Source organism: Anas acuta, chromosome 11, assembly GCF_963932015.1.
Source record: "Anas acuta chromosome 11, bAnaAcu1.1, whole genome shotgun sequence".
Classification (NCBI taxonomy): domain Eukaryota; kingdom Metazoa; phylum Chordata; class Aves; order Anseriformes; family Anatidae; genus Anas; species Anas acuta.
Window position 1 is genome coordinate 3103741 of NC_088989.1, and position 106795 is coordinate 3210535.

The 106795-nt window shown below is 38.1% G+C and overlaps 1 long non-coding RNA gene across 3 annotated transcripts; it reads left to right on the forward strand.

Annotated features, from left to right (window-relative positions):
* The first annotated feature begins 320 nt into the window (after positions 1-320).
* LOC137862512 (uncharacterized) lies at positions 321-96511 on the forward strand. 3 transcript variants are annotated; one of them, XR_011100343.1, is made up of 8 exons: positions 321-475; positions 65354-65447; positions 77469-77581; positions 79108-79203; positions 87407-87465; positions 88390-88514; positions 90442-90572; positions 91674-96511. It is a non-coding gene; the product is annotated as an uncharacterized lncRNA (long non-coding RNA). The 3 variants fall into 3 exon arrangements; XR_011100341.1 differs by lacking the exon at positions 91674-96511 and having other exon boundaries at positions 325-475; positions 90442-91352; XR_011100342.1 differs by lacking the exons at positions 90442-90572; positions 91674-96511 and having other exon boundaries at positions 324-475; positions 88390-90427.
* Positions 96512-106795: the final 10284 nt, after the last annotated feature.

The window sequence follows — 106795 nt, forward strand, 5'->3', positions numbered from 1 at the left end:
CAAGAAGGGTGAAAAAATGTATCCTCCACAGCTTGCTCTCTTGAAGATAAGACTTCCTTAAGGGATGTGAAAACTTGAAACAGGCAGGGTTCTTGAACTTTCTTCCAGCCTTAGAAGACAATGACGGTAGTAGGAAGGCACCTAACGGTGTAATTGCACAAAGGTGTGTTTTATAGCCATTTGCAACAGCAGGTTGAGATCTCTGTGGGGACAAGGAGGATTAACCAACTCCCTGGAAAGAAAACCATGCTTCATCCCACAGCATTAGTGCAGCTGGCACTAATGGCAAAGAGGAAGTTCAACTCATTTAAAAGTTGGAAAAGAGGCAGAGACTGGTTTCTTAAGTGTTTGTTCTCATTTGCAGTTTCTGTTGAGTATTAGAAGAGAAAAAAATAAGATAAAAAAGGGATGTAGAGAGGGGAAAAAAAAATAGAAGTGGCTTTGGGTCTCATGCTGGGGAGAGGTGTTCTGGTGGGTGAGTAGGTTGTCTCTTTTTTGTTCATTTTAAAACTGCTAGGGAACTGCATTAAGACTTTTAGCTTTGGACCAGTAGGCCTGCTTGCTGTTAAGTGGGAGACTGTATGATGTTTTCTATTTCAGCCCATTTTTCATGTGCTGTTCTCAAAATGATTGTATAACAATTCTGATTCCCCTGAGGTTAAAAACTATACAGTTCTCCTTCTTAAGGTAATGAGAGAAAATGTAGCCACAGGAAGCAGCATCGTGTGTTATTTTCTGTTTGGATTAATGGTCCTGATGAAAATAACTGGAAAAACAAGGCAGACGGCAGTGAGAACTGCATAAGCAATGAAACCTTGGGTTGCATTTACATGCCTTCCCTGCCATTACTTTCTTACATGTCATCCCTAATGTTTTTGTTATATAATCCAAATTTTATTTGTAACATATTCACAAATGCAAAATGACATAATTAAGTGAATTCTTCACTGCCTCATACTCCCTGCATGTTTAAGCAAACTGGAATATGTTGCTCGTTATCTCTGCCTTCTGTGACTACCAGATACTACCCAACCTAGCTGACACAAGCATAGAAGACCATGGGAGGCCTCTACTCAAAAATGAGATCCTTGCTAAGGTGTTTGCTTTAACTTACTGAGGCCTGAAAACACCTTTATGTGTGTGATTCTCTTGGATGTAAATTTCTGTTGATTAGGAGGGGAGCTGCAAATTTTGGTGCTATGAGGACTTGCTTGTATTTGGCAACTGTTTACTTTCTGTCTTGCTGTGCTTGGTTTAAGAAGGAGAACTGTGGTACTTTATTTTTTTTGTCATGAGAATTTTCACTTTGTTTTCTTATTTCATATTGTTTCTTTCCTCCATGGTGTCTAGGTGTGAGTGGCATTGTAAAGCAAAAGTGATTAGAAGGGATTTTACCTTTGCTTCTAGGAAAGATCAAAGGTTTTTCTGATCTTATCACAAAATGGCTGTGAATTGGTCAGAGGAAGGTCACTCTTGCCCCAAATTGGTGGTCTCAGTATGAAGCCTCTGGTGAGCCAGAAGGCTGCCAGAAGAACTGAGCTTATAGCAGTTCCTCCAGAGCATTCAGCTAGGTTCTATTCTCTCTTAGGTCGTCAGAGGTTGCCCTGACATGGGGTAAACTGCTGTGTTTGCTCCAAATTCAGTCTAAATTTGCTAACAAGTCTGTGGAAACTGTGTCCTTCCTATGCCACTAAATCAAGTTTCAGTTGGCAAAGAAACCTGATGGTGGTTGAACTTTAGCGTGTTCTATATTTGATTTCATCATAACATCAAGATTCTCATTGCCACATCATTCATTTCTGAAAGAACTATCAAATAACTCTTGCAAATAAATCAACAGAGTACAGCCACATGTGAAACAGTCTCAGTAGGTGTATTTAACCTCATGAATCAGTTTCAATTCATACATGCTTAGTGCTTTATGAAAACTTGTTTTTATCTGAATCTTGCAAATTCTTCAGTGTATTATTTTTTTCATTGACCAAAGGTCAAACATTTGACAGATAGTCTAATGAATTATTCTCCTGAACGCTGATCATTACTAAGTGGGGTTTCTTGTAGGCTATTTAAAAAGAAAACAAAAGGCATCAGTCAAGCTGGAGGACTGGGCTCTCAGTTAACCCCTATCCCCTCCCCACAGTAAGGGTAGTGAACTACTGAATTCATGCAACTATGTGAGCTATGATCTTCTAGTGATGCAGCTCAGACTAAATCTATTCTCCTGCACTTGTTCTGAATTGCTGAGAATTTGCATGATTAAGGGGGGGGTTCTTAAGCTATTGTTGCTAGGGAAACTGCCACCTTGATATTCGCCTGGTGAGAACAGCTGTCTCTCTTTGTATCTAAGCAAAGGAAATCTGGGAGCAACTCTTAGTAGTGGCAAGGTTGCATATATTATGAGAACTGTGTGGGATTAATGACGGCACTTGCTCAAAGGGAGTTAGCCTGCTGCAGTGGGTTGGGGTGGAAAGGTACATTTTGCTAGGTAGCCTGGTGATCCAAACAACCTCTATTATTTCCAGTTATTCTTTTTAAACTCATGGAGAGCATAGATCAGTGTTCACCTGTAAAGTATATCTCTTCTCCCTCCCCCCCTTTTTTCTTAAATAAAGCTGTGATTTATAAGCCATACCAATGAATATTATGGTACTGCCCTGGTTATTTTTTAGATCCTATGGCATCTGCAACAAAAAGAGGAATTGTTTTAAAACTCCAGTGAACGATAATTGAGCTGTGAGGGTAGAGCATTGGTTTACCTAGAAAATTAAGAATTTCAAGCTATTTATATTTTTTAAAAAAAATAAATAAATAAAGTATAATCTAAGATAAGTTTTCTTTCCTCTTCCTTTATTTGGATTTTGAGTTACAAGCACTGCCCATGAGGTACTTCCTAGTTACAATATACTTGATGGAGATAGCTCACAATTAGACCTTTTCCAGGTGTTTCTAAACAAAGCTTACGAAGAAATCCCCACCCAAAAGGGTGGGGGGAATCTTCAGCCTTATCTTCCTTAAGGAGATATCTTACTGCGTATCCCTTTGTGTTATATCATCTACTAGTGGTTATAGTGTATAAAATTTCTTAACTTCTATTTGAAAAAGAAATGTGAGGGAAAAGGATCTTTGTAGTCCCATCACGTTTCCAAGATGATCTCTGCCTCCCTCCGCAATAGTCCTGTGCACGAAGACTTTCATGATTGTGTTTTTCAGGCACTAACTATTGGTTTAACAGAAGTCTTCACAGTGTATTATATTCCTGAAAATATATATACATAGATATCTATGTGTGTGTTATCCATATCTCTATAACAACATTAATTTTTAACAAGTTTGGATGTTCATCTTATCAGAGAACTGCTTGAAATAGAATAAAAAAAAAAAAGAATAAAAGATTCAAGCTTAAGATACGGAACATTTTTTGTAGAATATGGCACAAAAGTCTATTAATGTTTGAAGTGATTTTAGCTTTCCTGCACTCTTTGTGTGTCTTTAGCATTCTCTGGTCTCTCTAATCTCTACTGTATCACTCAGTGCTTTTAATCTTAATTCTTTGTGCTGCACTTTGAGCATCAAAAAGCACATTCGATGCCCAGAAAACTTCACTCTGACGTTTGCTCTTCAACAGAATAGTTTTGATACATGGATAGGGAACAAGAATAAAGAAGTGCAAACAGTGTAAGGAAAGACAAGAATGAAAAAAAAAAGAAATGGGCTCTAATGAGAAAGACGGTGAAGGTACAGTGAGTGCAATGCAAGGAAAAGATAAAAGTCCATGTAAGGTGCTGAAATAACACTATTTGTTATTCTAAGAAACTCATTCTGCATCTAGTAGCAATCTGTGGAGCTCTCCAAGGCCTACCAAAAGCATTTCAATTCTGTTCTTAAAGCAAAGCAAAGCCCCTCAACTTCCAACTAAGTAAGCAAAAGATTTTTTGAGTTTTGAGCAAAAACATCAGGTGCAAGCATTGCCTTCCCCAATCTGATAGGAGGCAAGTACAACTCTATGTAGATGTGACTATGGCCCTGGCCTGGTCAGAGCTTTGTTATGGAAGGATGGTTAGTGACTTAAGTCAATTACTTTGATCTTGTTATTCCCTAACTTAAATTTGTGTAGTTTTGCATCTTTTGTCTTGTGTGCAACTCCTTGTAATAGAGAGAGGCCCTCAACAGTAGGGGAGCAGCCAGCCTTTGTCTAAATACCTTCTCGTTCAGTTTCTGATGTAGATCTATGTTGCTGTGCTGTAGGGATTTATTTATTTATTTTTTCCCCCTCTCTCCTTAAAATAGAGGCTTAAAACAGCTTTTTCACCTCTGGGACCATTAGCATTTGGAAGGTTGTACAAAAAACAGCTGTGAAATGGTGTGTGGCAAAACCCACGTGAGATGTGATGCTGGGGAAGCAGCCACCTCCAGATGAGGAGAATGGCTGTGCGAGTTGTCTATAACTGAGTGTTCAAATATAAGCACTTTTTCTGTGAATTTAATAACTGAAACAGCGGGTAGTCTCTTTCAGTATTCCTACCTGGAAGAGACAAGGCATGTCTTCTGCAAATAATCTTTGATACAAGAAATGAAATTAACAGCTTAGGAAATTTTTAAGCAGCTAATTATGGTCCACAGAAAAGGTATCATCTGGATTATAAAGCTGATTGTGCCAGTGCCAGGGAAGAAAATATGAATTAACTTAGAGTTTTTAACTGTACATTTTTATCATGCAAAAGGACCATTAAAGAAGCCTTACAAGAGTCATAAAAACTATTCCAGGAGATTTCACTTATTAAAAAATTGAAAAAGGAAGCAAGACAGAGAAAGAACTAGTGAAGCTTTCTTTTTGTCTGAGCTTGCTCTCTGTTCATTGCTGAATGTTTTACTGGGTTCATTTCATTTTTAATTCTTAATGTATATTCAATCCTAACTGTAATAGCAAAGGGGAAAAATGAGAAAGTAATAAAAGATGCATTTTCTGACAAAATGCCACTTTTTTTTTACCTTTTTTTTTCCCTTCCTGATCTAGAATGATAATTTGTCCACAGACTGAAGGAGCTGATACAATAATTCTTACCAGGAAAAATACTGATACTGAGAAGGTGTTGTAAAGACATGTACATTAGAGCAAAAGCATAGAACGTAAAAAGACCAGAAGAGCTTTTCTTCTTTGCGAAGCAAAGAATAAACCTAAATTAAGAAACTACTAAAGTAGTAGGAGTGGGAGCAGTCTTATTCTTAGAGCCCAGTTGTTCCTTTGGGAGCTGAAGGCACTTGGTGAGGCTTTCCAAATATGCTAAGCACCGTTCAAGGTGGGCAGTGTGCTTTTAATAGAGTTTGGATTAGACTGACAACATTAGGTAAGATGCCAAGAGTCCTTACTTTGAATTGGTCATATATAGAGCAGAGCACGTTCTGACACATGCTCTTGGTGGTATGGGCATGTTTGAAAACTAGTCAGGCCCAAAAGTTAATGCTCGTTGCTTTTTCTGTGTGACAAATATTGTTCTTTAATATGGTTCTTCTGTTTATATTTATATATATGAAATGTGTGTGTGTGTATATATATATATATATATAAGCACTCAGACTGTTAGAAGTGCATGATGTAGGTTTTGCAATTAAATTATGTTCAGTGAGTATCATCAGAGTCAGACAGGAGTTACTTCTTTCCTAAATAGTCATTTGTAAAATGGACAAGTTTTGTAGAGGAGAATTCAGCTAGCTAAAGCCTTCTAAAATTTGTCAAGGCTTCAGGTCAGCTCAAATAAGTTTTCAGATGTGTTTTTGTCAAAAAAAAAAAAAAAGATTGTGATTCTATTACTTACATTGTTTCTGCATTGGAGTATCACAAACCTGAATATTCATCTAATAAAAAACTGCAGGAATTCTCAGATGTTAAAACTTTCTGAGAAACAGGCTACTGTTTATATCTTAATAAGCAAGGAGTAAGTGAGAATTCCTTTAATACATTTATCTTCATCAAAATATGACATTTCAGGAAAGATTATTCTGTTGAGATCTTCAACCTGTTCCATCAAGAAGAATGGTCATGCTGATTTTCCAGCTTCTAACAGTCTCCATTCCTTCACATTTCTGTTTTTGTTCTGTGAACAAAAAGAAAATTGCAAGTTGATTCATCACGGGCTGGCTTTCCTGTCCACAAGCAGCCTTGTTTTAATTGACTGCAGTGGGACTCCCCTTAGTACCAAGGAAGGCTTTGTGTGTACAAAGGAAATGATTCAGGAGGGGAGAAAGTTATTCTTTGACTATTTGACTATATGCTGTGTTGAAATACTTTCCTGTGTCAATAGTTGGTAGAAATACTTCAGCAAGAAATATTTGAAATGAATACCTGTTGGCACTGTTTTAGCATGTTAACTTTAGTAGGGGTAAATACAAAGACACTTGAGAGGGTATGGATTGGGGCTTCCCCTTGCTGTATGAGCTTTCAGAGTATGTTCAGCTTTAAAAATCATAAATAAAGAGTATTTAAATTCCAGTTTACACCAATATTTGAATAAAAACACTACATAGCATGTCGTAGATGTTACCTTTTATTTATAGTGGTACAGAGAGAATCCACAGAGTTTTCTCAAAGTACTCTTGCACATTGGTTCTCAATAACTAATAGTACATGTTCATAGGTGTTCTCAAATGTCCACATACCTGTTCTGGGGATAGTGATCTCCATATCCAGAGTTCCTCTTGCTCAGTATTCCAGTGTGTCTGAAACAAAGCTTGCTGGCAGTAAATGATACCCAAAGTGTGCTTTTTCTGTAATAAAACATCTAAGGGTGATGTATTTCAGATATCTTCCTCAGACATGATGCAAGCTGGAGGACTTGTGGAAAGGTGTGTGAAGCTGTAGTTCAAGACAATGAGTAACACGGTCTTGCTCTACCTGCAATCTTTCCAGAGTGTCAGAATGTGGAATGAAGACATGTTTTCATCAAGGGTTCTCAAATATGCAAAGTAACTACATAAAGAAGCAGAAATCCATTTACTGGACGTACTATAAAACCTTCTTAGCTGTGTAAGCTGGCTACAATTAAATAGTTGCTATTGTTTCTGCTTCCTATACTTGTAGGACATCCAATTTTGAGCTTTGGATAAACAGGCAAGCAGCCAGCAGGATCTAGTCAGAGTGAAAATTAACCATGTGTTAAAAGTTGAAAGTGCTAAGGGTAGGTCAAGAAGTAATTTTTGCTTACGGTCTATGAGATTCTAATTATTTCTATTACTTTGTATCTGTAGGGCCCTCAAAACAGATATGTAAGACATCTTGTGGCTAGAAGTAGATCTTGTTGGTGTATTTAGGAAGAGTTCCCAAAACTTGCCCAGTGGGGCATCGTGACTCAAGATACTTTTGTATATGGCTAATGAGGGACTTGCTTTCATTCTGATGTTGAATATAAAAGGTATTATGTTGCAGATGATTTGTACCTAACCCAGCCTGTGTTAGTGAACAAAAGTGAATAAATTTGCTGTGAACCTGAGGCTGTTAGGTAGGTAGGCTTTCTTTAAAATAATGAGCAGCTTTCTTTTCTGTGTTGTACACTATCCCTGTACCTATGCCTTAAGAAGGCATTTCCCAGCTTTGAAAAACAGCCTACATATAAAGGTCTAAACTATCACTGCATATCTTGAGGTGTCTTAATTTCTGAGTCTGATTAAACAGAAGGAAAAAAGGATTATACAACTTGTGTCATAAATACAGAGTTTAAGATGTTTTATAAAAATATAAATATTTGAGGCTCATTGACAGCACACCTTATCAGAGCTGGTTTTGAGGATGGCTTTTGTGCTGTTCAAGAGAAGTATTGTATTTCTACACAATTAACTTGATTGGTTTAATTATCTGAATGAGTTTTTAGACACGTTAGTTGGAGATGTATAATACTTTCTTTGCACATTTAATATGAATCTGCAGATCTATATCAAGAGCCTTTATTCAGATAGCTGCATTTCTTAGGGAACATGTTAAAAAAAAAAAAAAAGTATTTTTTGGGAACTTGACCAGGTATACTACTCTCATATGAAGTCTAATTTCCAGCTAATGAGGTTGCTGAGGCAGCTATATTCAGCTGCTGGTAGACTGTTTTGTTCTTAAGGGCTTTTTCCTCCTACCCAACCCCTTGTTGTGTAGGCTCTTGGTGCGAGATTGAACACAACTGATCTATAGTGGCTTAACAAGTTACCACTTGTCAGCTGAGCTGCTATCAGTGATTTTCTAAGTGCTGTTAACTCTATCTCACTGAGCAATACAATGCATTCACCTAAGCCATCTATGGCAATGCCAAAGTGAATGCATTTTACTTCACAGTTACAACAGGCAATGTGATTAATGGCTGTATGATTAGTGAAGGAACCTCAGCAGGCAGAGAAGAAGTGTGTTGAATCTTGTACCTTTGCCCCACCTTTAATAAACTGTAGTGTGAATTCAGGGAGGAAGTGTTTTGTCTTTGGAAGTTAGCATTTTCTTGTTTTAACTCAAATTGGAGCGATGAGAAATCCAGATGCAGCAGCTCTAAGAATGTAGGCAGCTGGCATCTGGGCTCAGACACCCAACAACTATGTTCCATATGGCTCAGTTTTAACACCAGAGAATTTTAACAAGTGAAAAGGACAAACAATCCATCAAGCCTGAGTACTGTTCACTTCTTATTTTTAAGGAAAGCAATTTGTTCTATATTAAGACATGTTGTTTGCAGCTACTTCTCTTCAGGAGCATTTATTCTAGCCTGAAATAGAGAAGAAACACAGGTATGATTTCCTTGAAAAACACTTCAGGTTTTGCTGGAATAACACGTTTGAATATACCTTGAAGACTTCTCTATTTTTTACAATAGAGTACACAAATTAACGCCGCAGTTGAATAAGCACTGGAGGCTGACCAGGGCTCCTGTAGCTTCAACACAGCAACTGAGATAATAGCAGAGGCCAAGCATCATGCTGAGAAGCTTGCTGCTAGTGCTGCCCAAGCTAGTTTTTTTCATACCTCTCTGAACCAGACACAAGATATTGCAGGGTAGTCATCCTTAGTGTGGATGTTCTTTCTTATTGTAAGTGCTTACAATGACAAATACTGTCATTAATGAACCTTGCTGCAATCCTCTGCAGATTTCAACTGCACTGAATCAGTGCTAGCATACAAAAATAGTGCTTATTACCAAATACAAAGAATGTGTGAGCAATGTGGTGGTTTTATATATTTTATCCTGGGTGCAGAAATTGGAATTGGGGGCAAGGGAGGTGGGGTGATGAGTTGTAACCTCATCAGCTCTGTTTCAGTGGTGGTTTCCCAGTCAGGTGGAGGAAAGTCTTCCCCACATGAGCTCAACAAATACTTCTTCCTCGGCATCCCAAGAGTGGGCTAATCAGCCACAGAAGACCTAATGGACTCCTTTTCCTCAAGCCCTGGTTGAAGGAGTGATGCGAAAAAAAGAAAAAAAGTTCTCAGTTTCAGTCTTCCTGTATTTTTATTACTTTACAGCTATGGCATTGGTCTTTGAAAAAACTCTTTCAGGTCAAAACCCACAGTTCTTAAGCTGTTTATAGCTGAACACTTCACAGATGAGTCAAACTGCAGATAGTCTGAGGAAAAATAAGGCATGTCTACGTAGGCAATAGTTGCATCTCTCTGTAAGAAAATACTTGGATAGCCAAATTTGGAGGTAATGTAGAAAGGCCTTCATTTCCTGAGTGCCTGGTCATTAAGGAAGAGTTCTTTTGTAAACATGGGTGGTATAGATCACACAGAAGAATAATGTTTAAGTAAAATCTAGAAATTATCCTGTGATGTTATAATAAAAATAGAAAGAAAGCTTGCAGTGAAAAATCCAGTAGAATGACTGAAAAATTAGAATTTACTTGAAGTAAAACATGACAAGTGACTTCCTCTCCTCTGCCTCAACTTGTGTTCCATCCTCTGGAGGAAAAAAAGGGGGAGAAGGGAAAGGAGGATGGACACAAACTAGGGGGAAAATACTCTGAAATTCCATGTATTTTTGAATCTTTCTAAGCCAGAAGAACAAATTCATTCTGGAAAATTGGGAAGTGACATTATTAAATTTAAAAAGTCATTAGTCATCTGTATGCGTGAGCTGTCATCACATGAGCTCTTAACTCTTTCAGAGGAAGCAGCCACTCTTCTGGGAATTTCCTGCACCATGTAGGTCTCATTATTAGTTAACTAATACTAGTACAGATGTTCTCCATGATGCAAATATCTGCCATGTTGACAGATGGAAGAATAGTTTAAAGCTCTTCAATTAAGTAGCTTCTTTTCAACATCAATACCACAAAGCATTATTCTACAAGAGAATATATTTTCTGTAATTTACAATAACTGAGTAATTATGTGGTAAGGATGCAATTAGATCTAATTTGCTTATGTAAGTGAGCTGAATAAAAAGATCAATATTCAATCTACACCTAGCGCAAAAAACAATTAGTTTAATTGACAAACTGCTTCAGCTTCAGCTAATTACATAAAAATGACCTAATAGTAATGCAAATTAGTGTTATTAATAGTACATGAGTATTTTAATTACATAAATCATTTTTACCTGCTAACTGGTATTCTCACTGTTAACTTAGGGATTTAATATTCAGGAAAACTTCATTTATCCCATTTTCACAAAGTTCTACATTGCTTTCAGACTGCAAAATATATTTCTCATAGGGTTTTAATCTAGAATGAGATCCCATGGAGACAATGGAACATCAGATGTCATTGCTCTGACTGTCCAACTAATAATTCCTCACTAGGCAAAGAGGCCAAGCAATCTGATACCATATTGATGAATGGTATGGATGATCTGGACACACAAGTAGAGATTAGAAGTTGTGTGGGTAATTCCTTCCTATTGCCAGAGCAGTGGGAAGTGGGACAGGACTCCTTCAGAAGGGATTCACAGCACACAAATTAGTTTCCTTCTGTGATTACTCAGAACAGAAACCTCTTGCTTCCTCTTCAGTCAAAGGAGAGGAGATACCTCAATCACACTTATCTATTATAAGGCTGTGCTGTACTCCCCATAGCATGGCTGAATGGGGAGACTGCAGTTTTAAGTTATTCTGATTTACAGATAACTTTGGCACGTTACCTGGCTGTGTTGTGTCAGATGATATGGTTCTGCTCTGAGCCCTTCACATCCCTACTGAATGTCACTGCTGTGAGCAAAGGATGTTGTAAAGGTGTTGAGGTGGGGTGGGAAAGGAGGGGTTGAATTGCTGTAGAAATTGTGTTCTGGTGACCCTCAAAGTTGTGGCCTTCCACGGGGAATAAAGGTGTGTGGATTAAGCCCCAGTCTCTGGCTATCACCTTCCAGTTTCATAGACACAATTCTATACATTTCAGTAACAATGCAAGTATGGGATGATGCCCTGGCTTTGGTCACTATATAGGCATACATATGTTTCCAAGAGGTGCTCAGGTCCCTGTTCTTCTGTATCTATGTCTTAAATCTATTTTTTTTTTTTACATCCTTTTCTCCATCTAGTTCATAAATACATGCAATCAATCCTTGGAATGGGAGACGTCATAAAACCAGTTTAATCATTCTTAATTGTCATCATTTATTGATACATAACACACTATTCCACAAAGTCTAGGGCTCAAAACTCTTCCAACCTTGCAATCCAGGAGTGTCTTTTATTTTTTTAATGGGTCAGAAAGTAATTTAATAGATTCTTACCCTGCAGAGAACAAAATTCTCTGCAGAACAGTTGGTATTTTCTGGCTTTGAGTACTGCATGGTAATGTAAATGTCAAGATAGCATAAGGTAATAATTATGAGATCATATTTTGCTGTTTAAAAGAACCAAAAGGTTTTGAAAAAGTAAATAAAACTTGTCTCTTACATTAGAAGCTCTCTCAGCTAGTACTCTGTTTTCATATGCTGGTAGACGCTATTAAGTGCTGTCTGATTGCAAATGATATTTATTATTATTATTGTAAGAGTTTTCCTACATTTTCTTTCTAAAAGCTTACAGCCCTAAAGCATTTCAGCTACCTAGCAGGACAGAATCTGTGGATGCTCATCTTCATAAGCATATGCCAGATTAGTGAAGTCTTCATTACAGAGGACAGGCTGAGACAGATAATTAAGCATGCCTCCGTCAGTGGGGTGAGTGTTAGTTACCATCTTTTAGCATTTTCTTAAAGGTCAGCAGCAGTACTCAGAGATTGCTATCTCAGAAAAAAAGTACAAATCATGGTAATTTTCTTCTAATGTAGTGAAGTTTGTCTTTTTAAACCAAGAAATCTAGGTAAAAATGGTGGCAGAATAGGTGAGGTCACAGAAATCAGGTAAATTTGGCCTTTGAGTCCTAGTTCCCTATCCTATCTGCTAAGGTACGCTGACTGCCCATCACTCTCTTAAGAATTAACTAATCTTTGAAACAGCAAGGACTGTCCCTGCAGAGGAATACAGAGCCCATGTTGGAGCAGAAACCTAATGTTCTTGTGATCACAGGCTGATGAAAGAATCTTTCTTCACATTTAGTTGCTCCTTGTTCTTCCTATTTGTCATCAAAAAATGCTGTACATTGCTACATCCTGCTCCTCTGTACAATGCATCATTAGTATGCAGGGGAGATTTCAGCATATTCCCACAAATTATATGAAGGTGTTGGGCATGAATCTTCACAATGCCCAAGTGTGTATTACAGCAGTTCTGGTGACACTGCGAGCTATGTTACATTTCTTGTTCTGAAGGGAACAAGAGAGGAGGTAGAAAGCTGTACGCTGTCAGTCTTGAAGTGTTCCTAGCCAAAAGTTTCCCACTTGGAAAAACAGAGCAAGGTGTCTGCAGGGAATGCCCTGACCTTGGGCTTGACTGGGCTGTTCACCCATAGAACAAAGGGCTAGCATGGTAGTCAGACCCTCAGATCTTAAAGAAATGAGCAAAATAAGGTATCCTGTGAATTTTTACCTACTACACCTAGTGCTTAGTATGTCTGCTCCAGATCAGCAAGACGTGGTACCATTTCATGCTCTCTGATAAATTCCCCCTCCTACTTATGGTAAACAATTTTCCTATACCTGCCAATCTCACAAATATTTACATACTTTGAAATGAATTTGAGTGATTCACTTGTCAATCTCATGTGGAGCTGTGACCTAATGAATACTGTGCAAGGCTGTCTCTCGGGAGACCACGTTTGTCGAACGAGTCTAAACAGAACTGCTCGGCTTCTTTGCAGGCTCCAGGCTGTGAACGCTCACAGCTTTTCTTTCTGCTGGGATCACAAAGGTCTTTGTTTCCACTTGAGTGAGGGTTGCACAGAATTTTGTGGGCTAAAGCTAATGCTCTGCAGATAATTCAAATCCAAACCGATATAAGCCCAAATAATGGAGCAGAGGTGAATGCCATACATGGAGGATTTCTAATAAGTATGTTGGCATACATGTTGCAATTTACTAGTGGTTATACAGCAGATAAGTGCTGTGTGCTTTGATTCTTTGATGTACACATCTCCAAAACATCTTTAGCTACCTTACTTCCAGTGAGATGAGTCCTTGGGGTAACCATGATGGAGTGGTGGGGAAGACAAACTCAAGTGTTTTCAAACATAGCCTCCCTTCTGCTGTCTGCATGTGGCTGAATGAGCTGGGGACTGGGCAGGAGTGGATTGCTTGGGGTTACTTGGGTGAGGCTGGAGGAGCTGCACCTTGAATAAGCAGCCGTTTTGATTACTGTTGATCATTAAAAATCCTAGAAAGCTTTTTCGAAAGTACTACTTCCAGTGACCTGACCAGATCTTGAGCCAGGAATACACTATCTTGCAAGCACTAAATAAATTCTCACAGCAGTTTCAGAAGTCATTGTTCACATAATGCTGGACCTAGAGATGGTTTCCTGAAGCATGGCATTTAAATTCAAGGCTAGAGACTACCCTCTGCAGATGCAATGGAGTCTGGTTATTTGAAGCTACTGTTGTGAGCTGGTATTATCCATCATAACAGCAGCTGCATGTCACCTAGGACTTCACTAGCTGTGAAGAGAGCTCAGCATTTGTGTTGAGATCATCGTCACAAGCCTGTGATGTTAAAGGTAACTGCAGAGAACTAAGCACTAACATGTACTTCACTGTATCATGTGTGTTCTGTTTTTTTAATCAAAAGGAAACAAAATCACAAAACTAATACTGGATTGTTTTCAATTTGTGCAGTTTTGCCTGATGACTAATTGGAAAACATTCTTTTTTAAACTGTGACTCTCTGAACTTTGTCTCACTTAAAAAAATAAATACAGTTCTGTACATGCTTTCAAGCTGTATAAAGCTGTAACAAAATTGGAGAAGCCTTCAACCCTGTGCTTTTTGAACCCCTCTGGATTACTAGCATACATTAAAACACTCTAGAATGTAAAGGAGCCTGAATTCAAAGGTGTAAACAATAACTGAAGTCATTGAGCTGAATCTTAGCAACAGGATTTTTTTGCAAGTGACAAACCGTATACCTCTATTTACCTCAATGAAAGGTTTCCTGAAAGAAAACTTGGGGGGGGGGAGAGCCTGTGTATATGGGGAGGGGATGACCTTTAAGTTAAATCAAATTTAATGATACTGCTTTTTGACTGGGAGCTGTTGTTTGCATCTTCTTATGTCAGTAAATAAGAACAGATTTGTTGTTATTCGTAACAGTTTTGACTAGGGTTTTCTCATAATCTATGTTTGTGGGTATGTTAGTCTTGGGAAACACAGTATTTGTCTGTCAAACCAAGATGTGTCAAATCTTTGTGCTTCCATACATTAAAGTGGAAAAATGCAGATTTCCTGTTCATTTAGGTAGTGCTGGGGAACACCTAAGTTCATAAAGCATATTAGTCATTAAAAAGAAAGTGTGTGTGTGTGGGGGGGGGAGGTGAGATCGAAGTAGCACTCATTCACTCATTCATTAAAAAAAAAAAAGTGTTTAATTGATGGAGAGTGTAAATACCTGACTAGCAGGTTCTGCCTGAATTGGAGTTAGTTGTCACTAGTGACAAATACAGCATAAGCAATTGATGAAAAAATAAAAAATAATAAATTCTTTCTAGGAAAGTACTTTTTATTGGTGGTAAATAAGTGCATTCAGAAACAGCACTTTAGTTTCCACTCCTTTGCGGTAATCTTCCTTGAGTCTAAGCAGACTTATCTGAAATGTATATGCTTTAGGAGCTAAGAAAAATCTCTTAGTTTGTCATGTTTTTGATTATTTATTGCCTGCTCTTTTTAGATGAAAATTCATGCTTTACTGCTTATTATAAATTTGGTAGCAGCATGCTATTTTGGTTGACCGCTTAAGTTGTTTTCTAAATTGAGCCTAGTACGTGTTGAGAGGGCTCTGTAAATGATAACTCACCATAGCACAAGTCTCCTGGCTTCAAAGTGTTTCAGTGGTCTTGAGATCAGGTCTGGCAGGTACCTGTCCTTGTATTCTTGTGACTACTTTAAATTTCATATTCCTACTGATCAGGCTTTCTAGAGCCACATCTGCAAACATGCTCATTCAGCAGTTTTTATTTCTGCGTTTGGGCACTAATGATCAGTTTTAATCCAAAGAACGATCAATATTTAAAATCAAAAGTAATTGTGCATATAAGCTTTAGCATTACTATAAAATGAATGCAGGTGTCTGTAATGGTCAGTAAGGGGGAAAGAAAAATAAAAAGTTGGCCATAATGAGTCTGGGGAAGATGCACTCTGAGCAGGCGTGCTGAAGAGTAATTAATATGCTTTTGAGTATGATTGAACTAGCATTAACTGTGCAGCAGAGCTTCGTTTTGGACTAAAAGCAAGTATTAGTGAAAAGTCATTAAACACTGGAGAGATCAACTTTTTGAGACAAATTCTTTTGAGGGAAATCTGGTACTGAGCCAGCAGTAACATAGCAGAGAAGCATCAAGTGCTTTCAGCTGTACACATGGTACATTGGGGTGCAGGAAGGTTTTTACAAGCATGTGCTACCTCTAAGTAAATGGTAATGCACAGAATTGAAGGGTATGATGAGAAAATAAACTCCTATATGTTAATCAACATTGATATGATTGATGTTAAGCATTAGTAAAAATAAATAATAAGAGAAAGCACTTCAAAACTTCCTTTTTCAAAAGTTTGCTTGGAAAAGGCAACGTTTAAGACAAAAAAAAAAAAGGTAGAAATTGAAGGACACTTCCCATGGGCAGACCATCTTAATACATCCTAATACTCTTGCAGAGGCTGGTTCGTGTATTACACCTGTTTGCCTAGCTCTTTTAACACTTCTTGACATGCTCCCTCCTCTTTTCATAAACATCCGTGCTGAATTCAAATTTTGCAGACTAAAATGAGCTATCGTTGTGTGTGTAAGCATGCAGGTCACATCGGCCTCTCTGCAGAGCAGTGTGTAGGGAAGGCTGCCGCTAATGAGAATTGTCAAGGTGAGAAAACGTTGTGAGCGAGTTCCTGGGGCACACCGTGATTATAAAGTGCTCCACTCCTCTATGTGTACTTGCAGGCAGGTAAGTGGTGAATACAGGCTTGTAAACCTGCTGCACAGATCGTTGTTTTACAGTCAGCCTTTTTACTGTAGATAAATTACAAATAGGCACTTCAGCCACCATGTTTGCCTTTGCTGATGTTTAGACATAACAGACCCTTAATCAGAAGAGATGTTAGCCTCTTACACTTGGGGTAGGTCAGGAGCACCTTGAGAGCTCTTGGAGTAATCTCTGCTCGAGACTACATCACTGCTGCTCGCAGAAATGCACCTTGGTAAGGGCTGCAGCACAGCAAACGTCAAAAATATTCCAGTAAATGTAATGCTGAAAATAAATGGAAAATTGAAGTTCATATGCTGAATATTTGAGTTCCACAAAAAAATAGATCATCCTCAGATTTTCACTGCCTGTACTATTGATATGTCTCAGAGCTGGTGGAAGCTGAAAGTGTGCCCAGAGTGTAAACCTGGTGCACTTAAGCAGACGTGCCTTCCTTAACTTCCATTGTGGTTATGCGCTAGTGTGATCTATTTGGGCAAATAAAGGCTATGAATGTTGGTATTGTGCACTGATAGCATTCTGAAATCTTTTTCTGCTGGCAAGTATGGCTGAAATTCCTTATGCTTTGAAATGAGTGATCTTGTGAGGAGAATACTGCATCCATCGTTTTACTTTAAAAAAACATTGGTTATCATCATAAAATTAAAATGTTTTTCAGTCAAGAGTGTACACAGGTGCAATGGTTAGTATTTAAGTTTCTTTCAGAAAAACATTTAAACACATGGTTAGCTTGAGGAAAACTTCTGCTGGACTCTTTCCATTGCTTCTCATAGTAACAACACCCTTAAAAATAGAAAGGAAATATTTCTAAATGTTTTAAAAATAAAGATTGAGTTTTATTTTAGACACGTCTATACAGTAAACACTGGAAGAGAATTCCTAAGTTACATTTCTAATTTTCATTGGAATGCTTCTTTTTCATGGTAATGATTTAAGCAGTTATTTTCAATTAGTTTTATGTAGGAATCGCTCAAATTCAGTGGCAATGGCTGTATTAAGACAAAAAGCTTCTGGCAGCAGTAACTAAATAAAAGAATTGCATTTATTTTAAATAGCTACCTTTTTAATGTGCATAGCTACCAGGTTTTTCTACTTCCATGAAAATAGATCTGTTCTCTTTGAAATCTACTTGTTGATGTGTCATAGGAACGTCAGACTGCAGTTCCTCTTATCTAGAAGGAATTCTGCTCATATACCACAACACATTTCTGGAGGATTTATGTTTTTCCTTAACTTTTATTACTGAACTGATTTACATGAAAATAAGATATTTGTTCCATAGGGATTCATTGGATCCAGATGTTTTTCTATGTGAAGGTGTAGTCTTGTTTGTGACATTGCACTGATTGTGGCAAAACGGTGATGATGACAAACAAAGGATTATGACTTGTGCAAGGGCTAAGGACCTGCAACTGATGGCTTCTGATTGAATGAGGACCCTGCTTCAATGCAAATCTGTTGTGCAATATGAAATTTAAAAAAGGGGACGAGGCAAAGGAAACACTTTTATACAGAGGCAAAAAGAGTTAAGCCTCGCCTGTAAAAAGCCTTTCTTTCTGCTTGTTCCTTCCCTGCACCAAGGGTGTCTTGACTATCTCATCACCATCCCCTGAGCTTCTGCAGCTTTCATGGCTCCAGCATTGTCCTGGACTGGGAAGCTTGTCTTTAAAGGTGGGAGCTAAATCAGCAACATATTGTTTGGACATCTGGTCAGGATCTTTTCCTCAGTCCTCCTGGTGCTGATCTGTGTCTGGTCAGGTTTTTAAAATTCCCATTGCTATTAGGTGATAATTTTCTCGGCCCAGCATCTCCAGTTCAGAGGAATTGGTGTATAATATTTTCTACTAGCAACACAGGGAAGTTAGTCTACAAATTACGACTTCAGGAGAGATTTTGCCTGCTATCTATCTCCAGGGGTTTACAAGCAACACCTTTTACTACTCCTCCAGCTGTCTCCCTGGTTACCTTGAGTAATGTGCCAGAATCAAGGGGACTCTTCCTCTGCTCTTCTGGTTCTAGTTATCTATAGATATTACCCAGTTCAACTGGAAAGAATGTTTTGTTGCTTGTAATACACACGCACAACCTCTGGAAATGGAAATTTGGTATAGATGCTAACATCCTGACATTCCCAGAACGTACAGCAGCAAAGAAGAAATGGAAAAGAAATGCCAGGGTAGACTTCAAGAAGTTTCGTTATCTTGTCTTTGCTTGTGCTTGCAGTTGAGAATCTTCTCTTGGAAACTAAAGCTATGCCAAGCATACTGAAGTTGTTCACTCTGTTACTCCATCTTGTCCTGGTCACCATGTCTCCTCAGAGGAGGAGGTAATAAAGTTTAGTGTTTTATCCAGGATTCATTTTAAAGTAATCCTACATCTTCACTGTTTATCTTTTCTCTCTCTGTATAAGTAAACATCTGATTTGTTGACCAACTCTATGCTTCTAGGCACCAGTCTCTTGACTCCACTTTCTTCCTCCTAGATTAAACTGCAGTGTGCACTTAAGTTTTTTTTTTAAACAAGCATTCATTGTCTGGAACTCAACAATACTTAATATTCCTGCTACCCTTTGCAGGAAATTCCTAGTTTAGCAAAGTCCTTTGACCTCTTCATTATCTATGATCTGTGTAACAGAAATGTCTTTTTTGCACATTCCTATCTTCCTGTGTTTTTATTTTATTTTTGATAGTGTTTGATATCAAATAAGACTGATTCTTGAATGATTCCATTTCATGATTTTCTCAATGCTGTAAGATTACAGTTAAGATAAAATGTGTCTATGCACCTTGAATTATTGTTTAGCCCTTAAATGTGCTTGCAAGTTAGTCTAAACACAAGCCCATGCTAAAAGTTTATAAAGGCAGTCTGTTTTAGTGTCATTATGCAGGAGATAAGTTTGGGGCTGCATAGTATAATTTGTAATACTGGGTGTTTCATCTTTATTAGGTTTAATGGTGTCAAATGTTCTGATTGTTTTAACAAGCTTGAGATGTCAAATCTAGTTAGCATCATGTATCAATAAAAATTAAAATTTTTTGCCTCCAGCCTTGGGCTGGCAATTTTATTTGTGCGTGTCTTTGTGTAATGTATAGAGATTCATTGTTAGCTGTAAGAGAACTGAGATTAAAGCTTTAAAACCTAAAATAGGAAATCACATGCAACAGAAGGCTTGAGGGAAAGTTAGAAACCATGAGTATTTGTCACTTCCAGGCTAAAGCAAAGTGGTTATAAATACATTGTTCACATTAACATCACACTTTCTTTTCGATAGACATGGCACGGAGGACTTAAAATAATTGTAATGAGGGAACAAAGTTACCAAGATAAGTAGAGTTACTGGTCATAGCTGGAAGGGTAGTGGTTGGGTACTAACCATGTTTAGCTGACTGTCACTGAAGAGAGATGAAAGAGGTCCTACACAAAGAGTGATCTAATAGGTCATCATTCATCATTTCATCATTCATGTTGCTTATGAAAATGTCATCTGAATTCTGTATTTTCATAAGCATAAGAGCCCAGGAGAAATTTTTCTTGTACTTAGCTACTTAGTGCTCAATAAAAATTTGGAATAACTATGGCAAAAATCAAAAAGGAAGCCATGTGAATGGAATTTATCACTTGGAGAGAAGGACTGGTACAGTGACAATGCTGGCTAAGTTGGTAGCTCCCACTTCTGTGGGACTTGCTGGTGGTGAGTCGTTTGTACTCAGTATTGTGTTTCACACTCCCCAATCAATTTGGGGGATTAGTCAGCATAGCCTTTGCCTTTTTGTTTTGGGAGAAAGCATGATTGACATCTTTGAGCTTGACATCACTGAAGGACTTTAGCCCATGGCCTAAAAGATCCATTAGAGGGAGCAGAAATGCAAATCAGGTGGGGAAAGCCTGGCTTCTATAGGCAGTGCAGGGCATCTGTTCTGTACCAGCAACAGCTAACCTTTCACAGCGTGAAAATCATGGGCATTGTCTGCAGCACTGGGCCCTGTGCTGGGAAATGACAATTAGGAAGTGTTTGGATGGACATCCTGCTGCTCTCCCCAGGTCCCTGTTTTAATAGGTCTGTCCCTCCTTTAGAGGACAAGGGAGCAGTAGCTGATGAAGCAGCCCTGAATGAGAATGGAGAGGTGGAGAGAGAGGAGGAGCTTGCTCCACTATGTTCATGTTGTCAACATCTTCTCTTTCTCCTAGACTATTGTCCTTGAAAAGTTCATAACTTGCCTTAAAGCTTTAGTGTTGACTCCAAAACAAAAACTGTAAAGGCAGCTAATATATCACCTGTGACACAAATGTAGAAAACTGAGGTGTGTGTTTTAGGAAAGTTCTATGCTGAAATTCAGTTTCTGCAGTGGTGTAACCACTGCGCTGGGCTTTGTACACCCTACTTTAAGCTAAAGCATCCATTTGGCTCCTGCACAGCACCGATCAATCTCAGGGCATCCTTATCCCTTTGCAACTTGCAATAGAAAAGTAAGTATGACTCTCTTAATCCTGAATCAGTTCCAAAATGATTAGCATTTATTATGTAGCCACTTAATGGCTAGTGGCTATCCAGTCAAAGGGGATTTATATCTCCTTACAGCAGCTTAATGTGTACTTATGATCCCCCAGGGTCCATTGTCCAGCTGAATGGCCAAAATGAACATGTTCAGTGCTCTCTCAGAGCAAACTATAGACCCACTGGCTACTTGCATGTGCTTATCTGATATATCTTGTCAAGGATAATGCTAATGTCAAGCTAAGCCATAAAGGCAGTTCTTGTGCGGGACCCTGCCTGCAAGAAACTGTATTTGGACATTGTCCTGAGCCAACAGAGCTGGTGATTTTGCTGTGTAGAGGATTGTGTGACACTGTGCTAGCATTTGGATACAAAATGAAGCATATGCATGTAAAACTTTGGTTTAGATGGATCATTGAACAGCACGCTCTCTCTATTCTCAATTTTATTCTTCATTTCAAGTTAGGACATGCTTAGTGTGGTGCTCATGACCTTCAGGTATCCTTGTGTGCAGTGCGTATTTGGAGCCCCAGGACTGACCTCTGAGCATTTGATCTGAAGAACAATATTGGTGTTGAATGTACAGTTCACATAACTGTTCTTATTTTATGGTAAATATAATTTTACTATATTCTTGAATACAAGTACAGACAGCCCTACTGAGGTAATAGGTAAGCATCACAGATACATAGCATGGCAAATAATGCAGTTAAAATGAGCGTACTGAAAGAAACCTGTTGGAGCTGATGTTTTCTTGAAGGCCTTCTCTGAAAGCCACAGTATTTGCTTTTTTACTTCTCCTGTGAGAAGTCCTTATTTGTGATGGAAACACCTCCAATCAAAGAAACCTCCTGGCTTCTTCCTGGGTATGTAACCACTCAGTCCTGGAAACAGATCCCATAGGACTAAAAATCCAGGGATGAGGAGAAGTCAATAGTAAACTTTAAGTGTTGAAAAATGATACTTTTTTCTGATCCCTCATAAGAAAGGGAAATAACCAGCTGCCCACGTGGACAAGCAACTACCTGAATACCTCATTCTTTAATGTCTTTGGTGTGTGCTTTGAGATTAGGAAAGAGTAAATCTAATCTTTCATTAGTTTCTCTTGTACTTTCAAACTAAGGAAGGACTGTGTAAGAAAATTCTCCTTGATGAAGCCTAGCATTGAAGGGGAGCTGTGTATCATGGGGAATGCTTTTGAATTTCCTAGTAGAATGTCTCAAAAGGCTTGCAAGAGTAATGCATTAAATCAGTTGTTGTCTGTAGTCAATTTTTTTTGGCTATAGGATCATTTGAATCCCAGGCCTTTTTAATTAGAACAGTCTAATCAGCAGTACTCTGAGAGCTTCCTGGCTCTCTTTGATTCAGTTCTCCATTGTCCCACAAAGACAAGTGCCTTTAATTTTGCAGCAGTTAGAGAGCTATGCCAGTTCTACCTGGGACTTTGTTCTGGGAAGTAAACAGGCTCCCCAAAGCATCCACTCCTGTGCTGCCTGTAGCAGAGCTATTTTGATGTGAAGCATAAATGACATAAAGCTGTATTAAAAAAGACAGTAGCTGTCCTGCTTCCAAATGTAAGTAAATGTGTTGGGCCTCAGTGCTCAGAAAGAAAATAGTGTACTTTGTGCCCATAATCAGCGTGTTTCCAGGAGACTAGCAAATGTTTTATGATATTATTCACAACTGTCGCACCATCAGGAACAGGCCAGCATTTCAACCTAATTGAGCTACTGCTATGATACAGCCAAGCTCTTCAAGTGGTAAAATTGTAATTATAGAGCGTGCTTCTCTGGCAATTTCCATTGGATGGCTGCTTTTAAAACATTAAGGCTTCCCAATACCTCTGTTAAGGTTTTCATGGGAAAACTTTGGTTGCACAATTCCCATGCCAAGCTCCTGGCTTCCCATGTGAAAGAGCAGCATGCGTTATGTCTTGTCATGGTGCATCCTAAACCCATTTCCTTGCACAGCTAGTGTTGGGCCACTTCTTCTCTTTGGGGCAGGATGCTTGGAGGTAAGGTGGTACCCATGTCATTTCAAGCACAGGCCCTGTGATTGCTCTAGTCTACATAATGAAGTAGAGTGAGCATGAGGCAAGTTTTCCTCTAATACAGCTGTGTTATGAAGTGTGCCGGTCTTCTGTAATTTAATGCTAAGTGTGCATATAAGCAGGGAGAGAACAGCACAGAGCTGGTGGTGATGTTAGAGCTGCAGTTAAGTATAGATTTGCAGCAATTCCTAGGCAAGATGTATTCACCCAAAGGTCTCAATTTTAATCTGTCATGAGTTGATTCTGCAGGATGCATGTATGAAAGGCAGAGTGACCCAAGTGCCTGTTTGTACTGGATAATACAGAGCCAAAATTAAATTGAAAGATCTGCTATCGCCTTCTGCTGCACTGAGTTAAAAGGGTAGCACTTTTGAATATGAATTGTGGAAGAGTGTAGAAGTAGAAAAATGAAAATTGAAAATGTGGAAAAGTAGCAGCATGTGTAACAAGGGATCTCCTACTTTCCCTTTATCTACTAGTGCTGGAGAACAAAACCATTACAGAAAAAAAAAAAAAACACCATTACAGAAGCTCCAGTTTCCAGGGGTAATGTGGGAACCACGTGAAATGAAACTTGCTTTACCTGACCTTGTCAGAACACAGATACCAAATGGAACATATACAAACCATACCCGATGCTTTCCTCCCACATTACAGAAACCACCTTGTGGTTTCAGAAATTCTTCTGTTTCTGTTGTTTCGGTGGGGATGCCTTTTTTCCTCTTTACCTTCAGCCGTTGCGTGCTCTGATGTTCATGATGTTCCATTGCTGTGAAAAGCTCTGGGACATCATCTGACATCCACTACTCATGGTGCTATATCAGTGCAAATCATTGCTGGCTTTCCTTTCCTTTCATTCTAGACAGTCTGGCATTGTAATTGCTTGGTTTTAATATTTCCTGTCCCAAGGCTATCCATTTGTTTTCAATTTCTCCACCTGTTGGGTTGGCTCAGGTATCCCACAGGGTTTTGTCCTAGGCATCCACTACTTAAGTTAATTTATTATGCTCCCAGCTCTGGAACATAGGCACCCTGAAGCACTTTTACAAACAGAATTGCATTACAGGGTTGTTTTTGTTTTCTAGACTTTTTGGCAGAGATGTAGTTGAGTTTTCTTCTCTATTTTCTCCGTGTGAGCATTGTTGTGAAGCTAGTTATTATTGTGCTATATAAATCTAAATTCTTTGACCGATTTACTGTTTACTAACATTGTGTCCATACATTTCCACAGTGCAAGTGGAAAAGATAGGGAAGAGTACCTGAAGAGGTTTGTTTCCACATAAATTTGTCTGCCTTTCCTGTGGTTAACCTTGAAAATGACTTTGTAAGTGGATGGAAAGAGGCCAAATTTTGCTTTCTGCAGGGTGGGTTTAAAAAGGCAGAATTTAGCTCAAGGAGAGGCACTGGAAAATAAGCTGAAATGGCATGGCTAAAAAGAACATAAGGAAAAAATGTTCTGTTCTCTTATCCAGAGTTCAAAGCCTATTGCTCTACTGTCTTGAGCTACTTCTGCATTAGGTATGTTGAGACTTTTTAGGAACATAACTGTAAATTAGTGTCTTAAAGGCTGATATAAGAAGTTGTTGGCCAGAGAAGACCTAGCAGCTAGAAATATATAAAATACTGAGACATGAAAGCCACATACTTTTCTTTCTGCCATGTCCTGCATACTGTCTGAGGCCCATTTACCCTTCTAGGGGATGAGATGTCCTTCGCACAGGGGTAGTTTCCAGACAGTACTTCCTGGGAGAAAGGCAGAGGGAGTCCATTACCACTTGAACAAATAAAATATGCAGAACAGATCCCCAAAGCTTTATTCAGAATTCCATGTAAGAAGTTAATTGTTCATATTAACCATCTAAGGAGAGAGGTTGTTCATTTTGTATTTAATAACTGAATATTGGTATGAACTGAAGAGAGGTAGTAGGACAGCATGGTTAAGCCTTTAACCACCTCACTGCAAGTGTAGATAGGTTCAACAGAGAACTGTCTTTCATGGGCAGGATCTAGCAGTCAGTATCCTCAATTGTCTCCTCAGCAAAGATTCAGGTGTAAATTGGAGGATCTGTGTTTTCATGAAGAGATGCAAGGAAAATAAATCTTTACAGTATCTATTCCATGATCTTTTGATAAGAATGTTAAGAAAATGACTTCCATACAAGAAAAATCTCAGTCACCTTGGTGACAGTGGCCACTGCTAAATTGCACTCCATATAACCTGCAATTTTTCACTCTTGGCCCTTTGATATATTAATACTAAAATATTGAATACTTTGTCTAATCTATCTTCCTTTTCTTCCTAGCAGACAAAGAAAGTAAAAATAGCTTGAGCAGTGGGCTTTCTGTTTTTGCTGTGGTTTAGTCAATTTAGTTTTTGATTTGTGTGATCCAAGAATGTTTGGGGCAGGAGGTCTAAGTAAGAAAGGGAATGAAAGCAAACCTTAAATCTCTTAGTAAAATGCTTGTTCTGCTCTTTCTGCTGGAGGAAGGAAAAAAAAAAAAAAGATAAACAGCAGAGCTATTACAGCTTGGCCTGAGTCCAATCCCTTAGTTACATCTATGCCTTTAACTCTGCCTGAGAAAGTCATTTTAAAGAAATACAGTTATTACATGCATTAGTCCTCGCATCCTGGGAGGTACATCTGTACTCTTCAATCTTTCTGGATTACCTCAAATGTTTCCTGAAGGCTTTTAAATCCAGTGAAGACCGATCTGAGACAATTCCCTCTGCAATTCTTTTCTTCTGCTGGCTTCATAGTGAGAAAGATTCTGCAAATGGCTCACAACTACATTTCGAAAAACAGAAAACCTAGCAAGAAAATTGAACATGGTCTGTAAAACCACTGCAGACAGGGAATCTGACAGAAGCAGAGCTTTCCCCTAGAATGAAGTGTGATTAATTTCTCAGATTCTGATCTCATGTCCATGTTTTCTGAGAATACAGGCTGTTGGCTCAGCTGGTCAAAATTATCATGGCTTGCCTGATTTCAGTGAATATGTACCAGCTTACTGGTGCTGAAAATGTGACCCTGCAGAATAAGTGTGTACGGCCTTCAGAAAAGACTCCAAATCATACACTTAATTCTGATAATGCTTTAATTTGCCTTTCACTGGTGAAACTCAGTGGTGCTGCTCCCAGTTTACATTGATGTGAGCTGAAACAGGATCAAGTCCAGCATCACAGAAATTGTGATCATTTGGATTCTGTTGTTGGGCATAGATCTGAAATACGATCAGGGATAATGCCCACTCTCTGATGTTCTGATGTAAAAAATAGGCCAAAACTAAACTCTTTGTTATAATGCATTTTCCAGTAAATGCCTGTCTGTTTGCTTGGAGCCATAACAAAATCCCAATTACATTCTGCAAAATGATTAATCCAAAAGACAGTTGTTAACTAATGCTGCTGGTCCTACTGATACCACTGGTAGCATTGATGACACTGCTCCATGTCACACCCCCTGCTATTGGTACTACTGTGCATTTGACTTCTGGATCTGGGCCACAATGTATTTGCCATCTGCATAGCCTGTGTGGCTTGGCTTCACTCTTTGATGTTCTTCCTCCAGGAAGAAGCAAATAATGAGCAGGCCTGGTGATGGTCAATTGAGCCTATGGAGAAGGTGGTTAGGACACTGGGTTCCCCACCATGGCATACAGATGTATGCTACCCTAACAGTGCCAAGAACATTTTCCGAATGGCTCGTCTGTTGTGGAAAGCAGATGGTTTGTCTCAGCTAGTGGAGAAATGTGAATTAAAGCACAGTCTTTAGTGTGTTATAAATGGGAAGAATGAGAAGATCTATGAAAATTGCTTATTGTGTTAAATACTGTATTTGCTTTTTCAGTGCAAGTTTCCCTGTGCCAAAACTAGTAGTGAGGGACTTGACTTTATCTGCAGCATAACTTTCCAAGAGTTCCTTCTTGACTCTTTTCTTTCACATTAGCAGTAAATATTTTTTGTTATAAACTGAACTGATATGTCACTGATATGATTTCTTTGGGTGATTACTTTCAAACTAGTATTAACTATTCCATGAGAACAATCCTGTAGCAGGGTTTTCAGGCATTGGAGCATGTTCTGCAGATCTTGGAGCCTCAGCAGAGACCTGAAGTGTATTTTCATGTGAAACTCCTTACAGCACCAGAATCTTGGTGTCTGCAGATTGACTCATCTGTGCAGAATACATAGAGGTGAAAACTTTAAACACCAAAGGAATGATAGGATTTGCTTTTAAGTTAGTGTTAGGGAATTCATGCTCAATATTAGCAGGCTTTACAAGCAACTTTTCTTATGTTATCATGAAGCTTTTCTTACTCATGATTTAGTTTATGTGCAAGGCAAACCTGTTTTTTTGCTTTCTTGTAAATTGCACAATTCAAAGGTCAATAATGGTATCATGTATCACAAGTCAGTTGCAATGCCACCTAGAGCTTAAGGGTGCATGTTTTAATGTCATCTGTCAGCCCCTAGTTAACACATTTAGTACTTGTAATATATTAATAGTTTCATTTTTAGATTTAGCTTTCAACCCAAATAACAGTGGGAAATTGATTACCAGCTTGGTGGTTTCAGAATGGAATCAAATTGCTGACCATGAATTACAACCACAAAAATCACAGCAGGAGCCTGGATGGGACATGATAAACAGGAGATGCTTTGTGCATTTGCAAAGCCTGGATATACCTGCTTTCATCAGAGTAGTCTAAAGGATAGTCTGAATTTGGAGGTTGAAAGAAAAGCTCAGCTGGGAGCCTGGGTTTCCATTCATGAAGCACAGCACATACGAGAGGGTTGCTGTTTGCTTCCTCTTGGTGCTGAGAGGCAGAAGGCTCAGCATACCACAAAGCCCAAGGCAAAAATCATCCATTGTGCTACTGAAGTCAGTATCAAAACTCCATTGACTTTATAGAGACCCAAATGCTTCTTCCCATGTTTACTCTAATTATTTTTTGGATTGCAAAAAACAGCAGAGATATCTGCCAATGACCATGGTGTCTCTGCTCACAATCTGCTGTGAAAGGACGGGTCACTTACTAATATTTTTTTTTGAAAGGAAAAACTCACTCTAGGCTAAATAGTGTTGGAATTAAGTAATAAAATCATCCTTTAATAATAGGTAACATGCCACATTCACCTACAACTCTAATTAGTATTTATGACAAGTGCTCTATCTTAAATACTGAAGGAACAATAATTACATGTCCATGTAAATGATGTTAGTCAATCATATCCCAAGGACGCTGATTTATTAAAACAGAATTATCAAATTAAGTAGTTCATTCATTTAAATTGCCTTTATATATTCCAGTTTCTATTAGGAAAAACTTTTTTTTTTTTCAGTTCTGACAAATCCCATTTGCTCTCTAAATCAAAACTCAGGTATTCAGTAATGACATGGAAACTGAAATGTTCCAGCGTACAGCAGACATGTTATTATATCTGCAGTAATTATTTGACACAACCAAAACAAAGTCATTGTAAAATAACATTGTCAGATCTATCTTCTAAAATTATCTCAAAATTGCAATCATTTTATGGAATATAAATAGCTTCAGAATCTCACCCTTAGTAGTGGGAGCTGATGTCACCCTGCAGAGTTGTTCTTTGCACAGAAGATGTCTGTCTTATTTTAGCATTCCCTGACTATTAAAGTGATCTTTCTGTTCTTTTCTAATCTTTGTTATTCATTATTTGTATGTGGTTTTCTACTGCTTCATCTTCTGAATATCCTACGCAAAAAAAAAAAAAAAAAAGTATCCTAAACGAATTCTTTCTGTGGAACTTAAAAAAAAAAAAAAAAAAAAATTTCAAATGTTTACAGTAATCTTCAGATTCCCATCTTGAACTTATAGAACTTATTAAAGAACTAAAGAACTAATAGAACTTATTAAAGCTGCTAATATTTTAATTTTCAAAAGTAGAACTTTGCAGTGTGTTACTTGAATACTTTCAAGTGTGCGCTTATAATGGTTGGACTAGATGATCTTGAAGGTCTTTTCCAACCTTAATGATTCTATGATTCTAAGGGTAAAACCAAGTGCTATTAGCTAGCTTTCTCACTGAAGCGTGGACTCCTTGAGCTGTTAGCTGGTTTAGTTATTAACTTACTGTAATAAGAAAATAAGTGTTAATATTTTACCTTTTTTTGGACCTTTCTTATTTACTTATACAAAATTCATTTACAAGTACAAATATAACTATCATATAGTACAGCCATCCCATGGGGATGTGCTATTTCAACACATCAAAGAAAACTTAGTAGAATTATGTATTTAAAATGCTTTATTTAGCTCAGGTTATCAGCTGGGCTTATGGCATCCCCACCCTGTTTACTTACCCTGTAATAGCTTTTTCTTGGAATTTTTCCTCTGTTTGGGCAAAACAGGGCAGGAAGTATATTAAAGTATATACAAATATTGCTTGTAGTGGAAGAAAAAATTGTGTTCCCACTTCAACAATTTTGAACATGAAAAATGCTTGTGTTTGCTTCCTGTTTACTAGGCAATGTTTGCTCATTCCTTTCTTCTGCTAAGGCAGACACATTTATTGGGTAAAAAGATCTGTTTTCTAATGGTTGCTACTGTTTCCACTAGCTGAAAAAAAAAAAGCCTTTTAATTTTTGTTTCATGACATTATAAAAGCTCTTGTATTTTTTCTATATTGATTCATAAAAACCTATTCAGAGTAAAACTGGCTGAAATGAATGTTATTTGCCACCCTTTTATGCATGTATGTCTTATTTAACTTTTTCAAAAATGTCTGTGCTTCAACAAGCTAGGTCTAAAGTGCTTCTGGAGTCATAAAATGATGACATGGAAACTGCAGGAACTGAAGCTTCTGCCTGCAAGATAGCTATGTATGAATTTGCTTTGTGTTTTGTTAGCTCAAGGTAACTTCTGAGTCTCGTACCATGGAGGGGAAGCTAGGAAACACCCTGAAATACCTGTCATACAGCATCCACCAATGTGGCAATGGTAAATCCAGTGATAAAACCATTTTCCCTGGTGGACAAGTGCATCCATTTGAAGAGCTGTGTTTGCTTCTCAGATCAAGTGAATTAGAAAATGTTAGAAGTATGTAGATGTGTGAGAGACTGTTCTGACGTACCTTCTCTTTATGGGGTTGAAGTCAGTGGTAGTTCTTCCACTGATCATATTGGTCTTTGGATTAAATCTTTGGGGCTTTCTAGTGTCTCTATAAAGAAACTGATGTAGGCACCTAAAACCCAGGATTTCTTGTTGTTTTGTAAATAAAGTGCACCTGTTTTTAAATCAAAATTATTTTTGCAGACTGTAAACAGGCAATTTTTTTTTTTTTGAGAAAGGCAAAACGGTCATATTACAGGGAAAAGAATAAAGATGTTAGAGTTGGCTCCATTTTGCTGAAATTAAAAGGCTTCTGGCTAAGTTTACAAAGAGGAACTTTCCATCATTAAAGAGACTCTTGTGCCAAAACCATCCGCCACTGTTTGCCTTCAAACTCCTATTTCATCATTTATGCTCTGTTTTCTGCTGCTGATCTTCTTTTGTACTGTCAGTTCATCCTCTTTCATGAGCTGACTACAAGGCTCAAAGATCTTGATAGGAACATAAAATCTTGTATAAATTGTCAGCAATAAAATATTATTTGTTTATTTAACCATAAAAGCCTTACAATATAGCTAGCCCGACAGTAACACACTTGAGCAATTTTTAAAGAGCATTACCCTCTATCAGTTACAATTGCTGGATATTTCTTGTCTTTCTTTGTCTGTCTTTGACAAGGTAGGAAATGAAAAATAAGCAAACGCATGTCCTTGGTTGCAGATGTTTGAAATTAGTTTCTGATTATTAGTTTTTTGTTGCTTTGAATTTATTTATAAAAATGGCAACAACAACACAAAAATTTTGCTAATGAAACAAGTTGCAAATATGAATCCTGATTTTTGTAGGACAATAAAAAATTAAGAATAAGCATTTGGTATGAAGTGGACTTGGTTGAGTTCCTTCTGCTCTCACCTCCCTCTTGGGCTAAGTTGCCAAAAATGAGGAACAGCGGCAGTGAGGGAATGGTCGGGTGAATGTCAGAACTTGCCAGCAGACGGGAGCACCAGAGAAATGGTGTGGTGTGGAGTGGCTCATGGTCTCTCCTTGGCCGTCTGCTGTGACAGGGCAACAGTGTGGCAGGGGTTAGGGGTTAGCCTGTCCTAACAGGGCACAGGAATGGGACTGTGCTAGAACACCCAGCCGAAGTTAGCTCCTGTATGTACGATGTTCAGCATTGCACAAAGTTAGCAACCTCAGGCCAGAAGTGAGAAATGTCTGCTGAGTGGGCTTGCTTTCCCAGCCCCTTCATTGAGTGAGCCAGACAGTGGTTTTCAAGAACTATTGCTAATATCTCATCTGTTTGTTTTGCTTGTGGGTAAAGCACAACCTTTCAAATCCCAGGTCTCTGCAAGGAAATTGGAGAAAACTGGCTTATCTAGAGTGCCATAAGTCATTTGCTCTCCCTAGATTAGGTCTATTCAGCAGCTTGTAGTCTTTAACAATCAATTATTTAAGAGCAGACATACCAAAACTATTCTCTTGTGTCCTTAGCATAAGAACTCTAAGGCAGAATACAATAAAAGATAATCATAAGACAGTACAGAATCACAAGATATAAGAGTACAGGTAGTTCATAAAAGCACAATGGAATTCATAAATCATATTTAGACAAGTTTCCCCAATTCGTCACACAGCCAAACACTGCTAAATGAGATTTTATATTGGCTTGGGGGCCTGAAGTTTGTAGCTTCAGAGAAGGTTGTATGTTCTTCTATCATTGCTGACCAGAATACTTCTGAATAACGAATACCTCATGAAATCCTTGATGGTTGTGGAGTTGTTGTTGAAGTCCATGTTTATTACGAAGGAAAGCAACCATGTTTTCCTATGATAGGCAGACAGGACGCAGCCACGGTTCAAAGAAACTTTCCATGTTTGTGTTGTAAGTAACTCAGATTTACCCCTAAACAGAGAAGTAGGAATAGAATATATCTGTTTAAGGAATTAACTTGTCCAAAATATTTAACTATTTAAATCTCTCCAGAGTGGTAGTGAAACATTTTGGTGTTCAGGAAAGGTTAGCATTATGTATAGGGTCTGCCTGTGGCACCAAGGGTAGCACTTTCTGTGCAACTAGAAAAGGAAATGAGGCTACTGAAAGGGCACCAAAGAGAACAAACCAACCAAACACACACACAAAGTGAATATAACAAAAATAAATAAATAAATAAATTGCATCTCAAAATGGGAGTGAGCCTGAATCATAATCTAAATTTGCTACCCCTTGCCATGGCTCAATGCAAAGTGGATTGAAATAAAATATGCAGTAGTGCCCCGAGTGTCCTTTCAGCCAAAGAGCTGTTGATTCTTCTGTGATGAGGCAGAAGGGGAAGAGCCTGTGCAGTGGAGGTGGAGAGCGTGCAGCTTGGCAGAGCTCTGCAGCGGGAGTGAAAGACACAACAGTCACTGTCGTCAGCCTGATTTCCTTTCTTGCAGACTAATTCCTTCTATTAACTCAGAAAGCAAACAGTCTAATTGAATGTATTTTGTGAAGCTTTTGAAACAGCAAAAGTCTTGAAGAGCTTTTAGCTTAGGTGCTTCATCTGAAAATATCAGCTCCTCTCCACAGAGCTGATAGCTGGGAGAGACTGGACCACATAGCTATAAGGAGCATGCTTTACTACAAACTTCCTTCTCCTTTAGCAGTGCTCATCTCTTCTTATTCATTACCCTTTCCAGATGTAGTGAGCTCTGATTCAGTGAGTTTTATTGGCACTTGGCTGTGGAATCACTTCCTTTATTGTAGCATGTATGTCTCCCTTAGGGAGCAAAGGGGTGCTGGGTTTTTCATCTCATTTCGTCTCTGGTTTGAAGGCTTTGCAAAGCTCACCTGGGTTTGTATTGCATGATGTATACTCTAAATCTTCACAACAGAGAAATTAAGCTCATCAGCCATCCTAAATGAGACTGCAGAGAAAGGGGAAGAACACCACAGGGACAAGTATTAGACTCAGGGGAATGTTACATGAGTCAGGTGTGGATGATCTGTTCTCACGGGATCCCTTCATTACGCTGACTAAACCCATGACTTTGGTGTCTTACCATGGTCAATGTGTGTAAAGTCATGCTCTGTTATCTGTGGGCACTTCCGCAAAAGAAAGAAGGGAGGAGGAAAAAGGCCTAAAAATTCTGAAAACCAGTGTACCAGTTTGGCCCAAAGCCTGCTGTGTAACTTGACCTATGGTACTGTGAGTGTGATGTACACCTGCAATATACATTTATATGCATCTCATCCACTGCTCGCTCATCCTAAGACGAGCCTGTAAACTAAAAGCCATGTCCTCAGCTGGTGTAAATGGACAAGGAGATAAACCCAGTTTTCCTGAGGCAACTGCTGAAGTCACGGTTTAGGCAGACCTGTTCTCCTGTCACCCCTGGCTTGTCACAGAGGGTGCTGCTTGGGCCTCCTTGCTGTGTGCTTGAAGCTCTGGTTACATTGCATTTCCCCTCTGTAGGTAGGAATGTGCTCACAAATTCTTTAAGGGTGAAATTATCTAACAGGTTCTTGTTGCCTCGTTTCTGTATGTTTTTGTTGTCTGTATCTGCGCTGCCTCGAGTCTCTGCTACAGTGGTAAAGGGCAATGAGTGACCTGAGTGGGATAATCCACCCTGTGATCCAATTTCCCTTTTACAAGGGTTTGGTTTGTAACGAAGTGCTTTGCTCAAGGAACCTCCAAAGAGGGAGGCATATAAAAATCCTAGCTTTAAGTTATGATTCCTTAAAGAGCAATGGCTACAGAATGTGCTGTTAAGCTGAGGATGTGATGTAGGCATAATGCTTTTTTTTTTTTTTTTGGTGTGAAACAAAATTAACTACCAAGTGCCATCATTTTAAGACTATAAAACAGTGTAACCTATAAAACATTTACTGGGAGTCTAACTCTTCTTTTGGATATCTTAGTGAAAGGAATAAACATAAAACTGAAATCAGATGCTTTAGGATTTATGAAGTTGATACCATTTTTTTCTAGTGACTGTTTTAACAGCCTATTAACATCTTCCCCACAGCAAATATATAACAAAATTGATATTACAGAATTGAGTTAGGATGGTTCCCATGAGTGTACTTAAATATACCGTAAACATCTAGCACTATTCATCTGTATTATGGACTGTGCATATAAAGTACATCTCTATAAATTCTGCTAAAGAAAATTCTTCCAAGTTCTTCCTGCAGAATAAAAATTAAAGGTCTGATTCTGCAAAGGGTTGAGCACTCCCGCTAAATTCCCAGCTCTCATGTAAAAGGATGGTTCTTGCTCAGTGCTTTCAGGGCTGCTCACAGAAGACTAATTTTCTTCTTTTCAAGTGAAAGCAGCTGAAATCAGTTGTCACTGTGGTAAAAGTCTTTCTACAGATGATTTGTCTTGTTAATTTTTTAAGTGTCAGACATGAGTGCAACTAATTCATTGCAAAAGTGAAAAGGCCATTAAATGTTACTAATAAAAAAGGAACTTGATGGCTGTGCTGCCCAACACAGCTTTAACATTTATCTGTGTCCTGCAAGCCCTGTTAAAATATTAGCATAGGTTTACTATAGTAGGTAAGGTTTTAATTGTGCATATTTATATCATGTCTAATCCATCAAAATTGAATAAATACTTTTGAATTAGACCAGCTGTTTGATAAGCCTGAGCTTAGGAAACAGTGTCTCCTTTTAGTTCTTGCTTGAATATTTAAGAGTGTTAAGCTTGGTGGTAAGGACTGTGTGTTAAAAATAATGCAAAGCACTTGTTCAAGTCCATGGACAATCCAGCATCCATCTCAGCTGGTCTCCTTTACCTTCACTGCTTATTCTCTTTGTTTTCTCTTTAGATTAGTAAAACATATCTGAGAACAGTAAGTTGTTTGGAATAGAAATAGCTGTGTTGCATCCAAAGTGGCATATATGAGTGTTTACAGAAGAGGGTTTGTAGAAGGGATTTAGATTTGGCTTATTTAACTCTAAATTCAGAAGAGTATATTGATTTCTGTACAATTAAGACAGGGCTCCTTCTGGACATGTATATGCTGACATTGGTTCAATTTTATAATTAAAAATAAACTATATGACTGAACATTTGTATATATGGGGCACTTGTGACCTCAAGCAGAAAAAATCCAGGCCCTTCTCTAGAAAGGAATTCTGAATGGAAGTCTTTCCCTGTAGCTGAACTAATTCTATTAATTCTTCAACTGTTTTTCTGTAATACACTGTTCAATCTGAACATGGGTTCCATTGAATTACTTGCAGTTCATCTCTGATCCATTTAATGTAATGGAGTGAATTTTGAGACAAGATTAATTTGATTTGACAGAGTAAATTAGTGATCCAGTTGGCACCAAAGTCTATAAACTACCCAATGAGGTGAATTCTTTTCTACAAGGAATGTTTAACTATTCTTGCAGTTTTAAGCAGCAAGAGGAAGACAGTACAAGTTAAGCAAATCAATTTATTCACTTATGGCAAAGATCGGAGACAAAAAACCTCTGTATTCACAAATAAATTGAGATTTATTCTGGGTTTAAGTTAAAACACAGTATTTAAAATTTTGTGATTTCAGAGGACTGGCTGTATTGAATGCATGCAAAAGTAGAGTGAAGCGTATTGATGGAGAAAAATGCATGTAGTGTGGAAAAGCAGGAGTACCACTGCTTCAGAAGGCATCTCTCATCAGTTGTAACCTTTTGCCTGATATAGTATAGTTTTCTCTTAATGTTTGGCTAACTACCAGAAGGTCAAGCAAGTCAGAAACAAAAGCTTCAACTGCTTGTCAGCTCATTCTTTTTGATTCTTAATTATTACCAGCATAGTGGTAGAGAAACTCATCTGTTTTAGTGATGATGAAACTGGATAGGGACCTCTTTGCATCCTTATGACTCTCCTTAAATTAAAACATGTTGTGTGGTCAATGAATAACCAGCCTTGGCAAGTCAAGGGTACTATTGACTTACGAGCATTCAAGTATGCTTTGCAAAATTATCAAGTCTTCATAGAAGACCTTGACAATTTAGATTATGCATCAGTATAATTTCACTAAGGATTGGATTAAGTATGGTACTTTGGGAAATTATTACCTTGAAGGCCTTTCATGAGACTACTTGATGTGAAGAAGATAGAACCAACAGGATGAGCAAGATACCTAAAGTGTTTCAAAGTATTGACATCACAAGTTTTTCTTCCTGTAGCTGATGCTTTGGCTGCATCCACCTATTTGCAACAAAAATAAAAATAAAAATTAATGACAGAAAAGTGGATATGAGAGTTCAGATCTGCTTATTCTCACTTGAGAACATCAGAGCGAATGAAATTTCAGGTGATATTCAATCCAATCACATGTAGTGACTCTCCTCTATTAAAAATATTCTTTATTTTTGGCAGTGATCATGATCTCACACTCTGCTCTCTGGTTACAATGAGAAGCTCAAGTTTCAGAGTACTTTGAACTGATCCTAGCAGCAATTGCAGCTGCGCTAGAGGCAGGAAGGGTTGAATAACCCCAAGCATGGTCATTCTCATGAGTTTCAAACCTCTGCCAGATACATAAGCTCCAAAGAGTTTTGGTAAAGTTTGTCAACAACTCCTACTCTAGCTAACATGGAGTGAATTTCCAAAGCACTTGAGTTTGACCTTCACAGCTTCTTATGTATCATTTCTCAAAAGCCTGAGAGATATTTCATTTTATAATACTGACTTGCACCAAAACGGAATTAATATTACACTTCAACAGCCTGCATTGGTCATTTCACATTTCCCTTAAACAATAATATTTTTGTATTTTCAGAATACAAGTTGGTAACCAAAAATAGATTGCTCTCAGGCAAACTAATCTATTTGCAACATGCATTGCAATCAGTCTACCACAGAAAGACAAGATGAATTGAAGCAGCTGGCTTTGAGCGTGGTCCTCATTTCACCCATGTTTCTGGCTCAGTGCGATTGTGAAACAAGGTTGTGTAACTGCCTCAAGGTCGCCAAATGACCTACTCATAAAAGGTAATGAGGTAATGAAGGATTTGCTTGTTCCACCCTGCAACATTCATTTAGAGAAACTGATGCCGAGCAAGTCCTTGGTGATTTGAGGATGGAGGGGGAGATTTAAGCTTGAGGAAGGGAAACATCCAGAGGGATTAATCCTTCATAACCATCATTTCTGTTATCCCTAATCTCTCATTTTCTCTCAAAACAAGGCCTACAGCAGATCTGTGGGGATTCAAGGTAACTCACTGGCTTGTCCTTTTCCCAAAGACACATAAGACAAAGCTGATACATCAGCAATGTAGTGGATGAAGAACATAACCGTTGAAAATAATTTTATTTGTATATGGAAGACAAAGGACCTTTGCAGATGGGTCAAAGAAAACACAGAAACCTAAGAGCTGAATTTTCATAGTAGTCATACTCCTAAATATACAGATCTGTCAAATGGAAATTTCAAAGGAGCTTAAGTGCATAACACCTCTGTAAACCACTGCAATGACATGTTTATCTGTGTATGTGGTTGCTTTTATCTTTAATTACTTAGTGCTTTTATTTGAGTAATAAAAACTGATTTTATAATGGGTTAATCCAGGAGCTACTTTTGAAAGTCCTACTAAGTACCTTCCTGTTTTTTAGTACCACAATATCTTGGAAGATTAGGTTTATGTGATTACTTACTTTACAAAAAGGTGATAGAATCAAGCTTGTAATATGTAGAAGAAACTTAACTTCAATTTCTCATGCATTCAAATACATATTTGTTTATGTGCTTTATGTTAAAATTATAGTTCAGATTCTTTTCTAAATTTCTAAATTGTTTCAGATGAAAATAATAGATCTACTGAGTATTAGATGGGAAGACATTAGTATTTACAGACAAGTTTCTGTACTGTGAATTAAAGGGTTATTTATTGTTTATCTCTTAGAAACATGGCTGTTTTAAATGCACATTGATGTGACATTCTAAGGATTTTATTAAATTCCCCTTAAATTCATAGTTGTTAAGCTGTACGTTTTTGCAGAAAAACACTTTTATTGTTTTTCATAACACCGTTGCTTTCATGGCAAAAAAAAAAATCTTCTGCTCTTAATAAGCTTCTATAAATTCTTTGAAATGATATCAAAATCAAATGGGCTTAATTTCTTCAAAGTAAATTACAATGTTTTCCAAAAGGAATTATAAATCCAACAAGCATGTTACTGATTTTCAGAATGGCTGTATTGTGAGTCTAAGACATGTTAAATCTTCAATCGCTAACTGTTTTATATTACTAATAACTACCTAATTTTATTGAAGTGCTTTCTGAGATTCTTGTTTTGAAGCGTTGTAATATGCTTCATCCTTATTTAGCAGAACATAACTCCCAGAATTTATTAAGCTGAGATATTTACCACAATACAACCTGAGCTGAGCCTCAAAGCAGTACAAACTTCGGTTTATATTGCTTTTATGCATGTGGACAACCTGTTATCTTAATACTGCTTCTGCAGAAAAAGATACATATCTTATACAGATTTTTTTTTTTTGAGCTGGTGTTAAAGAAGCATCGTGAACAACATATGCAGGTATCTAGATTGATCACTTTCAATGAAGTTAAATTTGCTTTGCTCTAAATGTGACTTTATTTTCATAACTGCTGACAAGCAGGGCGGGACCCCCCCCGGACCCCTAGCTGAAGAGTTGACTGTCTGTCCTCTATCATCCGCTTGAGTTGTTTCTACCACCTATTTGCTGTTTGTTCTGAGTTTTACAGATTTGTGCACACTTTTTAGTTTATTGTATGAGCAGAGGAAAAGACGTGTGACTTCAGCGGGGCTGTGCTGAGCCCATGCCAAGTTTTCACCCAGAGGCATGGTATAGAAATGTCCCTGTTCCTCTCCTGCCTTGTGCACTGTGGTCTGGCTTTGCAGCTTGTTGGAGTCATAGCTGGTGATTAAATCCTCATTTAATCACAGTCCAGCCAGAGGGAGATTCCAAAAACTAGTAGAAGGCTCTGAGGAAAGGATTAAAAGCCATCCCCTTGTGATTTGTTGTAGGATTTGCTGTGGGTCTGGTGTGTGACTGCATTTACATGGCTTGCAGACCGCTGCTTGAGCTGTGCTTTTGTGTAGTGCCAACCAGGTGCAAGTGGACAAGGCATTCATTGGCCTGGGGGACCATTTTGAGGACAGCATCTAAACAGTAATGTTACATGTCTGAAAGTGGAAACTAGGTCTGGCTTTAAAAAGTCTCAATTGAAGACCAAGGGGGAAGATTGTGGATGATTTGTAAGTGTAACTCGAATAGCCAGAGAAAACTTTCGATCATTTTAAAGGGTGTTTTCACTCGCAAAAATAAATACTGTAAACGTAGTGTGTGAGGAGAATTGCAAGTTGTCTGCCTAAAAAGTCACAGTGATATTTTGTTCATATAGTGAGATAGGCTTACCTCATTAACCTGCCATAATCCCTGTGTGTCATTAATCACAGTGTCTATCACTTTGTCAGACATCAGATTTTTCCAACAAGATAACTGCCTGTCATCTTCATGATCTATAGACAGCTTATCCTTTTGAATGACAAAGACTGTTTTATCCGTTTTTTCATGAGGCTCCAATTCCATAAGGAGACTTGGGGCAAAACCCACAGCAAGTCTAGTCCTTAGCACAACTTGTTCATGTTTTGCCAGCTGTCAGTCATCTGTTTAGGATTTTATATAGATAAGTAGTGAGAAGGAGGTCTGAGAGGAGCTTTAGTAAACATATTTTTTTTTCCTGTAGATATTAATACCTAAAAAGATGTGCATTTCTGTATTTGTTCATTCCAGATGTAGCCAAATTGTTCTGAAAGTCATTGTGAAGTACGCATAGCTTCTGTAAATTCTTCTCCAGATGATAATAATAACAATACTAGCAAATATTACCAGGATGTGTGGGAGGAGGTGCGCAGTGCACCCAACCATGTCCACAATGCTGCCTGGTGTGGGTCCCCTCTGTGCCCAGGGACACCCCCTCACCTCCCCGTCAGGACCACTGAAAGCAGTCAAAATCAGCTGCACTTGGCAGGTTAGTTAAGGTAATGTGAGCTCAGTTGGTGCAGATCAGTCATGTTACCCCCAACAGGAGCTGCCTGGGGATGTCTCTGCAGCAGGACTTAGGCATTATACATGCCTGATGTGCTCTGTGCACATTTTCTTCTAGCTGTAGAGTAATATAAGTGTGCCTTCTGACAGGCAGTGGATTCTGGGTGGTACCAGCTTCAAACTCAACAATTAGACATCAATCCCTGAAACACCAGGGACTGGATAACTACCCGAACTTGGAAGTAACTTCTGTTCTCTTTGATATGTTGGAGTAGTTCCCATGTCTTGGGTCTTATTCAGAATCAATGAATGAATTAGTCAGGTTTTCTCTCTCATCTTTTAAGTATAGAAATCAATGATTTAATGTTGGTGGAAATCCCATCTTTTACTCCAACGTTTTAGACAAAATAGCTTAGTAAATGGTAAAAAAAAAAAAAAAAAAAAAAAAGGCAACACAAATCTATGTTTTTCATTTATTTTCTATCGCTTTGAAAGCCAATGAAGTTGTAGTGGTTCATAACAGAGTTCCTAGCCAGTTGCTACCTTTTTTAGTTTATATATATTTTTCCCCAACTAATCCACTGAATAGGCATTTAACAAGTGCAATTAAAAAGCTGTTTCATCTCATATGTGGCTTGAAGATAGGTGGCTAAACTTCCCCATGCTGAGCAGAACTTTCTAATTTAATTTATCTTTTAGAGGGTCAAAAAGAAAAGTACTCCAGCTGTTTAGGCTGAAATGTTTAAATACAAGAATAACAGAGATCAGTAATCTGCAAAATGCATATGCTGTGGTTCTTATCTCTGCTATGGGGAATTGGCCAAATAATCAGGTGGAAAAAATAATTTCCTCAAATATGTTTGGGGGAGTGGAGGCAACTCTCTCTTAGTATTCATAAAGGAGGGAGATGAACATTAGTCCTGGAGTCAGTCCAAAGTTCTTGGATTGCTTTATTTCTACCCAATATTAAGGTGTTTTCCACTGAACAGCTCTCAGCTCTGCTGAAACCTCTGTAATTAATTGCTTCCCCCTTAGCACACAAATGTGGAGTTAAAGCACTGGGAAGAAAAGGCATCTAGAGGTGCCCTGATTTTGTGGAAAAGGAGGATTCTCAAACAGGCTGCTTCAAACTCCCTATGCTCTTATTTATGGTTCATAGGACAGTCAGACAAAACTCAAACTATTAAATGACAGCATGTAACAGCATGTGGACATCTCTGTGAAGACAGACAAACCTGCCCAACAGAGTTATGCAGATTTCAAGACACCCTGGTTCCAGGCTGTTGTTCTGTTATTTACTATAACAGCATAACATAAATGTACAATATTTTGTATATGCAATATGCATATATTTGTATACTTTTTAGGGCATTTACTGAATACTTGACAAAATACTTCAAACTTTATATGAAAAAATAGCAGAATAAAATGGACTGTGTTCCATAGGAACTTTATACCCCCTGAAAAGCCGAAAGTGGAAAAGAGTTTCCTGAAATGGTGGCCATGTAGTCTCCTTGGTTGGCTGTGATAATGCTGATGAATGCCTGTGAACAGTGGCAGCCCTTCTCGGTGGCTTTTGTGATTTTTCACTTACAGAGCTGGTGAACTGGAAACCTATGGCATGTCCCTCACCATCTGTGGCTCCTCGCCTACATGTCATGGTTGTAGGCTGTTGTATGGTCTATTTAAAAGTAGCAAGATGTGATGTTTTCTGTGATTAAGAAGTTGCACAACACCTATAAAAGATCGTCATGATCTTTCTTTTGGCCCTAGGCCACGTCACAAGTAGTTGCAATAGTAAAAACAATGCTTTCCGGCTTGGAAATATAGCTTGTAGAACCTTTTGTGAAGCTTGTTGACTGCCATAGGCATGATCAACATCATATAAATGCTAGCCATTAAGAAAAATAATAATGATCATCAGTATAATAAAAATTAGTCTGTTCCTTGTCTAAATACTGTGGTAACTACAGACAACTCATCCTCAATAAGCTAGAGGTGGTACAATGACCGAGCTTTGTATAAGCAACGCAACTGATCAATAATGTAAGCAGAAGCAATCACTTTCATTGACTTGAGCAGGTAATTTGTGTTCATCTTGCAGTGCAGCTGCATATGAACATGGCAAGCAGCAAGCTGATAAAAGTGGCAGCACATCAGTTGCTGCTGGTGGTTGGGGACAATTATTGGAATTAAAATAACCTTTTTCAGACTGCAGCAAGATTAGCTGTTGACCCTGTTGGCCTAATGCAGTTACTATTATACTTATCATCAGTCCTTTTTTCCTACCTTTTCCCTAAATGAAGGTACCCACTCTTGTAATTGTTATTTCTGCTGCAGCCACATTCTGTGGATTTGAAAAGTGCCAAGATCTTTCTATTAGCAGAGCTGGAGGATGCTAACATATAAAACAAGGGGGGCTCAATTCAAGGTTTAATGGATAAAGAAAGAAGTCCACTAAAACCGTCCTCATTGAATAACTACAGTGAATCTCAGGAATATAAAGACTCTAATACTCTCTGCATTATATGAGACTTGATTAATCCCTTATTGTGTATAATTTTTCTCTGTTAGAAATACTTTTTTTCTTCTCTCTGTCTAATCAAGTGTGGATAACCACAGAAAGACAACACAAAATGTCTGAAAGTCTCCAGAACTGGTGTTAGTTCATGCCCCATCCACAGATTCTGTAAAGGGGAAATTGATGCTTCTGAGACCCTGATGGGACTCCCCAGGGAAGCAGGACTTTGCCTGCATGTATTCATAACCCTGCCTGACACACACAGACTTCAAAATTATGTTCTATAATCAATTGGGCCTCCTAATAATACCTGTATGTCTGAAGATTTTAATAAATTTTCTGTTTATTATTACTGTTTCCTAAGCTGTAGGAAATTACACAGATCCAAATTGTCACATATCAGACCTGGCACATGATCTTAGTATGACCATGATCACAGCTGAAGGCACAACCAGCACAAGCTAATCCTCAAAAACCTCTGAACTGTCATAGATATGTCTCAGTGATGTGTTGCTGTATATTTTCAGTGAGGATGAAATATCTCTCATACTTGGCATTTGTGTTTTCTGTGTAATAGTCTTGGGCCTGACTGGAGGCTTTATAGATGAAATGGAGAAGATGCCTAACTTCTCAAAAAAGATTGCCACAACCATGCATAGAAGGACTGTAGGACTGTTTCTCTTGTTGATTTTGTTGCATGGAAACTGATCTCATCCCAAGAGACTGCACTTTAAAGGCTGAAAAACAAAATTGACCACTTCAAACTCTCTGACATCTTTGCACCTTTCTCTTCCTTCAGTGATCCTTCAGTGACTTGCATGTTGCCTTGTTTAAGTTACATTGCAGTCTGTAACTAGAAGGTCAAGCAGCAATTGTCATGTCCTAGGTAGTTTCATAATAATTTATTTTCCTTTGTACAAAGATAAAAGGAGAATAAACTCAGGAATCAAAAGGGCACTTAGCTCTTACAGCATTATTTTTCAACAATTCATCTTAGCCTTCAAAAAGGAGGTAAGCATTGCAGTTTCTCTTTTATAGGTGGAAGATGCAGACTGGCTACAAAAATGTCTCTTTTTCCCTAAAAGAATTTATCTGATACACAAACCATGAAAACTATTGTTAGATAGGGACACAATAATAGACCAAACAACTTCTGGATTATCAGATTTCTCTTGAGAGCGAATGAAACCAACTGGGATTAGAGCATATGTAGTGAAAATGAGAAACCATGAGCCATGCCTTTGCACTGACTGTGAAATGAACAGCCATTGGGAAATCTGTGAATACAAGTTCCAGATATGCTGAAAGCATGAGTGGGGGCTGAAAACGCTTCCCCAAAGGGAGATCCTGTTGAAACAGCATGACATAATATTGCAAGAGGAATAAAATCACTATGCAAACCACTCAGCTTAAGGGAACAACCAGCTACTGTGTCATTAGGCTTGAATGAAATGTCTAGTTTGCTCTTGGGGAATTGGAAGTGGAATGTCACCGTCAGGAAATATGAAATGTGGGATTTTTTTCCCTACAAGAATACATTTCAACAGAGACATTTTCACAGCAGGAGTATAAAAGCCTCTCAGGAAGAAAAAAAAATACAACAACCACAACATCATAGCAAACAATAGCTATTTTTTGAACTTTCCTGTAATTCTTACTGCTTCCTATCTGTTAAAATACATAAATAAATAGAAGCTCTAATTAATTTGAACACATGTACCGGAGTAACTTGTGCAATAGAGCCATGCACTTCTGTGAAATCTATCCTGAAGTATTATATTTTAAACCTGTTTCTCTGAGAATGAGAAATTTAGCTCTTGGGGCTATACTAATGTATATCCTCTCTCCGAGTCACATATAGGCTGGCATTACAGACTAAGATGTTATATTTATACAGACTATTTGACAGAAGTTATTGAAGGTGAGTAAAGAAGATAAACTATTCAGAAAAAGTACATGAGATTAAGAACACAAGGTCAAATCTTATGAAATAACTCAAGTCAGGTATAATAAAAATAAAAGGGAAGACACAGAGCATAAAAGTGATTTGAAGGGACAGGATGTTAGGAGAGGACTGGATGTGTGCTAAGCAGAAACCCAATAAACCCAATTACTCTGGTTATTACTTCCTCCACTACTGCTACAATGGTAGTTCAGTAACTCATTAGTCATTCCTTGCAGAATTATAATCTATCATAGCCTCATCTTTTCCTTACTCCTTTGAGAATACAGAAAGGAAAACAAATCTATAAGATATCCCCTACACCTGTTCCCAAAAGACCATTAGAAAAGCTTCAACATCCTTCAGAAAAACAATCAATATTAAGCATCTTTTACTTTGCCAATGATTGATTCTTCTTCATTTCCCATTATTCATAGAAAAAGGGACATTTGTTTTATTTATTTATTTTAAGAGATTATATAAACGGGATGGGTATCTGGAAAGTCCATGAAAGCTACGTGGCTGTTTCTTATACAGCTTTGACAGCAACCTTGAATGGGGATGCCCCAAGAATGGAAGCTTCTCTTATAGTAGCTATTCTCTAAACTTCATGAACATGCGGTAGTAGAGAAGGATTACAAGAGTTTACACTTCTTAGGGTTTGCACAAGTCCTTCTGTTACCATGTATCATAGAATTTTGAGGTTATTCTACTTTTAGGATTTGCAACTTGAAATCACAGATATTTTTCAGATTCTGCCAGTTAGTAAGGAAATTTTATTCTTATTCAGATTTCTCAAAAAATAAAATAAAAATAAAAATCAATACTAAAGTATCTCTTCAAGTAGATTTAAACCAGCAATCTGACTGCTGAAATTAGTGGGATTTCCAGATGATTGTTACATTGGTACAGATATCAATCCCACAAACATAAAACAAATAAAAACCCTTCAATTTTGTTAATCTGTTTTTGAAAGTCCTAACTACTGGATATGGTAGGAACATAAACCTGAAAAAGACCATCTGTGTTACTGAATGCAATTCCTCTGTAATTTCTGGAGTTCTGCAACAGATGTTTAGTTCAGAATATGTTCACAGTCAGCAGAATATTCCTTGATGTTGTAGAGCAATTTCAAAACCTTTAGCAAATGTTGAAAAATGAAAACGTTGTATCACAGGAAAAGGAGGAGATTGCAACAATATCAGAAATTCTTCCTGCAGTAGTAAGAATAAAGATTCTCAGGAAATTTTGGGAAGTAGAATATACACTTAGCTATTGAAAGAAAACAAAGACATTTGTGTTGAATACTGCTCTTCTGACTTTTGGGGAAATTCTCTTTCCATTTAAAAAGGAGCAATAATTAAAATAATGCACTAGGATAAGCAGTCTGCTTTTATTGATCCACTTCAAGACTGTATGCTATTGAGTCTTTAGCAACATTTTTCTTTCTACACTGTTATTCCTTCTGACTACAATAAAGTTAAATCAAAAAGTCTAGAATATTGTGCTAGGGATGTTCAATTAGTTCCACAGTGTGTCCATGCAAGTTAATGAGATTTGAGGAAAACAGAAGTTGAGTGCTCATATCAGATCTATATTCACTTTTTTTTAAAATTCAAACAGATCCTAGCAGATGTCTGAATTGAATAATTTAAATTAAATGACAAAGAAAAAAGTTTGCATCTATTTACAATGATTGAACAAAAAAAGGAATACTCTGTATTTTTTTGTTTGCTTGGTGTATAGTATTTTGGTAATACTATAGCTTGGCTTCCTAGTGTCCCCTCAGCTCAATCTGCAATAAAATATGCAGACACCAGGCAGTATATTTTCATTGCAAAGCTTGCTTTTAATTAAGCAAACATACTAAGTTAAACAAACATTTGGAGAACACGGTGCTGTCAAATAATCAGAAGAAATGAAGAAACGGAATCAAAAGATACTGTGTTGGCTTTCCACAGGCTTGAATTTTAGCTATGCAAGTATGGGCCTCAGTTATTTAGCAGAATCAGAAGCCCTAGCTCAGAAGTCTCTCCATGTACATTGAAAGAAATAAGAAATTATGTTTCCTGTGTGGGATCAAATTATTCCATCTAATTCTTTTCTAGATGACATTTATAAAACAGATATATATTTTTAGCATTACCTGCAGTTTTCTTCAGCTTCAGAGTTGATCAGGCTTGAGCCTGCACAAGTTGTCATAAATAAGGGAAGAAACTGAGATGTCTGTGTTCTGAGGGCAGTTTTTTCCTGGATTCCACCTGTGGAGGTGCCACCCTGCTCCTTCTGTTAACTGCTAGGGACTTCAGCATAATTTTAGTCCCAAGGTAAGTAAGTATCTCAGGAAAGATGAATCTAGGCATAGGCATGAGTTATGACTCAAATACATTTTTAATAATCTATCTTTTACCAGAGATCTTAAACAACTCATGACTTCTACCCAGCTGGAAACCTAGTTTTTTAATTCATTTAAATTCATTTTTCCTTTATATCGTAGAATGTTTTCATGTGATCCTTTCCTTTCATGTGTCAGTTACATCAGGCAGCTATAACCATAACACCTTGATAAGCCTAGAGCCCTAGTGAGAGCTTAGGGTCTTGAGGTGCAAAGCTAGTATGGGACAAGAGCTACCAGGGAAATCACCCATGACCTCTGTAATTGTTTCCAGGGACTCCGGGGAGCAATTTTTAAGTGAAATTTGCAGTATAGAGGTTCTGTTTCCCATGTTGACAGTTTTCTGTACCAGTGCAGAGGGAGTAATTACACAGATTACTTTCAACTCTTCCTTCCGTTGTCTCTCATTCACTACTTGTCTTATCCAGAAAAAAGGGAGGTAACTGATGACAGTGCCCTAATTCTCCAGCTGTGAATCCCTGGTGGTGACCAGGGTCATTCCACATAAAGGATCTGAAATAAAATAAGTGTTGTCCTAGGAAGCACAAATCAATAAAAAAGTTGTACTATTCAATATCCATGGCTTTCCCTGAGACTTAGAGGAATGAAGCTCTAATTGCAAATAACTTCCAGAATATGTGAAAGGTCAGAACATGCATTTGTATTTTAAATAGGTTTGTTTCCTTTTGGTTAATTCTGAGCCATGGCTCTTGGGGCCAGCCTAGGTGACCGTATTCAGCATGTAAGACCAGTCAGCAGCGCATCTCTAATGCCAAAAGTTTAATAGGGTGAACACACTTTCTGTAATAGAGAATAATGGAACAGTTTAAATCTACTAATATATTTGTTTCTTTATCCAGCAGAGCATATCGTGCTCTGTGTGTGGCAACCAATTAGCCTTGGTTAATTTTAGCATTTAATATAGATAGCATTTTCTTGGAAAGATAAAGTTTACTTATCAACTCTGCAAACCTCTCGCACTCTCTTGTCAGGCCTATGAAGCCTGGCAGAAATGAGCTCATGGACAAGGAGCAGCAGGTAAAGGCTGAGTTCAGGGAGGATGGAAGCATTGTTCAGAAAGGTGAAGTGTTTTAAATTATCAACCAGAACAATGTTCCTCGAAGTGCTGTGGAAGCTCCTAGATAACTGGGTGCCAACAAGTTAGCTAAACACGCTTCTCACCTGCTGTTCTAGTCTGAGCTTTCTCTCTTCTTTCAAATAATCTGCCACACACAAACACACACAATTGTCATCTTCAGCCTGCATCACTGGCACTTGTGGATTACCAGATTTAATTTGCTCCTCTCTTGCTGCAGTGCCAGACTCTGTACATGGGGAACACACGTCTGAGGAGAAATGTAGCTATTCAATTAGCCTTTTCGTAATGTTTTGAAGTAATTTTGCATCACCAGTGGTGAGGGATGTAACACAATTTGGAAACCCCTCCTTGAGCATCATCATCTGAAGCAACAATAAAATGGATGGGGGAACATAAAAACTAAAATACAGTTGATTGCATGGAATTTTTAGAGGAAACAAGAACACTACTGCTTCTAGTCCTGGGATAACCTGAAGTTATATGTTTAAGCTTACATGAGCTAAATCCAGCAAGGCCAGGAGTAGGATTTTAAGCTTGAATGGCTACATGAAAATAGGGGGCTAAATGTTCCTCTGATATGCTTTCCCTCTGCTCCTCTTTTCTGTAGAAATAAGGCATAGAAGCCAAAATGGTCCCTGAAGTCCCCATTAGATATCAGTTGTTGTGCTGTAGGACAACTCTTGCCTATAGAAGATAGATATATGACAGCAATAGTAATTATTTTTAATTTGCATTTCAGTAGTCAGGTTATTACATATATAAAACTTCAATTATAATTTTAAAAGGCTATTTGGATGTGCTCCAGTGTGCACTATAAAAGATGAAATATCCATTGCCCCAAACCTATCAAACCTTCAATGCTTTCAAAAATCAGTAGTAGATGAATTTTGGTATCATTGTTATTTTGGTATCAGGTAGAGTTCACAGAAAAACCAAACATAGTCACCATAAGGAGGAGGAGGAGATTTACACTTCTCTGAAGCAGAGTTATTTACTAGCAAGTTAAATGCAGGAGATGATTTTCTGATGTGGCCTCAGGATAGATCGAGAAATTTTTCTTTTATTTATTCACCCATGTATTTTGTTATTGAGTGATATACTTTTTGTGTTGTAAATACACCTATCTATACATTTCATTAATTGGGATAGGATTGTGATTTGAGAAAACTGGATAAAAGTAAAACATTCTTCCTCTTAAGGCTTAATGAATCTTCAATCAGGTATTGCAGTTTTCCAGTGTGTGCTCCAATATGTCTGATAAGTATCTTATGGAATAAATATAAAGTAATTTAACATAATGAATATTTTTCATAAGGTATATTCTGGTCAAGGCAAGAATAGAGTTTGAAAGTTAAAAGTGAAAAAATTCCAGATGAGATTATGTGAGAAATAACCAAACTCAATATTTTGTTTTAAACAGAAGGCTGGGAAGAAGCTGTAAGCAATAGGCTTTCCATTTTTGCCTCCAGCAGAAAAGCGTACAAATGATGCATGAAGTAGCATGAGAAGGAGGAGAAGGAAAATAGACTGTCAAGTGTTGCTCTATTTTGTTTTTAATAAAGTGCATAGAAATTGCTGTAGACAAAGGGCATAATATATAGGTATCTGAAAAGTTATGAACTCAGTTCTCCTCCTTACCAATACAGGAGCACAATCTTGTCCTTTAGAGCCACCATTGCATCAAGATCAATCACTTTCATCTATGACTTCCAGCCCTGCTGCACTGCTCCAGGAGAGCAGAGCTCTTCTCACACCTGAAGTCTTTCGGTAGTTTTTCAGGAAGGAAAACTCCACTAATCATAGCATTCTTTAATAATTTCTTTGTCTTGAAGCATACACTCCTTTCACTTACCTCCCATCTCTGCTTTGCAATTAGCATCTCCATGGGGAATTGTTGCCAGCAGGTGTGTGCTCACCTTGCATCTCTGACAGCTTTTGCCATAGCAGCCTTCCCTCTGCAAAAGCTCCCGAGAGGACTGCATCTCCCTTCCTGCCTTAATTTTGACAATTTGGGAGCTTTGGGGTCTGTCTCAGCTATTCAGAAGTATGAAGGCAAGAAAAGAAATGTATTTCTGCAATCTTATGCACGTTTCATTTCTGTTCCAATAACTTTCAGTCTGGGTAGAAACAAAATGTAGCCTTACCAGATTTCTCTCTAGTCTTAAACTATATGGTTTGGAATATCCCACTGAATCTCATAATGTATAGTTGTATTTCTGAATGAATTTTGTTTACAAGAGAGCTGAAGAACTGTCAAACTACCAAAAATATGTAATAGAAACTACCAAAACATAGGTGTATAAAAATAATAATAAAAAGGAATCAAATTCATTTTCTCTTTAATAACTAGAGAGTCCCACAAATATTATATCCTGACATAAAATCCACGTTACCACTTGACCATTAGAAGTTCTTTCAGTTATTTATATCCTTATCATTGCTGAATTATGACTGCTCTTCGTAAATTCAGAGAGGTTTGTTTTGGGATTGGGATTTTTTCCTCTGCTTTGTGGAATATGGTATTTTATTTATCATTTCATAATTGTCAGAAGTAAAGCTGATTGTCCACAACCAAAAAACAAACAACAGAACAAAATAAACAAAAACCTGCACTACCCTAAGAAGGGCAGACACGAGCTGCACTTAAAATTTAATGCCATGTATGTATCTACTACATGCATACCTACCTGAGTTAATCTCTTTAACTGCCAGCTCTAATTTGTGAGCTGGCCGAGTGATAGGTTCATCTGCAAAACACATGCTAACTTAACCAGACACACATTTGCAAGTTTTCTATTTAAAGACATAAATCCCTATTACTGTCATCCTCAAGTTTACATACCCATGTGGATATTGAGTTTCTATGTGCAGATGTAATTCGTTTCTTCAAACAGTACAGATAGTGAAACTCTCTGAGTACACACGCCGTATTTGGAGAATTTCCTGTGCCCTCCATTCAGGAGGACTGTAGAATCCTTTCCTCATCCTCATCCTTTTGCTGAAAGTAACTATTGGCAGTACTATGAAACTTGAACACAGTTATTCTCTTTGTGGGTCATGTTGTGCTGTTTGTGCTACAAGCAAGAGGGGTCAAGGAGTGGTACACAAGAATGAGATTAAAACACGGTGTAGCCATTCATGAAGACCAGTTAAACTTTCTAGACTATTCCACAGCTAACTGGAAACAAAAGAGAGCACTTTTCTTGAGGATTTTTCAGTTTGTCATACACAGCTAGTTTTTGAAGAATTGTATTCATTTGAAATGATTATAAAGACATACATTGGCTGAAAGTACTGTGGTTTATACATATTTATATAATAAATAACATAATACATTTATATTATATTTATAAAATATATTTATATAATAAATATATAATATTTATATTTATACAGTACATATTTAGAAGTGTTTTTTTGTTGTTGTTCATTGGTTGGTTGATTTAGATTTCTTGTTTGCTTGTTTTTCAAATGCATTTCTGTTTACTGCTAATGGAATATTTCCCTATCCGAGGAGATTTGTGTACTCCGAAGTCATTGATATACAAGTAGAGGTTTATGTGTAAATGTGATTCATTAATCAAAATGTATTTGTTTGTGAGTACAAACTTAGGCCTTTTTCAGGCTTTTCTCAGGCAACTGTAAACTCTCCACATATGCCTGGATAGATACAAACTGTAAATGTGACTAGAACTGCTTACACCTTTAGCACCAAAATCACAAGCTTGAAAATTCTTCATTTCAGCATTTAATGGAATTGTAGCAGATGGGAAACTTTTTCTAGTTGTGCTGTTTAAGACATCCCTCTGAAATGTACTTCTTGTTCTATATCTTTTTTTCCCTCTACAGATAAACAGCAAAATGGGCTTCTAAAAAGCCAAACCACCATTGCTTCTGTTTATAAATATAACAGCAAGCCTTAAAGTGAATGCAATCAGAGTTTTCACAGATGTTTTTCCTAAAGGGCAATAATAATAGTAGACTTTGAGCAACTTTCATACCTGGGAGCTTAAAATGTCCTTGAAGAAAATCTTCTCAGTTCTACCACATATTTTGCAGCACCTCTGCCAAAAGATAAGCATAAAAAGAAAAGATATGAGCATAAAGCATCTTTCAGTACATTATGAAGCGTGGGGAATAATATTGCATCTTTATTCAGGGCCAAATTTGATCCTTGCAGCTTATCCCATCCACCACGCAACTGGAGAGAATATTTTGACTCCTGGTCCTCAGCTTGTGTTTGGGCTGTGCTGATACAATGCAGGGAAGCTGTACCTTTTGAACAAGATTTCTTTCCCTGGTACTCTAAATCTTGCCCAAATTGCCACCTTCTGCTTAGTTTAATTAAAATCAGTTAAGATTTTTTAGGGCAAGTGAGATAAGAAGGACTTGTTTCATATCTTTTTGGCAGACGTTCTCTCTGAAGGGTGCACCTTCTCCAAACCACTGTAAGAAGAAGTAAATGGCACACAGAGTGCTTTGAACATGCACGCATTAGAGCTGATGCATTTGGCATGTATAATAATTACCTTTTTTCCATTTGCTATAAAGAAGCAGGCCAACAATATCCTTTTTTTTTTTTTTTTTTTTTTTTTCTAGGGGGTAGATTATCCACTGTTGTTGTAATTTCAGAGGCAATCCAATTACTAATAAATATCCTCAACACAAAGCACAGCAATTTTGTGCTGGAGTGACTGCTCTCACCTACCCCTAGGCTGAGTCACTGTGCTCTGTGCTCGTCCAAAAGTGAGGTCATTGGCAAGAAAGCTGTTTTTGCTGGAATTCGACAAATGCAGGTGGTAATGAGAGTTAATTATATAACAGTATGAATGCTAGATATCCTAAAGGATGTTGAGCATTTTCCACTGATCCTAATCTGTTTGGGAACAAGTAGCACCTGTGAAGAAATATTTCCCATGCAAATAGAAGTTTGGAGGTGTTCAGCACATGGTCCTGTCCCAGAGTTCCTTTTGTGCTGAATTTGAACATAAAAAGGGAGAGAGAAGAGCTTGAGTCAACAGCTGTACAAGGACAGACTGGTACTACAGAGAAAGACACAAACCTATACATCTACTGGTAAATAAACACACATCAAAAGAGAGAATAAATGATAATACAAGAAGGTTACAGAGTTATAACAGGCTGCAACACAAAAGTGTCTTGAAATGAAATCTTGCTTACAAAGAAGACAGCTGTAGATTTCTGCTCCTATGGGAACATCACTGTAGAGGGAAAAAACCTTGCTATAGGTAGAAGGTCCCACTGCTGCTGGAGCCAGGAATGCAGCTGTGGACACAGCATGGTCAGCAGCACTGGCAGACCTGGGGGGAGATCATGCCCTAATTGCTGAAGTCATTAGGGCAGCAGAGGATTTTCATCACATATTCTCTCTCCTTGTCTGAAGCCATCTGCTGCCCGTTGTTTTCTGCTTAGCTTTCTGTATTTCTTGTTCAGGGTGTGCACCACGGTAGTACAATTCAGCACTCCAAAGGTTTTCTAATATGAAATAACTTTAAAAGCACATATGAAATTATTTCAAAGTGTTAAAAGTGCAAAGAAAAGTTTTGCATCCACGTAGCTTAGATAAGCAGAGCTAAGATGAACAGAAACAGGCTTCAGGTCCAAGTAACTGAATGATGTGTAAAACCCCTGAAAATAGCCCTTTGAAGTGATATGAGAGAATGAAATTGTGTTAGGAAAAAAAAAATCTGCTCCCAGTGTTGACTCTGATCTTCTTGTGGTGCTTCGTTGTAGAAGTCAAGTTTGCTGCAGTGTCCTAACCTTCAGCATTCAGCTCCTTAGTGTTTTACAGTGATGAGGTCTGACTTGGAAATGACTATATTTTAAGTATATATAGCATTCTGGAAAGTCTATCTTTTTTAGTAACTGAACCTGTTTAGGTGTCAACAGGATCCTTTGTAGGCTCAGGTTTAGTGCTGGTTGGAGACGGGAGCTGAAGCAACCTCCCTTTCAACAGCTTTAGGATGTTTTGTTTCTGTCCTGGTTATCCCATCTGCCTGCAGATTGCACGCCCGCCATCCTTGCGGCTTCTGACAATAACACGTGGAGCTTGATGAGAATTTAAAAACAAAATGAAAGGAATGTGGTGGGATCGTGAATGCTCGGCTCCTGCCTCGGACAGAAATAGCCTGTGGTTTGTCAGCGGTAGTGAAGGCAGAGCGCAGCTGGTGGCTCGGTGTGTCTGTCACCAGGCAACGTCAGCCCCCCTCGCTCTGGGGGGGATGCTGATATATTTTTCATAGGATAATTGGTCGGTGTCTGCCTTGCCAATACCTAATAACGAGGAAAAAGTTAAATTGTATTTTTTCGTACGGGAAAGGATCGCTTCAATTCCCCTGGTCTCTAAATGAGCAATCAGGCATGTAAATTAGCTTTTGATTTAAGAAATGAAACATTTTGGGGTGTAGGGATGGAAATTTACAATGAGAGGATTTTAACACTTTTGTAACAAAAATACACTTTTCTCTTTGTGTGCCATTATGCTCAATGACAGTGCAATTAGAGGCTGAACTAGCAGCACTGATGTCTGCGATACAGACATCACAGTTCATACAGCCACTCGTGATAAGACCCAGTGCTACCGCCACAACCACTGCCCCAAGCTGTGACCTGCCAGCAGCACACAGTTGCTTACCTTGGGATTCAGCCTTGCTATCATTTATATTTCAAAGGCAAGGTGCTAATGTGTTGAAAAGACAGCCAGTTTCATGCCGGAGATTTGAGAAAGGTCCTCAGCATTCCTTGATTAAGCAGCTCAGTGTGCTGGGAGATGCAGAGGTTGAAGGGTGGGTGTAGGGCATGCTGTCGTGTGTGGGGCTGGGGCAAAAAGGCAGCCCTGAGGTACTCAAGGAGGATGAACACCTTGGTGTGGGGCTGGATCTGCCCAGCTGGTGGTATATGTTCTGTTCTAGAGGTGAAGAGAAATGGGAGGGTTAAATGCCGTGAGACCATAGTGAGTAATGCATGTGGGTGCAGGAGGGAATGCATGATACAGGCTTCTGCCCCGTGTTGGTAGGAGTGAGCAAGGGAAGATGTTTTATAGTGCTGTCCCTTACCTGCAATCTGGTTGCAATTCTCGGTGCATTTTGCTCAGTTTTACAAACTCGGAAGGAGGCAAAGTGGTTATTGAACCACAAACCGAAGTGGCAATTGAACCACAGAGAGGCAGTCAAGCTTTGGGGTGATGGCTTTTTAAAAAATATCCTATTAGCTGCTGTTTGTCATGCTGGAAGGAAGACATGCTGCCACCCTAAATGGAGCATAAAGGCGCAGGTATTTAAGAGAGTTCTGCCTCCTGTTCAAAGGGGCTGGATCTTCAAAAGTGCTCAGTGCACAAGAGCTCCCACTGTTTTCTAAGCCACTCTTTAGAAAAGCTGTTGAAATAAACAGTATTTTTTCCATTCACATGCTTGGATTTTTTGTCATATCCATCTGGGCGATGGAACAGGCCCTTAATGGTATTAAATTTATTACCACAACTCCGAATGCATTAGAGATTCAGAGCACACACTAACTCTGAGTGAGTGCTGCCAGCAGATTAGCTTTTACCTCTTCCAAGCTGTCATTTTCTGAAGTGTGTGAGGTAAGGAGAGAGGTGGCCAGTACTTAAAATTGCTGCCTATTGTCAGTCATATCGTTTAGTACATTGTTATATTAATGTGATGTGACTCATATATCTATATGGGTATTTAAGCACATGCATACAGCAGAGCTGAACCCATTAAGCCAGGACAGGTAAACATCCATGAGGAATCCAGGACATAACCCACCCATCCAAATCGCTCAACATACATAAAACAGAAAATGTCACTTCTTATTAAGAATGGAGCACATTTTCATTTTTCTGTAAAGTATAGCTTGCTTATTTATCACAAGATAAAATTTGTTTTCTTATGGAAGCTGTTGGAAAGCCCTTTGTAGCCTGATTAAAGCAGCTGTTGGGAAACAGAAGCCACTGTGCAACCTGCTGCAGAGGCATTTCCAGCTTGACTCTGGTCTTGTAGAGTCACAGAATTTTCTCCAATTTGACAGGACTCCCGTTTCCACAGTAAAGAGCTTCCTTAATCTTGTTTCCTGAAGCTGTTTGCTTGTATGGCGGTGAAGAGAGATGAACTTTATGTTGATGCCTCTAAAGGACTGAGACTGGGAATTGTCCCAAAATCCTGTAGTTTAAACCGAACTTTGTTTGCTAGGGTAAAAGGAACATTGGTCCACCGTTGTTTAGTGGTGGTACATTCTGAGGTCACGACCCTAAAAGTCCACAGATCAAGAAGTAGTGAGATATTCCCCATATATTAGAAGAGCCAAATGGCATAGTAATAAATATTAAATGATCTTTCTAGCTAGAAGATGATCTGTATTCCATAACTGTATTTGGTGTATTAGAGAAAAAGAAGTGAATTACCATTCCATGAAGATATTTTATTTATGCTTTCTTATTTCCAAACTTGATAAACACAGAAATAAAATGCTCAGACATGTAAAAACTTCTCTTAGAGAATCTAGCTTCCAATCTAATTTTGCTATAATTTAATTATTTAAGGTAAAAAAATAGAGGGAAAAAAAAATCCTTGACATTAATCATAGTTTGGGAATCAAAATATACACTTTTTAAATATCCACTAAAGAGCAGAAAACAAGACATGCCAGGAGAATCTTAAAAAATTTGCATTGGAGAAAGATGAAGAAAGCTTCCATCAGGTGGGAGTCTGTTCTCACAAACCTTGGTTTCATCACAAGCCATCTCCTGACCTCAGCAGGCTTAACCCTGCTTTATAGTGTAATTGAGAAAAAAATAAACCCCACTGAGTGTTGCAGACATAGTTGCATAAAAGAAAACAACTGGTTTTATCATTCATCACTGTACATGGTCGTATTTTAAAGGACATAATTGCGTATGTTACTTTCACGTGGGCATTGCAATATTCATGCCTAAATTCGGGGAAATCCTGGGGAATCCTGTCTCTGCTGACCCTGGATTCAGAGATACAGCACCTGCAGGGCATTCACACCACCATCTGTTAGCTCCACGCGAGGCCAGTTCTCTCGTGAGGAGCTCTGCAGGTGGCCTTTGCTTCTTTAGGTTGTGTGGGCTAGCTTAAAGGATTTCCTTTGGCTTCAGAGAAGGCCTGTAGCTCGGCTGGCCCAATTATTTCTTGCAGGTGGCATATTTTTCAGGGTATCATGGACTACACACATCTGCCTGCCGTTTCAGGATGCTTGGCAAGTTTCCTTTCCAATGATGCTGCTTGGCTTTATAGCCCCAGGTGAGGATGTATGCCTGCTGCTGGGAAGCTGGCTCAGGACTGGTGGCATTGATGTGGGATTACTTGGAAAATGTTGATGGGTTTTGAACCACTGATCATCTGGAATCCATTAAATTCCTGCCAAGGAGAGGGAGAACAGAGTGCTCCAATTAGCCGATGCTCATTTTCAACCATGTCAGTTAATTAGTCCAAGACCAACCAGATGGGAAAAGATTGATCATTCTGCTTTCAGAGGCCCAGGAACTGGAGGTTGCCCAGTTCATGCATTTGGGATTTATTTTTATTTTTATTTTTTTCCAGGAGGAGGAAGACAGTTAGAGAAGGTCCTTTGTTCTTTTTGGGGGTGTGTTAGGTGCTCATTTGGCTTTGGTTTGCAGCACGCTGGTTGCAACCCAGCTGACTTTGTCACCTAAAACTGCCTCTCATAAAAGAGACAGCTATGTCTCTGTATCATAATAGATGTGAGCTAGAAATGAATTCAGTCCTTCAGGTACTGAGGTAAATTTGCTAGGGAATTTGTCTTCCAGTCAGGTGTCTGCCCATTGCTGTGATGAGCCAGAAGGGGCAGAAGCAACAAGATGAGCCCTGCCTTGCAGGTTCATGGAGGGGAGCCTGTAGGACTTTTTAAGCCCTACACATCTGAAAAAAAAAAAAAAAAAAAAAAAAAGAGGAGGTCACAGTGTGGGTAGTGCAGCTGATGTGCAGTACTGGGAAGTGATTTGTGGACTGCAGGTTAAGGCAGGAAATCTAACAGTCTCTTCTTTCCTATTCCAAAAAAAAATCTCCAGCCATCTCAGAGCAGTGGTATCCCCAACTGTGGGTAAGCGGTTGAGTCCATGTCATGGACATTGATTATATGCAAATCAAATGGTCTCATTTGAAATGTCCTATGTTTAGGTATGAGCATCTGCCTCTGAGAACACTGCTTGTGTCTTGTCCCATGACAGAGAGAGACATCTGCACATTGTTTCCCCTACCCTTTAATTTTTTAGAGAACTCTATTTACTTCAAGTAGTTTCTGACCTGCTTCCCCAGACACTCATCTTTTGATCCCTCAGCCCAGGCTCTTCCATGGTTGCTCACTTCCTTTGACATTTCTGTTATTACTCTCTTGTGCATGACCTCATGCTAACACGTTAGAACAGTAACACATTTTTGTAGCACTAATTGCAATTAGTCTACACCTTCCCCCGGAATCACTGTTTGTTCTAAAGCTTTCTGCAGGTGTGTATTTTGCACTCCTTGATTCACCATGTTACCCATATTTTAATACAGCTGCCTTGACAGCAGCTTGTGGTATTGGTTGCTCTTCAGGTCACTGTCCAAGTTTCCTCCCCAGAGTGCAGAATTCTTTGATGTTGGCTGATGAAAATTACTGGTGATGTAAAAAATATTTTTAATGATGAGAGAAGAGAAAGATGAAAGTAGACACTTTCGAGCTACTTTTGTGTTTTCTGTATTCAGAGCCCACTTGTTTGAAGGGAAATCAACATCTGACTCTCATAGAAGACTTTCAAGAAGTCTTTCTTCCAAATGTGTTAAGACGAGAACTGGAGAAAGCAGTTTATAAGACAAATATGGAGATGGAATGATACAGTGTAAGTGTATATTTTATCTGTGTTTTGCTGTACTTACAATGACTATTTTCAACACCAACAGGGAACAAAGTTATATTAATTGTGCTATGAAAGCCTGAAGATCTGCTCTCTGAATCTGCCATACAACGCTTTCATATCATTATACACCTGTACAGTGTCTTTGATAATTTCACAGTGTCCTGTCTTTAGCTGGTAGGGTCCATAAACCTCGACTAATTATTTTTACATTCTACATATTCTCATTACGGCGTGTTTACCTGAAGCTTTGTGCCATACTGTTCACAGCAAGTTCTGTGAAACATATCAAATCAGCAGCAGCTTTGCTTCTCTAAGTTGTGGAAAATACAAAACCTGGCAATCCTTTCTCAGTTTGCTTTCTAACACCTGCTATCTTGACTTTGCTTATCTTGGCCCACTTAATTAGTCTTCTATTTGTATGCTGTATCTCACAAATTAGCTGTAATCAAAGCATTTAGCATAACAGTGGCCATTTACCCTAGTTCTGTATGTGCCCTGCCACAGGGTTTCTGTGTAAACCCAATAACCCCTGACCAATGTAATAGGTTCTGGTTCAGTGGGACAAAACCAAGGAACTGTTTCAGATTTTCAGAAGGACTTCAGCCTGGGATGGAGGAGAGAAAGGAAACACTGTGCTCTTTTCTGGCCTTGACAAATCCCATCTTGTTCCACTCGTATACATTCAAAACATTTCAATAATGAATATTTAGTTCTCTAATCTGAGCACTTCATCCTCCTGCCAGTGCTCTCCCATTAGCTCCTCTTTGTGTCATGGCAAACATAAGCTACTTGTTCTCATTTTCATGACCTCTCCTCACTCGGTTATCTCTCAATTCATTACTGGGATGTTGGTTTCATGGCCCAATAACACCAGGATGCATTTGCTCATCTATTACACTTCCAGGCTGCTGCACACATCTCCATCTCCGCTGGGGGAAGAGCTCCCCCACCTGCACGGCCCCTTCCATGCTCCCCTCCCAGCTCCAGCCTGGCACGGGGTAGGCCCCCCTTTTCTGTCTGACTGTCTCTGTCCTTTTGAAAAGTAAGGCATAAAGCATCAAGCTTGGCAAAGACCTAATGCCTGAAAAGCTGGAGATGCATATTAGAAAAATATATATATATATTATTCTGTTTGTGTACATGTCTCAACATTCTGCATGCAAAAAAAACCTCCAGTTTTGTGTCCCTTTGAGCTTTGGCCATACCTTTATGCTGGCAGGGAAATCTGTACCTCTGCAGCACAGGTCTGTCTCTACTAACTGGTTTCTGCCACATGCAGCTTGATTTTTTATTCTTTCATTTACTAACTTAATGAGCTGGGAAATCATTCCTGTGCTCTTCATGCAACTGGAGAAGAAAGTGATTCTTTCGTAATTAGCTAATGCATCTATTTACGTGTTTTTTTAACATGCTCCCCTTAATCAATTACCATTGCAGAGTTAGTAAAACTGCTTTGTGGTGCTAAGCATTGTGGCATTGTGTAGTGATATCAGCATATACTTCTGTCTCCTTCCACACAACCATTTATTGCAATGTTAGCCTGGCACACTGCAATATGATGATTACAGTGTGATATGTTGTATTATTTTCTAATGCCAAATTCCCATGGATTTCAGCAGGTTTCTGGAAGAAATGAGACGAGGATACAACTTACATTCATATGTGATAATCCAGAGTTGGCCAGGGTTTATATGAGGAGAATATAGCTTGAATTGTTCCTGACAGATTAAGAAGAGAGCAACATGGACAATATTGCATGTTCTGTTGGATTATTTTCTTCATCAAGATGAATAATGGTTTGAGGCTCTAGACAATCATGCAATTTTGGTTTATTTCAGTTTTATGCATACTTCACTGTTCTCTTCTTGCCTGTTGGTGTTGAACATCCTACTCTCTTCTTGTGTTACTTCTGTGGAAAGCAGATATGCAACCAGAACCTGAGATTGTAATTTTTCAGTCACTCACTGCAGCTCCTCTCAGCAATATTCATCTCGTCAGTTATTATCCTTTCAAGAATGAAGCCTGAAAAGTCACAGCAGCAGTGGTAGCAACAGCCAACAGGCAAAAATGCCTACCTCTAATGCTGGGCAAGAAACAGTGCTCTGGTTGGTCCTCCCCTCCACGCAGGAGGAGGTAATACAACCTTCACCCAGGTGCAGGATTAACATATCCACATGGAACAAACAGAAAAAGGCTTTTTGTTCTCCAGTAAGTTCTTATTTCCTTGGGACTAACTGTTCTGTTTATGCCATATGACCTATGAATGTGGATCGAGCTGGTGCCTGACTGAGAGGTTCAAAGACTCAGGAGAATTGGTGCATACTCTTGCTCACTAAAGCATTGTGATTTCTGAACCTATGTTCTTCTGACAGATTAATAGCTTCAGATGTATTAATTACCTTTTAAACTATAGATACACTATCAGAGGAAAGTGTGTGCTTTGGGCTGGACTGGGGTCCAGGACGGTCATAACATTTGTTATAAAATAAAAGACAATTTTTATATCCTAATGCCTGAAAATGCATTATGCCTGAAGCCATCTCACTGATTTCAGTGGGATGACCTGCCTGGCTTGCAAGGAGGTGTCATTGTCTTAAACAGTGCTGCCTGTAGAGTTGAAGAGAGTTTAGAATAAAAAATGTCATAGAGAAGACAAGGAAATAAACGATTATCTCATTAAGCTTTCAACATTTGCAGATAAGGATTTGATACAGTTTGTCTTCCCAGTTGTGACTCCTTGTAATGGTTTTGATCACTTAGCTACTTATTAAGCCTCTCACAAAGCTTTTTATTTTTTTAGTATTTCTTCTGTTATTAATTACTGTCACAGAAACTGAATTTAATGCTTTCTCTCCATATTACAGCCCTACAACATCTAAATTCATTGAGTGGAAAGTTCAGTGATTCAGTTATGAACCTGGAAAAAAGTTTGCAGAACTTCCTTCTGACACACATGCAGTAATTTTCACAGCATATGACGTACATGTGCTGAATCTGCCATTATGTTTAGAGGTAGCTGAACCTTTTTATTTTAGGGAACCTTTTCAGCTTATCTCCACAATAATTTTTGTTGGAGGTAATCTATCGTTTGAAAATCTTGCAAGTGGAAATTAGTCCACAATAGCCCACCCACAGTCCAAAGCAGTTCTGTGGCTTTTATAAATATACTGAACAGGCTCCTCTGGGGAAATAAACAGGGCTTTTAACTGTTTCAGTGATAAGAATCAATGCATTTATCTCCGCTACAGTGTCCACCCACCATTTTCTTTATTCAGACAATTAAACACCAATTTGTGGGACAAAAGTGTAGATAAAAGAATTAGCTCATGCTTCAGTGATTCTCCATTAATAAATGCAGCTGGAATTGGTCTGCGAGGGACGTGACAGGAACAGCCTCACTGCTGCGCTGAAGTCCTGCTAGGAAGGCCAGACCATCCCGGCAAGGTGTGATGTGCTGGTGAATGGGTACCAGGCTGTTCCTGATGAGGTCACGGTTCTGCACCCATTCCTTCAGGTTTTTCTAGGCCTGGTATGTGCAGAAGCAGACACAAGTGGGTCACCCACACCACAGGCTTGGGTGTAGCTGAACATAAGCACGCTCCTGGATGGGATTTCCAAATGTCTCCAGGGACATGGGATCCCCTTAACATTACTCCAGGAAGGTGTGGGCATGGGGGAGCCTAACAATAATATCAGGTACAAAGGAGAGCAAAACAAGCTGGGGCAGGCAGAATTTTTCTCACTGCTGTTTTTTGGCCCCCTTTCATGCCAGGGCACACTGGATTGAAGCAGCCAGAGTTAATATTGTACCTCTTTGCATTTACTCCCTGCACAGTAAATCACGCTGCAGCAGAGCTTTCAGGAAGGTGTCAGCCGATGCCCATTAGAGACCGGCGGGAGAGCAGGGTGCCACAATGCCTCAGCAGGAGCCACAGAAGCATTAGCTCTGGATGCACAACCAACTTGATAACTGCTTTGAAAAAGTCATGACCTAGCTGTCTCAGTGTCAGATCTGAAAGTAATAAGCACAAAAAATGTTACTACCTGTTGTTTCCTTTCATAACCGAGACATACCTCTGGCATGGCCATTAAACAGGTTTTGTGTGAGACAAGGTAATTTCACCCAGGAACAATACATAATTTCTTGGTGGGTTTTACTTGGCTGGGATGCTACAGCCCATGTCCACACTCATACCCTACTTCCAGAAAGGACCTTCTGCAGCCCACAGCAGCTCCACAAAATACTTCCATTCCTAGAGGAGAGACAAGGTAACAGCTCTGCAGCATCACCCTGCTAGCTTAATAAAGACATTTTAAGAGTTTTTATTCTGTGATCTACAGAAAGCAGAAAAATCATACACGTAATAAGTATAGAAATATTACGTACTTGATATTTTAATTAAAAGTTGTATTTATGGTATTGTCTTCCATTTGAAACATTGAGAATAGCTCTACCTTTAATGCAGGAAGGATTTCTTTATCTACACATTTTAAAATAAAAAAGGAAAAGGAATATGGCTGGTTTTACATTTTAAGTGCCTTTATGTCAAGAATAAACTGGAATCCTAGATTTTATTTTTTAATGAAACTTAATTTAGCCTAGTTAGGAAACCAATAACCATATTTCCTAATTCAGTTTATTAAAGTAATAAACACAGCTATTCCAGGAAATGAAAACATTTCTGGATGCAAAATGCAGAGTTCTCTGAAGAAGATATTCGAGTGTAGGTACCTGACATTTAGCTAGTAAAACTGTATATTTTGCTATAAAACAGATTTCTATATTTCCAAAGGCTCTGATCATCATCTGATCTCTCTGATGGCTGTGAATGATGTAGATTTTCAGCACTTTTGAGAATCTGTCTGGCTTTATTTGGATGTTTAAGGTGAATTTAGATGCCTAATTTTAAGCAAAAAGATATTCATGTACTTGTACATGGTTTTCAAATATGAAGATAGCTTCAACAGCATTAAGGAGCCTGAAATGACAGAACTGGAATTGATATTTAATAATGCACTGAACTCTTCGGGGGCTACAGTGCAAGAATATTGAAGTACAGCATAGTTATTAAGAGAGGCCATTAGTCAAATGCAGCAGAGTGTTGTTCATCATGATCACTGAATTCCTAGAGATTTAATAAAAAGTAAAGTGAAAAATAAAAAAATTGATCTACTGCCATCAAGCTGGAATAGGAATGTCTAGGTTTGTCCCAGACAAAGCAAGGGCTCTTGTAGTTTATTGTAGAGCATTGTACTTCTTTTGTCTTTTCAGAAGTGACAGTTATGTTTGGGATCATGGAGCTCAAAAGGAAAGGGTTAAAACTTCCAGGGCTGGGGCTGGGAGAGCCTGGAGGAGCTGACCTTTCCCACATCCCAAGAGTGGTGTCTGAAGGGAGGCAGCTCTGCAATTTTCAGATTTTCTCTATGATACTACATTAAAATAAATAACATTTTAAAGAGGCTGCCCGGCTGCATGTTATCCCAGAATGAAGAGAGGTACAGGGGCTGGCCAAGGCCTCCTGGCCTCAGGTAGCAGAGCAGGGACTGAAAGGGAAGTCTGTCCGAATCACTGCAGAGCTTGAGGCCTGACCTAGGAGATGGATGCACTGCCTGACACAACTGGAAATTGCACATTTAGTCTATAAAATGTAGATCCTTAAATGGTTAGAAGCATGACTTCTTTTCTCCTATGAAAAATGCTTGTTTAGAAACATTGGAAACATTAATAAACTTTCTTGTAAATCAGCACACAGATAATAAAAGTACATCATAAAGCTGGAGAGATTTCAAGAGAGAATTTATGGAAAAACATGGATTTTTGAGCATTGATACAAAATCAGCCAATTCTTGATATTTCCACCTTTCTGTCTTTCCCTTAATCTATGGAATTGCCCTTTTTTCTTTTGTAGGCATTAGTAAAAAGTGTAAAAATAGTGATTAAAAGAGAGAGAGCTCCTGGTAAATTCCCCAATTAATGAGAAAGTTTGCCTGGCATTCGGTGGAGGTCACTTTCATTTGCTGTCTAATATTTTGTGAGAATTGCAGAAGACAAGAGACAGGTTTCCCGTGAAAGCCACGTCTGCTGCTCCAGAGATTCCCTGGCAGTGCTGTTCCAGGTGACTGATCTTTCACTTCTCTCATGAATGGGACTGAGCTTGACAACTTTCTGTTCCCCAAGACTATAGAAGTTGCAGTTCATTAATGTTTTATTTATTTATTTTTTCCAAAGGTAGTTGCTCTGATTTGCAACCAAGACTTTTTTTTTTTTTTTTTTTTTTGAAGAGGCACCATTTCACTCCATGGCCATTGGTTTCACACAGGTGCTTGGCAGAGTCTCCAGATCACACACCTCTTGCGATGCAGGACAGAAGCTCCCACACCCTGGACATCCTCAGGACCTACCACATCCACCAGGTACTAAGGAAATTCTGATCTCCCTGTCTTTTTCTGCATCCTGGATATTTCTATCACTTCCTCTTGTGATTCTCTAGGAATATCAGTTGGTTTTCCTTAAAAAGAAAAGGAAGAGGCAATTGAGCAGCTCTTGACATGAGGCAGCCAAATACGCACAGACAATGCTGGGTAGCATCAGAAGCTATGCCTTCCATCTGTGCAGAGCAACAAAATATTTAGCAGAGCTATAGAGACCATGATACAAGGAGACTACCAGTTATTTCCAGAGCCCAGTTAGAAACCAATATGTATTTAGTGGCAATATTTAGAATTTCAGCAACTTTCTATCACACTCCAGGCAGAGCAGATCTGTAGAGAGTGCTTAACAGGAGCACTCAGAGTAAAATGAGAGCAGAGGCAGTCATGAGAACCAGCCACTTGGAGAAATGCTTCTGAGATAGCTCCCATGAAAAATTATCACTTATCAGCAGCTGCTGAATGACACGGCACTGCTGCCAAAGCACCAGTCTGCAGCACCTGCTCTCTGCATATTGCTTTTTTTGGCAGTGAATTGGGAAGCATCGCACTTGTCCCTGCAGCTCCCCAAAGCAGTAGCTCAGTATTGATTCCCCGGCACGAGGAAGGTATACGCTCCTCACAGGAGCAACACTTTCTCTGTGATTGCATTAGCCACAGAATATCATCTGGATCCATTTGCAGTAATCCGTGTGTGAGTCTGCTGAACTTGTGGCTTTTAACCCAGAAACTTTTCAAAATCATATAGTAAGGTCACTCCTTGTTTGTATTTCAGCACAGTGTTTACTGCAGCTTATGCTCTAAGAAACAACATTAACATGCTATAATACATTTGAATAAAAGTGTTTTATTTCCTACCGGAATTTCACACTGCTTGTGAATTTATGAATTGGATTTCAAAGGGATAGTACTAAGCTCAAAGCAATTTTCAAAGGGGCAGGCAGAAAGTCATTAGCAACACTTTGAAAATAAATTCTTCCTGTTCTGCATCAGTGAGATTTGTGATCCCCTTTGCATATATTTTATTATGATTATTCACTGGTTATCTTTTTGGTACTATTAAAGTAATCTGGAAAAAATATATTGCATATTATGAGTACTGCTTGTATTATACCAGCCTCCTAAGTAGGAACAAAGGAACACTGAAAGAGAAGCAAAAGTGGGAAAAGATCTCCTGGGTTGGCATATCCTGTCTCCTGCTAGCACATCACATCATATTATTCCTTTCATAAATATAAGTAATCTAAACCTCTGTGTCCCGTTGAATTTGAAAGAAAAACATTCTAATATGTCTAGAGATGACTAAAATAAGCCAATAATAAATATAATTATGGTGAATCATAATAGATAATGTGGAGATGTTGTCCTTAAAATTGCCTTATTTTGAGGTTTTCAGGAAGAATTTGTTTTGTTCTGTTTAGCTGTCATTTGTTTCCTTGAGTGTGCTTTGTTGAAGAAATTCAAATAACTTAGATCGTTTCCTCTTCCATAGCCTCACAAAAGAGCAAGGTTGTGCTGGTGCATGTTGTAGGTGCTGGGACACTACTACAGGTTGTGGATCTCTAACTCCTCTCTGTGGATGCCAGTTGAAGGCAGATGCAGGCTGGGGAGGTGTTACCTCCACCCCAAGTTCCTGCTGGGGGGTCTGCAGCCTGTGCTACCTGCTTCAGGCCTGTCACATGAAGAGGCAGCTGATTCTCCATCAGTCTCATCAGGGGACCTTGCAAAGCTAATGAAAAGTTTTCTGTGCATGATTCAGTTATTTTCAGGTCGTACAAAAGATAAAACCTATTTCACTTGAAAGTGAAGAACTGTTCAGCAGACCTGGTTTTGTTTCCATTGCTACAGTACCCCCATCACACCTGAGCAACAATTCAATTATTCACAATAGTGTTATCCTGTTCTCTTAAGCAAAATGAGTGCATAGGCATTAATGGATTTGTTCAGCCCAGGCAGAAGTACCTGACATACACACATCCTGGGTGTCTCCCCTTGCTGCCTTTTGGTTGCCGTCTCAAAGTACCTGAACTGTGTGTCTTCAGGAAGATGTTCTCCAGGAGCACACCAAAGTGCTCCAACCACACCTGGAGTGCATGGGTGATGGCAGTGCAGTACATTCAGAGTGCTGGAAATCTCTGCAGTATGGTCAGCAGGTCCTCAGGACAAGTTTTCTCTGAGATCTCCTTCTACAGAGCTGTGCTACTACTACTACGATAGGTAGTAATCTTCATGTCAGACAATGACATGAAGACACCATATCCACTTGCTCCAATAGCATCACCTTCAATTCTCATCTGACCGTATAAATGAGCTCCTGTTTTCTCATGAATCCTGAGAAACAGACATACTACCACACAGAGTAAATAAGATTTTCTCTTATATATCCCAAGTATGAGATTTATTTTAGGCTATAGCAAGGATTTAAAAATATTTTCCAAAAAGGAGAGAGACACAGCTGGAAAAAATAAAAATAAAAAAATTGTTAATTCCTCAACACCTTGCCTGCAGCATTCACTTTCTTCCAGCAGAACCCGGTGGAATTTAACAACACAGTGGCTGAAGAGCTCTTTCAAATTATAGAGAGAGCAAAATAGCTCCTGTAGTGTTTTTTCCTAGCTTGTTTTAGCTGTTTCTCTCTTTCCGGTTGAAACTGCCTGAAGTGAGACTAATCAGCCATTCCTCCAGAGAGAAAGCCAGGCGACTGGAAATAAAAATAATAAATCATGGCATTTTACTATAAAGAAACAGTATACATAGAGGGAGTGACTTTTACAACATTATATTGCTATCTTCAACAATAGCGAGCTAATAGAATGAGAAGTTAATTTGAGTAGGATGTTTCTAGCAAATTTTCACGCAAATACTGCCATGTCTACATGCCCATTTTCCACTTCAAATTGAAGTTAAAAGTTAGTTTTTGAGAAAGGGTTTTATCATTCCTATTTGTTTCCTGTATTATAAACCTTAATTAATGGAGATTACTTTTCTTATACAGAAGAGCACTGCAAGGGATGCAGTTTATTAACAAATGGGCATTTTTTGCTATGGCAAATTAGAGATACCAGTTACAGTGATTACCATTTTATTCTGGTGTGTACCGAAGCTGAGATTTCATCTCAGGACAAGTTATTTTTCATTTGGATTTCTTTAAATGCAACTTAGATGATTGGATACATGACTGAATTAATGTGCTCTTTTTTTGTTCAGCTACATAATTTTCAGATAGTTTTCTTATGATTTACTCCCACGACCTGAACAAGAAAACCACCATCTCAAACAGTGGTATTCTTTCAGCCACTTGGCTCCAGATCCTAGTGCTTTCTGTATGTTTGCGCATTTTGTATCACAGCAGAACCCAACACAGCAATGCTTAACGTTGAACAGGACCAACACAGAGTTTACTTAAGGCATGTAATGATGTGAGAAGCATGCAGTATGGCACTGTGGTGTTTCATACACAGCATGTGGTCATAAAACTGAAAGATTGCTGTAATGTAGGAGTCTGAAAGGTAACACAAATGTTAAATTCATTGTATCATCATACACTGTATAGAACTATCTTACAGCTTTTCACAAACCAGATAAATCCTTCACGAACTGTCCCAAAATAGAAACAGCAATAGGATTCAGTGAAGTTGTCAGCAAGGTTTCTTAAAGGAATTTCCACACATTTCTCCTCCAGGAAAAAGCTTCTCTAGCAAATATTTCTACAGTAAATTTCAACATTTCCACTGTCTATTAAAAATAAATAAATAAAAGATTTAGTAAGCCATAGTTTTTAGGAGTACTTGAGGCAATGAATATCTAAGAAAAAAACCTTCTTGCTGAAGTTCCAGCTTAACAGAAGTCAAATGAAGTCAAATGGCACTGCCCTCACCTTCCCACACTGCTGGGGTGCTCCATCCTGGACACTTCTTGCCTAGTGCATGAAGCAGCCCACCCCACCGAGCATTTCACTACAGGCTGTGTCCAACGCTGAAGTAAATACTGTCCCAAACCACAGTCCTTTACAAGCATTATTCATCTCTCTCCCTGTGTGCTGACACACCTGTAAGTCAACAGTAATTGTGTGTATAGTGTGTTTTGTTGAAAACTTTGTAGTAGCTCACTTTCGAGTTTGTCACAACAAAAGCGGCTATTAATTTTCCAGTGCAAATTCATCATTGTTCTTGATTAGGCACTTCTGATGTTGGAAGCATATTCAGACTCCTAATCTGAAGAAAATCAGGTAAATTAAAGTGATGGAGGTTTGTTAATATATTGAAATGAAATGCGGGGTTCATTTCCCTACTGGAAAGAAGAATCAAACAACTTATTTTTAAGAACATTATGAAAAATATTTTAAGTTTCTTTTCCAGCAGCTGTCTTTTAATTACAAACAATTCAACACAGTTTTTCACATCAAAACCCATTTAGGATTTTTCTTGAATTTAATAAAATGGGTGAAAATATTACATTTTTACTGCTGGACTTCTAACTTTAATCTGTTTAATCATTTGATTATTAACCTTGATGTGAAAAGTGACAGAAGCTTTTAATGGCTTAATAACTCAGAGGTGTCCTAGCTTTTGAAAGAAGTTCATAAATGTGGCTTAAAATTGATATACGTTATCTTCAGGCGAATAGATGCCATATCCTTGAAGGATAGGGAAAGCAGTTTAAACAGAAAGATTCTCTGTGGAAATGAAATTTTGCTTAGAACTGTTTATGTTTTCACATCTCCAGATGTGTTGCTTTTCCCAGCTGATATATTCCTACATAGTGCTTAATTATTTTGGCATTCCATTTGATCAGAAGACAGAGCGCAGGCTTCTGCCGTTAGAAAAAATGCATATATATACATATATGTGTGTGTGTATGCATGTGTCTGCACTCTGAATTCTATATCTGAGTCCAACTGAAAGGACATTTTTCTGAGCATGCATTTATATGCAGCTAAATTATGCAGCTTCTGTATTTCTTTGTTTGCGGATGTTACTGCTGTCAGTCTCATGGTGCCAGCAGTATGCTCATCAGGGAGGCACTTCATTTTATGTCTGTCTCCCTTTGGTTTGTGACACAAGTGATTTTGTGCTGCTAACTGAATGCACGTACTATGTGCAGCTTCTTCCCTTTGATACTTTCTATTAGTAAAATGATCCTGTTGCATTTTTTGTAGTCCAGGCACTGCTTACACTGAAGTCGTGACATTCAGCCCTGTTTGTCTCTTCTCTATAGACCCCTAACTTTTACAGAATGCAACTTTCTGGGCTGTTTTTTATTGCCTTTATGCTGATATTGTTCTCTCCAGCCTTGTATTTAAGTCCATTTTATGTCTCATCTTTCAAGGCTCCTTCTGGTTTTGAACCACTTGATGGTTATAGTGTTTGAATAATAAATGCAATTTGTCAGTTCGAATAAAAAAACCCCTTCAATTTCTATATATTTTTTCACATTATTGTTTCCTTTGTTGTAAATCTTGGCTACTTGCTCAGTCTAATGATCTTGATCTTTATAACTTTGTCAACAAATGGGATGGTCAAACAGGCTCTCACTGTAATACATTTTGCCTCTGAAGAGAGCTGTGCTTTGTGCATATTTGCTTCCCACTTGGTTCAATTTGTTGCAGTGCATTCTCAGTCTTTTAAAGCTTCACTGTCAGCTCCAACACTACAACAATTTGTTCTGCTTCCTCCCTCTTTTTTGATACATGGTGTATCAAAAAAGGAGTAACAATGGTAGCATACATACTGCTCTTTCATTTTCCTTTTGACACGGTAGTAGGGGCCTATTTTCTTTTTCAATGAAAACATCTTTAACCTTAATTTGCTAAAAGCTTCTGTTCACTCTTGTAGTTTACTGGGTTTGTTTTAATCTATATTTTCAATCTCATTCTATGTATATATACATATATATACATATATATAGTATATATATAATATATGTGGTATATATACTATATATGTATGTATATATATTTGTATATATATGTGTATATACTATGTATATATATATAAACATATATTCATATATAACTGTGTGTGCACCCAGGGAATTTCACACCATCATGTCAGTGAATGCACTTCATCATCTGTCCAAGAAGAGGACAGCAAAGCTGAGCAAGGTCGGGGAGATGAACCCTATACAAAAAAGTCCTTGCAATTCTGCAAAGACATGGATGAAACTGGACCAGTAAGTGAGTCAGTAGGTCTGCAGGGTCTCATTTAAGAAGACACATGAAGGAATAAGTCAGTGTTAACTACCTGGGGCTCACATGCTAGCCTTATGGCTTTGTCTCCTACTGAATCTAAGCTCCTTAGCTTCCAAATAACTATTTTTTCCTTTTTTTTTTTTTTTTTTTTTTGTATGTCCTTCAAGTATCCTCTCTTATGTTATACACATCCTATATTTTAAAGTGATCTCTGCTGCGGGTTTTCACTTCTGTGGTCAGCAGTCCACACATACAAGGTGACTGTGTATCTCTTCAAGCAGGATTGCACAGTGTTTTGCAGTACTACATGTACAAGGGCTGGGACACTCATGTCTCGTGCCATCACTGTCTTTATGGTTATATATTTGCATCAACCTAGTAAAAAAGAAGAAGTTGGTAGAGAAATTCTTCTCTTTGCTGTAATTTCACTCTTTAATCCTAGCTAAGGGAGCAAAATCATCAGTTGACAGCTTGCAAGTGGCCACGTAAAGTTGTGATGCTGCTTAACGGAGTGCTGGTAGAAAAAGCGGAGGTAGCCAAGGGAGATTTTAGAGAAACAGGAGCCTGAGGGCAGTAGTGTTTATTTTCCAGACTGAAGAAAAGACAAATATATTATCCTATGGGTTGTAAAGGTTGATTAATACTAGTACTCCACTTCCCCTCTCCGAAGTGTACAGGAAACGAGTTTCTGGAAGCCAATGGATGTTTTCCACTGCCTTCCATGACTGGGCCACAGATAAACGGTGATTCATGGAGCCACTTACATGGTAAATGTGAAAAATGAAAATGACCTATCCATTAACTTAATCATCATTCCACCCCTTCTCTAAGGCAAATAAAGTGCTAGATGGAGGCAGATGTTGTTGTAATTGAGGTCTTTTTTCTTATTTGAAGGGACCAATTTCTAAAGGTCATTGATGGAACTTGATGGAAATAAGCCTTTAAAGTGTGAATATTGATGGCTGAATAAAGTGAGTCTTCAGAAGGAAGACTGCAAAAAACCATAACTATTTTTAAAAAATTATGGGTCAAATTTTTATCTCACTCGGGGCACTATAAATCTGAAGTCATCTGAAGAAATCATTGACTTCAGTGTAAATGAGGTTGCAGCCTTCCTCAATGGAATGAGCTTAAGATTTTTATACTCATAAAGGAGAACAGAATAAAATTTACTATGATTTTGTCACAGCCCTGGCAGAAAGGAAGAGAAGAGATTATGATTGTCAGACATCCTTAAGAAGGTTTCTTTTTTCTCTCTTTGGACGTGTCTTGCTCTGGTACCTTGTTGTACCTGACAGGGATGTGCCCGGTGTGGCAGAGCACACCACTGGCTGCCAGCCATTCCTTGTAGCTCAGGTGTCCTGCAGCTCCTCTCCTGCAGTGCATCATTTGGACAACCTAATTGGGCATAAGAAGGAGCTCTGTGACACTTACTTCCTATAACAACCCTCAACATTTAGTACTTTTGGTCCTAGAAAAGACACTGAATGAACGTTTGAAGCATTGATACCTTCACTAGTGTACAGGCTGGGAGGGAAACAAAAGCTCAGTTACATTCAATTGCTTTTCTGTTACTGGATTGTCCTCTGACGGGGTTTGCTTTAATTCTTTGTTTTAGTTCTCAGTCTTATGATATGGCATCAACAATCTTGTATTTCTGTTGAGGAATGCCTTTGCCTTCTCTGTTGCTAACACAGAAAGTATGTATGGCTATATTAATTGTTTTTATTTTATGAAAGTTTTTATTTTTAGATATACCAAAAAAAAAAAAAAAAGAGGGATTCTGTCATTCAAGTAACATTTTTGCATAAGAAAAATTCCCATACTGAAATAACAGTAATCTATAGTTACATGCATATTTATTTTGTAGTTATATTGTTTCTATTATGCATTTTAATATAACACTGTATTTTATAAGTACATAATTTATGTGTTTATATAAATCATATAGATTTATAAAAATAAAAATAATACCTTAACAAAATCCACAGATTTGTAGAGCAAATGTTTATGGCTGCTAGAAACTTTTGAAGGATGTCATTTTTAATACTTTCCTGACACAATCTTAACTGTCATAGTGCAAACAGTCCTACTAAAATTCATCTCCTTTGGACAGCTGGTATGGTGTGATACCTAGCAGATAAAAGAAATCAAGGAGAAGATTCAGGATAGCCCAGAATACAGGAGTGAGATATAACACATCACAGGTAACAGTCTCTCTTAGCCAAAAAAATAAAAAAAGGGGAGGTCAAATAAGTTCATCCTTCTGTGTATAACATAGAGCTCAAATACACAGCTCCTCTCCAGACAAATGGAAGATAAATTTACCAACATCCTAGGAAAAAAGGATGGATCGATGACGAGAATTATGCAGCATGATAGCAAGCTCTAGTACCGTAGAAATGGAGAGCTGAGCAATAGAGATGTTTTGAGTAGGAAAATCAGGGGGAAGCTGGCAGGAGAAGGGATTGTCACCATGACAAGGGGTGACAGCTGGGAGGATGCTAGCTGCTGTTTGGCATGCCTGAGGAGTGCAGACACAAAATTAACTAGGCAGAGAGACATGCACAAAAGAACAAGATTGCTGAGGAAAAGAAGTAAGTCATGGATTAGCGATCATCCAGTAAGCAAAACAAATGCAGATAAAGTTCAAAAAAATAGAATCTAAAAGGAGCATGTAGATTGCAAGGTAGATTGCTGTGTGGGTCAGACTTGGGATAACTCTAGGGCCTTCGTAAGGCAGGAAAACTATAATTGACTTTAACCGATTTATAGGAACTCTTCGAAGACAAATGTAAGCAGTTGTTGTTTTCAATAATGTTTACTACAGAACACTGCAGCCTGGCTCTGGTTTGATTCTTAGAGGAACTGTATGCTGCTAGTCTTTCAAATAGCAGCAATAAATAATCCCAAGTGTTTATATAACGCAGCAGTAGGTAGCAAAGACCATTTTTTATTAGTACTCCAGTGTTCCTCTCTATTACCATAGTATCTACGCTACACGTAGCTACTAATACAGTTACGAAAGACACTACACATCGCAGAAGTGCCTTGTTATTGTTGTGCCTAGTGCCCAGTTGTTGTTCGTATGTTTGGGTTCTGTTGTTGTTTTTCAAGTTAAAAAGCTGCAAGGAAAAATCTTCCACAATTTCTCAGGTAACAATTGTTTTTCAGAAACTCAGTTTTCCTAATTAAAATTGCTATTTCCAAGGTAAATAGTCTTTTGTTTAAGGAGAGAAGAATAAATTTTGAATAAATAACTTTTAGAATTAAGCAAAAATAATTCTATTAAATGGTGCTTTGGAAGGCTTGTCAGTAGTCTGGACTGGATAGATTTACATGTTTTTCCTTTCAGACCTGTAAAAGCAACATGACAAAACTAACTGACTTCTGCAAAAAGGTTCGTAAATATCCCCCCTTTACTACATGTTTTCATGCAGAATCTGATTAAAGAGCACTCTCAAAATCCCTACATTTTTACAAGTTTGATTCTGATCACTAAAAGTGATTTTTTTGTCCATTTGTATGCACAAATTTCTTTACTTTCTAGCTGGTGATGTATTTTTCAAGCCTGCCAGGAGTATGACAAATATGGGAAAGTCAAAACAACAGAAAATTAGATTCAAGGATAGATTTAGTAATGTCATAATTTTAATCTGGTCATAGTTAAAGCTTCCCATTACTTCAAAAAATAAACATTATTTGATCTGATCTTTCTGCCTCAAAATATTGCATTTCAGTCACGATTTTGGTATATAATCACGAAAACTTGAACTGAATTCATTGAACAGCCTGCTAACACAACAGATAGTAGAAGAGCAAGTAGCAGCAGCTGGCAAACATTTGTTAATTTATTAGGACATTACTAAAATTGTTTTCAGGCACCTGAATAAATATTGGCAATATGGTTTTGTTACAATTCTGAAAATTTTCTCTTTGAATTGAGACCACGCAGTGCACACACATGACTTGGGATAAAAGTACCTGTGTTATCACTCAAGTCATATCTGTAATTTGAACAGAATTTTTATCCTTCCCAAAGTCTGTGAAGCATGACTTGTCTTTATTACTATTATCAGGCTTTATTGCTGGACATTTTCCATTGACACATTTATATAAATTCAAATACAAAAATGTAAAATGTTTAACCTTCTATTCAAGGCCCATGATTCACTTAGTGTGTACAAAATGCCAGATAGTTGTCCATTATGTCCTCAACTCTTCCAAATTTCCCTGCCTGTCCTTCACACCTAAGCCATCTGTTTGTCATTTCTTGGCGGTCCCCATACCTCTTTCACAAACGAACCATCTGCTCAGCGCCTTTAAACTTCTATTTACAATACATACTCTTTTATCTATTTTACAACTCTTTGCATATGTCAAAATTTTAATTACATAGTCACATATTAGGATGTCATCAGCTCAGGGGGCTTTTTCTAACAACAGTGTCTATGATGGGCTAGGAGGCATTTAAAATGTGTTTTATGGCTCGCTGATATATGATATTTATGAAAAGTGCAACAAATTTTGAAGTGAAGAAGCAGATGATGCATGAAGTCAATAATTGTTCCAAGACACCCCCAAGTGATTGATGTCTACATAATTCCATAAATGCTATTGCTTTATTAAAATACAATAACAATATTAATTTATATGAAAATTCAGTTTGGCTAACAACTAATGCATTTAAATTTCATATAATCTAATGCAGTCCGATCTCTTGTTTGGCTGGAAAGAAAAAGAAGTTTCTTTATAGAAATTTACTACATACCTAAGGTGTTATAAAATATAAGCAGGTATGAAAGGTTTTTATAAACATTATAAATGCAATTAAAATATCCTTCTCCTGAACAAAGAGGGCAAAACTGATTTTCCTAGATGCAAAATAGCTAAGATAATTAAAAAATACCAGTTATGCTACAAGTGCTGTATATACATACATAATGCATACATACACACAAAGCATTTGTTCACCCCTTTCAAATGGAGTTTCATCCACACAGATGCACACTTTTCATCCATGTTGCTGAGCAATGTTACCTGTTCTTTCTGGATGAGTGTGCTGTATTGATTCCATTTTAGGACCCTGTATATTTTGCATGGCGATTGCGACAAGACAGAGTGTTAGAAGAGAAAGAAGTGGAGGATCTCTTGCCACATGGTCCATAATATAAATGAAAGAGGAATAGCCGAGCATTAAACTCAACTGAGCAGAATGAGATTCCCTTCTGTTGGCCTTCAAGGGCTTTGCCTTTTCCCTATTTTGTTTGCTTTCTAAGATATGAGGAGTAGTCAATCTGTCTAATCTGTCTGTAGAAAGGAAGCATACACAGCAATGAAATCTGATAATACACGTAAAGTACATTGGTAGAGAAGTGTTTGGGATAAAAAAAAAATCTTGAGAGAGATATGAAGAGGTTCGATAGTAGGAGAGAAAGGGCTCCCACTGCAGTGTGTGTGATACGAGTCTGGTTGTACCAGGATGGATCCCAGTTGAAGGGGTGGCTCCTTTGCAAAGGCTGCAATTGGCTTTTTACACAACCAAGATAAGCTATAGAAACCTTTGCTTCCCCATCTGCTTACAGGGAGGACACAGAAGTCCTATAGAGTAGATTCTAATCAAAACAACATTGATTAAGTACAGAAACACTTGCCTGTATCTAAATGAAAAACCTTTGAAATGGCTTAATTTACTGTAAGTACAATTCTAGGAAACACTCATTGAAATTCAGCTGCTTATGGCAACTACATTTCTAACTGAGCACAGAACCACTCCAAACCACTTGACTGTAAATTGATCTGTGAATGTATTGCAGGTGGCTTCTCCAGGGTAGACATAGATACGCGCATGTCTGAAGACCAACAGAAGACCAGCTGGTGGGATCGTAAAGACAACTTTCCTACAAATGTTACAGGCACAATACCCAGAGTAAGTATTTACCTCCCCCCCTCCCCAAAATGATTCAACTTTAAACCACTCCATCCTCAGGACTCCACAGCCAAGTACTAGACATACATGTGCAGCTGTAGTGTGGCCCTGTAGACATTTTTGTATGTCATTTGCTTCAGGACAGCTGGGAGATCTAATCCCATAGAGAGAGAATCAACAACAACTAAATGGCATCAAGGAGAGTGCATCTCTCCCTCTCATTTCCATATTATCCCTTGGCACTTTGCTACACTCAAAAGACTTTCTGTGGTACCAAACACCCCAGTATTTCTGAGAGCAGGGGTGGCTTTGCTGCAAGGTAGTGAGAAAAATCATGCGCTTTGATATTTCTTTGCCTCTATCTTGTTCTGTGCACAGAGTGATGCATTTCTTTGTGAAATTTTATTAGCTTGACTAGAGTGAGCAGCTGTCCTAAGTCTAAAATTACACAGAGTATTGGAGAGATACCAAAATAGCTATTCTAAGCATGCAAATGGAGGAGACAATCCCACCTTCTTTTTTAATTAAGGTAAATAACTAAAGCTTGGAACAGCTCTAAAGAAGCCACTATACTTTAATGTTTGAATTACCCCCTTCTCTTTTAATTGCACCTCTCTTTTTAATAATGTAGCTTTTGAGATCACAGACATAATACTGATAGGAATTTGAATATCTCCATCTAATGCTATTGTATACATACCCGCAATCATGGCTTCTTTACAGAAATTACAGTATCCCAGTTCTTCATTATACTTTTAAAAATTCTTTAAAAGATTGTCTATCATGATCCCTCAATTTACCAACTGATGTTCTGCTTCCTAGCCAGGCCTACACAAATTAATGGTAACAGATTTCAGTCATCTCCAGGCAATGTAATTTCTCTTCTCCACCTATTCAAACAGCAGGGATTGTACTCATAATGCAGATCGATCAATACTACCTGATTTAATACCCTATTTTCAGTTGCTTTCAAATCCTCAAATTTAATCATGCAGCCTGAAGGATCTGCTACATTGTTTTGGAGAAATTTCAATTTTTTAAAAAGGCATTCATTTTGGAAATGAGATCGAGGAACAAGTTATTATATTCTTTACATAAAAGTTCTTATAAATTTTCAGCTGAAAAGCTTTAATGTTTCTTTGTCTTTAATGAGTGTCTTGTAATGCTTTTTCTGCTCTTCAGAAGTTGATAAAAAATAGTAGACAGCAAAATGTATTTCTTTCAGTATGGAATTGTTTAAGTTACAGATCCAAATAGAGAAAACTCATTAGATAATAACTCTTCCTGTGGTGTCTACATTGGTTACATCAGTGCTTTTTGTAGTGTTTCAGAACCAGCAAAACAAGAGTTTAGAATCGATTGGTCTATATTTTCTCACCAAAGTTGACAAAAAATATGATACTCTGTGATATATCTGTTCTTTTTTTTACTGCATATATACAATGAATTCATACATATTTTATGAAAACCTTTCACCAAAAGCTCTTGCAATCCTATAAAAATGCCTGTTTGTTGTGTTTTCTGAGACACAGGAAGATTGATATTTGGCAAGATGATGGACTTCAAAAATAACTTTGGATTCTCTGCCCTGCTTCACTAATGCATGCTGCTGTAAAACCAGGGTGAGTGAGAAGTGTGTCAGATGAATGTCTTGGAGATGTTTGAAGTCCAGCTGTTAGACATGCTTCCAAAATTCACTGGAGGAGCCCTCCCCATATCCAAACAGGGATCCAAAGAGAGGAGTGACAGGTGGGTGGAGGCAGACACTTTCTGCCATTGCACCACAAAAAGCAGGGGCGAAAGCCCATGGCCAACATCCCTTTGCTATGTTGAGGAAGCCAGCAGCACCTCCTGCCCACAGCACCCCCCCATCCGCCTTGGTTTTGTGGACAACCTCACTTTTCAGGCACTAAGCATAGTCCCTGGAGCTGTCTCCTCCCCTACCAACCCACCACACTTGGAGAGGGAATGCACCAGCCCCCTCAGCATAAGCACAAAGGATAAATCTGTGCTGTAAAAGTGCCCATCTCTTGTGTTCTGACAATTCCTATCATAATTTAATCATTTTCCCGCTTTCTAGCACTCTGTGATCAGAGGGAGGTGCTTGCACCATTTGTTATTAATGTCTTTTCCATCCATTCTAGTTGCCACAATAGCTCCATCATCAACAGGCTTGAAGTATGAACAATTAGATCATGATTTTCTTTAAACATGCACAAGACATCACAAAAATCCAGCTGTGTGAACAAAGTAAAGAATCATCTTTGAGAGCAAATGTTGTTTGCAATCTTACAATTTGCAGACTAAAAATTAAATGACTATTTTTATCCTCCCTTTTCTGCTAGACACTAACTAAATTTGTCAAAGTAAGCACGCTTAGGATTAAAGTTTTATTGATTTTTTTTTTAAAGGCAAACTTCAAATATGGCCCATAAAGTTTTCATAGCTGCATTAGAGTGCAGAAGTCTTCCTGACTCAGATTCCCACTCCTGCTACCTCTTGTTCTGGGTTAGGGCTCCCAGTTCCAGTCTCAGTGACAAGCTTCAATCCACTGTAGCTACCTGGCTCGTGGCTCAGTCTGGGCCACCAAACTTACATGCAAATGAGTTCTTACAGGATGGAAAAGTGTGAGAGAGGTGAGAGTGTGTGAGACTGAGCAAACATCTGTGGGAGAGAAGGATGTCAGCCAGTAGTGGGGATGGTCCTCAGCATGGGAGAAGGCTGAAGAGGTTACCACCAGCTTTCCATGAGTTTCTAATTCCATTCTCTTTAATTCAAGAGAGTCCTATGATCTTCATTTAACTAGGCTATACTGGGCACTAATTTTTAACTCGTTTGCCAAATATGTCAGTGGCATTCACTGCTTGAGGTGTTTCTTGGGTTCCCATGAAAGGACTGGATACCTAGTTTTATATTACAAAATTCAACAGCTTTTGGAATATTCTGATGTACTTACAATTACACAGAGAAGTAATTGAGTATGAACTATTGCTTTTTGTCTGTGACTACAAGGGAATGAAGCAAAAGAAGGAGGTCTTGGAATCTTGTATGTACTCCAGTGAGTACAGCTAAATCCCTGAAAACTTCTGTATGTCAGTGAAATTAATTATGTGGGATTTGTGACCATAACTGCTAAGAGATCCAGGAACAACTATAGTAAGAGGAAAAATAACCAGTTTATGGAGTCACTTCATAAAAATAGGAGTAACTTTAATGCAATCCAAAAAGATATACCAGCCTACAGCAGCTGGTGAGACATCAGCTCCACCTACAGAAAAGGCTGCTCTATAGCTCTTATGTAACCATGTTGAACAGATCCCAAACTTTGGCACCTGTGGTAGGCCCTCTAGTTCAGAAAGATTACCTGCCTATAAGGAGGTGCAAACAAGCAGCAGATTAAAGAGGCCTGCAGGGAATTACTGAGTCCTATGCAACTTCTTATAGGTGATTTTTTTACAGGGACAACTACTAGAAGGTACATTACTATGTAAAGCATGGAAACAAAATTGGCATGTCTTCTTCCTGAAGCAATCAGGATTATTCATATTTCTATTGCTAATTGAAAATAAGAAGAAATAAAACACATAGTCTGCCCAGCAGCATCACGAGCCTCAAATGTCTCTCTAGTGGTGAGTATGGTCTGTGGTGCCAGCTATGCTGGGCTGGGTAGGGTAAGAAGTTTCCCATAAAATGATTACCAATGTCAATTAAAAATTTTGCACTTGCCTCTTAGTTTATCTGAAACTGAAGAGGGCTGCTTGCTCGTGCAGTCAAAACATGTCATATGCATATTCTCACACAGAAAGCAGTAGAGGCTCTAAAGCCTATCTTAGAGTGTGTTTGATTTTCTGGCTGCCTTATTTGTTTACAACAATGCTCTTAAAATTGTCTCTACCATCTGTGTGGTTTCTAGTTGTTTGAATGAGAATGAGATATTAAAATGCCATCCAGATGTCTAGATGCATATCAGCATTAACATATTATGCAAATTGTCACAAGGATAGTTTTTTTTCTTCTTAAGCAAAACAATATTTTTAGACGGAATGGAGAGAAATAAATCTGTGAAGGATGGCAAGAAAATAAATGCACTGAGAATATTCAGCTGAACTTTTCAATCATTTTTATGAAAGGGTTAGGTACAATGTGTCCTTAGTTGTTTTGACTATAAATCTATAGAAGAACAATTGGATGAAAACATAATAATAATAATAAAAAAAAAAAAAATCCTGATAATGCAATGAAGCACCACTAAACCTGAGGATCTCATAAAATGAATTCAACAAAGTGAAATATAAAAGTTGCCTCTGTGTATTTATCTCATGAGAACAGGACTTCATGAACAATGATAACAAATATCCGTTGGCTGCTAAGCATCCAATTTTAAGAAACCTTTGGCTCTTATTCTACAGATGTTTACATTTGGAGATCAGAGCTCAGAATCAGCAGTGCAAGATCAGAATTGTGTCTTCATTGCTCTCAAAATAAGAAGTGGGATTAGAAAATTAAGATAAATGTCATTAACTGAAATTTTTTTTTTTTTTCTGGGACTTTGATTCTTACAACTAAGAAAAAGCATGATGTCTGTTAAATTTCTCCTTAAAGTTAGGCTGGAAATTTTCAACCTAAATTTCCTTTGCAATTTAATAATGGAAATTATCCCATCTTCTCCCTGATGACAAGGAGTACTCTTCATAGCCTTCCTCCTCACAAAGTAAAGAGCTAGACCTAGTCAATGTAGGTTACAACAACCTTTCACTCATGTGAAGGCATTTCACCTTCCTCATCATCCTTTTCCAGACAAGCTCAGTAATTTCAGTCTTTTCTCATGGTTCAGGTTTCCTGTAGTTCTATTTCGTATGTTGTCTTCAGAATTCCCTTTAATTAATCCATATATCTATAGAAGTATTGGGCCAAAGACAGGCCAGAGTAATCCAGCTGTGGTCGGACCAATGACTAGGCTTGAAGAATTACTTTCTATTTTAAATATACTATCCCTATTTATTTATCCTGATTTGATGGCTGCTTTTCTATGTTAATGGTGTCCCTAGCATCTCCCACCATAACTCCTCTCCTACAGGCATCTACTGCTGCTTCCCTATCCATAATCTGTTACTTTATCACTGAAAGGCTTTAGGTTCGCTTGATATGGTTCCTTCTCAAACCATCCATGTGGTTTCTTACTTACCATCTTTTATCTTCTGAGTACTTAAATAGATTGTCTGACTATTAATTCTGGTATCTGTCTGGGCACAGAGTGGAGTATGATTGCTCTGTAATTCCTCAACATTTTAATAACATATTACATTTAACAATAACCATTTCTTTTTTTTTAGTTTATTTATTTTTTTCCTTGTCTGTTACCAGTGGCATATAATCTTCACAAAGGAAGTTTATTATGTGTATGATGAGGGCTTAATCCACAAAGAACTGAAGAAAGGTTTGTACTTCAGCTGCTACTTCAGCTACTCCTGAGCAAGGACAGCAGTCCCAGCACGCAGTGGATCAATGATAACACAAAAATTGATCTTTAATAAATAGGCTGAGAGTCCTGTAGTGGAAACCATATGCACTAAATGTTATGTATAAAATCTTATATACATTATAGCAGAATATATGCACGCTCCCATCCTGAGGGGGGTGAAGATAGATTTCATATCTTTCAGTTTGTTTCATTTTCCTTTTTTTGCTCTAAGACCACCAGAGACTTCTAATGATCATTCTGAAATGCCAATCTAATGTCACAAGAAAGCAAAAAAAAAAAAAAAGAAAAAAGAAAAAAAGAAACCTAACCATATATTTTAGTTCCTTCAGTCATTAAAGCAGAAATCGTAGCCTGGTTGAAAAAAAATATTGCTGCTCTGAGGATTGCTAACTATTCAGAGAATAAATCTGTTTGTGGATTATTAACTGCAAAGTAAAAGCCTATTTGCAGTGTATGAACAATAGCTGCTTTTTATATTGGTGTGTTTTGAGTGTCTGCAGCCAGAGATACAAACATTTGTAAACAATCCATGCATACAGCTTCATTTTGAGTTCCTGAGAGTTATGCACTGACGCCAAGAGGATAATAAATAGACCGCCGATTTTTTTTAAAGTGGGTTTTTGCTTGGCATGCAGGGAGTTTTAGTAATTCTTCTTAAAGCAATAGGGCTTTTCCTTCTGCACTGCAGTAACTGAAAAACAGGAGATTCTGTTCAGGAAACCCACCAAATGCTAAAAGTACAACCTTACTTACAATGTAATGAAACAGGGGTCCAAACTCACAATAGCCCCAGTTTCGGCACCTCAAACGTTCAGAAATGACCTAGCAGAAAAGGTTCTTGAGATATGGCTTTGGAAAGAAAACAGTAACGATCACTTCCTTGATTATAGGCTGTGCTTTCCTCCCGGATGGTAGCAAGTCCTTATTTACAGTGCAATGTTAGTCCTCATGTACAGTATAACATTATCCTAAAACTCTAATTAAGTGTAAGATCTCTGAGCTTCTGTTGTCCAGATGTAGTAGAGGACGCATGTGCTTCTCGCGTGCGTTGTTGCAAGTGGAACAGATCTCTGCTGCCGCTCTGCACCCGGGAAACCCCTCGCAGTACTGAAGGCCAGACCAGCTGGTCTTCAGGCATGCACATGGAAGTTTTAATTCATCCTCTCACCAAACCAAGGCATGAATGACTCATATAACACATTCTAGGTTGTAGCTGTTGTCACTCTTCTGGCTTTTCTCGTTCCTCTCACACATGCTGGACAGGCTGCATTTCACGCGGGTGTAAGCACAGGCTGTGCTCTCAAATGTTCTCACATACGCAAGAGTGTTTTAGCGTGAACTATTCTGACACTTCCAAGAATGGCTAATTATGCACATTTAGAGGTCTGTTTCAAGGCTGTACCCAAAACATATTGATCTTCCATTGACTCTCATTGCCCTTAATAGACTGGTGGGCAGTCAGGCTCTTTCTGCCTCATTTGATCTCTGCTGCTTACCAGAAATGTGATTGCTTTTCCAGTGGAGATCTGGACACATTTTCGTTTTGCATCTTTCCACATTACCTCAGTAGTTGTTGTTTTTGCCGCAGTTTGAACCTTCTACACAGAGTGCTTCAAGGGAAATAACAGAACTGCATCAAGGGAAATAAAAGATTTGATGTAATCCTGAGACATGTTTTAGTTAAACACAGGCAATTTGTCTTAGAGCAGTTCGATATCAGGATGAGAGTGCATGGTCTTTGTATAGATGAGACAGTATCATCTGTCCTAAAAAGCAATGAATTTGTTAATTAAAGCCAATCAAGTGATAGCAATAATTTTACTGGCATGTTAAGAAATAATTATTTTTTATTTGAGCCTCCGTCCTTCAAAATGACTTTCCTCAAGCACTTGGTAAGTGAGCTTCAGTTGCACAAAATATTCCTAACACACTAATTTTAACTATAAATATTTTCCTTAAAGTTACTTCTTAAATGCTTTTCAATTGCTATATGCAGAGGTAATATTAGCCTTTCTCAATTTACAGTATTACTTGTTTGTATATAACTGTCATCTGCAGATACAATATCTGGTAATTTGCTCTCAAGCACCAATACTTTTTCAAAAGAAATACTTTTAAACCTACTCAGAAACATTTCACAGAGGAAAAGTGTTGAAATTAAGTTACTACATTATTTATGAGTGACATTTTTCAGCCCTATGCAAAATAAAGGAGCATTTTTAACCCATTAATTCAAAGCTCTGAGAAAAATGGTGAAAGTGTATTATTTTCCTCATTTTCTTGGCATTATGGAAGACTGCCTAAATTACTTTATAGGCCTTAATTTCACATGGCAGCTGTCAATAAATAGCTTTGTCTGAATGAGTGGATGATAAAACCTTGTGCAATACTCTGCTTTTCAGGAGCTGTAAAACTGAGCTTTTTTTTTTTTTTTTTTTTCTGAAGTACATTTGGGCACTGGCTTAGCTCTGCACTGCAAGATGCCTTCACAGGTTCATAGCCCTTGGACCATGCTGACCTGTGTGAGCTTTTCAGCCCTACAGGGAAGCATTGCTTGTGGTCCACATTCCTTTCAGAACTCTATCTCTGCACCATGTCTGCTAGCCTGGCAGACAAGAGGTCTCCTGTACATACGTAGGCAGTTTGGATGCATAAAACTAAAGCTCTGCCTGTACTGATTGCAGCTCACCTCACATGAGGTGAAAAATACAGGACTGGTAGCTCCTGTACAGCCAGGAATAGTGGCATTGCTACTTGAATGTCTCTCCTCTTTTAGCTGTGATGTCTGTGTCTTTTGCTTCAGGTTTCACATAGCATGGCTTCTTATATATCGTTCTTCTTCCCACTTTAATTTTCTCTATATGTGGTTGTAACAAAGATATTGCAACTAAAGAAATACAGTGCAGAATGGAAAATGAATTCACATGAGGCATGCAGGTACACCTCGCTGTATAATTAATAACATAGCTTCCTGCCCACATGTGAGACTTCAGAACTGATTAGCTGGCAGCTTTCACTGCTGTTCCACCGTATAAGAAAGTATGGCTATAAAAGAGGATTCAGCTTCACAGCATCATATAAGCTTAAGTTTCATTGATAGTAACAACATGAACAAGAAAATGTGAGATGTGGGGAAAATATCTCAGGGTAAAAAAAGAATAAAAATAGGAAAATAATTCTTCAAACCTAAAAACAAAAAAGCAGAACAGCCTACCAACTGATATAACAAATTTCTAAACTGAGATTGCAAGGGAAAACACTTCAATCCCACAAGAAGCAATTAGAAGATCCTGTGGAAGTAGTGCATTAAAAAGATGAGTCTCCAAAGGAGCAAACTGCTTTTTCCATATATATATATATATATATATATTATTGTTCACGTGGAACCCATCTGACTGTGTATTCTCTCCACAAAGTATGAATGTTGCTTTCCCCTTTCTGGATGATTATCTGTCCTCTATTGTAAAGAGGTATGAATAAGCAAAAGCTTTCAAGGCTGCTGAAAAGGATGAAGTACTTTTTTATTTCTCTTTGTAGAACACAAAGCCTGTAGGAGGGAAATTGCAAAATATTGTTCTTCTCTAACATGCTTTAGAGAAATGCTTGGTGTATTTACTCATATCCCACCTGAAACAACCCACAGAATCATTTAAATAAATAAGCTTGCACTGCACAGTAGGTTTTTACATACATGGAGTAGGGTAACGAGAGTAATGGAAATTCTCTCTTCTGCAGAGTGGATAAGCCTGTGTTTAGACTTTTCTTTTTCTTTTTTTTTTTTTTTTTTCAGTTTTAATCTGAGAGTAAAACTTTCCCATATTGTGTGAGTTTTATCTGAAAGAGTTTGGGAATCTCATAATCCAGGGAATTTAGTCCTTAGGTTTAGACACTTTATAATTTTCTAGACTAACTCACTTGAAGTTTAAAATGTATATGTCATTGTAATTCTCCAGTAACAGTCACTCTGAAGCTGAAAAGACCTTCATATCACTGAATCTGTTACCTGCTATCATGCCTTTAGTGATTACTTCTCTTTCTTGGAGGTAACTGGAGGCAAATTACAATCTAGGCTAATAGGTTTTATGACCAATCAACTCAAAGGCACATACCTGTCCTATTAATAATGCAAATGTGATAGGATTATTGAGTTATGAGTAGTTTATAAAGAAATATTAACCACTAATACATTAATTAAAGCTGAGAAAAGTATTAATTAGCTTTGATGCTGCTGGATTACAGAGTAGTAGATAATTTTACCAAGGCCTGCTTGAATTGATTAGTGTGATCCCATGCTGTGCACTGTGTTTCCACAACAGAATTGATTTTTTTTTTTTCCCCCCCAGATGAAGACAAACAGCATTCTGAACCACATTCAGAGGCATTTCTGACTAAGCTTGGTTAGGTAAGTAAATAATAGAAGTGGCCTTCTTCTGCCCTGAGTTTTACCAGTTTTACCTCATGTGAAATCTTGTAACCACTTTAAATTTGATGTGACTACTTCTAGAACAAAAGCAAAAGTAGAATAAAAGGTTCTGCATTGTCAATGTACACCACAAGGGTATAAGCAACCTACAAAAGTGGGATTATTCTCCAGTATTCCTGGAATGCTATGTCCTAAACTGATCTTCATGTTCTGTCAATTATATTTATCACGAAACCGTCAGCTTTGGATTTTCCAAATTACAAGTGAAAAAAACCCTCAGTGTGATAGTGTCTACATAGGCAAATGCCTGTAACTCATGAACAGTACTGAGCCATTAAAATGAGGCCGTCAGTATCCATAAGCATTCAACTTAACAGTGGCAAAATGCATCTCCATACTCACATGAAAAGCTCAAAGTGCTGAATTTTGTGTAATTCAAACATGAATTATATCTAAGTAAACGCAAAAGCAAAAAGATCACAGCTAAAACATATTAGTTAGGCAACCATGCACTTCTCAAAGATGCTCAGATAGTAGTACCATGATGAGCTTTCTGTGATGCATATGAAAGCCAGTTAAATTACAGTTGCAGAAATATAGTTATAAAATATCACTGGCAATCACTTGAAGGAGATATATGTGGTTAAGTAATTTATGCAATAACTAAAAAATTGTTTCTTATTTCTTCTCCTTTCATCTTGGAGGAATGAGGCAATAGTAATACATGGAAAACTTTCCTAACATGGTAAAAACTTTAGATTTCTGTGCTGGTAAAAGTAAAAGTAATCTGGGCCTCTCAGCATGCTGGCCATCAATGAAAACACTGGTTAGTTAGGGTATAAATATTGGTCATATACTTTAGTATTGCACAGGTTTAACAGTTTTTTTTCTCTATCTTTTTAGGAGTTCAAGACAAGCCTGTGAAAGACCGCGAGATGGTTTCTAACAGTATCACTGGCCTAAGTTGACATGGTGTCATTTCACTGCAAGTATTGAGGTTTAGAAAAGTTCTTCAAGATTTGACCCGAGTGAGTGTAACACAGAGATGATTATTCTCAAGTTTTGAAAACAGTCTTGACTGAGGAAAATTTCAGTTTCCTCACATTTTTTTCCCCAACTGTAGATGGCTTATTATCCACGTAATATTATTTCTCTGGCTTCTGAAATAGCCTTTTCATTTGTAGCACTTCACTGATGGTGAATGGCAGTTGTCCATTAACCATTATCTCTTCTAATTTTCTGTGAACTAATTGTAAGGAGTATAAGAAAAGCTATTAGGATACTGGAGCACTGAGAGAAAAAAAAAAAAAAAAAAAAGATGAAGAAAAAGAGCAGGTCAAGATTACATTGGGTCATCACAACTTACAGCAATATTTCTTTCAAGAAATGTGAAGGTCTAAAAGTCAATTGTTAAAAATAAGGCAGAAAAACACCTGTTAATACCAATTCAAAAATCAATAAAAACATCCAGTTTGACAAGAACTTCTATAGAAATTTCTAGGGAAAATACTTACTTATGACACGACAAGCATCTTTATTGCATAGGTTAAATGAGGCAGTAAAGGGAAAATGTTGCTACTGTATTGGAACATACTAAGACAACTGAAGAGCAGACATATCCAGGCACAAAGATATGAAAACCAGAACCAAATCCAAAACAAACCCTACTGGAGTTGATAAATGCAATGCAAAGCTGATATTTGAAGAAGGGACCATTTATCTGACTAACATTTTTCAGAACTTTGAAAGAACTAGAAATAACATTATTAAAATTATTGCAGGTTATGAGTAAAGTAATTTTACTCATGTCTGCATTACCTTGACTAACCACAGCAGGAGATTTCTTACAACCTTAGCTGATTATGAATACAAATCATCAGGTTTATATATATCACTCACGGTTAAAAATTCATTTTTGATAGCAATGAATAGGGGTGGTGAAAAATTGTAAATCAAAATATGTACGTGAACAATGTCCTGTTGTGTTGTGATGAAAAGGTAGAAATGTGTGAGTGACAGTTGTGGGAATTAGTTTTTTATATTTCCTGTCTTTCAAAATTTAGACTAATAGGTGGATGTAACATGAAAAGACAAACAATGATAGAAAAAAAAAATAAAGCTGCTTTGGTCGCATGTAGCAAAAAAGATATAGGCATCTTTATAAATCAAATCTACAGCTAGAGCACAGACAGATTAACAGGTGGAGAAACAACAGATGACATATACAATACTGATGGTGAAGAAATATGACCAGGTTGAATAGTTTGGACAAGCTTTAATTCAACATAGCACACTTTTGAAAATTGATGGCTTTTAAAATACCTTAGGAATGATTCTGTTCTGCCCATGTTGCCTACTGGCACCCAGGACTAGGATCTAATCCATAACTATTGTTGGGATAATGAACACTAAAGGAGAACAGTTGCTCATATTCACTTTGCACCCATTTGAAATGATTCTCATGATCAATTACTCAGGTTGTGGCTGAAATCGGTGACCACTGAGGGGCAGTTAGAGTTGTCCTGACTATGCCACATGCTATTTCCACAGTTCTTGATTCACCTCCAGATCAGAAGTTAAAATGTTAAATTACTTCAAGGCAAAGGATTCATTGCCATGCAGAAGTTCCCACTGCTTAGGTGGGGATGGGGGGAAGTGTATTGCTGAATTCCTTGTGGATGAGGCCAAAAACAAATGTTAGCCTTGGATTAGATTAAAGGCAAGTAAACAGAGCAGCAGAAATATCAGTCATAATAATGAAGGTGGAAGTAGATGGCTTTTCCAGATTGGTAACCTTCATCAAACAAATGCAGGATGAGATCATTTGAACAGTCTGGAAGAATTATGGAATGAAAAATAAGTTGAGTAAATCAACAAGCATGTCAGGTGATACTCTGCAGCGAAGATGGAGGTTTCTTTTTTAATTTACTGAAAAGGTACATTCTATTCTCACAGGGATGAAGCTATAAGGACCCATTGCCAAGAAATTCTGCTGGATACACAGCTCCACCCCCTCACCCAGGGGACTACTGATGTGTTTGCATAGCAGAACTATTTATGAAGATACTTTTGTGCAAGATATGAGTGTACATACATGTGCACAATTGTCTTTAGTGATAAAATAATTGCCTAATATGCAAAATCGATAAAATCAGAAATGTGAGCAATGCAAGAAATGAATCTGAATATTTAGGGCTGTACCCTTTTTCTCCTTTAAGCTGGTCAGAATACTCTTTCTGTAAGAAACCTGTTTGCCTGCTCCCCAGGCTGGTAAAAGGCAGGATTGATTTGGGCCTTAACCTATGCAGTTCCAGCTGGGATATTCAGACTGTGCAGGCAGTACCTGAATGATTTTTGAAAACAATAGTATTCAATCACATGCAATACCGAGTAATAGTAGGAAGAAAGAAGGGTTGTGATTTATACCATGTGTCATGATGTCAGTGGAAAGGGGAAAGATCTACTGAAACCTCTTTGTGAGAACAGCACTGTGCTCCAGTCAGCTCAAGATTGTGTCTCAAAGCGTGTTTTGACCAAGGGAAAATAAAATAACCATATAGACAAGTGGGTACCTATAATCCCATCAGTGACAATATAATGGTATACCAGAAAGGCTTTCAATCTTTTCAGACTTGTACATCTGTTTCTACCACACCTGCCCTAATTTTGCCCCTTGGTCAAGTTTTGAAGCCTCTCCTGACTTTCACACAATTTAATTTTCTATGTAGATATCACTAATATTTTTAAGCTATTGTTCATCTGCTGCCTAGACTCTTAGACATCTAAGTCTTCCAAAATAACTGTACCATCTGTCACAGTCTAAGAATTACCATTCTAGTTATCACCAATAAAGGGATGGAGTCATTTGATACAAAATTTATGCATAGCACCAGACACCCATTCACCCAGTATACAATTGAATCTGCCACTGGGGGATTTTGGATAACTACTGAGTCAAAGGCTGGGTTAATCATATGCATAGAGGGCTAAGAAGAGTATATTGGAGTTGTGTAGATATTTTGAAAGGCTTGGTATGAATGAACATATGTGAGACGGAGCAAGAATCGTTTTTTAATTGGTGGTGGAAAAATCAATCTGTTATGGAGCAGTGTGGGAATGAGGGAGATAGGTATTTATTCCAAATAATGGATTATACCAAAGCTAGATTTATCTAGAGTTTTCTACAGGTGCAAGGCAAGATTTAGCACTCCATGGTGAGCGTGGCTGAGGTGACCGCAGATTAAAGCACCCACACTGGAAGAGGAAAACAGCTGCTTTCCAAGCCCTACCCCAATGAGTTCATGAAGACTTTATGGCAAGTTGAACAGCTTCAAAGAAACACCAAGAAGTCCCCCCTGCTCGTAACCAGTGGCCTAGTCCTGGGGGAACAAGCAGAGGTAGGAACCGAACCCTTCTCAGCCAAGAGACAGAGCTCAACCCCAGTCTGTCTCTTTGTGGGCCAGCAGCACAATTAATCTCCTTCTAGGTGAGAAGGACACAAGGTGCTGTGTTTTGCATGAAGTCCAGATCTCACCATCTATTGGCTTGGGTCCTTCAGGCATGGCAGCTCAGGGAATGCCAGCTCTGCCAGTTGTGACACAGGCTCATCTGCTTGGCCAGAGCAGCAGCCAGTAACTCCAGGGCTTGGTCATATCTGAGCAGAGGTTTTGAGGACGCTCATTTAAGCATTCACATCCAAAATCACTGTTACAGAGATAGAAATACTCTAGTGGGTCTAGCCCATAGCACTAAACAATATAAAAGTTGCCTTTCCTGTGATGCAAATATCATATGATAAAAACCAATATAACAGAAACTGCTGGTAGACAGTCTAAGTGGGTTAATACAGTTATTATCCAAGCCTTGCTTCAAGCTGTGGACTGATATTTTCCACAATCCGCTAATTGTTCATGAACATCCAAGCTAGCAAATTAAAGTAAACCCATTTTATCACTCAGATTTAATGATTTTCTGCTGGGAATGTTCAAAAATGTCCTTCTTTGAAATACTTAGCTCACCAGCAAATTCACCATCAGTTGTTCATTTCTTCTCCACTGAAGGTCACTTTGAAATTTTCACATTTTCCTTTAAAAGGTTTGTATATAAGATGACCACTGTGAGCACGAAGAACTTTTACTTCTCCTTGAGCTTTTAGTTCATAATGGTGTTTGAACATTGTAAGCCTGTGAGTACTGTAAGAAAGTGAATATTCAGATCCAGAAATTTCAAATCCAGGTGAAGTGAACTTGCTGATTAACTCTGTGAATGAAATTAGTAGTTCAGCAGAGGTTCTGATGACAGCAAAGGAAAATCTGTCTTAAAATATAGTAAAACCTGCAGGAAATACAAGGTACCTGCTGAGAAATCAGCTTTCTCTTTAGCTATAACGTTTAATCTTTTTGACTCTTGCCTAGTTCTTCGTCTGGGGTAGAGGGAACGCAGGTACAGATTTCACAGTGCTGTCACTGCCAGTGAAATGTTCATATTAATCTAGATTTGTATGCTGTATAGCTGTTGTCAACGAGGACAGTTAACATTCCACTATCACTTTCCCTTCAAGGATACTGAAGAGCATTAAAAACATTAAGCTTTGAGGTTGGTAATTTACTAATGAGAACACTGATTCAAAGAGAAATTAGAACCTTAATCTCTCATCCATTGAAGCCAATAGAAATCATTTTGTGATTTCCTTGGGCAGACTCTGTGTAGCTTGTAAAAGGTCACAAAAGAAATCACAGAAAAATTAGACTGAAGTTCAATAATTTTTTGCTCATTCAGTAAGAGAAGAATAGCTGCCCCTTATGCTATGCCTGTGCCCTTTAAATCTGAATCCCTTTTCCTTAATGCAGTTGAGAAATATTCCAATAAATTTAGATTTCTAAGATCACATTTCCGTGTCACCACCAGCTGTGTGCTGTAGCAGAGGAGACATGGAACAACTGATAGCTTTGGAGCACTATTAGTTTTCATTCAGGCTGAACATCACAGCTCTCCTCCACGGGATCCAAGCTGGAGCCTTCCCTGGTGGTGGATGCTGAAGCTCCAAGCAGATCCTGGAAACAAAGATCTCTTGGACAAGTTTCCTAACAGAAGAAGCATAAAGCCAGTCCCACCAAACTGAAGAACCAAAGCTTTTGCATCCTGCTTGCATGCTCACAATTACATTAAGCATTTTAGTACAATGGAAAGCCATACCTCATGCCACATAAATGAAATTTCCAAATTCTTGGAAGTAGCTAAACTTCACCAAAAACCAATTCCATACTGCTGAGACCTTTCATTGAACTAAAGCATCTAGTTTTCAGGGTGACATAATGACATTGAAGAAATCACAAGTTCTTCAAGCCTGTTGTCTTATAGGTAGTATTCTCAAAGGCCTGATCCAAAGCACTGTGTAGTCAGAAGCAAACATTTCAACTTGGGCCTCATGCAATGTTTTGCAAGATCCTCCATCTCTGGTAATAATTCAAGCAGTTTATTACAGAATTTCATAATGCAATATGCATTGCTTGTGTGGCTAGCAACCTTTATATCAACAGTGTAGATAAATGCCAGTACTGCTATCATAATACACTTCAACTGAGGTAAGAAATATAGTGCTGTATTTACAAATTTGATCCATTCAGGGCCCAGGGCTGTAGCAACTTATATATAGGAGCATTTATGCACAAAACCACTGGAGCATACACATGATTATTTATCAAGATGGTCTACGTGTAGTGCTGGTATTATGCATTAGCACCTACTTGATATAACAGGAATAAACATTTCATGAAAGAACACAAAGGACACTGGAAAGGTATATCACAAACAAATTTATATAGTGAACCCCTGGAATATTTATGTTTTACATTCCACATAAAGTGTGTGAGAGCTAGCCATGTAAAGCCTTCCCAAAACCAGGTAAGAAGGACAATTTTATAATGGTGATATAACTGAAAGAGCTTTCATTGACTTTAAGTACAAACCTTATATTTTCTATTGATGTTCCTTCAACTTATGAATCCCATAAAGATCATTCCACACTATGATAGAAAGAATAGATGTATTTCCATGATATGCAGAACAGATTTAAACATTTGCACTCATCTGGATTTAGCAAACTGTAGTGCGCAGTGAGTGGCAGATGTATTGTTCTGCTGTGCCATATAAAGTATTATTTCAGATGTTTGAAATAATGCATATAGTTAAAGGTTATGGTAGAATAACATTAAAGAAATTCATTGTTTCTTGGCCTGATGGTAATATGAATGATAAAAAGGTGATGACTATTATAGCCTTGAAGCATTACAGTCATTTTGCTATGATAATAGTCCTCAGATTTGGTTATAGCCCTAATATGTTACCTGAAAGTTAAAATCAGATTCACAGGTCTGTTGGCACATAGTGATTACTTATTGTCTAGGATGTAATTTCTAAAAGAAAAGGAGTGTTGATCTTGAGGATAAATCCTGGTTTCTTTCTTTCTTTATTTTTTTATTATTTAATTTTAAGAGGAGCTAAGCATGGAGTTTTTATTTCAGAGAATGAATCAATTCAGGATTGTCATTTCTACCTTGAAATATGCCATGATGAATACCTCTCCTGCTCTATGCTTTTATTACTCTTTGTACCAAATTATTATGGACCACAGGCAGCTGACGTTTCTGGCATTACAAGCAATAGAGCAAAGCTGTCAAGTGACCGAGAGCTTCAAACCTGCCCCTGAATGATTTGAGAGCCCCGATGGATTGTTTTGGTTTTACTTTTGAGATATTTGGGGATATTAAAGTGCCCATTACCACAGTATTAGTACTTCACCATCCTTAACACTTGCTTAATCCATCAGTTTTAGAGTCCCAAGTCAAGGACTTGTTGTCAGTGAATTACTGCTGCCAATGCAATGCAAACTGTCAGATTGCAATCTTAGCCATAACAAGGTCACATAATAAAGCACATAACAGAGGAAAGACTGTAATAATTATTGTTTTCATTGTGTATAATATCTAAGTACATACTAAAGCTTAGTAGTAGACAGAAGAGCTGTGAAAGTCAAGGCATTTCTTTTGTATTTCTGATTCTCTCTCTCTGAACAGAAATAAAAATAAATAAATTTAAAAAAAAATAAAATTATAACAATAATGTTCCAGCCAAAGCAGAGCTGGTTCCAGACAAGCTGAGAAAGAAATGAAATGGTGTCACAATTATGACAATGCAGAATAGAAGTTCAATATCTGCTCTGTAGTTTGTGTTCTGTGTTTCTTTAGGGGACTAGAAAATGTTTGATTAAAAAGGGAGTCATGTTCACGGGGTGCATTACTCATTCCAGATTTCACATTGTAACTCAGGCTAGTCAAATACGTTTCTTAGCCCTGAATCTGTCTGATATCTCTGTATTTCTAGAGCTTCACACAAACGATTGGAAATCAAACATTCACAAGAGATAACGCAGTAAAGCATTAAACCTAACGGATTTTATGTGTCCAGAGCAATAATTGATTTCATGTTATGCTAACCTACTCTGCAGGTTTAAGCAGTGAGGACAGCTCCATTTCATAGGGTAGTCTATGAATTATTATTTTTAGGGTTTTTAAAAACACTGAGACAATTTACATTTCTATTTCCTTTTTCAAACATTTATATGGATGAAGAATACAGGGAACACTTGCACAGGCAATGGAAGAAATTCATCCCTCAAGTTTTCTGAGGAAAAAAAAAAGAAAAAGAGAGAAGTAGAAAAGAAAAAGTGAAGTAGGAAAAAAAAAAAAAAAAGCAAAATGTTAAAAGTACATTATTTTTTCAAGGGGAGAAGTTATATGTTTATTCTTTCCCTCTCTTTGTGCTGCCTGCTTCCTGTTGGAGTGTGTTCCCTCCACCTCTATAAGCTGGCGAGGGCTTGATGGTAGCACAGCGTGAGCAATTCCTGGCATTTCAGAGTTCAAAAACAAACAAACAAACTCTCGTCTGAGCATTATATTACCAAAAATGCATCAGCATAATGTCACAGAAGACAAATCAGGAGGGAGACCCACTCCCTTCTTGATGGGAAGGTTTCAGAGAACAGCTACTTCCCCAGCGTGTTGGTAGAAGCAGTGTCTTTCTGGTTAATGCTGGAGTAAATAGTCCCCTGAAACCAGCACATCTATATTCCAAAACACTGCTGTTTTTTTTAAGCGCACATTTTGATAAAATAAGGAAATAAGTAAAGTGTTGGACAAGATGCCTACTCTCCATTCCAGGGTACATAGCCTTTTCTTTCTGCTACAAATTAATCTCGGCCAGTCAGCAGAGCAACTTAAACGTGTCTCTCTTAGTTTTTGGGTAAGCTCCCTAAACCACAAATAAGGTAGTCTAACCTGAACTGCCCTCAATCTTCCCAGATGTTACTGTCTCATTTAAATATGTTACACCTGAAAAAGAGAGCTGATTCTGTGGGCAGCTGCTAGGGCACTCAATTAGAACAAGAACACCAGTCATATATGCTATGCCAAGTGGAAAACCATTAACTCCAGGATTAATTCACAAGATAATGTCTTTTTGCCTACCGTTACCAGGAACTGCCATGGCCCAGTGCCTGTTGAAGTAACAGAGTTTCTACTTCAATAAGGACCAAGTCAGACTGCATGTGGTCAGAAGCCTCTTCTTCTTCCAGGTAGTTTCCAGTGTGTATTTATGGTGAGAAATGAGTGTCGCTTTCTTTTTTTCACATTGGGACTGCTGGGCTGAAGAAAATGGGTATAACTTTTCTTTTAATTCTATAATCTTATTATCCCAGCTCCAATAAAAACTGATAATGAAATCTGAGGATATTGAGAACTTGGATTTTTTCCATTAAATTTAACTTGATATTTTTTTCAAGCAATGTGGTACTTACTATAGTCCAACTCTTTTTAAGACTATCCAGGGAAACATAAACCCTTGCAGCGAGCCATTTTCTGTCAAAATTACATCTGACCTGCATATTTTTGCAATTCTCTGATGCATTATACAGTCAGATCAGGTTGTTCCTTGACCAGTTGTTCACCCCTATCAATTGCATTAGCATTTAACCTGTCAGTTTAAATTACAAAGGTAACAAAGGTTTAGGAAGGTTACAATAGATCCAATCTTACACAGAAGTGTAGAAGACTAATCTTAAATCATCCTTCAATTCAAGCGTTATTTTTTCTCCTGACATACATATACTCACCTTCTAGAAACATCACTGTACCTGTGAGCAGCTTTTTATGGTGAGGAGTACATGAGATCAGCAAAGCATGTGATATAAGAGAAGTACCTGCAATAAGACAAACATGTATAATTTATTTGAAATGAGATTATATCTCCTGTACCTTTTCCCATTTTCTCTTCTGTTCTTCATCCTTTTCCATTGTTAAATTTTCTCTTCTCTCTCCGGAGACTTTATTCTTCATTGTGTCTGATTAGTAAATTAGGTCATATTCTGTAGTCTCATAAGCACTTCATCCAGGGCTGGAGTCCATCAGATTCTATTAAATTTTGATCCTTTAAGCCTGACGATACTGAGGCTTGGAAAAGGAGAGCCCAGCTTCTCCTCAAACTATCCGTCATCCTGTGTTGCACGCTTACATATCTACCACATCAGTTTGTTTGGTTTGGGTGGCTTCTCAAGTAAAATGCCATCAAATACACATAAACCAAGAATGCAGAATTACTATGATACCTCAGCAGCTGGAATAAATGTGAGGACAGTCCCTGCTACCTGCTCAGTTATTTTCAACATATAATGCCAACACACCAAGACAAAATGCATTCTCTATTAAGCAATTGAATATCTTTGGAATAGTCTAGAATCATATTCATTTGGCATGGGATCTTTCAAATCTGTTTAATGTGTGTATAACATGAAGGCAAAAGGCATCCTAGTGCAGGTCCTGTGGGGTGGTTCCAAGGTAGAAGGAAGATCTGCAAAACACTGCCCTCCACCACCCTGCTGACCCCAGTGCTTCAGGAGAGCAGAGCAGGAAACCACTTCAGCTGGCTCCTAGAGTGTGTTTATGAACAATGATGTCAGAACCGCAACTACAGGTTGTCTGAATACAAAATCTGACATAATTCCTATTGCAACTACCCTGCCTATCTCTCTGTACTCCTCCCAGAATCAGCGCAGGCTGTGTAATAACATAAAAGCACTCCATAGACTTTGGCAAGGCTAAATCAGCATAGCATGAGCCCCAAATGCCACTTTTTCAAGCAACAGGGAAAAACAACCAAACAAAAAATTACAAAAGCAAAATCCTAATTCTGCTAACTTGTAAATGCTATGGAACTTCCTTCATATTTTCTCCCTTTTCCTACTAAAGGTGAAACAAAGGGCTTCTGCCAATAATATTCATATGCACAAAGCTTGCATCAAAGTCATTCTGTCTTTTGTCTGCATGGAAACTGCATCATTAAGATAATAAAGATGCAGTGTTAAAGGTAAAGCCAGATTGTGGCTGTTACTGAGTTCAGGGAATGCTGTTGCATATTTCTTGTAATATATGTAAATATTTTTAAAATATCGTTTCCGTTGTGTCCAGAATGCATGTTAAAAAGGCTCTAAAAATAACGATGTCTGGCCATATATTAAGTTTTAGCAATAGATAAGTGCTGAAAATAATGTCATTGGAAAAACATTTGAGGCGTATATCTTTGTATGCTTGCACAACTACCAACTTTACCACATGCAGCTGTGTTGCATTAACTGTGCCATAATGAATGTTTAATAAGCAGAAGGGAGGAGGATGGCCACATTTGCAGAGTGCATTCACTGCCGGAGTTGGGATGTGCGGGTTCCTGCTCCCTGGAGGCCAAGCAGCTGAGAGGTGAGGCAGAGCTGGGCACCAGCAGGGCATTCAGTAGCTGAAATTGTCCAGATACGTAGATATCTTATGATATACGATATACTTAAATGCATAACTTATTTAAGATCATCATGAAAATCTGTTGAGTATCCAAATACTCAGTACAACCCAGTGCCAGTCAATATGAATTTCCAATGAGTGTTCAGAGCCATACAGGCATCAAAAAGACAATCTTCACAGTGACAAGAATGACTCAGACCTTATTGATGTAACCCACAGTATTAGGCTCTAGAGCAAAGACAGGTAGATTACTCTACGGTTCCATGCCAGGTTTTATTAAAGAGTGCATTGGGAATTGTCAGACTTCTGAAGTCTGCCATAATATCTGTACACTCAGAAGGCTCTTATGGCCTTTACCCAGCAACTCATATTCTATTCTCACTATACATAGAAAAATGTTAAAGAAAGAAACAGAAGGTGATGTGATTTCCATATTCAGTGCAACATTCACTACTTTACAAACACAGCTGCAGATTTTGCTCTTCCTTGCACTTGGGCAGAGCTAGAATTTCAAATTTTTTGACCCCATCACACCTGCTGTTTATAATGAGACCTGTCTCAAACCTATCTTAACTGGACAGCTGCAGCTATTTCTCCAGAGGAGGTTCCTTTGCCAGACCTGATGGGGGAAGAAATCCCCTAACAGTGTAGCAGGGGACAGGATGGAGCTGGTGAGCTGATTCACCCAGCACACAGATTTTCAGAACAGATTTCCTGGTGCAAAGCAGTACAAGAAAAAAAAAAAAATAAAGTTTCATTTGAGGGTCCTGACGTACATATATTTTGAAGTATTTTTGTCATTTTTAAAGACTTTTTTTTTTCTTTTTGAAGAGCAGAACATTAAAATATCTAAAATGAACTGGCTCCAGATTTATTATTTGTTGCTTCACTCTTATTTCCCTCTTTCCCAAAATAAGCAGTCTTCGTTGTGGAACAGAATATCCACTGCCCCCAAGTGTTCTCAAGAGCACAACAGAGAGATAAAGTTCAATCAGGGAGGTAAAAATATGAGCAAATAACAAAACCACAGACTTTCAATCAGAGCTGGTATTCATGTCCCAACAGCCACAATCAAGCAGCCAAAGCTAAAGTTAATTAAACATTGGTCCTAACCAATGTTTAACTAAAATAAAATAAAAATACGCTTTTCCATGAGTTCACATACCGAATGTTCTGGGGCCACAGATCCTGGCTGTGCTGCTCTGATATATTTGGGTTGTCAACTATAATGTGAGTATGAGGACACTGCTCTGTCTTCTAGCAAAGAATCGTTCCTGGCAGCAGGAGCCAAATCAAACCCTTATTTCTATAATACCCAACAAAATACACTGGGTCTTTTCTGTGGGACAACTTATAGGGTTAGTGCTTTTATTTTCATAACATAGGATATTATGTCAGCTTTTCATTGCTGGGCAATATACAGCCCTGAATATCCAATACTCCACGAGATGATCTCCAAATGCTATCAGTTTTCTTGCTGCTTCAGTGCTGATATTTGTTCTGCTGATATATTGAAAAATACAGAGAAACGCTTTGTGGGGAAATTCAAAACATAGTGAATAACATTATCTGAGTGTCCCACTTCCATGATGGTCCCAAAAAAAAAAACTTATCCAAAAAATGGGAATAGAAAAAAACATTCTACTCACAATAGCAAGTGGAGACTTGCAAAAGACTTTTGAAGAGATGAGAGACAATTTCTTTTGCAGAAATCTGAAAAGTTGAGTGAAAAAAGTTCTTTTAGGAAGGAAAGAAGGAAGGGAGGGGGGTGGCAGAGGGAGGAAGGAAGGAAAACTTCCCACTTTCTTCTAGTTCTTATTCCAGATGTATTCTCAATATAAATGAAATTAGGTCATGTATTCAATAAGGCATACATGCACTATTTATGGTATGCAATCAAGCTTCATGCTGCAGAATTCAGTGCCACTGTCTATCATGAAGTCAGACTCCGAGGCTAAATAACTTAATATCCTTAAATTTTGTACCCCCATATATTCATGCTTTGGAGAGCAAATGCCTGAGCTGAAGGCTCCAAAGTAATCTGTTTGGAGTTCTGACCTTCCTTTGAAGTATTACCAGTATTTGTCACTGTTATATTCATAATAGTAGATGAGATTTAACAGTCCTTGTTGCCTGCGTTATCAAAATGCTTAACTTAAATGCAAAACGTTTTTTGCATTTTTACAGACATCTGGGGTAATTCAGATACAGGATCTTTGTAGAACAGTGGAGGGAAATTCTTCTGGAGCTGGGAACTCTGAGAGCCCTGGTACAATCCTGCTGTGTTCATGTATAACCAGGGAACTCCACACAGCTACTACATTGAATCTCTGATTAAAAATGGAAACAGAAATCGAGATCATTTTCAGTCTGCACACAGAAGACTATAAGGCTCCACTGGGCCAAAATCCCATTTTAGTTTTCTCTATGTGTTCAAGTGCATTTTCTTTGAATGCATACATTTAGTAACTGTCACCCTTCCCTGAACTGCAAAGAAAATATGGAAAATAAAGTATGCTTGATCACAGATATCAGGATCCAGTTATTAAATGATTGTTTCCAATGCTTAATTCATGATCCCAAAATTCATGTCATTTAATTATGTTCCTAATACCACAGGAAATCCTAAACACCTATAAGATTTATAGAGCCTCCTTGCACTGAAGGTCAGTGTGAGCTGGTAACCTAATTTCTGCAGATTTTTCCAAGGCACCCAACTGTAAAATTAGACAAAAACAAATAAATACTTTAAAAGTAATTTTAGATGTCTCAGTTGGTGCACGCCTATCAAGTCACCCAAAAGGTTTTCTTCCCTTAGTCCCCCAAAAACTACGGATAAAGATTAAAAACAAAAACAAAAATAAACATGGACATAATCAAACTTACTCCATGTTCGACAATGTTCAGAAAGCCACTGCTGGCATACCACAGGTACACTGCTTGTATACATGACAAAGAAGTTTCAAACTGCTATACAATTGTATGGGGTTAATTAATTAGGGGAATTTTATACCTATTAAATTAACCAATACAGAACTCAGTGTGAAACCCCCTAATTCAATCCCAATCTGTTTTTATTTGCTTTGGGAAATGTACAAGCAGAAACTACATCAAAGAAATCAAATAGCAATACCCTTGCTGCTCTGATATATGTCTCCATCTGATAGCTTTCCACAAACTTAAGTGATTTTTTTTTTTTTTTAAGGGGGGAAGAGAGGGGAGTGTCAAATAAATAAAACCTCTGTATTTAGACAAAACCACTGCCTTCTCAGATATCATCTCTCAGAGAAATAAGAATAATATTGGGGACAGAGAACTGATCAATGTTGCCTTTAAAGTAGACTGGTTAAGTGCCCTAATTAAATTAAAAAGCCTGAAGTTTAGATCTCAACAGCAAAGCAGACTCTTTGTCCTCAGTAGGGGGTGTACCCCTAGGTGGGACATTTCTGTGCACCCTGCTGGACCCCTGACACAGACAGAAAACCCCAAGAGGGCCAAACCCAGCAGGAGTTAGAGGCCCCCGCAACTCATCGTCTGTCCAGACAGGCCAGGTACTTGCAATGCATTGCCTTATTGCCTCATGTCAGGTGTTTCTGGAACATTGTCAGTCTAACAACCACTCCAGAAGCACGAGGAGCAGCCTTTGAAACAAGCTGTTCCACAATCACAGCATCTGAGTGAGCGTGCAAGGCATGTGCTTGGCAGGTGCCTTGCTACCTGGATTTTGGAGCTGAACAGGAGAGCTAAGCAGCTACCCCATTGCCTCCAACTACATAGCTGGCTGCGGGGCTCCCTGCTGCATGGTAAGACAATGCAGAGGGCTGCAGAACATCAGGGAGGTGCCCTGCAGGCTGCAGAAGCAATTGCACATCCCAGAAGATGCCCTGCGTCCAAACCCAGAAAGCCAAGAGGCTGTGATGCTGAATATGACCTGGAGCATTACAAACACCTATTGACAGTACACTTTCTTCTTTAAAAAAAGTGTATTTACAAAAGAAAAGTAAGCATCAGAAGTACCATTCCATATCACCAGTAGCAAGAATAACCCTGTTTGCATCATAAGAATAAAGCTTACATCAAACTACAAAGAGGTTACAGGAAACTCTTGTATTTCTTGTCAATGTACAAGGCTCAGAAATAATATTCTGCTGAGCTAAATGCCTTTTATGTTTGCTGTTTAAAGTAGTAGCCACTTTGTATTTTAACTATGACCTTTCCATTTACTGGGTCAAGAATATCAGCTGACCGTGGAGTTGGAAGTAAAATAGTTCCTGACAGACTCTGCATTTTATTTCCACAAAATGACAGCTCTAGCCTTCGGCTCCTAGTCAATATCTTGAAGAATTATTATGATTCTTGTATTTTGCTAAAGAAAAATGGATAATCACATCTTTTCCCCAAACTGCAAAGATATATTGTTTAGTCTCTTTCTATCCATCCATCTCTTTCCTACTGCAAATACTATGTGTTGCTCAGTCTAACCTAAATGCAATCACCTTACTAAAAACACAATCTTTAGAACAATTATAGTCACAAAAGTCTCAGGCAATTTTCCTGCGGAGTACAGCAGTAATGTAAAAGGAAAAACAATAGCTCAGATTACTCAATCTATTATTAACGTTGTGGCTTTACTGAGAACGTTAATGGCAGTATCACAATGAGATGCTGACACACATGTCACAATAACATTGTCATAGCAGGTGCACATGCCAAATGTAACTCCTGGAAATGTTTGAGCAATCTCTGCTACACAAAGTGAGGATACTCCTGTTGCAGCAACTTTGTCATTACCTAAATGTGTCTAATTTGATGAACATCTTATTAAGGCTGAAGAAAAAGAGATGAGAGAATAATGAAACAAACAAACAAACAAATAAACATCAACAGCAACAACAAAAAACAGTATCACTTACATAGAATACTTGGCATTTGTTTTTGCCATGATCAGTCCCCGTGGGAGGGGATCAGGATAGAGGCAGTCGCTGGGGCAAAGTCTTCTATGACAAGATCTGTTGAGGTTGTCTATCAACAACCATCTGGCTGCAGATTTTCAGAAGGTGTTTTGATACCACTAGGCGTTGTATAAGTTTTAAAGGCATATAAATATCTCATTGCACTTGCAGAATATCACCCTTAAAATATTCCCCTTGGTCTGGTAGACCTAGGGCTCTCTGGTGCTTGATGGCATTGATTTCTGTATAATGCATTGTCATGTTAGAGAGCAGATGCTTTACTCTCCTGCAAAAGGTAAAATACAAAAGAGCTAAAGAAGAACACGGGAAAACTTGTAAGAAGAAGCAGAGAAGGTGAGGCAATAACTTCTGTAAAGGTGAAACTGTTCTTCTGAATCTGGTTCTCTCAGGCAGAACTGAAGTAGATAAAACACATGTTGGCATCTTAATGCTTAGTTTTTCATTCTTCCCTTTTCTTTATCATAAAATGAAAGAAAGTATTTCTTCTCCCATCTTAGATCTACCCAACAGACAACAGATCAGTAAAGCTGTGTTAAAAAAAAAAAAAAAGAATAATGTTTCCAAAGCAATAGGAATTCTTGAAGGAGTATGTATATATTTGCTTGATAAATTATTTCTTCATTTCTATATTCATAAAAGCACATGTATTTTCATGCACTGTTGAACAGAAAAATACTGTGAATTTCCATAGAAAGGTGCTATTGGTTTATTTTTTTTCTTTTGCTGAAGGAGTTATTTGTTATGGATTCTCAAGGCATAATAAAAAATTTTGTTATCCTTCCTGCACCTTATTGAGTGTAAAAGTGCAATTTTATTTTGTTTGTTTAAATGTTATTAATTAAAGATAGTTTCAGATGTTACTTAAAATAAATTCAAGCATTTTCTCTGTATTTTCAAACTAATTTGACAGGAACTTGACATTACAGCAATGTAAATCTCAAGGAAAGCCCTTACTAGACATGCATTAATATCAGTTTGACATGAAAATGTGAAGTTCAATAGAACTAAGGCAAAGAAATGTTCAGCAAGGCTAAGACTGGTGTAAGCTCATACCTAGATTAAAGGAGCCCCCAGGCTTCTGGAAAGGAGGCTGGTAAGTCAAGAAATGTGCAAAACAGATAATAATGCAATGAGATAGAGGAGAAATTTTCATTATGAGATTACATATTTAATTGAATTTCTAAATTATGTCATGACATTTAGACCTCTGACTGGAATCAAACCAGAAGTCCAGAAGTGAAGAATAGAGAAGTTACCCTTAGGGAGCTCAAGTAGACATCAACCAGAAGACACAAAGAAGGAAGAAAACTGAATGTTAATGACTTCTACATTAAGAGGTCTTTTTTTCCCCATTTCCCCATTTTTCTATGAGTAGAGGTTGAAAAGGTCTCCACAGCATGTCAGCACAGTGAGGAAGTTCCCTGCAGAGCATGAATTATGTTTCCTTGCCTGCTAAGTTTTCAACAGTTGGAAGAAAAATTGCATTTTAGACACAGGGTGTAAATCTCACATTTTCAACCAAAACCTCCCCACACCCATTTTTTTGTCAGGTCAGTCAAATTAATGGGATTCAACTGTTTTTTACTACAAATTCATTAAATTTTTGAAAAACTGTCATTACAAGAAAAAAACACAATCTTCAGTTAATAATATCAAGTTGCTACTACACTGGCTCCTTTTTCTTCTTAATTGGATATGTTGAACCAAATTCTACTCAGCAAGCAGTTTTTATTTTGGCAAATCAGCATTTTTTTTTTTCCAGTGGGAAAAAAATTGTCAAGAATTTCCAGCCGTCTCAAATAATTTCCCAGATGTGGTGGTAGCTTAATGAAGTTATAGCCTATTTAAAGCTACATTCTTGTATCTTTTAGGTCTTCCTGTAGTATCAAGGGACAATCAGTCACCACGTGCACTCAATAAACCTGGAAAAGATGATACTACAGGAATCGATGTAGCTCTGTAGAGATTTGGAAGGTGTATACATATTGGAGAAAGCAGTAAATAAAAACAATGTCTCACTGGAATTTAATTTAAGCATCCAATGGGTGAGCTTGTACTTAGGTGCGTATATAAATAACTTAGACAAAGGAAAGGGAAAATTGTGAACTAAGTTAAGTATTGCTTAGTGTACAAAACATAAGGCCAATGTTATCAAGTTAATCTCAGCTACGCTAATTCTGCAACAGTTTTACATAAAGGCCCTTTCTGATTGGATGCAGATAACTTTGGGCTCTCCACTCCATCAAGAAAAATCAGTCTGGGGATATTATAGAGTAAACTAACATTTCTCCACTATATTACAGGTTTTTCTTTTAAAAACAAAGATCCATTCCTCATACAGACAAGTTTCCACAGCTAACAGAGGGTGCCAGTGGTACTGTGGGTATGCAGGAAGCATTAGGAGTAATGCTATGTTAATATTGAGCTAAAACTAATAATGGCAACATTTTTAAAGACTGCTTGGACAACTTGCCATTAACATTTATTCAGACT